Here is a 144,179-nt window from a genome sequence, read left to right on the forward strand (position 1 = left end):
AAGTACAATTAAATTTTCCAATTAATTATTTAGGAGTTCTATTATCCTCGACCATGGTCCGTCCACCAAAAATTCAAATTCGAGTAGATCAACTCAAATCACTTAATGACTTTCAAAAGTTATTAGGAGACATAAATTGGATAAGGCCTTATCTAGGTATACCAACAGGAGAGTTGGGACCTTTATTTGATATCCTAAAAGGTCCATCAGATCCAAATTCACCGCGAATGTTAACGCCTGAAGCAAGAAAGGCATTAAAAATCATTGAAACATATAATGAAAATATGCATTTGGATAGAATTGATATAAGTTTGCCTTTATTATTTATTGTACTACCAACAAAAAATATTCCTACAGGAGTATTTTGGCAAGAAGGTCCATTATTATGTATACATTTATCTTATTCTCCTAACACTATTCTTACTAGGTATCCTGAGGCTGTAGGACAATTAATACTCTAAGGAATAAAAGCAGCAAAGGGAGTGTTTGGAATTTCTCCCAATAAAATTATTATTCTATATACTATGAATCAAATTGATGAGTTAGCTAATGAATTAAATACTTGGGCAATAATCATGTGAAAATCTAATGTTTCATTTGATAACCACTTACCATCTAATCCTTTATTGTCTTTTTGGTCATTGCATCCTGTAATTTTTCCAAAAATGACAAGAGAAACACCTATCATGAATGCTCCAAATATATTCACTGATGGGTCAAATAATGGTACAGCAGCAATAGTTACACCTAATCAAATTTTTACATTTTTAGTACCCAAACAATCAGCTCAAAAGGTAGAGCTTAATGCAGTATTACAAGCTTTTATGATGTTTAAAGATTCTGTATTTAATTTATTTTCCGATAGTCAGTATATAGTTAATGCTATAGTATCCCTTGAAGATGCTGGTAGGATTTCTCCTTCCTCTACTGTTCTCTCTTTGCTTTCCACTATACAAAGTCTAATCTGGGACAGAAAAGATCCATTCTTTATAGGACATATCAGAGCACATACAGGATTGCCTGGAGCCCTTAGTTTGGGCAATGATTTAGCAGATAAAACTATACATGACATACATATTTTCTCTACACTAGAAGAATCTATGAATTTTCATAAAAAGTTCCATGTCAGTGCTAATACTTTACAAAAGCGTTTTAAAATAACTAAGGAACAAGCTAGACAAATAATAAAACAATTTCAAAATTGTGTGACCTTTTTACCACAAGTTAATCTTGGAGTAAATCCTAGAGGATTGATACCTAACCATATTTGGCAGATGGACGTCACGCACTTGCCAGAATTTGGAAAATTAAAGTATTTGCATGTTACAGTTGATACTTCTTCTGGATTTTTGATGGGTTCCCTTCATGCCGGAGAAAAAACTAAAGATGTTATAGCTCATTGCTTACAAAATTTTGCCACCTGTGGGCGTTCCAAAACAGTTAAAAACAGATAATGCCCCTGGTTATACTTCTACCTCTTTTAAACAATTTTGCTCATCATTTGGCATTACTCATATAACAGGAATCCCATACAATCCACAGGGACAAGGAATAGTTGAAAGAGCTCATCAAACTATTAAAATGTACTTATTAAAGCAAAAAGAAGGAATTGGGAAGGGGTATGTATTCCCCAAAGATAAACTTAAAATAACCCTTTTTAGTCTAAACTTTTTAAATTTGGATTCATCAGGGCTTAATGCTGCAGAAAGGCATATGTGTCCAAAAAATGTACATAAGCCCAAGGTACTTTGGAAGGATATTCTAACAGGACAATGGAAAGGTCCTGACCCAGTAATTGTCTGGAGTCGGGGGTCTGTTTGTGTGTTTCCACAGGGAGAACAGCAGCCGATTTGGATTCCAGAGAGATTAACTAAGGTCCTGACCCAGTGATTGTCTGGAGTCAGGGGTCTGTTTGTGGGTTTCCACAGGGAGAACAGCAGCCGATTTGGATTCCAGAAAGATTAACTAAAGTGATTTCTACAGACCAAAAAGAAGATGATTTGGCTCAAATCCATAACAACTGATATCCAAAACTCCAGTTTGGCTATTCTTACATCTGCGACAGAACCAGGATGCTTTTTTCAATATCTATTTTATTATTGCCCTTTCCCATATCATGAAGTTCTATTTTGTTTTTTGAGCTCATATAGACCTAGGTTAATGTTTTGCTGATCAGTTATATTTTTTTGACTATAGAGTTTTTAAACATTGCAATGGAGATTTCACCTGTAAAAAGTTATAAGGCCTTTACTATTATGTTATGTGTTATATGTATTATATTATGTGTGCACACTTGTGTTTTGTGTTATATGTTTGAATGTACATATGTCCATATATCATATATGATGAGCGCTCATGAAAAAATGGATCCAAATATATTTGTTTTTTATTCACGTGATTTAAATGGTTTAATTTAAATTGGGTAAACAGCTGTTGAGGATTGTTTTAATATGTGAACAAAAAAGGAGTTTAACAGATCTGTTTGTTTACTTTCACCTTTCCTTTTCTTTATATTTAATAATTCTGTTCAAGATAATGTAAATTGTTAAGAAAATTGTTTTCTTTTAGTGCCTTCTGGAATGTTACGTAATTTTTTCTTCAGCCATTATTGCCAGAATTCCTATCTTCATCCCAGTTCTGGTGAAGACAAAGATAAAACCAATCTACAGCTTCTGCAATAGCCATCACTGAACTGCTTGCAGAACTTACCTGGACTATGTATAACTTGTATGCATTGTGAACTCACCTGTATGCATTGTGAACTATCTGTTGGTGCAGCGACTTGTGGTAGTGTTGGGGTATTTTTGTTGCTGATGTCATCAGTGGTACAATTTTTCCAAAAGGAGCCATCAATTGGCTTGTCATGGCTGTTCAGCTAAAATTTGGGGGCCAACAGAGGTGAGGCAAAGAACCTCACCCCCCCGCTGATCCAAAGACCTATCCACAGGTGTGGCTGTATACTGGACCGGTAGTCAGTGACGGGTAAGATCCAATTGCAATGGTACCAACCTAAGACAGGAGGCTGACGCCTTGAGGTCAGCTCATCCAATAACAGGTAAGGACCATATGTACTATTGGACAACCTAAGGCAGGCACGGTCCCTAAGCCACATGCTTGTTGTTTAAACAGAGAGGGGGAGATGTTGAGAGCCACAGCCGAAGGGGCCCCAGCAAACTTCCAGCTGCCAGCAAACTTCCAGCTGCTGGCTGATGATTGGCTCACAGCAGCCCCAGCAACTTCTAGCTGATTGGCTCCTCTGCGGTGATGCTCATTGGGCTGTTTCCCTGCCCTTTCAGACCACGGAGCTGCTCATTGGGGGACTTTTTTGGCTTCGCCCACGCGACCCAGCCAATCGGCCTCAAGAGTAGGAGGATTGTGGGAGGTGGAGAGGTTGGTGGTTGTGGGAGAGGCTTGTGGGAAGCTGGTGGTGGCAGTTGGGCTCTGAGGGTTTTTCCTGAGGAGCTGTTTTGTTTGGCATGTGTGGTTCTAAAAATAAAGTTCACTTCTTTTGACAAATGGCTCCTGAATTGTGCCCAGCCAGATTGTGGCAGGGGGTTAGGAGTCAGTCCCAAACAGAGTCAGCCTTGTCTTGCAGAGAACCTTCCTCAGCATTGTGGTTTCTTCAGGCAACTCTGGAGCATTCCTTAGACAGGCTGGGAGACCCCCTGCTGTAGTTGCAGGCACCTCTGCTGGAAATGGAGAGGCCCTTTTCATTTGCAAAATTCTCTCCATTCCATTTCTCACTTCCCTCATCTGTCTTGTGATGGAAGCCAGAACCTGGATCTCACCCATGACTCCTGTGTTCTTAGTCTTCCTCATTAATTGATTACTTTGTCTGTAACTTCTAAATATAATGAAACTATTTCTCTATTTCAGTTTATAATAATGGACCTGATGTGGGGATTTCCATGAATGTGTCCTATGGAAGCCAGGACTGAATAAATCTGATGAGAGAAGGAGAAAATACATGTCCCCAGTGAAGTCAGGCTTTAGACTGGGGCCTTGGCAACTCTGCAGTGATCACTGTGTCACCAAACTTGGTCCCATCCCTGAGGCCAATCCAGTAAGGAAGGCAAGGTTTTAAGGAAAAAAAAATGAAAAAAAAGGAGTTTCACTGTTTTTTGTTTTTTTTTTTTTCCTAGCAAAACAGAAACACAGAGGATTCCTATCCCAGCATCTGTGATTCTCTCCCTCAGAGGCAACAGAAAGATTTTAAAGAGTTGATTCCAAGGAATCCCATTTTTCTCCTGAGATTAGGAGGAGGAACTATGGAGAAGAGATTAGGGAGGGGAAACAGGGGAAAGATAATTTGAGCAACAGGGCTATGTTTAAAGCATGGAATGGACCACTGTTACAATTGTAGTGCCTAATTTGTTCTGCATGGGATGGTGGGACACAACCTTTTTAAGGCTGTTGTGATAGCCTTTTGTTTTCCACCTGAGGGCCATGAAATATTGGAAATAATCCCTGCCTAGAGTCTAGTATTTTCTCTGGTATATTTGGCCAGAGATGATTAAGGCTGTGAACTCCTAGCAGTCCAGAGTCACAGTACCTGGGTCTTGTGCACAGTGGCCTGGTGGAGGGATTTCAGCATGATTTCCATGTTTACCACACTTTGCCTCTTCTCCAGCAGGACCAGAGTTCCAGCCCAGCTTTTCACCCTCAGATCATTATACAAGGCTTCTGCTTCCCTCCTGCCAGTCATATTCCTTCATTCACTGATCATACTGGGGGCCAAGTTATTGTAATCTAAAATATAATTGTATCACTCACCATTAAAAAAAAATGTTCTACATTTTGCTGGTGGTTTTTATCATTAAGCTTTAACTCAATTTTAGATCTTTTTTGCTCATGCATATTTCTGTCTTCTCCTTCTCAGGATGACAATTCACCTTTACACTAACTTAGTGTTCATTTTGGTACCTAACACTTGTGGGATTTCATTAAACAATTGTTGAATAAAAATATGAATTAATAACCACAGTCATGCTGAATGATTTAGGTTTCCTGCATCTTTTGTTAAGTTACCTGTCATAGAAATGCTTTGATCCAACTTCTTGCTTCATCACTCTCCTTACTCAATTTTAACACATAAGTGCCATTTTTTTTATGTCCTTACTTCTGGGAAACCTTTCCCATCCTCACCCCCTCTCTAGGTCTTTGTTTGTAGTTATCCATTTAATATGTCTTCATGGTATCTTGTCCATCTTAACATGTGCGCATAACACTCAGCAGTATTTTCCTACTCCTCTTTGGTGTCTCTCACTTAACCACCATGAAAGAAGAACCTAGGTGTGTTTTGTTCACCTGAAAAGTTCCCCAAAATATTAAAACTTTTGGAAACAAATCTTGGGGTTTATTAATGAGTGAAGGAGACATTGAATGAAAAAATAATCCCGAAATTGCTTTTGTATAGATAGATATACATATTTAATAAAATAGATTTTACTAATAAAATGTGGCCAGCAAGTAAAAGAAAAATCATAAAACAACCTGCATGTAGAGGGTAATCGAATCTTGCTGAGAGAATATCACAATATAAATATTTTTGCTCACATGCTCAGAAAAACAGTTCTAAGTTATTTCTCATTCGTCAGTTTACACAGGGTTAAAAATAAATTGTGGTTTCCCTTGCTGGTCAATCTGAATCAGATGACAACAAACAAAACTGTAGGCTTCAGTATTTTTTTCTTACTATATATTTTATTTAACTACTTTAACATTCCTTCTTTATTCAGTATTTATCAGGGACAAATTTTGTACTACATTGGAGAAAATATTGTTTGCTAGCAGACAGGTACTTAATGGAGTCTAGATGTGCATTATTCAAATAGAAGTTTCTGCCTGGCAGTCAAGCATTCTTTTATTTGACCCACCTGTTTTTCTCATGTATTATCAAACTACAGCAACCTGAGTATAAAGAGCCTTTCTGAAGACTAAAAGGGAATTTGGTTGAATCTGAATCACTTGCCAATCAAAGGTCAATGTTGCTTCAGTTTTTTAGCCTGAAGGCCCTTAGTTACCATGCTCCTCAAAACATATTACCATCAATTGTGATATGTGTATACATAAATTTTTTTAATTAAAATCATAAGATATTTAAGTATAGAAATTCAACTAGTGTGAAGCACGTACAATACTGTCATTTTCTATTAAATAGTATTTAGTACAATAACATGTTTTATTTATTATAATTACTTATGCTTGCGACATAGGAATTAAGAATATGATCTGTTAAATCTATCGTATTCTGATTACAGGATCATTGATACATGTGTTCTGGTACTTCTTTCTGTTAATTTCCTGACAGATAAAATGGGAACAGTAAATATGCTATGATTATTTCTTTTGAGTTTTATAATCATTGTTGCTCAATACCAACATATTTAGTTTTTATTAGGATAACATATGAATCCATGTAGGTAAATAACGATACCAAAAGCTAGTCTTGATTTGGTAAAAGATTCCAAAGATGGGCAGTGGTCCAAAAGTAGTCATTTCTCTATCTCTGAATGAATTTTTCCTTCCTTGAAAGCAGGAGTTTCATTTTTTGTTTTGAATTTTAGTTTTTGGTATTTTACATTTATGGATGATACTGGGATTCATAATGTGAATTCACACACACAAAAAAAAATTTCTAAATCTCATAAGATTGATCAAAAGTATTTTGAATGATTTTTTTTTTAATATTTTAAGTTCTGCTTGGTAAGGTCATTCAAAAGGGACTTTCTGTAGTTATATCAAAGTTGATCTTCAGGCATATTTATTTGACCAGCAGAAAGAAATTTGCTAGTAAATAATTTCCTAATGGTGCTTTTCATCTGGGCATTTCTCAAGCTGTAGATCAAAGGATTTAACATGGGAGTTATCATAGTGTAGAAAACAGCAACTGCCTTATCAATAGGTACAGTAACTGCAGGTCTCAGGTACACAAATAAGGAGGGAAAAAAGAATAAAAGGATCACTGTGATGTGGGAGACACAGGTGGACAGGGCTTTGCACCTACCCTCTGAGCTGTGGGTCCTCAGGGAGCACAGGATGACCACATAGGAGACCAGCAGGAGGAGGAAGATTAGTAGGCAGATGAACCCACTGTTGGCAACAACAAAGAGCCCCAGAGCATGCGTATCAGTGCAGGCCAGATTGAGCAAAGGGTTCAGATCACACATAAAGTGATTGATGACATTAGGACCACAGAAGGGTAGTCGCAAGATGAAGAGGATCTGGATAGTTGCATGGAGAAAGCCTCCCATCCAGCATACTCTTACTAGCAGGACACACACTCTCCAGTTCATGATGGTTGCATAGTGCAAGGGCTTGCAGATGGACACATAGCGGTCATAGGCCATCACTGTAAGCAGAATTATCTCAGCACCTGCAAAGAAATGTTCCCCAAAAACTTGGGCCATGCATCCATTGAACAGGATGATCTTCTTTTTATGGAGTGAATCCACGATTAGTTTAGGGGTATTAACAGAGGAATAGCAGTCATCAATAAAGGAGAGATAGGCCAGGAAAAAGTACATGGGGGAGCCCAACAGTGGGCTGGAAATGATGGCAACCACAATGAGCAAATTTCCTAACATAGAGATGATGTAGATGAGCAAAAACACAGCAAATATAATTTTCTGCATCTTTGGGTTTTGTGTAAGTCCCAGAAGAACAAATTCTGTCACATTTCTGTTTTCCATGTACTTTCTGTGCAAGTTTGTTATATTACCTAAGGGGGAAAAAGAAAAAAAACCTTGAATTTATTAAACTTCTGTATTGTAATAGAACACAAAAGCCTGGATTCTCTTGTGCTCTGAAATCTGATGATTTTTTTTTTAAGGAAAACATTTTGTGTTGTTCCAGATGACTCAAATGCCTCCTGAGTGTTGATTATGCCAGAGCTTCTGCATAGGAAACTTACAGACACATAAGCAGGAGCCCATCTGAGTTCACAGAATTTTCAGAGATGATGGAGGAGACTAAATATAAGTGACATATTTTATACATTGTGGCAATTAAGCCTGTAAGGGAGGTAGAAGATAGATGAAGCAGCCATCATTGTCTAGTTAACTATTTTAAACTTTGTTCTTAGGAAAAGGGAAACTGCACAACCTGAGAAATGAGTGTAAGCATGACAAGGAAATTGAGGAAGAGTGAATTTGGAACATGACTCTTGTAAAAGCCATTGTGTGTCCTGGAAGAAGCTGATCAAGGTTCAGTGAACAGTGGAAGCCAGATCCAGGAATCCCCAGGTTGCATACTAGTGAGGAGAGTTTATAGAAAGAATAGCAGTTCAACAGTGATGGAAATGTAAATATAAAAGGCTACTCTTAAATAATGCATAATGCTCAATGACTAAATCCAAGAACTTCATACTTGTAAATCACAAAATACTTTGCAATATTTGTTCAGTGTATTTTATGGTACCAAGTGCTTTGCACACATGATTCTTTTTAATACTTAGAATAACCTGTGTGGTACATACTACTTCATTGCATGGATAAGGAAAGAATCTCAGAGAAAAATGTTTGTAGTGGTTTAGGAAGGGCAATACTAACCAAAACTCTTTGGACTCTTCAGGTGTTCTAAATGCTTTTCCAGATGCACGTTGATTTAATCCTCACTACAAGACTACCGATTGCTGATTACCATCATTTTATAGGTATATTTATTCTTACATTACTTGAAATATAGGCAAAGAGAAATTAAGGATTATGCCCTAAAATAAGCAGCTAATAAATGGCCCAGCTAAGAACAGGACCCAGGTTTTTCTTATTTATTTTCCTCCTCCATATTCTTAACATGTATTATCCTTGAAATTCTTAGCTTTAATTATATACCATATGTTGCCATGCTATTCAAATGTTGTACCAGTAATCCTTTTTTGACATGACCATATTATTATAATTAATTAAATGCTACCTGAGATATGACTTTACAGAAGTAATTTCATCAGCAGACATTATGATCCATTTGAACTCTCAGATATTAAGAAAATAAATATTTCTGAATTCTTGGAAGGGTTCCTTTGTCCTCATCTGTCCCTCACAACGAATTCTCACTTTTCTAATATCATTATTAGGTAGATTAAAGACCCTGCTGGAAAATCTCATTTTGTCACAGTGGCTAAGCATCTTGGCTTGAATATTAGAATTCTGGTTAGAATTCTGGTTCTTTCACTTGCAACTCTTCTTTCTGGGGGTAGTTTCCCAGGCAAAGCATGCAACTATTTCCTCTATCTATGAGATGAAAATTAAGAATGTCATCTTGTGAGTTATTCTGATAGTTGATTGCTATATGAACATACATACCACCCTTCTGAGGGCACATACAGAAATTTAATTTATGTTTAACTGTATGTACTCAGCAGATGTACAGAATTAACACATTGAATGATGAAGAGATTCTCTTCAAGATTACTTGTTAAGAAGCCAAGGAGATCTATATTATCCATAGTCATTTATTCAAGAAAGATTTCCCCATGTTTTACTTGTACTCAGTACCTGATATCTTATGTTATCTAGTATTCATATTTAGGTCTCATGTGTGGGAGGTACATTTAAACTTTCTTTTCACCTCTGTGAATTACTTAGTTAACAAAAGAGTGTCTCATGATAAAATACTGGTTCTTTTTGCTAGAGAGCTACTGCTTCATGTTTATGACTCTTGAATTGTCCACTGTTAAATCAGGTTAATGAGATTAATCATCTCTTGAAATATTAGAGTGAGGATGAAATACACTATGATTATACTTAAACATGTTGAATAATGATTATGGTGTATTAAAATAACAATAGTTTATAACATCAGTTCTGTTGAAAAACTTACCTTGTAATCTCAGAGGATTTTAATGATGCTTGTGGAAATTCAGAAGCAATCCCATCTTCAAAATGACCTCCTCTTTAAATAAGAATCTTTAAATATTAAAATATAAGACACAATTGAAAGAGAACATTCAGATAATCTTATATCAAATCAACAGATACTAAGGGAGTGTCCTTAAAAGTCCAAATCTTTCCTTTCTACACAAAACCTTGAATGCTTCACAGAAAACCCAGGGTTAGAATTCAGAATGAATTCACTTAATTCACTATAGATATATGATTTGGGCTTCAGCACAGGAGGTACAAAGTTTGGAGGAAAAACATTCCAGTAGGTCTCTCTAGTCATGATGAATCTTGCTCTTGATGAACTGACTACAACAGAAAATCTTTCCTCTTACAGTATCTGCATATTTAAAGAGGTTTCCACAAAGACTCTTGAACCTTACTGGTAGCTGGGCTTTTTCTCCCAGGGATCAATTATTTCCTTTGATGGAAAAGTTTTGTCTTAGGAGCAGGAATCCTGGAAAGAAAATTTGAGAATCTCTCACTCTTGAGTGGGGAAATTTATTTCCTGCATTAAGGGCCTATGTCTTCTTGCATTACTGTGGTTATAGGACATAGTGCATGTAAAACACTCAGCACAGTACCCACACAGTGTATGGGCTTGATCAAAGTTACATCTTCTTGAACCTATCAGTTTATTTTAGTCTGGGTTGATTGATATTAGCAGCATTTTCTATCCAAACATCCAAACACTTCGTAGCTTGCCTTGCACTAACTAGTGAATACACCATGCAGTATTTGAGAGTTTCATGAATAGTGGAATCAATAACAAAGAAAATTAATAGAGATTAAAAAAAAAACTTAAAAGGAGTTAAACAAATTACAACATAAACTTAAAAATCAAAAGGCAAAACTCAAGAGAGTGATTTGAAACTTTCTATGGCATAAGACTAAAGCAACACAAATTATATATTTGCAACAAAAATTCCAAGTCGATGAAAATAAATTCATCTTGTCCGTGGTACCCCCAAACAGCATAGAGGTTCTTCAAAAAATTAAAAATAGTAGTATCATATGATCCAGCAATTCAACTTCTGGATGTATGTACAAAGATATCAAAATCAGTATGTCAAAGAGATGTCTGCACTCCCATATATAGTGCAGCATTATTCAAAATAGCCAAATATGAAATCAACCTGTGTCCATCAAAGGATGAAGGGATAAAGAAGTTGTGGTGTATGTACACAGTGGAATGCCATTCAGCTTAAAAAAAGGAGGGAATTCTGTAATTTGCACCAAATAGATAAATGTGAAGGATATTATGTTTAGTAAAATAAGTCAGGCATAAAAAGACAAACATTTCATGGTCTCACTTATACTTAAAATCTAAAACAATCAAACCTGTAGAAGAAGAGAATACAAAGGTGGTTACCAGGAGTTAGGGATATGGGGCAGAAACCAGGAAATTTTGGTCAAGGAGTACAATTTGTTAGATATGAGGAGTAAGTTCTAAAGATCTGTTATATAGCATGTTGACAAATAATAATGTATCATTAACATAGTTTTTAAATGTTCTCACCAAAAAGAAATGATAAGTGAGGTGACAGATATGTTTATTATCTTGATCTAATCATTCTACAACACACACACACACACACACACACACACGCACATATATTTACATATACAATATTATGTGTTGAACTAATATACATTCATGTTAGCTATTACTATTATTATTATTTATTAAATTTAATAAAATGTAATTCAGTGGTAAAAAAGAAAGAAAACATAGGCTTAAGGAAAATCAATACTTCTCAATTTATGCAATTCTTAAATGGTAAAGTACCTGTCACATGTTACTTAAATTACTGGTTTACATGTAATATATTATAATCTACACTCACAGAAGAGTAAGAGCCCTGTAATCCTCATGCATATGTCTCTCCTGGCTCCCAGCACAGAGCCTGGGATGTATTAGATATGTGGATGGCATGTGTTGAATGAATAATGAAAGGAGAACAAGCACAAAGAACATATTTAGCTCTAATGCATTTTTCACTTTAGATCCAAAGTCTTCATCCTCTTGAGAAAATAGAACCAACATTTGGGAAATAGTTTGATTATAGTTCTACTTTGTAATATAATCTTAATGTTGCCACAATATAGAAAACAAAATACTCCAGAAGACATTTCAACCCAGATAGGACAACTTTACTTTGCCTCAGAACTCTCACCCATAGCTGGTCACCATGACCTCATAGCAGGTCACTAAGACAGGACAGCAGATCATTATAACAACACAGAAGTGATTATAACATCATGGAAGATCATTATGACACCAGCACAGATAACAATGACATAGCAAATCATTATGACCATAAAGCAGGTCATTATGACATCATGGAAGGTCATTATGATAATATTACAGGTCCCTTTAGAATAATAGAAGAGTCTTATGATATCTTGGCACATCATAACAACATCATGGAAATTCATTATGATACCATGGCAAATCATTATGACACCACAACAGGCCAATATTACATAATGCAAGGTCTTTATGACACCATAGCAGGTCATTATGGCATCATGCGAGGTCTTTATGACACCACAACATGTCATTGTGACAACACAGAAGGTAACTCATGTTGTAGCCTGTATGTGCTAATATGATACAGTATAAATTTGGATAGATGTAATAAATAATGTTATCTTCAAAGGCCAATGTTAATATAAATGATCCAAAGATGGCATTTGTATATTGACTGTTTTTTCCTCACAGCTGGCTGAGACTGATTAGTTTAAAAGTTCATCAGTACTATACTTACCTTTTTACACATTCCATTATTTTAAAATAAGCCCATAAACAAATGTTGAGCCATTTAAAGACTAATTTTGCCTAATAAGACTAAAATTAAAGACTAAAATTAGATTCTGCTTTGTATAACCCATGAAATTATACCTAACACGTTCCAGCCATGGGAAAGATAAGCTCTGTGGTGGAAAAGACCCCAGTGTCTACTGTCCCCTGAAACTCCCTGACCCAGTGACTGTCACCTTCCTGATGAGTGACATAATTTAGTCATGTAAGCCTCTCTGATCCTCCACTCCCTCATAGTTCCCTTGTTCTTCCCCTATTCTGAATGCTGGTACCCTCACAGTAGACTGAGGATGCTCTCATGCTGGGAGGGAATTGGCCTTCCAAAGCAAATCTGTCTAAAATGACTTGAATAAAACTCAACATGGATTATTGCCACCTCAAGTTCATATGTTCTTCTTTCATCAACACTAATATTCCACCAACTCTTCACAGCCAGTCCCTCCTCATTTTATTCTGCACTATAGCCATGCATTTGATATTTCTCATATATTTTAGAATATGGTCAATGAGTTCCACCAGAAACACTGCTGAGCTCTTAATTGTAATTTCAGAGACTAGTTTGGGAGGAAATGCTTTTAAACAACAAGCATCTCTCCATTTTTGGAAAGTCTTCTGTAATGTTTTAAAAAAATATATACTTTTTTTGTGTGAATTATGAGATATATTCCCAAGTACCTAATATGTTTATTGTCCAATGAAAAAAAATTACTTTTATTTAAAGTTTTATATTCTGCTGATTGTTAGTGTACAAAAATGAATCTGACTTTTTTCTTAATTATAGTTCTAAAAACATAAAATAATAAAATAAAATGATCTCTTAATGCTTCTTATATCCATAGGATTTTTGTTGTTGTTGTTGTTGTTATTGTTGTTAATGGGGATTTAATTCAGTGTGCTTAGCCAGTGAACTGCATTCCAAGTACCCCTTTCGTTTAAAATTTTGAGATGGGTTCTCCCTAAGTTGCTTAAGGCCTCACTTAATTTCTAAGGCTGGCTTAAAACTGGGGATCCTCCTGCCTCAACCTTGAAAGTTGCTGGATTACAGGTGCAGCAGTTTTTTAGTGTAGACATTCACGTAAATTTTGAAAGATAGTTTTATTTATAACATATTTAATATTTATAATGTATTTAAAATATATATATATATATATATATATATATATATATATATATATATATATATAAATTCTTGAAGCACTAATCATTATATTATACTGACAGGGATCTACAGTACAATATTAAATTAAATAGAAATGATAACAGAGGTCTTGACTTGCTTTTGTTAAGAGGAATATTTTCATCTCTCAACATTAAGTGTTATATTATTTCTTCATTTTTATATAACCTATACCAAATATAACAAGTTCATCTGCCAAATATATATATATATATATATATATATATATATATATATATGAGAAATAATTACATATATTCTCTCCTTTTATATATGAGAACATACTAACATAAACATATTAACAAAAACAATAGTTTGCATTCTTGTTAAATATCAGTTATGATTAGATGACTTCATATATTGCTAGATTAATTTTTCTAATAATGTGTTTAGGATTCACTTCAATATTTGTGGACGAGATTGGATTTCAAACATATTTGCTTTTGATGATAAGATTACTTTTGATGATAAGATTATGTTTTGATAATAAGATTATTTTTATTAAATGAATTTAATTTCCACCTTTTTTTCTGAATAAGATTTTGTGGTATTAGAATTGTCACTTCCAAGAATGTTTAGTAAAGTGTGCTTTAAAAGTTTCTGGACCCAGTCTTTTATAGTAAATAACTGATTAATTTTATTCTAAATGGACAGAACCATTCTTGTTTTCTGTTAATTATTGGTTCATATTTTTCATATATATTTTAATTTATATTTTACTTACAATTGCATTGATCTACTTTCAGTGTGATTTCTTATTTCATTTTCTTGTGCATCTTTAATGTCCCACCTTAAATCCTTAAAACCACATTTTCTGTCTTTGTAACTCTCCCTTATCTTGTATTAATCTGAACACTTTCATTAATTCTACTTGTTTTCTCAAATGTAAATCCATTAATTTCTTTCATGATACACATTGTTTCTGAAGAGCTCATGAATACAGAATTTTTCATATTTTATACTGTTTTGGATTATGTATAGTATACTTTGCATAATTTATAATTATAGTATAATTATAATTATAGTATACATGCAAAATTTCTACAGCAAAATATGTGCATATTTACATACAGAGAGATGCATATATTTTGTAAGTAGCATTGGTTTATTTTTGTAATTTGTTCCCACTAACAAGAATATAATGATTTTCAGATAGGTTTGTTTTTAATTTCAGAATGGCCAACAAGAAATTGTACACAAATAAGAAATTGCTAATTTGTCCACATTTTAAATTAAAAAGTAACATTAGATGTTTCTCTTCCATTTTGCCCATTCATTCAATTTTCTGTACAATCTATAAGTAATCTTCTAGCTTTGTATGCTGAATTTAATTAGATAATTTTAGTTTTGATTTTTCAATGTAGCAAATTTTGAGAGTAGAAGATCTTGCAGTTTATAAAGGATGTGGTAAAAATCTAGCTGGCTATGCATAAAATATATTTTGAATTATTTAAAGATAAAAGGATCTGGGCAACTCTAAAGGTTAATTAACAGTATTTCAGTTTAGCTTCCTGTTTTATATTTCTCGACTCAAATAGTTTGGGAGAATTTGCTATGAACTACATTTCACTAAATGATGTGGTTTTCTCTGTGGGTTCACGTTTAAAGAAAACTAAAATGTCACTAAATATTACGTCAAAAAATACCCAGACCTATTTCTATAACTTCTGTTGTAAAATGTCTAAATTCAACAGAAATAAAAATTTATCTTAATAACTACTCAATTTCCTTTCATATGAAATATCAATTTATCATTTTATATGAAGGTAATACGATAAGTTTCATTCTCAGCTTTCTGATATAAATGAAACATAAGATTCACAGAAGTCTACTGATTTGCCTAGATTTGGGCAGTGAGGAAGTGACAAAAGACATTCTTATCAGTGTTTAATGACTGAATCATTGCTCTCTTTTATTTTCATCAGTACATTAAGATATGGCCTTTGATTATGGATAAAAAATCATCATTCATTTGTGTTCTGACTGGGCCCCTAAGATTTTATGGTGATTTGTCATTTTTTATGTTTTGAAGCTGCCTTTAGGAGAAATATATAGAGAAATTTTTAATCTAAAATAACATGTTGGTAGAATATATTATGAAGTCAAATGAATATGAAGGTGTCATTTTTTTAAATTTAAAAAAGTGAATGGGACTAAGAAAAATACTTACCACTGTCCTGAAACCTGTAGACATTGTCTTATTGTCTTCCACTGTTTGATCCGTTCAACACTATATTCATTTTTTATTAGTAACTTGTGAAAAATGTAATTTATACTATCATTTTCAACATAAATTGGTACAGATTGCATTCCATATCATATTTCTTCCATTTCATCTTCCTTTATATTGTACTAAAACTGAAATCGTAGTTGAAAATGTTACTGCATTTAAAGGTTACAATCAGCATTTTTTAAAATTTAAATTGTTTGTTAATATTTTGATGTTATTTTCCTTCACCTGTTTCACAAAGAGATATTTTCTCTTTGATAACATAAAAAAAAAAAAAACTATTTTACTTTTTCTCTGCTTCTTTTGGAAAACCTTTCTTCAAAATCCCAGTATTCACAATCCATATGTTCCACCAATGTGCATATTGCTATATTTTTGTTAACACGTGTTGTTATTGGTTTTCTAATAGCTAGGGTTGGGGCTCAGTGGTAGAGCACTTGTCTGGCACATGTGATCCTGGGTTTGATCCTCAGCACCATATAAAAATAAATAAATAAAATAAAGATGTTGCATCCATCTACAACCAAAAAAAATAAATAAAAATAAAAATAGAAAAGAAAGTAAGAAAAGATCCAACAAAATGATTTATACTTCATTAAAATTTATTTGCTATCATTTGTCTTTCTCTCTCCCTACAATGGTGATTGAATTCATATCTCTTGTCTATATATTGGGACACGTTGACATGCAGTCTTCCCCAAATAAATATCTTGGAGCCACCTGATTATACAGCTCTGCTGTGAAAGAATGATCTCTATTAACTGTAGAAGGCCGGCTGGCTGCAAAATAACCGGGGGATGACGAATAACTTGTGTACATTGATACAGCAGGAGTAGGAGCCGTTTATTGCAGGACAGGAGCAGTATTTATACATTCCACACAGCTTATCTAATTAGCATAAACTAGATACATCAGTCAACCAATAAGGAATCTCCACACTTAATGGCTCGCTTTTGTTACTTCTCAAACCACTCCCTCTGGCATTTTGCCAGGCACCATCCAGACTTGTTTATGAACTCTTAACATTCCCCTGGCAAAATGCCAGGTGTTATTTTGACTTGTTTACAGACTCTAACATTTCCCCCTTTTGTTTAATTTAAATAACGACCATAGTGGTTTTTACAAAAACACCATAAATAACCTGTTACAAACAGAAAGGAAGGATACAAAATGTCACAATACCAAGCCATTCGATGGCTCCATGTAAGAAGCCCTTGGAAAAATTTTACCAGCAATGACACCATTTGCAAAGATACCGAGTTACAATTTGTTGTAGATTACAGTTTGTTGTCTCAGTCCAGGTAAAGCAGTGTCTCAAATAGATTAACTCACAGTCCAGGTAAATCACAGTCCAGGTAAGTTCTGCAGGCAGCTAGCTTAAATCACAGTCCAGGTAAGTTCTGCAGGCAGCTAGCCTAAGCTGTAGTAGCAGAAACAGCAACAGCTCCGAAGTATCGTCCGTTTCTCAGCCGAAGTTTCGTCCGGTTTTCAGCAACACTGGAAATTCTTCCACCTTGGTCTTTACCGGCACTGTGATGAAGGCAGGAACTCCGGATGGCTAAAGAAAATCCTGTAGCATTCTACTAAGAAAACAACCTTCTGAACAATTTAGCACATTATCTCAAGGTTTTTTTTGCATTTGAAATAAGCATTAATAGTGCTCATTACTCATCAGCTTCCAGGTGTGGGAGAATCATTGTAGTTTAGTTATTGGCATTGAAAATGACTAAACATCAGGGACACCAGTAGCATCTTCTGCTGGCTGTAGCGCCTGGGCAGCCCCAGATGGCCCTGGGGAGTGTCCCGGACTCAAACTGCTTCCAGGCACAGGGAGCAAGAGCCTGCGAGACTGTGCCTCCAGGTCAGGTCTAGATTTGGGCTCACGGCAGTGGAAGAGCCAGCTCCCTGGCCAGGAGGCGGGGAAGGGCCAGTCGCCGCAGCCTCTTGGAAAATCCTTGCTGCGCTGTGACCGGCTTGCACACTCGGCAGCCGCCTCTCCGCTTCACGCACCCTCCGGTAACGAAAAGTATTTAGTAATAGCCTTTTGCTGCAACTTTTTTCCTGATAATCCTTCTTCTTCTGAACTTTCTTTTTCTTTCTGACTAGAGTTCCTGGGCTTCCATCAACACATGCCTTAAATATTCTTGGTTCCATTGGGGTGCCTTCTTCCCTTAGTAATTTACTTCTCACCCCTTCCATATTTTCATCACAAAGACAATACAATACACTTAGACAAAACAAGACACAAACATACTGTATCAATCTTCTCCATTTTCTCGAAATGGCCATTTTTCCTCTCGCCCTATCTGCCTAGGGACGAGCAGATTTGCTCCCGTCCTATCTATGGACGGGCAGCTTTTTTTAGTCACTTACCCCCGAGTGTCCCGGGGCTCCCGGTATGGGCCACCATCTGTAGAAGGCTGGCTGGCTGCAAAATAACCGGGGGGTGACGAATAACTTGTGTACGTTGATACAGCAGGAGTAGGAGCCGTTTATTGCAGGACAGGAGCAGTATTTATACATTCCACACAGCTTATCTAATTAGCATAAACTAGATACATCAGTCAACCAATAAGGAATCTCCACACTTAATGGCTCGCTTTTGTTACTTCTCAAACCACTCCCTCTGGCATTTTGCCAGGCACCATCCAGGCTTGTTTATGAACTCTTAACATTCCCCTGGCAAAATGCCAGGTGTTATTTTGACTTGTTTACAGACTCTAACAATTAACTATTTATCCTGCCCTTGTACATTCAAGTACATTTCATTTAATAAACAACATAAAGGAAAAATCACTTTCCATCAGTCCACTTTTTTTTTTTAAAGTTGGTGCATCTCTATTACACAGAATGCTGGGTTTCAATGAGGCATGTTAACAGATATATAAAACACAATTAGGTGAATTTCATGCCTCAGTATTGGCTCTGTCATCCCCTCCATCTTCTCTGAATCCTCTCCCTCTATGTTACTGGTTAACCATATACTTTCATGTTGTTCTACCTGATTTTTCCCTCTAGTCTCCACATATAAAGGAACATATAATAATTTTCACATGAGTCTGGATTATTTTGCTCAAAATTGTGGTCTCCAGTTCAACCCAATTTTTTGAGAATTACACAATTTTGTTCTTCTTTATAGCTCAGTAAAACTCCATTGTATTTATATGCCATATTTTTGTTACCTATTCTTTGATGTACACCCTGGCTGGTTCCATAGTTTGGCTATTGAAAATTATTAATTGATATACATGGATATGCATGTTTCTCTAAAGTATGTTAAATTTAACTCTTAAAACATTATCCCTGGGGCTGGGGATGTGGCTCAAGTGGTAGCGCGCTCGCCTGGCATGCCTGCGGCCCGGGTTCGATCCTCAGCACCACATACAAAACAAAGATGTTGTATCCGCCGATAACTAAAAAATAAATATTAAAATTCTCTCTCTCTCTCTCTCTCTCTCTCTCTCTCTCTCTCTCTTTATTAAAAAAAAACAACAACAAAAAAAAACATTATCCCTGCCTATGACATTTGGTAATAGTGGGGGTTCTGTAGCTTAAGAGAAAGGTATGACCGCCATTTTTAAATTTTCACTTCATGTAAAATTCTCTGTGTAAACTTCTTCATTACATAACTGAATTTAAAATGTCATCATACAAGATTTGTTTGGTATAATATCAAAAAAATGCTCAGTAATAAAAATTTTTTTCTGAAAAAACACTTTCAATCTACTCAATTTCTAAGGTAAGATCAAATAGATTTCTGTTCCCCTGAATAAATTACAGATTAAATAATTATTAAAATTGTAAATTAGCATCAGAGTTGACTATAACAAAGTCACGAATTTGCCCTTCCATTAAACAGGAATATCACATGTATGTACACACATATACTACTCCATCTCAGACCCATTAGTGCAATTGTCATTTTACTGCTAATTCTTCAGTTCCTGATTTGTGACATTTATCAACAAATGATTTGTCTTCATTACTTGGAAAACAATAGTGCTCCTGGTAGGCAAGTAAATGTTTTCAGCTGCATACAGTTGGATGGACATTAAATATTACAAATCAATTATGTTTTTCTTCTAAAATTACTTTTTGACACCAAACTTTTCTCATAGCCTTTTTCATCTCTGTGTTCCGCAAGGTGTAGATGAGGGGATTAAACATGGGAGCAATAATGGTGTAAAACAGAGCAAAGATTTTGTCCTCAGGGAAAGTGTTAGGGGGTCTAAGGTAGGCAAATATGGAAGGTCCAAAGAATAAGATGACCACAGTGATATGAGACCCACAAGTAGAGAGGGCTTTGCGTCTCCCCTCTGCTGAGTGATTTCTCAGTGTGAATAGAATGACCACATAAGACCCAAACAAGAGAATGAATGTTACCAAGGCAACCAGTCCTGAATTGGCAACCATAAAGACACCAGTGAGGTAGGTATCAGTACAGGCAATTTTCAACAAAGGAAAAATGTCACAATAGTAGTGGTCAATTGTGTTGGGACCACAAAAGGGCAACTGGATAATCATACAGAACTGGGAAAAGGAGTGGACAGCTCCACCAGCCCAAGCAGCCAAGATCAGGAAATTGCACCTGGTTCTGCTCATGATTATCATGTAGTGCAGAGGTTTGCAGATGGCGACATAGCGATCAAAGGCCATGGCTGTCAGGATTAGTACTTCAATCAATCCAAAGAAGTGCATCACAACAACCTGCCACATGCAGTAGCCATAGGAGATGGTGTTTCTTCCCACTAGCTGGTCACCAATCAGTTTGGGTGTCACAAAGGAGGTATAGCAGATGTCCATAGAAGATAAGTGACTGAGGAAATAGTACATGGGTTGGTGAGAAAGAGAACTGCATCCAATAGAGATGAGGATCAGAAGGTTTCCCACCAAGATGGAAAGATAACAAAATAAGAAGAACACGAGACAAAATATTTGAATGTTTTGGTCAGAAGAAAGGCCCATGAGAATGAATTCTGATACGTTCCTCTGACTTTCCATATTTTGCATGCTCTGTGCAAAAATCTGAGTACCTGTGGAAAAGTAATTTGGACAAAATCATTTGCAATTGGATCCCAATCCTGTAAACCCTATTGAGTACTGGAAGCCAGTCTAACACATCACAATGTGAATTGATAAATCAATTTATCAATTATATTTGTACTTCTGATTTATAACATATTTCTCTCAAAGTTATTTTTAAAATTTTTTCCAACTTCTGTCATTTTGGTAATACTAATAATATATTTTGTTAATTTTTTAAATGTAAGATTTAAAATTTTCATTTACCTAAAAGATGTTCTACTGATATTATTTATGACATTTAGAAGCAGGAAAATAATTTAGCATAATGCAAAAACTGTTTTATAATTCTAAGTATGTTCTTCATTCATGACTGTGTTTTCACTGCAGGTGATGCTCTCTTTCCCCAGCATGAAATAGAATAGCTCTCCATATTGTCTGCAGAATTGTGTTCAAGGAATATATTTGTATTTACTTTAAAACCTAAATTGTGATCTATGTGATTGGTGGGATATTCCTTGAAACTCTAGAGATTGTGGGCACTGCAGATTAAACATAAGATAGCAGATTTGCTGACTATACAACAACAACAAATAGATAAATATGTAAAACAGAAAAAAAGGAAATGTATGTTTTTCTGTTAAAGACTGACATTTATAAAAATCATAAGAAAATCTATCTTATTTAAATTTAAGTGTAAAACAGGATATCTTAAGGCAAATTCAAGAATCATTAATATCAATGTTATAAATAAACAAACAAAAGCTAATTTAAATTCACAATTTGATATCTGTATAAGGTATTATTCTGCTAGAATGAATTATGAACACGTAGAATCAATAATAAATGTTACATAATGTAAAGGCAAGTTGTGTTCAGGGAGTTCTCAGCTATTATGTGTTGCCTGGATTACTCATGGATTCACATATTTTATTCTTTGTAGTATCAAGTTTTGAATCACAAAGGCAACAGAAGATTGAAGTAGAGATGGCATATACTTATGCCATCTCTTGTCACTGGGGAGGAATTAGATGGCTTCCAGGTGTACTTTCTACATTACTCCTAAATTAAATGTGGCATCTCTATCTAATCCTACGAATACCATTTTTTTTAATATCACAGAAAATGTTAATGCAACATATGGAATAATAAGATCAGCACTTTCAAAATCATGTAGCCGTATTACTTGTGGTTCTTAAGACTATTGCAACTGGTAAGAATTATAGTTCTAAACCACATTGCATAACATATTAAGTTAAGCTTTCAGTTCTAGCTGAATACATTGATTACATTAACAGGGGAGAGACACACCATGGTCATATTCTTTCAATTTTGTAATAATTCATACATTTCCTCTTCTATATGAAGACAAGTCTTATCCTTGAAATTGTGTACACATGTTAGTACCTCAATAACATTTTTTTACTTAAATATTTTGTCACAAAAATTGAAAATGATGTTACAACTGAAAATAACATTACATTCCTTTTATAAGTATACATAAAACAGAAGTGATTTTGAAAATAAATTTTACATAAGTTTAACTCTTAGAATAAATTTAGCAGTAAAATACCCATCATATTTAACTATATTACTTTCTGTATAGAGGAACTAATTAATAAAAGCAGTGAATTCCCCAGTTCAAATATTTAATACATTTTGAAATAAGAAAAAATACATCTCCCAATTATTGTTTAGTTTCTTTCCATAAGGGGTTGTATCTGATATACATTAGTGTGGGAAACTACCAAACACTCATATCACAAGATCACTGACAGATACACCACTGGAGTTATCATGATAAACTTGTGGTACAAATTGCTTTGCTTTGAAATTGTTATGCAGCAGCAGCCTTTCAATTTGACAAGTATAAACAGCAATGTTCAAACCTGCATACTTATGGAAATGAGCTACCATCACTCTTGGAAGAGCAGGGAGAAGAGCAACAAGAACAACTTCTCGTGAAAGGAAAAATAGGGAAAGATATGACATTGTGACATCAAAAAGAAACTAATTTTTCAGGTGTTAAACATGCAAATGAAGAGGAATACCTCATTATTTAAAGTGTGCATGTTATAAATCAATAAAATAAATATTAGAATTTAGAGAGTACAATAAAATAAAAGACAAACCATTTTTTTTATTAAAGTTACTTTGCATTGGTAAACTTGTGAGCTAATAAGCAAGACATTGGTCACCTAGATACCTCTAATATCTATGTGTTTGCCATCATTTAGAATAACATGAACTGAAATATGGCTCCTATGTCTTGTTGTCTTCAGTCTTAGATATTTATGTTTTATAAAAAATGTGGCATCAAGGCAAAGCAGGCTTTCCAGATAAGGAGACGATAGTCAATAACCCACTGTGGATTTATACAATATGTGAATATTTTTCCCACCAATTCTTTATATATTTCACTCTCTGTGACCATTTACAATGACATTTAGAAAGCATATATAGGATTATTTTTAATTTTTCCATACTTCACAAATATTGTACTCAATTTCACAAGGTACTTTGACATTTATTAAGCTATGAAAATAAATATATCATTTGGGGAAATAACAAGGCAAACAGGAGATTCTAATGCCTAATCTCCTGATAGAGTAAAAGTTATTCAACCAAGAATTACTTACAAAATTGTGATCTTATGTTTAATATGCACTGCCTATCATCCCTAGGTCCTCATTTGGGTTTCAATGTATATTCCACCAATATTCTTTCTTGAATAAAGTGATTAAAAATGTTTAAATTGTCTTGCAATTTAACAAGACACACATGTCTCTAGCCAATAATTTTGGAATAAACAAGATAAAGCAGTAAAACATAGATTTTAGAAAGGCAATCCAAACAAGACTGGAGGTAGACACTGTTTGGATGACAAAAATATTCCTTTAATGTTGAATTAAATAATCTGGATTTCATAAAGTCTGATTTTAAATAGGTAACTTTCTATCCTATCAAAATTAAGTTAAAATGTCAATTTCAATCATTTTAAGTGCTGTTGAATAGTCTTGCTTACCCCTTACAAGTTACTGTCAGAATTGTAAGAATGCTTCTCCTCTAGCTTCCCAAGTGCTTACAAATATTAAATATATACTTCCTTATAGGTGACATCAGAATTTGCCTTTATAAACTTACTTTACCCAATTCCAATAAATCTAGACATTTTTTGAAGAGTCGTCCTTTGAAAGGTGAGAATTATTCCAAAGATCAAATGCTGGAAGACCACTCACAACATTAAAATTTCATTCTTTTAAAGGTAGTATACAAAACGCAGTCCCTGCCCCACAATACACACTATAGCCAAACAATGCAAAAACTGCATTTTACTCTGGAATAAATTTGGATAGGCCACATATGAATGAATACCCTTAAAATTACAAGAGCAAATGGTAAATAAATCTAGTGACCCAAAAACACTGATTCTAACAGGGGTTACCTGAACATCAGTGTGGATGATCTTCAAGTTAGTTTGATGTTACTCCTAAAAATATCCTGGACATACATTGACCTTCTTGAGTAATGCAGTTTGCTTTCTTTCCCCTAACATTTACAGCTGAAATGAAAGGTAGAACTATAAATCAGTGAATCAAATAAATTTGCCATTTCTTGGAATATATCTTCAGAATTGCTTTCCTCTCATGTGTAAGAGGGAAAGCCCATTATTTTGCAAGGGAAAGTAAGTTTAAATCCCTTTAAAAATTGCCCTGGATTCACAGTGAAGTATCAATTTCACAAGAAAATGATCTAGGATTTAAATTGCCACACAGATCTCTAGCACCTGCTAATGCTCCAAGATAAATAAAATCATTATGCCTACATATAAGCTCTATGAGTCATCTCCTTTACACCCACATCTGAAAAAATTGCATTGCATGAGCCAACTACAAAAGGAGAATAGATCATAGTTTTTTTTTTAATTATAAAAGCAATGAGAAATTGTTTTCCCAGAAGGACTTTGCAAAAGATCTTCATTTAAAAAAAAATACAGCTTCTCACATGTCTGACGTCATATTCTCAAATTCTCCTGAGAAATTTAAGGTGGCGAATTTATTTTCCATCACAGCAATAGCCACTTTCTGTGCACTGTGTCTCTGGAAGTTAGGACTGCTACTCAGACCCAGAGCAGCTCTGGAATTCAATAAGTTCTCATTAACCTTTCCTAAGAACATGAGGAAACTTGGGCAACCATATAGGACCATTGGGTTTCCATTGGAGAGAAAAGAGAGAATAAAACTAGATAGACAGACAGGTATACAGACAGAAGATAGATAGATGAATACAAAGATAACAGAGACAGAGACACAGAAAAGAGACAGAGAGAAACAGAGATATCCAAAATCTCAAAAGAGACACTAAGGAAAAAATCTCAAATGCATTAGAGTAATTAATAAGTCAGTGATTGGCTGCCCCACAAGGTTCTCCTGGACCAGTGGCCATGCACAGTAATCAACTCTTATTACTGAAAGGGATGGTTTGGGGTGTGAGACACAAAGGGAAAAAATAATAAACAAAATAAATGTTCTCTTATATTAGTGGATAGACACCGACTCCAAATAAATATTTTGTTGAAATTGTATTGGAAAGTTTTAAAAAGTCAAAAACCCAAAATACATTATATATGTACATGTGAGGTATACACACATATGTATTTGTATGCATATTCATATGTATATTTATAAACACACATATATACATACATGTGAACACTTACATTCTGATTTACTATCAATTTTCCTAAGGTACCTGCAGAGTTACAAGACACATAGACTTTAAAACATCTTCACTGAAATTCAGTCATCCACCCTCTGTGAAACAAAGTATCTACACACTAAATGTGGTTGCTATGTTTTAGGTAGGTTTTAATTTTGTACCCCAAAGCTTCACATATTGGAGGTTTGTTCCTCAGGCTGGTGCTATTAGGAGGTGATAGAACCTTTTCTTAAAAATCTGTTTATTAGTGTGTTATTTTTATACTTAATAGTATATTTCATTTTGACTCAATCATATATGATGGAATATAATACAATCCATTTCGGTTCCCAGAGTCTCCTCTTTCCTCTTCTCCTCCCTCATCACAGCAATAGTCCTCAAAGGGCCCAGTGTCCAGGGTCTTCTGCTTCTTCTTTTCTTTCTTTTTTCTTTGTATTTTGATTTTTAACCTGGGATTGATGCCAGAGGATTGTACCACTGAGCTGCATTCCCCGTCCTTTCTATCTTTCATTTTGAGTTAGGTTTCTCAGTATGTTGCTTAAGTTGTTGGTTATCCTCCTGCATCAGCATCCTGAGCTTCTGAGATTACAGGTGAATGTCAATAGACCCAGCCAGGGTCCAGATTCTTGAGGACCAGAACGAAGAACAAAGCGAGAATTGAGAGATTGGAGAGTGAAAAAATAGGTTTATTAAAAATAAAAGAACACTTTGGGAGTACAGAGTGTGCTCAGCTGCAAAGTAGTTCCAAGTCTGATCAACACAGTTATTTTATTGAGCCATGCTAGTTCTTCCCCTTCTTTTAGGGAAGTTCATAATCTAGGGTTGATTGACAGTTTGGTAGACAACTGAACTTGAATAATTTCTTCTCCACTGCCCAGGCATGTTTCTTTTGCCTCTGAAAAATACAGAAAAGGGGAGCAATGTACCATGCTACTAGTATGTTGCCTAGCCACAACTTAACTTCTGGGCAGTCCCTAAGGCTATGAAGCCTAATATCAGGTGCTTTCCCTTGAATTCCCCTTGTGGTCATGCAGCTTCCTCCCTTGAACCACAAGATGGCCCAGTTTCCCCCATAGGAAGATGTTAGGGGAGCTGAGGACCCATACCCTTCCCCCTGCTCTATCTCCTAACACCTCCTCTGCTCCCCTTCCTTTCCTCTGTAGTCTTCCTGTCATTATTTATTTTTTTCCATTGGAGATACATAAAGTTGAAATTCACAGTGGAATATTCATACATGTTCATGGCATAATATGGTCGATTTCATTTTTCAGTTTCTCCATTTTCCTTCTCTCTTCCCTCTCCCTCTATCTCCTTGCCCAACTGCACTATCTCCCTTCTATGATCATGGGATTCACTACACTTTTTTTGTTTTCTTATTTTGGTGCAGTTTCTGCTTATGAAAGAAACATTCAACCCTTGGCTTTCTGGGTCTGGCTTATTTCCCTTAGCATGACATTCTCCAGTTTCATCTCTTTACCAACAAATGCCATATTTCATTCTTCTTCAAGAGGTGCATTTTAGTTAAGATAATTGTGGCCTCTTATGAGAAGGAGAGCTCCTCTGAGAAGGGGAGTTTCAAAAGGAGCAGGCCTGAACCCTCCTGTTCTCTCTGTTTCTATCTTAAGATGCAATAACTCCCTCCCCAACTCCTGCCATGGCTATCTGTGCCCTGAGGATTAATAACCAAGGGGAGGCCCTTGCTGAACCCCCATTCTAGCATTTGGATATTACACCTCCCAAATTGTAAGCTGTTAAAATTCTCTTTCTTCATAACGAGCCTGTGCACATATTTTGTTATAGTGATAAAAGGCTGAACTGAGTACTTCAGTAGTCACCCAAGATGGCACACAATCCATATTTTAAACATCTCATCTAAACCATACAATTTCACTAAGATCTTCACCTTAATATCAATAGGTTTTCTTGGAAATTTGCTGCATGTCAGTCAATATTTTATGCATTGTACTTACATAATCTGTCATAGATGTTAAAAAGATGTTTGCATGCATACCACAAATAAACAAGAATGACTGGGAATACAAATCATGTCTCAATAATAACCCTGAATTTCCTCATTACTCAGATGAGGAAATAAAGTTTCTGGAGATTAAATAAGGTGTTCAATGTTACAGAATTTTTTACAAAATAGTACTCATTTATTTGTGTTCATAAATTATCTAGTAGAAGTAAAAATGTGTGACCTAGCACATAAAGCTATTAAGAGGAAAAGGAAGTGTACCATTGTAAAGCTAATGTCCAATATACAAAATGGTGTAATACCACATGGAGGTAGATGTGAGAAGTTAAAATGGCATACGGTAAAACTGAGGCAACCACTAAAATAGAATGACAAAGTAATAGCAAAAAAAAATCATAAAATAAGACAAATAAAATTAAAGTATAAATAGAATAAACAGGAAATAAATTGCAAGATGAGAGATTTAAACACAACCTTATAAATAATCACATTAAATAGAAATAGTCTAAGCTTTATTAAAAGTTAATTTGTTAATTGGGAAACAAAAATGTTACTTAAATATGTTCTGGATGTAGAGAATACACTTAGATAATAGAAAGATACAAGTACATTAGAAGTAAAAGAATCAATAAATGGGATTATATCAAACTAAGAAGCTACTTACTGCAGCAGCAGCAACTATCAAAAGCATGAAGAGAGAGTCTACAGAATGGGAGAGAATATTTGCTACCCCCAGCTCATTTAAGGTGTCAATTTCCAGAATATACAGAAACTTAAAAGGCTTAATGTCAAAGAAACAAATAATTCAATCAATAAATAGGCAAAGGAAATAAACAGATAGTTCTCAAAAGCAGAAATATGAATCACATGAAAACATATTCATCATCTCTACCAATTAGACACAGGCACTTTAAAATCTCACTGAGATTTCACCTCACTCCATTCAGAATGGCACTCATCAAGAATACAAAGTAACAATGAGTGTTAGTGAGAGTTTTCCAGAAAAGGTACAGGCATATATTGCTGGTGGACTGTAAATTGGTGCAACCACTCTGGAAAGCAGTAGAAGATTCCTCAAAAAACTAGGAATGGAACCACCATTTGACCCAGTTATACCACTTCTCCCTGTATACCAGAGGAATTAAAGTCAGCATTCTAGAGTGATGCAGCCACATCAATATTTACAGCAGCTCAACTCAAAATAGCCAAACTATGGAACCTACTTATATGCCTTTCAATGATGATTAAATAAAGAAAATGTGATACACTCACACACACAAACACACACAATGGAATATTACTCAGTCATAAAGAATAATGGTTTTATGATATATGTCAGTAAATAAATGGATCTGGAAAATACCATTCTTACTGAAATAAGCCAATCCCCAAAACCAAAGGTCAAATGTTCTCTCTGATCTGTGAATGCTAACCCACTAGGAATGAGCAAGAATAGATGTTCAGTGGATTAGACAAATGACAGAAAGTGAGGGGTGATAGGTATAGGAAAGACGGTGGAATGAATCTGACATAACTTTCCTACGTACATATAAGAATACACTACAGTGAATCTGTACATCATGTACATCCACCATACTGGGATCCTAATTAGAGTAAGACACACTTTATGTTTGTAAAAATATGTCAGGCTTGACTCTCTTGTCATGAATAACTAAAGAAAACAAAACAAAACAACAACAACAAATATATATATATATATATATATATATATATATATATATATATATATATATAGTGGAAAAAGGAGAGTCTTCATAATTATGTAATGGAATTTTCAAAGCAAAGAATATTACCAAGGATAGCAGATTTTATTTCATAATGACAAAGTGATCAGGAAATGACAGAGAGTTTGCATGAGTAAGTGATTATAACCAGAGCTTCAAAACACACAAACCAACCACTGCAGAGCCTTCAGGAAAAACAATCAAATCCATAAATATATTTGGGTTTCAGCACTTGACTATAAATAGAATGAGTAGAACATAGTGGACTTGAGCAAGACTATCAACTTATTGGACTTAGCTGCCCATACCTGGCAACATGAAAGCTTTCAACAATTTTAATTATAATTTCCAAAAATATGAACTGCTGCAGTCTGGCTGGGCACAAATCACGAGCCACTGAAGCAGGAACAAACTTTATTTCTGAAGTCCACCAGCACACTCCACACACGCTCCCCGGGAACTCTCCCCAACGCCACCCAAGCAGCTCCTCCAGGAACCACCAACCGGAAAATCCCTCCTCCGACACTTCCCCAACCAATGAGAACTCTTCAGGAATCCCCACGAGAGCTCAACCGGAACTCCGCAAGAACTCAAAATCATCATCTTAATGGCTTGCTGGCGTCACCTCTCAACCACTACTTCTGGCAAAAATGCCATGTGTCCCTCAACAATGAACAACACAAATTTTCATCAACAGGACTCAGACCCACCCCACATCAGACAAAACTAAGAAGACTGTAACCAGAAAAGAAGTCCTTCAGACATGAAAGAGAGATAAAGACTTTCCCAGGAAAATGGACTCTGATGGAGTTCATCACACCAGACCTGTCACAAAAATGCTAAAGGAACTTCTCCAACTTGAAGGAGGACACTAATTGGCAATATGTAAGAATGAATCTCTGGTAAATGTGAGTGTCCCATCAAATGTAGATTACTCTAATATTGCAATAGTGCTGTGTAAATCACTTACATATTTAGTACTCAGGCTAAAAGAAAAATAAAAGATTGAAAATGGCTATGTGTTAAAAAATATAAAATATAAATTTATTCAGAGAATGTTAACAACTACAAGTACATATGCATCCAACATTGGAGGATTTAAAGCTATTAAAGAAACATTAAGAGATCTGTCCACAACAGCGCGTGTGGGACCCAGGCTCACAGTAGGCCCAGGTCCACCTCTCCACCTATGGGGCAGACACTTACCAGAGCCCAGCTTCTAGAACAGAACTGCACCTTTGGGCCAGCAGACTACTGCAGGAGCCCAAGCCCAGCCCAGATCTGTCCACACCACCCTGGGTGGAACCTAGGCTCACAGTAGCGCCACCCTTACCACCCATCCATTCCCTCCACTGGCGGGGAAGACACCCACCTGAGCCCAGCCTCAGGCACAGGACCACCTCTTCCTACCAGCAGAGTACAGCAGGAGCCCAGGCCTAGCCCAGACCCACCCACACCAGCCTGTTCAGAAAATAGGCTCACTGTAGGGCTGGGTCTACCCCTTTACTTTTGGGACAGGCACTGGTTCCTGCAAAGGACCACCTCTTCTGACCAGCAGACTACCACGGGAGCCCAAGCCCTGCCCATGCAAACTTGTGCAGGACCCAGGTACAGGGTAGGTCCAAGTTTGCCGGCCCCTCTACTTGGAAGCCTAAGCCTAACCCACTTCCATCTTGGGACAGTATACTCATTACAATAGCCTTCCATACACAGTAGCCCCTAACATTTTGACAATAGACAGGACCTAACAGCTGCATTTCAGAGCAGGCATCCCAAAGAGAGTGTGAGGTCCACCGTTTCAACCCCATCTGTAAGACATTGCTTCCAACTTGGGGCACCTTAACTATTATCTCGAGTCATCTCGGCTATTGTTGCCACCACCTTTAGTTGCAGTAGCATACATTGAGGAACACCAGCAGGGTCTGGAAGCCCCAAATCAAGGTGAGGTACAGACAATCTGCATGGGTACTGCAAGAATATAGGGTAGAAACTGAAATATCTCAGATCCTTGATGCAAGAAAGGAAGACACATAGACAATATGAAAAAACAAGGGAGGAAAGTTCCCCAAACAAACTAGGATACTATAATAACAGAACCCATGAACAGTGAAGTTTATGAAATGTCAGAGAAAGAATTCAGACAGTTCATAATTAAAATAATCTGTGAATGAAAGAATGATCCAAATGAGCAAATACAGGCAAAAATTGATCACTCCAACAAAGAGATAAGAGAGAAAATGCAGGTAGCAAAAGATGACTTCAAGACAGAGACAGAAACTCTTAAAAAAATAAAAGCAAGAAATCATTGAAATGGAGGATACAATAAATCAAATAAAATATCAATAGAAAGCATGATTAACAGACTAAATCAAATGGAATAAAGAACATCAGATAATGAAGACAAAGTACACAGTCTGAAAAATAAAGTTGATCACACAGTGAAGATAGTAAGAAACCATTAACAAAACATACAAGAATTATGGGATAGCATCAAAAGAAAAATCTAAGAGTTATTGGGATAGAGGAAGGCACAGAGTTTCAAACAAAAGGAATGCACAATCTCTTCAATGAGATAATATCAGCAAATTTCCCAAGCATGAAGAATTAATTGGAAAACCAAATACAAAAGGATTACTGGACACAAAATGTACAAAATTACAACAGATATACACCAAGAGCACATTATAATGAAAATGGCTACCATACAGAATAAGGATAGAATCTTAAAAGCTGCAAGAGAGAGGAATCAGATCACATATAGGCAGAGACCAATTAACATATCAGCAGATTTTTCAACCCAGACTCTCAAAGCCAGGAGATCATGGAACAATATATACCAAGCTCTGAAAGAAAATGGATGCCAACCAAGAATGTTATTTCCAGCAAAAGTAAACTTTAGATTTGAAGATAAAATGAAAACCTTCCATGATAAACAAAAGTTAAAAGAATTTATAACTAGAGAGCCTGTACTACAGAACATCCTCAGCAAAATATTCCATGAAGAGGAAATGGAAAAAAATGATGAAAATCAGCAGAGGGCAGTATTACACTTAAGGAAAATCTAATCAGAGAAGAAACAAAGTCACATTCAATACCAAAAATAAACAAAAATACCTGGGAATACAAATCATGTCTCAATAATAACTGTAAATGTTAATGGTCTAAACTCACCAATCAAAAGACACAGACTAGCAGATTGGATAGCAAAAAGAAAGTGAAGGGTTAGGAAAAATTATACCACTCACATGGACTGTGGAAGCAAGCAGGGGTTTCCATCCTCATTTCAAATAAAGTAGAATTCAAGCTAAAATCAATTAAAAAGGATAAAAGACACTACAAACTACTCAAATGAACCACATACCAATAAGACTTAACAATATAAATATATATGCCCCAACAATGGAGCATCTAAGTTTATCAAACAAACCTAGATAGATCTTCCAAACAAAAGCTGAACAAAGAAACTATAGAACTCAATATTTCGATCAATAACTTAAGCTTAACTGACATATATAGAATATTTCACCCTTTAATGAGGAATAAACTTTCTTCTCAGCAACATATGGATCCTTCTCTAAAATAGGCCATATACTATGCCACAAAGCAACTCTTAGCAAATATAAAAAAGTAGAGATACTACTCTGCATTCTATCAGATCATATGGAATGAAACTAGAAATCAATGATAAAATAAGAAGTAAAAGCTACTCAAACACCTGGAGACTAAATAATATGGTACTGAATGAACAATGGGTTGAAGAAGACATCAAGGAAGAGATTTTAAAAATTTTAGAGGTGAATGAGAGCACAGATACAACATATTAACATCTCTGCGACACTATGAAAGCAGTTTTAAGAGGAAAGATCATTTCATGGAATTCATTCCTTAAATAAAGAAAAAGTCAACAAATAAATGACTTAACATTATATCTGAAAGCCCTAGAAAAAGAACTAACCTACAGAAGCAGCAAAAGACAGAAAATAATTAAAATCAGACCTGAAGTGAATGAAATTGACACAAAAGAAACAGTTGAAAAAATTGACAGAACAAAAAAAATTTGTTTTTTTAAAAAAAAATAAATAAAATTGACAAACCCTTAACCATGCTAATGAGAAGGAGAGAGAAAACTCAAATTACTAATATATGGTATGAAAAAGGAAATGTCATAACAGACACTACAGAAATACAGTAGATAATTAGAAATTATTTTTTAAATTTGTACTCCAATAAAATGGAAAATATTCAAGGCATCAACAAATTTCTAGAGTCATATGTTTTGCCCAAACTGAATCAGGATGATATACAGAATTTAAATAGATCAATTTCAAGTGACGAAATAGCAGATGCCATCAAAATCTACCAAACAAGAAAAGCCCAGAACCAGATGAATACACAGCCTAGCTCTACAAGACCTTTAAAGAAGAACTAATACCAATACTCTCCACTTTATTTCAGGAAATTGAAAATAGCACTTCCAAACTTATTATATGAGGTCAATATCACTCTGATTCTAAAACCAGGCAAAGACACAGTCAAAAAAGAAAACTTCAGACCAATATCTCTAATGGACATAGATGCAAAAATTCTCAATAAAATTCTAGCAAATCAATACAAAAACATAACCAAAAGATCATGAACCACGATCAAGTGGGATTCATCCCAGGGACACAAGGTTGGTTCAACATATGGAAATCAAGAAATGTACTCATCACATCAATAGATTTAAAGAAAAGAATTGTATGATCATCTCAATAGATGCAAAAAAAAAAAACAACATTTGACAAAATACAGCACCCATTCATGTGCAAAACACTAGAAAAATTAGGGGTAACCGGATCATATCTCAACATGATAAAGACTATCTATGCTAAGCCCAAGGCCAACATCATTCTAAATGTAGAAAAATTGAAGGTATTCCCAATAAAAATGGGAATAAGAGAGGGATGCCCTCTTTCACCACTTCTCTTTAATGTAGCTCTTGAAACACTGGCAAGAGCAATTAGACAGACAAAAGAAATTAAAGGGATACCCACAGGAAAAGAAGAACTCAAATTGGCACTATTTGCTGATGATATGATTCTATACCTAGAAGATCCACAAAGTTCCACCAGAAAACTTCTAGAACTAGTAAATGAATTCAGCAAATTAGCATGATATAAATTCAAGACCCATAAATCAAATGCAATTCTGTATATCAATGACAAATCTTCAGAAAGAGAAATGAGAAAATATACACCATTTTCAATAGCCTAAAAAATAGAATACTTGGGAATAAACTGAATGAAAGAGGTGAAAGATCTATATAATGAAAATTACAGAACCCTAAAGAAAAATATCAAAGAGGACCTTAGAGGATGGAAAGATATACCTTGCTCTTGGATAGGCAGAATTAATATTATCAAAATGACCATACTACCAAAAGCACTATATTGATTTAATGCAATTCTAATCAAAATTCCAATGACATTCCTCATAGAAATAGAAAAGGCAGTCATGAAATTCATCTGGAAAAATAAGATACCCAGAATAGTGTAATCCTTAACAAGAAAAACAATCCTTAACAAGAAGAATGAAGCAGGTGGTATCACTATACTAGACTTTATACTATACTACAGAGCAATAGTAACAATAACAGCATAGTTATGGCAGCAAACAGACTGGTAGACCAATGGTACAGAATAGAGGACACACAGACTAACCCACAAAATTCAATTATTTTATATTAGACAATATGTCAAAAACATGGATTGGAGGAAAGGTAACCTCTTCAACAAATGGTGTTGGGAAAATTGGAAGTCTGTATGCAACAAAATGAAATTAAAATCCTATCTCTAACCATGCAAAAAACTCAACTCAAAATGGATCAAGGACCTTGGAATAAAACCAGAGACCCTGTGTCTAATAAAAGAAAAATAGGCCCTAATCTCCTTCATGTGGAATTAGGCCCCTGCTTCCTTAATAAGACTCCTTAAGCACAAGAATTAAAATGAAGAATCAATAAATGGGTAGACTCAAACTAAAAAGCTTCTTCTCAGTAAAAGAAACAATCTGTTAGGTGAAAAGAGAGCCTACATCTTGGGAGCAAATCTTTACCCTTCATACATCAGATAGAGCACTAATCTCTAGGATATATAAAGAACTAAAAAATCCAAGTACAAAAAAAAATAACCCAATCAATAAATGGCCAAGGACCTGAAGAAACACTTTTCAGAAGATGATATACAATCATTCAACAAATATATGAAAAAAATGTCCATCATCACTAGCAGCTAGAGAAATTAAAATCTCACTGAAGTCAGAATGGCATCTATTATGCATGCAAACAACAATAAGTATTGGCGAGGATGTGGGGAAAAAGGTACACTCATATACTGCTGGTTGGACTGCAAATTGGTGCAGCTAATATGGAAAGAAGTATGGAGATTTTTTGGAAAACTTGGAATAGAACCACCATTTGACCCAGCTGTCCCTCTCCTTGGTCTATACCCAATGAACTTAAAAACAGCATATTACAGGGACACAGCCACATCAATGTTTATAGCAGCACAATTCACAATAGCTAAACAGTGGCACCAACCTAGATGCCCTTTAGTAGATGAATGGATAAAAAAATGTGGCATATATACACATGAAATATTACTCAGCAATAAAAGAAAATAAAATCATGTAATTTGCAGGTAAATGGATGGAGTTGGAGATGATAATGCTAAGTGAAGTTAGCCAATTCTAAAAAACCAAATAGTAAATGTTTTCTCTGATATAAGGAGGCTGATTCCTAGTGTGGTAGGGAGGGTGAGCATGGGAGGAATAGAATAACTCTAGATAGGGCATAGGGTTTGGAGGGGAAGGGAAGGAGGCATGGGGTTAGAAATGATGGTGGAATGTGATGGACATTATTATCCAAAGTACATGTATGAAGAAGCTGTATATTTGAAAGAGGGGGAAAGAGAGAACATAAGAGAGTGAGAGAGAGCAAAAGTGAAGGACGAGATATAGTCCAAAACCATATCTCTGGTTACCTACTACCTCCAGCCACACCCTACATGTCTGGTGTTACTACATGAATTGATGTGAAAATACTTTGTATAGAATCAGAGATATGAAAATTTTTGCTCTATATGTGTAATAAGAATTGTTATGCATTCTGCTGTCATATATAAATTAAAAAAAATAATTTAAAAAAAGAAGTGATGGGTGAGGCCCTGCTCCTTGGTCTAGCATGAATGGAAGTTGTATTTTGACAAATTATTTTTTCTAAATTCATTAAGGTAATCACATTATTTTCGTGTTCGATTCTGTTGGTGTGTGCCACACTTACTTGCACATCCTTTACATGCCAAAGATGAATCCACTTTATCTGGATATATGATCATTTAACATGATTTTGATTCTTGATTTGGAGGATTTCTTTGTCAATTAAATAAATCATTTTTCTTAATATTTATCTTCTCAGGTTTTCCATTTCTTCATTATTGAATATTAGCAAGCCCTAAATTTTTAGGACTTTTTCTATTTCTTCTAGGTTATGCCCCATAGTGGTGCTGTATGATTACTCATTATATATCATATAATTGGTCTTTTCTCTTGTTATTTTGTTTTCTTGTAGTTTTCCTCAAAGTCTTTGGTGATGTAATTCCATGGATTCAGTTGTTAGAGCTCCCTTTACACTTCTGATTTTACTAATTCATGTGCTATTTTTTCTTAGTTGGCTTAATTAAAAATTTGCCAATTTTATTTACCTTTCAGAAAAAAAATTTCATTGAACTTTTTATTGTTTTATTCCATTCTGTTTATAGACATCATCTTATCCCAATTAGAATTGTCATTTTCAAATGGTCAAAAATAACAAATATTGATGAAGCTGTGGAGAAAAGGGAACTCTTGTGTCATATTCAGGAGAGTATACATGAATACAGTTGTAATGAATAGTAGTACATAAGTTTCCCAGGTAAAAATAACTACTGTATGATCCAGCTACTCTTTTTCTGGGGATATATCCAAATAAAATGACATGAGCAGATCTAACATACAGCTGAACACTCAGGTTTAATATGACAATATTCAGAATACCTAAGAAATAGAATCAGCCCTGATGCCCATTCACACGTGAATGAATATAGAGATGTGGTATAAACCCACAATAGAATGTTATTCATACATTAAAACAATGATGACCTATTATATGAAGCAAAAAGGGTGGAACTAGAAATCATTATTATCAGCTGTATATTTTAAAGAGGGGGAAGAGAAAGCATAAGAGAGTGATAGCAAAAGTCAAGGACAAGATATAGTCCAAAACCATGTCTCTGGTTACCTACTACCTCCAGCCACACCCTACCTGCCTGGTGTTATTACCTAGGATTCCATTTAAATTATTAATCCACCAAATAGATTAATGCACTATTGAATTTATATCTCTCATAATCTAATAATTTCACCTCTGAACATTTCCTGCATTGTCTAACACATGAGCTCTTTGGGGGTACATTTTTAGATCCAAACCATATTATAATTTAATACTTAATTAAATAAATATTTAATTATTAAATGCAAATAATATGCATTCCTTGTTTAATTTATAGCTTTATCTATGCCTTTATATACTTTTAAGTTGTCCTTGAGATCTTTTATGTTACTTCTACTTAGTGCCAGCTCTACCCATCAGTATTAGAGATGGGGATATTGAAATCTTCCACTTTGAAGGTGAATTCATTTGTTTCCTCAGGTGGTTTATTTAACATTGTTCCATATATCTTGGGACTATATTGTAAACAAACATATCAGTTAGGATTGCACAGTGAAAGAGCAGTGTCAAATGCTATAATTTAACAGGAGTGTAGTAAGGGTCTATTTTCAAGTTGTGCACAGCTTATAGGAAACAACCCATGAAGGTGTGATATCCTGGGGTTCTGGGGATTTGCTATGCTAATGACAGTACAGTGATTATTCAGAGAGGTGAGGAGATGTGAAAGGAATGATACAAAAATTGTAAAATAAAATATGTCTGTAGAAGGACATTGCATAGATCTATGAGGATGGTCTGCCATGAACTAAGGGCTGTGATTTATGTAATCTGTTCCCTTAGCATCTACTGAGTCTTCTTTTCCTCTTTTATTCAAGCGGGATGAAACAACGAAGCAAAAGAGTAACAAATAAAAATAAGGACAGTAGTTACTGTATATTTTACAAAAATATGTATTATATATACTTAATCAGTATTCAAATACTACTACCTATTAACTTAGAAGAGTGAACATGGGCTCTAAACTTCCAAAGGGCATAATTAAATTTTGAGTAACTATTTTGAAGTGTTTTTGTAATGGCAATGACTCTGAGGATAATATTGATGAGAATATATTAATACTCTTATAATAGTTTCTTAGCTCATTGATAAAACTAGGTAATAAATAATTTACAATTTATTAAGTGTATATTACATGACATCAGTGAGTTTGGACTTTAAGGAAATTATTCTAGTTCAGAGGGTGAAATTATCACATTATCAATGCTACAACATTACAGAATCACTCATGTCAAGACTCTAAAGAGAAATAAAGGAAAGCCTTAAAGCTATCTGTATGAACACTTTAATGTTACTGGCTTTATTTTTACAAATATAACTATACAGGATTTTTTATTTTCGGGAAAAAATTAAATGCCTATGGGAGTTTTTCCCTCTGGTCCATCTTAAGTCTTTTATTTCAAAGTATTCCCAGTAATGCAGCCCTAAAAGCTTCTTGTGCATTGAAGATCCAAAAGGGGAGACAGCTGGTGTCTATATCAATTTGCTGTTTCATGTTACAGAGAAAGGTAAGAAGAATCAGCTTGAAGAACAACCTTGACATAGCAGAGAAATATAGAATAAGAGACAATATTAGCATAGATTTTTTTTTTAAATGGGAAAAATCTTTGAGGTTTTGGACATCTATTTACATAAAATTTGATTTTAGGAAATATTAATTTTAATTTTTAATTCTTCTGGAATATTTTAAATGTAGTTCTTTTTTAAGAAAAGACACTCAGGAAAAGCTGGATGGTGATTTGAAGATAAATTCATTTGAGGGAAAAGTATTAAACCTTTGATTTGTGTGATATGACAAGTATTATGAAAATATGAGGTTTTGAAGCATAAAAATACTGAGTAGATGTAGACTTTTCTATTTGAATTTTGTTGTAATATTTCTATTTGCAAACAGAGGGAACATTTTAATAGCATATATCTCATTGGGCCATGGTGAATATATAATAGATAAGTAAATAAAAATTTTAATACCATGCCCAAAACATGTTAATAATTATGGAACATTAACATTTTGTGTCAAATGATTAAATCTACATCTTTCTATTTCACATTTTTTTCATTGTTAAGAATACGATGACTAATTACACAGAAAAACATATAAAATTATTTCACATATTCTCTGGACCTTAGTCATGCATCCATTTCTGAAGAATGACACTTCAATGGGCTTTTCTCTTTTTTTGGCAAATAGAAATTGACATATTTTTGCGAACACTTTTACATAGGAACATTTCTCCAAAAATTTACATAGCAAAGGAGAGGCTTTTGGGAAATAGGCTTAAAGTGAAAGGTATGTGATCAAATGAGCTCAAAATTCTTCACTCCTAAACCCTAGTGTTTCGATGAGAGAAAGAGAGAGAGAGAGAGAGAGAGAGAGAGAGAGAGAGAGAGAGAGAGAGAGAGAAATCTTAGAGGCAGAGACAAAGACATTGAAAACTTTTAGTATTGTAAGAACAGAAAGGTTTTACAAACAGGAAGAGAATGGTGGATATTGCAACATGAGGTGGCTTTTTCAGAGGGCTCCTAAAACTGCTCTGGGAACTGCTTTGAAGCAACTTTGTCCACATAGTTTTATAATATCCTAACTGATATCCTCTCATTGTAACTAGAACAATCCTGTATCAATGTTAAAAAGTTCTGGTGCTTTTGTCAATATCAGGGAAATATTTTGAAGCAAGATTTCCATTTTCTACAGTTTTAATTTTGTACTTTTTTTTTTACAGTTTTGTTCCATAGTTTGAATGAGAAATTATCCAGAAATTCTTTTGTCTTTCAACTGACATATTTTTTCCACAAAATTTGAATCCGAAATGAGCACAGCAACACTCATATTTTTCTGTGAACTTAACATGTGTTTAAAATGTATACTTCAATACTTTTCTCTGTGGCAGACAAAATCACAGGAGGTGGAAACATCAAGATAAAATATTGATTTTCATTTCCTTTTACAAGAGTTTGCTCCTCTGAAAAATATTTCAGAGGGTAGGGCTGTTCTATGGACTTGTTTTGTTGTATTATATTTTATTACATGAACTCATCTCTCTGCTTAATTAGCAGAGCATCCGAGAGGGGCACTTACTGTCATGCTTCATTATGAAGGGACCTGCCCATGACAGCAGAATGGTCCCTCACTGTTTCCACTGAGAGATTACAGAGTCTGAAACAATGAATGGTTTGCTGATGAGGATATTGAGATCTTGGTTAAAGGTGATGGTTTGGATGTATTTGCTGTCTGTTCACAGATTCATGGTATCAGAATAGCTGCACTGCTCTGAACTTATGATTAAATAAGCAAGGTACATGAGGTTCTTCAAACTGTTGTCAGAAGACTACAAGATCCCTAAAATGTTTCTAATGCATTAGCAGTAACCTCTAAAAGATGACTTCAGAATTCTTAGAAAAAAGGTAAGTTTTCATACAATAATGCACTGTGTCCCTCTATTTAGATGTTCAACATTGCTGCCCAGAGTTCTTTATTTCCAGCATCTCCATTTAGTGAGCTTTGACCAAACATGCTAAAGAAAGGCACTGAAGCTATTATCAGGCTATTTTTCTACTATAATACTCTATAGTATGATTAAGTGTCTTGCATTTTTAAAAAATAAATCGTAATTCTACTGGATTTATAAATTAACAGTGAGATGAAAGCTACAAAGTAATAGGAAATGAATATCAAATTTTATGAATAATTTCTATGTAAAATATAGAAGGAAATATCTTTCTTATTATTATAGAGTTAAAAAAATAACAGAGATAATGAAAGACCCCCTGTTTTTTACAGGAGTGTAAACAGCTGCGATTCCATTTGATCTATGGAAAATGTTGCACAGTTCTAAGTCGCATGGAATCTGGCATCAGATACAAGTTCATATCTTTAGTTTGCTTTCTAATAGTTTAATGATTTGTGTAATTAACCGACCCCTCCTATTTCTCTATTATTTCATGTGTAAAATGAATATCAGAAACTTACTGTGTTTTTATGAGAGCTAAATGCATTTAAAAGGTTTACAAAAGTCCTAGGTATAAAACATGCTTTCATTAAATATCATGGGAAGTAAAATGATTATATCTAAAAAAAGTTCTGAAAGATTAACCCCAAATAACATCTGTTACTACTATATATGTTTTTAAATTTATAAATGTCTCCAAACATAAAAGCACCTATTAAGATATTATGTTCCGTCTCATTTCAGATGAATTAAGTTTCTGCTGTGTATGTGGATTCCATCTGACTTCATGGAACATCCGAATAATGTCACAGAATTTGTTTTCATGGGGCTTTGGGGAAATAAGGGAATAGAACTACTCTTCTTTTTCCTCTTCCTGCTTTGCTACCTGGCAGTCTTAATGGGGAACTTCGTCATTTTACTCACAATCACCTGCAGTCACCTCATCGAGCAGCCCATGTACTACTTTCTGTGCCACCTTTCCCTCATGGACCTGTGCTACACCTCCACTGTGGTTCCCCGGCTTATCAGGGACTTGGCGGCAGCAAGAAAAACCATTTCCTTTAACAGCTGCATGACCCAGCTCTTCACCGCCCACTTGCTGGCAGGGGTGGAAATATTCATCTTGGTGTCCATGGCTTTTGACCGCTATGTGGCCATTGTCAAGCCGCTGCACTACATGGTCATCATGAACCGGAAGAAGTGTAACCTGCTGGTTGCGGTGGCCTGGGGGGTGGGTTTTTGGCACTCTATTGCTCTATTGCTCATGGTACTCAGGCTGCCTTTTTGTGGCCCTAATCTGATAGATCACTACATATGTGATGTGAAGCCTCTTTTGAAATTGGTCTGCAAAGATATTCACATTGTTAGTATCTTAGTGATTGCCAATTCAGGGATGGTGGTAGTTGTGATTTTTCTTGTTCTAGTAGCTTCTTATATAATGATTTTATATAATCTTAGGACAAGGTCATCTGCAGGGCGTCGCAAAGCTCTCTCAACCTGTAGCTCTCATGTAATGGTAGTTGTTTTGTTTTTTGTGCCCTGTATTTACACCTACGTACTACCTGCAGGTAGTGAGAACAAGGACAAGGAAATCTCTGTGTTTTACACTGTGGTTGCCCCCATGCTGAATCCTCTCATCTATACACTCAGAAATATGGAGATGAAAATTGCCATGCAGAAGGTATGGTCTCGAATGTCACATCGATAAGTAAAGTAAATAAGGAGACATTCATGATGCTTTTCTTTTGTGTCCCCAGGTCTGCTATCATTTGAGAGTCATAGATCCTATGAGTGGAATTGTTCCTAAAGTACTGATTTCTCTTTTTATTTAATGATGTGTGTTGTTTTTAAGTGTCTAGATTATTTGCTCCTGTCATTAACAAACATTAATAATAAAATAATTGAGTTAATTTTACACTGACTTTCCTAATTTGAATCATTCCTGTCTCAATAGTCAGTCATGTCAACTTCAAGGAAAAGTCACAGAGGCAGTTGTATGTTTGACTTTAGTACCAGGGTCTCCTTTATTCACTTTTCAAATCTTAGAACTTTTGACATATTTAACTATTCACTTTTTTTCCCCTCCTGAATCTATGCAAAACTCTACATTATCTTGGGAAAATATTATGTCCTTCAAAAAAAAAAAGTTGGCTCTGATTAGTTATCTTAACCATACTTTTATTTTAGTTGACTTATTGTATTATTTTTCCACAGAGTATTTGGATTTTCCTTTCAGTACAGAAACATGGCGTGTGGAAATGAAATTTTGTTGTGTGATGATTGTGTACATGTATTTATGACATGTGGTTCTTGCAGATTTTGAGAACATATCGATTAAAGTACACATTCTATCAAGAAGAATACTTGCAATAAAACTAAAACAAAACAAAGCATTGTATTATCACTTGTTTGCTTTTTTCAAATGTTCACAGAGTTTTATTGGATAAATTTTGATAATGTTACATGATTAGACAACAAAAAATTTTATCAGTTCAATTTTTCTTTAATTGCTTGGTATTTCTCCTAGAATTCACTTTCCAGCATGTTCACAATACCTTGTATATGCCAAAATATCTGTCTAGTTAATATTTGGGAGAAACATAAAATGTTATGTCATGCATATGAGAATAAGCATACATATTCAGCAAATTTTATTGCATGGGAATATCAACCATTACTAAATTTTATTAAATGGTTATCTTAAATCACCTGAACCCCATTCATACTAAGAAACATGGTACTTGAGAACTATCAGAAATACCAGCATGAAAAGTAGGTTAGAAATCCTGGTCAGGAATCAACATGGATTAGAAGCCAAAACTAACTGAGAGGGATTTAGTTTTTATTTGACATCCTCCCTTGACCACATACTTCTTCTTCATCTTCTTTATAACCCTCTTTCTCTTTCTCTAGATATCCACTAGAAAAGCTTATTTAGATACTTTCAGGGTATTCTAATATCCTTTGTAAAACCTGAGAAAGTCCTGTGGTTTTGACCGCACTTCCTTTATACCTCAAACCATTTCAGATTTTAAATAGTCATCATTTCCTATGTACCTATGTCACCAATTTTCCCAGAGTATTTTGATTTTGCTAAACAAGTATTAGAATTGCTTTAGCTAAGGTTTCTGAAATGGTCTTATTTTATTTGGAGTTAATGGTATTTTTGATATACAATGAGCCACAAAATGAATTAAACTCACAAGGGGAACTTGGCCTAGTAGTGGTATATGGCACAAGAGGATGCAGGGTTTCATGTAAATTTTGGGCCTCTATATTCTTACCCAGCTCATGTTTTCATTCTCCCACCTTCTTTTTAATAGCTTTAATTGTTGAAATCTACCACACACTAATGAAAAATAGGTTGTTCTTTACAAAATCTTTCAAATATAGAACTAAAGAGGAGTTTTCTGAACTCTTATTGGCTATTAATCTCTGATACTTACAATAAAATTTTCTGTATATTTCTTAGAATTTCTAAGTAGACAATCAATTCATTGGGTTTAAAGACCTTTTCATTATGTTTTGCTCAATATATGTGACTATGAGTTTATAATGTGAGTTTGAGAAATAAGATAAGTATGTAAATACCAGTTGTATAGTTTGTACTATTAACTAAAAATCTAAAATTGCAGTTTTATTTTTATATTTTTCCAGATTTTTTTCAGACATGATAGATTAAAAAAAAAAGTCTATGTTATGTGATGGTTTCACTTATACATAGGTTGCAAAATGTTTATAATAACCAAGTTAAAATCTCATTTATAATTTCATTATCAGTATAAAATATTTAAGGATGACTGTTACTAAATACTCTATGAATTGAACCCAGGGCTTCAGGTATGCTGGCAAGTACCCTACCACTAAACTACATCCCCAGCCATTGGTTACAAAATGTGAGCAAGACATGTGTACTGCCAACTGAAAACTTTGTTAAGAGAATCTGATGACACGAATAAATAGAAATAGACATGCTCATGAGCCAGACAACATTGTGAAGATCTAAATTCCCCTCAAATTAATCTCTGGATTGAAACAATTTCAAATAAAATCTGAGTGGGCAGCTTGTCTAATTTTGAAAATTTATAATTTTATATGGAAATGTACAGGAAGAAGATTAGCTTCTACAACTTACAAGAGAATAAGTTTGGAGAACTTATATCATAATCTTATATAAAAATACTATTTTCAAAAGCATAAAAATGATAAAAAGACCTGACAATGAAACTCAAGAGTAGATTTGGACTTATATGATTATTTTTTAGCAAAGTTAAGTCAGGAATTTGGGAAGAAAAAAATAGCTTTTGCCACACAGGGTGGTGAAACTAGTGGATGGTTTTGTACTATATACAGAACAAAGAAACAATTAAACAAAAAATAACTCCTTTATAACTTAAAGCCAGTAAAAATTTAATTCACAATAGATCGTAGACATGTAAAATTTGAAAGTAAAGCATTTAAAATTCTATGTAGAAGATTTTATGATCTTTAAATAAACAATTAGTTTTTACATGAAATAACATACGCATGAGCTATTAATAAATGATCAATTGAACTTCATTGAAATTAAAATATTTACAAAAGAAATAATGTGGCTTTGGTTGAATTACACATTTGAAGCCTTAAATGCAATACCTTTCATATTTCTAGGGTATCCTGGAGTGTGTGTTTGTAGGGTGAGGAGGTTAGAGGGATGAGAAGCAATCTTCCGTAAAGTAGTTTTAATGAAGTTTGGTCACCAATGAGCATAATTTTGAAGTTGAAAAACTGTACAACACAGGGTTTTGAAATCTTTTTACTAAAGTACTAACTCATTTACTCAGGAATCCTTAGCTTTCAAAGTCTTGAAGAAAATTCTTCAGAAAAATCTATTTCATCATTTTTCTGATATCTAGCTGTTTAAGCTAGCTCTTAAGACTCTAGAAGCTTCTGTGTGAATAATAGTTATGTCAAGTTACAAGTATAGAATATATGATGAATGTAAAACACCAGTAATCTCTTTAAAAAGTTTTACAATTATTTTGCTAAATAGTTTAATACCAATAGTATCAGGTATATGTAATTGGATTTCCTGAAGTTTTAAAAGTCTGAGGAATTATAAAATCTATGGATTTGTCTATGCTGTTAATTACCCACCAGTGCGTGTGGGTGAGGTGGAGCATCAACAACCATGGATTCCCAGAAGGAAGAACAAGTAGAATACAACTTTGCTGCCCTTTGAGTACCATCTTCCTCTGAATATTCCATATATTCTTCACCTTATGATGGATGAATTCTTTAACTCATGTACAATTATGGGAAAAGAAGCTTTATTAATTTATTTTTTATTTTTCCTTTTCCTCTTCTTTCATTCCTCAACCATCTATGCCCAAAGTGTTACTCTCTGTCAACAGTTAATTTATAACTAGTTGTAATCTTGTAGTTCATTGATTTTATTGACCTATTAACTCTCCACTACTTAGAATCTCAGTAATAGACCATGTCTGAAAAATGAACATCTGTCTCTGGTTCTCTTTGTCCATCCCCATCTCAGATGTTCCTAGAAGGTAACATAATACTATTATAGACTTTGTCATTTCCCTTCCCATCCTCAGAAATCTGGAAGAGCACAGACCAGGAACTGTCCTGAACTGCTGTCTGGCTATGGCACTATGGGACCTCCAGGGAACTAGTACCTAAACCAGATTAATCCACAGGTGGAAGGAACACACAAAGGGGCACCAGAAACCATTACCATGGACAGGGGTTTGGATGCATTTAATCAAAATTGGTTTGAAAATCTCATGATACAGGAATATAACTTCTTAGAGCTTTCAAAGACATATTAATTATTGCTTGACATTTAAATTTATATGTTGCTTTTGGTAAACTAATTTTCTTTAGGAAAAGAGTGCTAAGACTTAAGAATGTACATTCAATTTTGAAGGAATCTAAAATATCTTTTGATCATTTATTTAGTCTGTGCTCTTATTAAAAATGCTGTTTGATTGAAATTCAAATTTCCTAGCTTGCTTCCCTGATGGATGAATGTATATTCTTCCTTTGTTACTGATAATTTTAGCAAATATTTGAGGTCCCTTCCTCTTGGAAATCCTTAAACATTTAAGATCTGTAAATTTTGGGGGGAATGCTAATGTTGGTAAATTGAATTACTGTATAATTTTCTTAAATGTATTGTATATTTTGATGCTGAGATACATTGCTCAAATGAGTATCTTGGGGCTGAACATTTCCTGATCTTCACATAAGTCCAACCTGGCAGTGAGACCTGATGGTCAGTGTATTACTGTGTTGCTCTGGTTGTGGGGAGTCCCATCACCCGCTGTGCTGGGGTGAGAATGTGCTTTTGTCATTGATTCTATAAATTTCATTATGAGTATTTGAACACCTTAGTAGCATATGATAATTTTTACTATAAAAAGTTTTATCATACTTAAAACTTACTGAGTATTATATGTAAGCAGAATTTCGATTAAGAACAAAATAATCATTAAGAACACATAAAGTAGGTAGTGAATTTCTAAGTTTCTAAGTCTTGTACTTTCTACATATTCCCACTAAGAAATTACCCAGTTTAGACTGGCTCAGTGTGCATGACATCCCAGCTACTCATGGGGCTGAGGCAGGGTGATGGCAAGTTTGAGGTCAGCCTGGGGAATCTAGCAAGACTCTCCTTCAAAATTAAAAATGAAAGTAAATAAATGAATAAATTTTTAATGTGCAATGAGTGTGGTTATCCTCTCATACTATCAGTATGTTGGCGTTAATGATATACTTTTTTCACCCTGGTGTATGCATGGGGAACATCATGGAATACTTTTATCTTTTAAGTTCTATCATCCACACCATAGCCATGAGTCACATGAATGTTCTTGGCAAGAGAAGTTAGGTCTTGGTCCTGATATTGATTGTCACCAATTTCACTGAACAATCTACATTAAGCCTGGATATTACTGTTGATAACAATCCACGTTTGGAATGACAAATTCCTATCTCTGCTTCTCTTTGCTCCTCCTCATTCCCATCTCATATATTCCTGGAAAATAACCTACTACTATTCCACAGGCTTTGTTTCCCTCCCTCTTTCAGAATGCAGATGAACATAAAGCAGGCAGAATTTCCTGAAGTGCCCTGTGTAACCAGCATCTTGTCTTCTCCAGAGAAGCAAAGTTGATCCAGGCAAAAGTAGGTGAAAAGAAAAGTTACAGCCAGTAAATGCACAGAGGCACGAGGGCATTGCCTCTGACAGCCGCTCAGAGGCACTTGATGAATATCTGTTTATGCCTCTGGGAATGCATGTTCTTAGAGTTTGCGTCTATTAATTCTTATATTGTCACAAAGTTTAAATTCTGCTCTTCTGAACCAAAATTTCATCAGGAATAGGTATAAAATGAATCACTCCTAAGACTTAAAATGGCATTTGCTTTTCTGAGAAATTCAAAATGTATTTCTTTGTTCTGTGAGGCTTGCATTTTTAATGATTAATGGATATTTATGGATGAAAACCTACAAAAGATTTTAAGACTGTTAACATTCAGAAGTGCTTAGAGAGAATTAACCTAAATGTGTTTGCAAATCTCTGTATGCTATTAGATTTAGAGACCTTGAGAAGAATTGGCAGGAAAGCAACCTTCCTCACCCAGTCTACCGCTATCCTGACAGTGAATCAGCCTTGATGGTCTGCGAATTACCCATGACACTGCTATGGAGGCTATACATGTTCTTTAAATGTACTGTATTTAATTTTTATTCTTAAGAATATAATTTCTTGAATATTTTCATTGGTGCATTGTAATTATACATACAGACAACATAATGTGTTGACTCTCTTTCTCCAGTACCTTCCTTTTCTTTCACCTCCTTTCACCTCCTGCATGAACCACTTGCACTACTCTACTGATCTCCCATCAGTTACGGTTTTCATTATTTTAATTACTACATTAACATTGTATATATAAGCGGGATTCATTGTGTGAAGGGACATAGCATAATGTGATAGATTGTGTTTCCAGTACTTTCTCATGCCTTTCACCCACCCTGTCTATCTCTTTTCTCTGCTTTATTGAACACTATGATTTCTTTCACGATATAAGGCAATTTGATTACTATGAAAACATGATATCTAGTTTAAGTTTTTAGTACATATTATTCACAAGCAGAACAACAGATGAAAAGGAGAATAGGTGAGGCAAATATCTCATTAAAATCTTCAAGTTGCAGTGAACTTCATTGAGGCCCAACTTAGTGCTTTACATACCTACCCATATTCTGAACAGCCTGGTTTAACTTTGACATCTTCAAACAGGAAAAATTATTCCCAACTTTCAAAAAACGTGCCACATTAAAGTGCATTATAATCATCAGATTAATCTAAGGTAAGTTTACTGCATGTTGTATTCTGATACCAGATGTAGCAAATTTGAAGTTATAAGAGCATTTATTTTTATTATCTTGTTAGTAAAATCAAGAAGAATGTAAACTTTGTATTCAACCTTACCAAAGAAATCAAGTAATAATTTGAGTATAATTTTAAAATGCATGAAAAAGTTTATGTTAGTCACTAGCAATACCCAAACCAAAAAAAAAAAAAAATCTCACAGTAATTTTAGTTTTAGCAATGGGTTGTTGAAACGGAAATTTCTCCTTATTACCCTCAGTATATCTGTTTTGTTATGTTACGTGTGCATGGCAATGTCAGAAACTGCTCATACAAAACCCAAGATAAAATTAATGTGTGATTGTTAATCATGTATGAGACTAAGGTGTTTTCATAATGTTTCTGTGTTCCTTATTATAATTCTGCATTGTGTGATAATATCTCAATTTATAGATGCAGAAAATGAAACTTACAAGAAGCTAACAATTATGTCAAGATTCACAAGTGGTATAGAAGGGAAGAAAGTTAATTCTGTTTACTGGGTTCCTTGTTAAATTTTTCTGATGTATAAAAATGTCTGATGTATTAGGCTGATGCTTAATAAAACTAATGAAAATAATATTTACACAGTATCTATGTTTATATTGGGTGATTAACTTCTCATAAAATATTAGTAAGATTACTCTGATTTTAATTTTTACACTAATCCTAGATAACTATTGTAATAATGAAAATAATCTAATTATAAGGATAAAGTCCACTTACTGTATAATCTCTGAATATTATAAACATATAGGTACTTGGTTATTTTTATATATTCAGATGTTAATAGCTGTAGAATAACTATTTAAGTCGAAACACTTCACTATCTAGTTTTTTTTTTTTTATTTCTCCATGCTTCAATCACTTTGTTGACAGAATTCTAGCCACATATGAAACAAATGCACATATGAAATATTATACTGTCACAATTTATGATGCCAATTAATTTAAAAATTGAAAAGCTATGATCAAGTTAATATTATGGCTTAGGACAGCAGTTCTCACCAATTGTATTCAACATGACTTTTCCCTCTGCTAACAGCAGTGGTAATGAAACCATGTTCCCTAAATATATAGGACAACATTTTAAGAGCCTTTGTGAGTAAAATATCCATTATGACCACAAAACAAGTCATAATCTGAATTTAAGAAATGCATATTTTGCTAAGTTGAAAAACAAAAAGTTACACAGAATTGATTAGAATACTAAATACTTAACAAACATAGGAGACCTGGAGGTTATTAGTATGGTGTTGGTGGGGAGGGAAGGAAAGAAAAGACATTTGGGAATAAAATTGCTCATGCTGTGCTATGTACTTGTATGAATATGTCAAAATTAACCCTCCTCTTATTTATAAATATGATGTATCAATAAAAGGCAAAAAGAATGTTGGGTCACATGCTTATATTAACTTCTAGACATATTCACATAAATACTCAGAAAGACAACTTGGTTGGTGTGGTAACCTGTCAGATTGCATCTTCTTGCAGGCTGAGATGAGGATTCTGAAGCATTTCCTCTCACTGCCGCCCTACATTGCACCCTATTCTGCTTTGGTAGCAAGCATGAAAATAGCTTAAATCAGGATAGCTTGAGAACCAGGATATTGGTCCCATAATATCTACAGGGCAGTATTTTATGATCCAAAGAAATAGTTGGGTTCTCTTGATCTGTGCTTCCTTTACTGAAAATCAGGAATTTGGATACTCTAATTGATGGGAGAATTTGTTTACCAGCCTATTTCTCTAACTATAATCTTTATTCTGTTTTAGGTAAACTACCTATCTATTACTAATATGCCATCTCATTATAATCCCCTTAGTTGTAAAAGAATAAGGAAAATTCTGGTAAATAAATAAAAAAAATATTAAAGTCCTGTTATTAACTTTTTAAAATATGTTTTAGTTGTAGTTGGATATTTATTTATTTATTTTTATGTGGTGCGAAGGATCAAACCCAGTGCCAAACACATGCCAGACAAATGCTCTACTGCTGAGCTACAACCCCACCCAACCCCTGTCATTGTTAACTCTTGAGCACAATAAACCTGATAATTATTTTCATTTTGTTGTATAATATTGTTATATTATATAAATTATTATTTATATTAAATATGATTACATATACATCCATCGACACCTGTTAGTAAGGCTTATGTAAATATTTTTTATCTGTATTAATATATGTCATAGATTATATAATATAATTTATACAAAATGTCACATGTACATACATATATATGTTTATACATAATGTCATATATATGTATATGTATATATATATATATATATATATATATATATGTATATATATATGTATATGCACATGTGTATTTGGAATCCTTACAACAATACTAATGTCATAATGGGAGGAAAATTAAAAAATGGGTAAATAAAAAGAAAATGGGTGAAATATTTTTTCTTGAGAATAGACTTGTATAGTTGGAAATATTTCTTTTTGCACTGTATGATTCATTTTTAATGCCATACCTATTATATTTTCATCACCCAAAGTGATTTTAAAGGCACAGATTTTAAATTTGTGAATGACTGCATTTGCTTATGTGTATATAAGTTTGCCATAGCAAATTCACATCTTCTTTCTTTTCAGATACTAACTCACATTTTAGAAGACAAACTGAGATACATGGAAAACCAGAGGAATGTCTCAGAATTTATTCTTTTAGGACTTTCTGATGAATGGAGCATACAAACATTATGTTTTGTGCTCTTCTTATTCTGTTATGTTGCCCTTTTGGTGGGAAACCTTCTGATCCTTATCTCTATTCGGTGCAGCCCTCTATTTCACCAGCCAATGTATCATTTCCTCTGCCACTTGTCTTCTATGGACATCTGCTATACTTCTTGTGTGACACCCAAACTGATTGGTGACCTGCTTGTGAAAAGGAAAACCATTTCCTATGGTAACTGCATGTTGCAAGTCTTTGCCATACATTTTTTTGGAAGCATCGAAGTCTTCATCCTCACAATCATGGCCTTCGATCGCTATGTTGCCATCTGCAGACCTCTTCACTACCTGATTATCATGAGCAAAGCAAGGTGCAATCTCCTGGTTCTAGCTGCTTGGGCTGGTGGGGCTCTCCATTCCTTTCCTCAGTTGTTTATAGCAATCCAGCTGCCCTTATGTGGCCCTAATGAAATCGATCACTATTTCTGTGATATTTTTCCTTTGCTAAAAGTTGCCTGCAGTGATACCAGTACTGCTGGTGTCCTTGTGGTTGCTAATTCAGGAATAGTTACCTTAGTGACATTCGTGGTTTTGTTTGTTTCTTATGTCATCATACTGTGCACTTTAAGACATCATTCAGCTGAAGGAAGGCGCAAAGCCCTCTCTACTTGTGGGTCTCATGTCACTGTGATAATTTTATTTTTTGGACCTTCAATCTTTGTCTATCTTAGACCTCCTACCACTTTTCCAGAAGATAAAGTGTTTGCACTATTTTACACCATCATTGCTCCTATGTTCAATCCCTTAGTCTATACTTTGAGAAACACAGAGATGAAGAATGCCATGAAAAAAGTCTGGTGTCAAACATCCTAGATAAATTTTCAAGAAATGTGTGTAGAATCATGGAGCTAGAACTTGATCTCGGTGATTAATTGCACTGTAGGTGTTATTTTATGAATAACATAAGTAGGTTTTGGAGTAAAATATAACTACTATCTAACACTAATTCTGTTGTGCAAAAATGAGTCAGAAATGTAGTTATTTTGTGGTTTAATTAGATGGTGTGAGTAGGGTTACATGTGTAAAAATAATTTAGGATGCAGTAACTGAGATAATTCTGAGCAGTGAATTATGACATAAAGAAGAAAACCTTAATGATAATTTAACTATAAATTTTAGGATTAGTGGCTAGGCTACGTTATGAAAGTTCTCTGTGTCATATGAAAAGTTATACTCTATAAGTTAAATAATGAGCTTTAACTTGTGATAGGATTTTTACCTAAAAGATCTTCAGTGGCATTAGAAATCCATTATATAAGAAATCAATATAATAATAGTATAATAATAAAATTGGTTTAAAGTAGTTGCTGAGCATCAACTCTGCTGACTAGCATCACTAAACATTACTAGCAAAGGTAGCACAAAATTAATTACTCAGAATGTTGGTAACTTACTCATTGTTGTCCTATATTTGAGCATTTAAAAAAATTCATAAATGAAATGAAGCTTGAAATTTCAGAAATTAATAGGACAATAATTAGTCAATAATTAGAAAATAATAAGCGGGTCACTACTTTGAAGTCAGCCTGGGTAATTTAGTGAGAGCTTATCTCAAATGTAAAAAGGGATATTTCGTAGTTCAGTGGTAAAGCACTGAATCAATCTGCAGTGCTGGAAAAAAAGAGAGAAAGAGGAGAGAGAAGAAGAAGAAAAAAAAAGAAGGCAACCATGCAGGAAAGAAGGAAGGGCAAATAAAGAGAGAAAAGATTAAATAACAAGATTATGAGTAGGATTATAACTAAAATGAAGAGTTTTAGAACAAGTAAATACAGGAATCACACTCACTTCAGTGATTATATATAGAAAAAATAAAGATGACAGAATGGTTTTAATTTAAGAACTTGGTAATTTACTATTTTGTCAAGTTAGTATGCAAACAAAATACTGTCTGATTTAAAGTTCTTTTTTTAAAAAAAAAAGTAAATTTGGCTAAGTCTAAATGTTTGAGGGGAACATTTTAAAAATGACATTTTTGTAAGTGTGAAACTGGCATTTTATGGTAAAGGAAAACAACAATACTTCCTTTAAATTGGGTTTATAGGTTAAACAATTTATGTGTCTTTCTTGAAGAATAAATATTGATGGGGCTGGAGTTGTGGCTCAGAGGTAGAGCGCTCGCGTAGCACATGCGAGGCCCTGGGTTTGATCCTCAGAATCACATAAAAATAAAGAAACAAAATAGCAAAACTTAGGAGACATTAAACAGATCAGTGGTTATCAGGGGTTCAGTGGAGAGAGGGCTGCATGGGTGGGGCAAGGAGAATTTTCAGGGTAGTGAAGCTACTTTGTGGGAGACTTTCATGATAAGGACATGTCCTTTAGTAGGTAAATGAGAAAACAAATATAGTACATTCAAACAATGAAACGTTTTTGGCATTAAAAAAGCAATAAGTGATCATACAGTTGTCAAAACCCAGAGAATATGGTTGGGGTTGCAGCTCAGTGGTAGAACGCTTGCCTAGCATGTGTGAGGCACTGGGTTTGATTCTCAGCACTGCATATAAATAAGCAAAATAAAGGTCCATTGACAACTAAAAAAAAATATTTTTAAAAAACCCCAGAGAATATGCACAATGTGTGAACCCTAATTAATGTACACTATAGATTTTGTTATTAACAATATTAATGTTCTTATTTAATTAAATAATTTAATGATGCAAAATATTAATAATAAAGGACATACATGGGAACTTCCTGGACTTTCTGCTCATTTTTTCCTTAAAGCTGAAACTACTGTTAAACATTTTAAAATGTCATGGGAACAAATATTTTCCACATTTTATGCCACTATATTCTCTAGACATTTGGAGACCCATATTTTCCCCTGCTTCCTAACACCTTGTTTTGTTTTGTTCTGTTTCTTGAGTTGCTTTTTTATTGTATAATTATCTATTGACAGAATATGCCTTATTTTCCTTCCCCTAAGTCAATCCACATTTCAGGAAATGTGGATTTCCTGAAACCTTATGAGGAAGTTGATTCTATGAAATTAAAATATTTCTGAATTTATTACAAATGGAGAGGGGACTGGGTTGAACAATTTACACTTCATAATATCATTCTGGAAATCATACAGCCAGAATACGATAGCATGTAACCTTTTCAGATCTCCTTTCAAGTAGCAGCACTGATTTAAGATTCCTTATGTCTTTTTATGGCTTGATCACTTATTGCTTTTTTAAAAATGCCAAAAATGTTTCATTGTTTGAATGCACTATATTTTGTTTTCTCATTTACCTACCAAAGGACATCTTGATTGCTTCTGATTATTATCAATTATAAATAAAGGTTCCACAAACATTTATGTGCAGGTTTTTAATGTGGACATAAATTTTCAACTCATTTTGTTAATACCTGGGAGTGTGATTGTTGGATTATATGGTAAGTCCATGTTTATCTCTGGAAGAAACTGTAAACTGTCTGCCAAAGTGATTGGATGATTAACATATTTTAAAATACTTTGGGAAGCAGCAAAGAGGCATATATTGCATGTTATGAATTCATCCCATCATTCACATGTTGCATAATATTAAAGATAAATTAGGTAATAGAAAAGATAAATAAATAAACAAACAAACAAAATAAAGGTATTGTGTACAACTAAAGAATAAATATTAAAAAATAAATATTGAAAAATCCTCCAGTAAAATAGTAGATGAATCAAGGTAAAATACTCAAGATGAATCTAGTTGAAATTAAAAGCAATTGATACTTTCTGTTCCCATTATCAAAGGGCACTCAGATTAATTCCAGACAAACTCTGGGGAGAGTAAAGTGTTTTATAGTACAAAACTGTGTTTCAACCTTTACCCCTTTTTTACTATTTCCATTTGACTAAATTAACTAACTTTGTGATTTTTTAAATATTAAATCTTTAAGTAAAAATTTCAAAATAATAAGATTGATAACATGTGAAACTGGAGAAATAAAAATGCTTAGTAAATAAAGCAGCTCCATGCTTTAGACACAGGAAACATTACTCATACACAGAATTAAATTTTATTCCAAAACAACACAATTGGTCCTATGGTCATTTCTGCGATTCCCCTGTACACATAGTAGCTTTGAATCCTTCTTGATCCCTGAGTGAGGAATTTAATTTGGGACACAACTTCACTTGCTTCAACTCCTAAACTGCTAAATTCTTTATTCAGTTAGAATATACAAACATCTCAACTGAGCAAAGGAACTTACAGGTAGATTTAGAACTGTTCCTAGACCTTAGCCCTGTTCAGCCACTCAAAAGCAGATCCTACATGAACTAGCAGTTTAATTTCTTCTGAACTCACACTATGGGCACCTCACTTTCGCATCTTTGATCCTAATGCCCCCTCCTCTCCCATCTAGCCTCCTCCTGTTTTCTTAATCAGATTCTGCCTAACTTACTATGTACAATTCACATTTCCTGACACTTAGGAATCCTTTCCTAATGCAACCATTTTTCATCTTTCTTTCCTTTTGTTAGTGCATTACAGTTTTAGACAATATTGGGGTCCATTTCAGTGTACAAACATGAAAAATAATTTGTTCCACTTTAGTGCATAAAACTTCCTCTTTCCTTCAATTCCTCCCTACTGCTGTTCTCTTTCCTCTATTCTAGTGGTCTTCTACTTACTTTTAGATTTTTTAAATTAGTACTTTATAGATGTACATAAAGGTGAAATACACTGAGGTCTATTCATATTTGAACATAGCATAATTTGCTCCATTTCATTCTGTAGGTTCCCTCTTTTCCCATCCTTCCTTCCTCCCCATCTATCTCCCTCCTCTACTCCACTAATCTTTCTTTCATGGGATTCTCCCCCGACTCTCTTTGCTCCCTTAGTTTGGTTAGTTCCCACATACAAGAGAAAAACATTGACCCTTCTCTTTTTGAGTCTGGCTTATTTTAATGAACATGATATTCTAAAAGTCCATCTATTTACCAGCAAATGGCATAATTTTATTCTTCCTTATGGCTGAGTAAAACTCCAATGTGTATTTATACAATATTTTTCCATTCATTTGTTGTTGGGCATCTAGGCTGGTTCCATAACTTGGCTATTGTGAATTGTGTTGTTACAATGTGCCTTTATCAATGTGCCTTTATCACTATAGTATGCTGATTTTAATTTTGGGGGGATAAACATCTATTGTTTGAACATAGATGCATGGTGTTATTTATTGTACAACCTTATTTCATGTAAGTTAGAATATATTATTTGTAAAAATGCCTTTACTCTGTGTTTCACTCTTATCTCACAATAATTTGGGATTTCCTTGGACAAAATAATAAACAACAAGAATTTTAATAAGAAAGGGTACATATGCAACACTGAATATAATATGCAAATTTCAAAGTTACAAAAATCAAAATTATGAAAATAAAAAGACTAAAAATAAGAAATTATCAAAAGTTTGAATAAAAATATCATTGTCTCTGATTTTAAAGGTATTGTAGTAAATTTATTTGTGTTATTTTATTTTGGAAATATTGAGGCTCATTAAGAAAGTACATTGACAACATTTATTTTCTTTGTGAAACTGATGTATATTATATATTTAAGATATTTTATCATAGATTAAATGAGGTCAATTTTATTTGAAGGGTTTATGAAGAATTTTCAAAGTCTTGGAATCATTTTGGATTTATAGAAAATTTTCAAGAATATATAGTTTCTTTATAAAATACAGTTTTATCCATTATTTTTCTTTCTTCTTTACTTTTTTTAAAATTTCTTTTATTTTTAGGTATAAATGACAATAGAATGTATTTCGGCAGAATATAGATATATACAGTATAACTGATTCTATTTACATTCCTACTCTTGGAGTCATATGTAATGTGGAAGTTACCCTGATTGTGTATACAAACACCAAATCTAGGAAAGTTATGTCCAATTAATTTTGTATTTTCTATTCCTCTCCCCTCTTCTTTCCCTTTTTCTACTACAGTGAATTCTATTATTCTCTTTCCCAACCTTTCTTGTCTTGGGTTAGCATCCACAAATCATATATAATGTTTGGCCTTTGTTTTGGGGGATTGGCTTATTTCATTTAGCATGATATTTTCCAGTTCCATCCATTAACCAGAAAATGCTATAATTTCATTCTTCCTTGTGGCTGAGTAATAGTCTATTGTGTATACACACTACATTTTCTTTATCCCTTCATCTATTGAAGCCCACCTAGGTTGTTTACATAGCTTAGCTATTGTGAATTGACCTTCTATAAACATGGATATGGCCACGTCACTTAGTGTGCTGTTTTTAAGTCCTTTATGTATAAACCAAGGAGTGGGATAACTGGGTCAAATGGTTGTTTCCTTCCAAGTTTTCTGAGGAATCTCCATAATGTTTTACATAAAGGTTGCACCAATTTGCAGTCCCACCATCAATGTATGAAAGTACATTTCTCCCCATATCCTCTTCAACATTTACTGTTACTTGTATTCTTTAATAATGCCATTCTGTCTGGAGTGATGGAACAGAATAGATGTCACAGAGATACATCCACAAAAATACAGTTATCTCATCCTAGACAAAGGCACCATAAATGTACATTGGAGAAAAAATAACCTCTTTAACAAATTGTTCTTGGAAAACTGGAAATCCATATTTAATAGAAAGAAATTGAACCCTTATATCTCACCCTGAATGAAACTCAACGGTAAGTGGACTATATATATAGGCCTTAGACCAGAGACACTGCACTTGCTAGAAGAAAAATAGGCTTAACTCTCCAACATGTAGCTTGGGAACTGCATTCCTCAATAAGACTCCTAAAGAGCAAGAAGTAAAACCAAGAGTCAATAAATGGGATGATATCAAACTGAAAAGCTTCTTTATAGCAAAGGACACCATCAAGAACATGTACAGATAGATATCTTAAAGATTGGAATAAAATCTTCACCATCAGTATGTCAGTATTTTTAAAGTAAGTCAAAACCAGTGAAACAGATTATATAAAACAAAGAGCAAAAGGAGCTGAATAACTTATAAAACAATTAGTAAGATGACAGGCTTTAAACCAAATATATTTTAATTACCTTCAGTGTGTGTGATCTAAATATATCAACTAAAAGACAATAAGATATGATTAAAAGTAAAGGCATAGAGAAAGATATTGAAAAAAAAAACACCAAAAAATCCTGAAGAAATGTTAATTTTGAACAGAGTACATAATGGAAACATGATCTATCAGAGGTAAAGAGAAAATTATACAATTATCAAAAGATTTATTTTCTGAGAAATCCTAACTAACCTAAATTACATGGTCCTAGTGATGTTATAAAGATATATACCATCCCTTTGCTCAACCTTCTGGTAAGTACATGTTTGTTTGTTTGTTTGTTTTTGTACTGGGTATTGAACTCAGGGGTACCCAACAACTGAGCCATATCCCCAGCCCTATTGTGTATTTTATTTAGAGATAAAGTCTCACTGAGTTGCTTAGTGCCTCGCTTTGGCTGAAGCTGGCTTTGAACTCATGACCCTCTTGCCTCAGTCTCCTGAGCCACTGTGATTACAGGCATGCACCACTGTGCCTGGCAGGGTGTTTTCTTGTTTGTTAAATATTTACTATTCTTAGTGAAGCTCATTGAGGAACTTAGAAGTAAACCTAGCTTTCAGCATACATGTACCCCAAAAAAGGTGTTTTTAAAAATTATATAAAAGTAGGGGAAAATTACAGGATTTTTGACTGTACTCTTGAAAAACATTTAACTTGAAATGAAAGAAAGTTCTACAGGTCTGTAATTTTCTAGAAAACTCACATTAGACAAGAATACTTGAAGCTCACACAGACACACACTTCTTCCCTGAAGAACATGATAAAACACTGTGTGGGAATTGGTGAGAATCATTTCTTAACATGGGAACGAGAACTACAGCTTTCTTCTCAGGTTATAAAGATGGGAAAAAGAAACTGAGACTGCATAAACAGCACTTCTCAGTCATTAAAAACTCTGTGGTGAATAGGATTTGAACTACATGCTATAGAAGAGTCTTTTTTTTTTTTTTTTTTGAAAAGTGTTTATAATCCAGTTGTAGAGTTGCTCAATAACTTCGATATAAAAGGATGCTAACTGGTGAGTTGATTACTTTGGTATGCATCAAGTGTTCACTTTCTATAAAGAAGCAAAGCTCTGGGAGAAAATAAATGAACCTTTGAAATATAACGTACATCTAGTTTTACTTATATTTGAGCCTGAAAATACTCAGGACTAATTTGGCTCTCTAGAGACTATGATTAACGACTTTTCAAAAATCAAGTACTCCTGCTTCAAATTTTTATTTTTCATTATGGGGTGACTTTCTGTAAATTATTTTGATTCAGTGATGTGACAGTAGTTACAAACCGATATGCATTTTGTGTTTGCATATGTATACAAACTATATGCATAAATTGGGAAAAACAGAAAATAAAGGATCAGTAACACTGGGCAAAGATGCCAAGTCAAAAGTCACAGGAAATAATTTAAATAGTAAGGGATGATTGTAATTTCAGTGAAGAGAGAACAGAAAAGATTTAAAAAAAAGAACATTTCTTTCTTTCTTACCATTACTTGAATAAATATGTGATATTTGTTGAAAATATCCTTTCACTTCTGTGTTAAGAAAACATACTTTTTTGCATCTCATTTTCAAACAGTGTCAGAAATTCTAGAGACTAAGATTAAGAGAACATGAAGTTCCAGGAGATGCTGAGTGTCCAATAGTGGTGGGATATCATATTCTAGAAAAATAAGATCAATATCAGAATGATGCTCTCCAGTTTATCGGGGACCTCAGGTAAAGAGTAACATGTTTTCACAATTCTAAAGAGGTAATAGACCTGGACCAAGAAGAATACATCTGGAATTATGCAAAGCACAACATTTTGGGAAGGATTATTAGAGATTGTTGAAGCTGGTTCCCTTCTATTACAAAGAGGAAACTTATGGGCAAGAATATCAGGTCACATCCCCAAGTGTCTGTGAGAACTGGCACTCCAGTCAAGCTTGAGAAAATAAGGGCTTATTGCCTCCCGGGGAAGTGTGTGAGCTGGGCATCTGTTATTTCTACAGTTGGCTTCTCTATCTAAGAACCCTGAACTGGATTGGCTTTTTATTTTTTTTCAGGGAAATTTGGATGACTAGAGTGGAACACTGACTGAAATTCAGGAGGTAGCCTGGGTTTGCCTCAGACTTGGACTTTTATGCACATTTCAAAAATAGGAGAGGCAGAGGTACTGTCCAATTTATCCTGTTGCTATACAGTTTGTTTGTTTTTGAACTTGTGACAGGACCCATAGTGACATGTGTATGAGCTCAGGTTCCAAGGTCAGAAAATTCATGTTTTAAGACCAGAACATGGGTTGTGTTACTATGTATATGTTTCTTCACCTGTATAAACCTAAAGTAATTTTTATCTCTTTTTTTTTGTGATGCATTAATGTTAGCACAATGAAATCATCCATGCACTATTTTATTTTTTAAACACTCTTTTCCATGTATTATTGAGTCTCAGAGCAAACCTCTAATTATTCAGTTACATATATTTTCATATATTTAAAATGAATAAAATCTTTTAACAAAGAAATTATAAAATTTGCAAACATCAAATCTACAATTAATGACTGAATTAAGTCATGTAACTGGCGATTGTCTCTAAATTATAATGAATTATTATATTGTAATAAAACTTGAGCTTATTATAATTTTGCCCATAAATTACTCATTGTAGTAGTAAAACATAAAAAATAGAAAAATTGTCTGGTAGTGAAATTAATCACCAGCCTCCACCTTCTGAATAGAGGTGACTTGATTACCTGAATCAATGAAGATCAATGAAGACATCTCATGATCAATGAAAATCAGATAATATACCCAATATTTGATTTTTCTTCAAATGAAAGAAAATAGCTTTTCTTATTTAATGGAAAATATTGCTGTAGTTCAACTTTGGGCTGGATTAAAACCAATTTCTCTAAAATGTGCCTCTTATCTAATTATGTTCCTGAAAATTTTATGTGAAAATGGATGTACTTATCTTGAAATTCAACTTCCATTACAAATGAATTATTCATTGTGTTGGTAACAATATTTACTTTGTACCATGGAGAATTATGGAGAAATTTTACATAGAGTTTGATTAAGAAATTAAGTTTAAGATTAGGGTAGGAAAAAAAAGTTATTTTGAGATCATCTGGTAAGAATTAATAATAAACATTTTAATTTAAAATAGTAGAGACCAAAATTGATGGAACATGATAATAATTCTGTGTCAGTTTTCAGCAACAAGGTCTTTGCTACTACAAAAATCTTAGCTCATAGGATCAAATCCTTTTACTTTGAAATGATTTTCACTGGTTGGTGATGCTAAGCACACTACTCCGATATTTTCATTGATTTAGAATTGAAATTTCCCACTTTTGTGAAAAAAGGAAAATTGAGAGTTTGAGTAACATTAAACTCAAAATGTTTCAACCTTCTTAAATGTTATTGTATACACTCAGAATAAAATTTATCAAATCATTACTCCCAATATTTCAATAATAATGTGTGTACAAATATTACTATAAATTACAAAGCAGCTTCACATTCCATTATTATTTAAATGTCACAAATATACATATTGCACAAGGCATGTAATTCCCTGTTATTTGTACTCAAACAGATGAAATAGTTGACATGCAAAGTAAAGGCATATTATGTTATTGTGCTAAAAACAGAGTCTGCCCAATCAATCAGTCTCCCTGTAAACAACAATTCTGTATGGATTTGTCACTGTCTGGAGAGTTTGTGAGACTAGACAAAATGATTGTACTGGATGAATTCAGAAAAAATACATACCCTCCAATCCCAAGGTTAAAAGGAATTTTACTTCCAAAATATACTATCCTGCACTGAGGGCAAATTTTAGTATAACATTTCCCAAAGCATAGTCTTTTCAGGGACTTCTTCTTAGGTTTATTTGGTGGTTCGTGAGATTTTGTTGTTCTCCTTGAATTAATTAGCAAATTAAGCTATTCTGTGTTTTAAAGTGTCAGCACATAATTTTCAGGAAATCATTGAGAAAACCAATAACAAGGAAACAAATAGCAAACATATTTCAAAAGGCTTGCTTCAGCTTCTTAATGAGAGAGCATTGCATTTTAAAATATTTTCCTGTAAATTTGCTTAGTTTTTAAGCTAACTAACTGTAAGACAGAGTTGAGATAATGTGTATTCAACTAACAAAATCAGTTAAATTAGTTGGTACATAATGAAAAACATATTAGCTATGTGACATATACTTGTTTCCTTAATGCATTTTGAGTCCCAGAAAGTCAGAGCAGCATTTTTTACAGGGATAAACTGACTATTTTATTAAGATTTAGGAGTAGATATGATCAAAAATAAAATAATAATATTGTTTGAACAAAAGCTTTGGTGCTCACTAAGGCAAGAGTTGATCACCATTTGCAGAAGAAGTATCCGAAATCAAGCAGTATGTATTCACAGGGAGTCTTGAGAGCCATTTTAATTGAACACCAGGTTTTTATTCTTTGAGATGCCATAATGAAATAAATTACATCTAGTTAGTGCATCAAGTAGAAAATAACCATCACACTTTTCATCAAACACTTATAGATTTAAGCTCACCAGTTATGTCATTTCAGGTGATTTATTTGCTCTATCTAAACTGGACCATGGAAAAAAGCAATAATCTCACTGTATTTATTCTCCTGGGACTTTCCCACAATAAGAACATGGAAGTCCTCTGCTTTGTATTATTTTTACTTTGCTACCTTGCCATTTGGATGGGAAATGTGCTTGTAATTGTTTCTATCACATGCTCGCAGCTCATCAGCCAGCCCATGTATTTCTTCCTCAATTACCTCTGGCTCTCTGACCTTTGCTACACATCCACAGTGACCCCTAAATTAATGACTGGCTTACTGGCTGAACAGAAGATCATTTCCTATAATTACTGCATGGAACAGCTGTTTACCACCCATTTATTTGGAGGCATCGAGATCTTCATCCTCACGGGGATGGCCTATGACCGCTATGTGGCCATCTGCAAGCCCCTGCATTATGCTGCCATCATGAGCAGACAGAGGTGCAACACGATCATCCTGGCGTGCTGTGCTGGGGGATTTGCACACTCTGCCAGTCAGTTTCTTCTTACCATCTTCTTACCCTTCTGTGGCCCCAATGAGATAGATCATTACTTCTGTGATGTGTATCCTTTGCTGAAATTGGCCTGTTCTAATACACACACGATAGGTCTCTTAGTCATTGCTAACTCGGGGTTAATTGCACTGGTGACTTTTGGTGTCTTGATGTTCTCTTATTTTTGTATATTGTACACACTGAGGGGATGCTCCAGGGAGGGTCGCAGCAAAGCTCTTTCCACTTGCAGTGCCCACATCACTGTCGTGGTCCTGTTTTTTGCACCCACATTATTCATCTACTTCAGGCCAGCCACGACATTCCCAGAAGACAAAGTGTTTGCTCTTTTCTACACCATCATCGCTCCCATGTTCAACCCTCTGATCTACACGCTGAGAAACACAGAATGAAGGATGCTCTGAGGAAAGTTTGGTGTCATCTAACACTTCTGAAAGAAAGTAAACTTGTGGATTATTTCTGCTTTTCATGGCATGGTACCATGAGAGCACAACCTTACGTGAGACCCACAAATCCTCCAGTCCTCAGGACTTGGAGAAAAAAGTGATCAAACAAGGTATATGTCCAATCTGTTGTTTTATGATTCTGCCCTGATTCATCATTTATTATTTCTGCCTGTTGTTCTATTGGCCACCATTTGGCTGCCTCTTTACATGGTCACTTCTTGGTGTGAGCACATCTCTGGTGGTCTCTCTGAAAGTTAAAATGGCATTGAGATCTTAGGATGCAGCAAGGCAGAGCCTGGGGAAGCTGAAGCCCAGGTCTGTCAGATTGCATCTGGGATTGCGTGAGTCAGTCAGGGTCTGGCAGACCTATGGGAAGCTAGAGAATAGGGGCAATGCCACAGAGGAAATATAGGTTAGAGAAACTGGAAAAAACTGGGCTCTCTCCAGCTCAGTGAGTCTTAAAGTCCATGGAAATATAAGGGGCCAGCTACAATGGGTGGAAAGACTGGAAGAGGGTGTGAGAACTTCTTGCTATCTATCAGCTCATCCAGCCAAATGGTCTGGCACCCATTGGACTGGAGCTAACATGAAACTTCAGATAAACCCACATATCCATGGAGAAGGGAAGCTGAGAAAACGTTTGAGAGTTAACAGAAGCAATTGCTCAACTTTCCATTGAGACTTTCTTTTATTTTTATTTATTATTTTCAAATTTTATTTATTTTTTATTTTTTAAATTTTTCCCCGTCTCTCACACTTCTAAGAATTTTGAATCAAATATTTTTCACACATCATTTTATTGAGGAAAAGGATATCTGAATAATATGCTACAGTTTTGTTATATATTCTTATATTTTTACTTTTTTAAAAAAAATCTATCTCTATATTTTTTCTCTCCTATCTGTCTCCCTGGATTCTCTTTCTCACTGCTCTCATACTAACATTCAACCTCTATTAATTCCTTTCTTGCTCTTACTATAAATGTTTTCCTCTATCTTCTACCCTCCTTCATGAATATCACATCTGAAACTATGTCTGTTCCCTCATTATCCATCATTATAAATGGTAAACCCTTGTAGTAAACTTACTATTATATTGTTAATAATCAAAGATATCATTTTTGTCTATTGTGATAAAACTGTATATGACTTAATAGGAGCTATTTGGTTTCAGGTTGTATATTGTTTCATTGGGTGCTCTTAATACTGGTCTCCCTTTTAAAGGTGACATACTGGAAGCCTTTGGGGACATTATAAAACTTCAGGATAGAAGCTGTGCTGCCTCAAATCCATACCACTAGACTAGATCGGAAGATGCACACACAACAGGAAAAAATAATGGAACAAAGCACTTAAAACAAACCAAGAAGTTCCAACAATAGAATTCATAGATAGACAATGCAGTCAAAGACATGTCAGAGAAGGAGTTCAGGAAATACATAGTTAGACTGATCTTTGAAATACAGGATATCAGAGAGAAAACCCAGGAAGTAAAAGATCAATTTATAAAGAGGCAAAGATTATACAAAAACAATCAAGCAGAAATACTTGAAATGAAGAAAACAATAAACCAAATTAAAAATTGAATGGAAAGTATCACCAATAGATCATTTAGAAACATATTCAATGAAGACAAAATATATACTCTTGAAAATAAAGTTGACAGCACAGAGAAGATGGTAAGAAACCATGAACAGAACTTCCCAGAAATATGGTATAACATGAAAAGACCAAATTTAAGGTTTATTGGACTAGACAAAGGCATGGAGATACAAACCAAAGAAATGTATGATCTTTACAATGACATAATATCAGAAAATTTATAAAATATAAAGAAAGAAATGAAAAAATAACCATAAAAGGCTTACATGACCCCAAATGTACAAAATTACAGCAGACCCACACCAAGCCATATTGTAATGACAATAACAATAGAATTTTAAAAGTTACAATAGAAAAAAATAAATAAATTACATATAGGGGGAAACCAATTCAGGTTTCAGTTGATTTCTCAACCCAAATCCTCAATGCCAAGAGGTACTGGTATAACATATACTAAGCTCTGAAAGAAAATTAATGCAAACAAAGAACATTATATCCAACAAAATTAAGCTTCAGATTTTAAGATGAAATAAAAACATTCCATGATAAACAAAAGTTAACTATCAACTAGAAAGCCTACACTTACAGGACATTCTCAACAAAATATTCCATAAGGAAGAATTTTTTTTAAACAAATGAAAATCAGCAAAGGGAGGAACTACACTAAAGAAAAGGTCAATCAAAGGAGAAACTAAGTCAAGTTAAATCCAAAAATAAACAAATATGGCCATAAATACAACACATATCTCAATAAAAACCCTGAATGTTAATGACCTAAACACATCAATCAAAAGACATAGATTGGCAGATTGAATTAAAAAAAAAAAAAAAGACCCAACAATATGCTGTCTTTAAGACACTCACCACATAGGAAAAGAAAATAACAGACTGAAAGTGAAAGTTTGGGGAAAAACATCACTCACATGAGCAGTGTAAATAAGCAGGGGCTTCCATTCTCATATCAGACAAAGTGGACTTCAAACCAAAGTTAGTCAGAAGGGATAAACAAGAATATTTCTTACTGCTTAAGGGAAACATATATCAACAAGACATAATGATCATGAATATATATGCCCCAAACAATGGAGCATCTATATACATAAAAAAACCCTCTCAATTTCAAGAATTGAATAGACCACAAATACAGTATTATTGGGTAACTTTAACACACCTCTCTCACCACTGTATACATCTTTCAAACCAAATCAAAACTAAACCAATTATAGAAATAAATAATAGAATCAATGACTGAGACTTAATAGACATATATAGAGTATTTCATCCTTCAGTGAGTGAATATACATTCTTCTCAGCAGCACATGGATCCTTCTCTAAAATAGACCATATGTTATGTCATAAAGCAATTCTCAGAAAATACCAAAACAACAACAACAAAAAACACAAATATCTTGTCTTCTATCAGATAATAGTGGAATAAAAATAGAAATCAATCATAATCACACCTGGAGATGAAATAGTATGCTGTTGAATAAAAAGTCAACAAATAAATGACCTAACATTACATCTCAAAGCCCTAGAAAAAGAAAAACAAATCAACACCAAAAGCAGTAGAAAACAGGAAATAATTAAAATCAGAGCTAAAATCAATAAAATTGAAACAAAAGAAACAATTCAAAAAATTGTCAAAACAATAAGTTGGTTCTTTGAAAAAATAAAGAAAATTGACAAACCCTTAGTCATGCTAACAAAGTGAAGGAGAGAGATAACTCAAATTACTGAAATTTGCAATGAAAAAAGGAAATATCACAGTGGACACTACTGAAATGCAGAAGATAATTATAAACTATTTTGAAAATTTATACTCCAAAACAAAGATAGGAAACCTTAAACTTATCGACAAATTTCTAGAGTCATATGATCTACACAAACTGGATCAGGAGGAATAAAACTAGAAATTAATCATAATCACACCTGGAGATGAAATAGCATGCTGTTGAATAAAAAGTCAACAAATAAATGACCTAACATTACATCTCAAAGCCCTACAAAAAGAAAAACAAATCAACACCAAAAGCAGTAGTTTAAACAGACCAATTTCAAGCTATGAAATAGAAGATGCCATCAAAAGTCTACCAACCAAGAAAAGCCCAGGACCATACAGATTCTCAGCCAAGTTCTACAAGACCTTCAGGGAAGAATTAACACCAATACTCAAGTTAATCCATGAAAGAAAAAAAGGAGGGAACCCTTGCAAACTTATTCTACAGGGCTAGTATCACCCTGACACCAAAATCAGACAAAGACACATCGAGGAAACAAAACTTCAGACTAACGCAATAAAAACTTCAGACCTCTACAATAAAAGCTGCAAAACACAAAAGAAAGAAATTGAAGAAGACTTTAGAAGATGGAAAGATCTCCCATGCTCTTGGATAGACAGAATTAATATTCTCAAAATGGCCATACTGGGGCTGGGGTTGTGGCTTAGTGGTAGAATGTTCACCTAGCACACGTGAAGCACTGGGTTCCATCCTCAGCACCACATAAAAAATAAAATAAAGGTATTATGTTTTCATCTACAACTAAAATTAAAAAGAAATATTTGGCCATACTACCAAAATTGTTATACAGAATTAATGGAATTCGTATTAAAATCCAAATGACATTCTTCACACAACTAGAAAAAACAATCATGAACTTCATTTGAAAAATAAGAGACCCAGAATAGCAAAAGAAATCATTAGCAAGAAGAGTGGAGCAGGAGGCATCACAATTACAGACCTAAAACTCTACTATAGAGCAGTAGTAACAAAAACTCCATGGTGTTGGCAACAAAATATAAGATACAGAGAAAAACCTGGATAAATGAGGTTATCTCATACTAGGCAAAAACATACATTGGAGAAAAGAGAGCTTATTCAACAAATGGAAAACTGGAAATCCACATGTAACAAAATGAAATTAACCTCTTTCTCTCCCCCTGCATAAAAATCAACTCAAAGTGAATCAAAGACTTAGGCACTACAACAGAGAACCTACACGTAATAGAAGAAAAAGTAAGCTCAAATCGTCATCATGTTGGCTTAGGATCTGACTTCCTTAAAAAGACTCCTAAAACATGAGAAGTAAAATTAAGAATCAAGAATTGGGACAAATTCAAACTAAAAAGTTTGTTCTCAGGAAAGGAAAAATCAATGACATAAGGAGAGCCTCCAGTATAGTAGAATTTCTTCATCAAACACACCTCAGATAAAACACTAACCTACAGGCTATTTAAATAACTCAAAAACAGAACAGACACTTCACAGAAGAAGAAAAACAATTAGTCAATAAACATATAAAAATTGTTCATAATCTCTAACAATTAGAGAAATGCAAATCAAAACTACTCTAGGATTTCATCTTGCCCCAGTCAGATTGGCAATTATTAAGAATACAAGCAATAATAATCCACATCAATGTTCTTAGCAGCTCAATTCAGAATAGCCAAACTATGGAACCAACCTTGATGCCCTTCAACAAGATGAATGCATAAAGAAAATGTGGTACATGTACACAATGGAATATTACTCAACATTAAAGAAGAATGAAATTATGGCATTTACAGGTAAATGGATGGAACTAGAGAATATCATTCTAAGTGAAGTAAGCTAATTGTAAAAAACCAAAGTCCAAATGTTTTCTCGGATAAGCAGATGTTGATCCATAGTGGGGATGGGTAGAGAAAAATGAAGGAACTTTGGATTGTGCAGAGTTGAGTGAGGGAGGGGAGGATTGGGGCTGTGGAGATAGGAAGGAGTGCAGAATGCCACCATGTACAGCCAGAGCCATGAGAAGTTATGCTCCCTTTGTATACAATGTGTCAAAATACATTCTACTGTCAGGTATAACTAACTAGAACAAAATTTTCTTAGAACAAATTTATAAAAAAGAAAAAAAGAGTAGAACATTTAAAGTTCTATCAATAACATATATATTTTGATATGGTATATTAAGTGTGTACTATTTAGTACACACATTGAACCACATGGAACCAAAGAAAAAAGTATAAAATCATAAAAAAAAATTGTTTGACAACTTATTTTGTATTAGCATTATGCTTTGAGTTGGCATTATGATCTGATAATTGACTGACTTCTAAATTTGTGTTTTTATTTATTTATTTGTTTATTTATTTATTTATTCATTTATTTATTTTTTAATTACAGAAACTTGGAAATTAAAGTTCATTGTTAGGTCTGTAATTTGTTTTTGACTATGGAGGAAGACTTTGGGGAAAAGCTTTCCCAAAGGTCATTATCATTTTGCTGTGTTCTTTTTAAGGAGTCCCTATAAGAAGTAGATAAAAAAGAGAATTTATTGTCAAAGTTACTACGAAACTGCAGGTTTAAGTAGGTAAGAGAATCAGGAAAAACAAAGACTGACTTCTACCAGTTTTTGAATTTAAGGTATCTGTGATTCTCTAGTGCTAACCATTTACAAAGCAATTTTTCAGGTATCACTCTTCTTTTAATTTGATCTGCTGTACCCGCGTTATCTAAGGAAGAGATAGAAAAATAAAGCAAATTCAAGCACTGGAAAATACAGGTGAGACTTTTCTTTTTCTTTTAAAATGAATACAGAATGTTTGTTGGAAAGGGTAATTCATTTAAATTGCTAGATTTTGTAAATTTATAATAAAATTGCAATACACGGCTTCCTGAAGTAAATGAAGAATGAAATTATTAAGATGATAAGATAAAATGTTTTCTGTACATGACTGTGAGATAGGGTGTCATGAGTGTCACAAATAGAAAAATATCAATCATTGCAAAGGATACTGTGGTGTCAGGTTTCAAATACTCAGCAAGTTGAAGACTGCATCCTTGAGATGTGGTTTGGTTTAAAGAGAGGTAAGGTTTCCTCTAGGGCCTTGTGTTTTGGATAGTAGGGGGATAGTTCTTCAGCTTGTGCCTGGTTTGTTTTGGAGAACCAACCAATGTAGGTGATATTTGCCAAGACTGATATGATGTGATCTGCAGTAAATTCTCACTGGAGAATAGGCTGTTTTTAAAATCAGTAGACAAACTAAAGGAGTATGAACATAGCAGGGAATGTGCTTGATCCCAAATTTGAATTACATTGTTGCTATTACCATTGCTGTTATTGCTATCAGCATTTTGTAATGCCCCAGAGAAGGCAGAACTCATAATGACTACCAAATCCAGCACACAACCTTGATGGAACACTGACCTTCAATTTCCCCAAAGCTGGAAGTACCAAGCACAATAGAGGCAATGAGTGGGCTCTCAGCATAGAGCTCAGAAGTCATGAACACTGAACTCAGTGGATCGAAGGGATATGTTCTCGGTAGCACAGTCTGGAAAGAGAGGAAGCATTTATGTGCTCAGCTTGATTTGAGGAAGTATCTAGAAAACCCCTTTACAATTATTCCACATACATGTCTCCACTAACACATACCAGTAATCTCTACTAGTGTGTCTGGAATTCCACTACTGAATGTACATCTATTTAAATAATACTTTCCCCTGTTCTTAATTTTAATTAACATTCAATGGTAATCTCTTCCTGAAATATTGAATTCTCCCAAACAGGACATATCAGAAGGATACACACAAAAAATATGAACTGAATGCAGCCTTTTTCTTTTCTTTTTTATTTTTACTTTTACTTTGAATCAGTTAAGAGAGAAATGGTGTTTTGGCTAATCTATGATTATAGAAGTGATTTAATTTCACAGTGGAAATAAGTGCTATCGTGATAAGTGATAGTGAGACTGGAACACTGTCATTTCACAAATGAGATAATGGATTCTCTGGGAATTTAAATGATGTATCTATGTTACAACAGCCTCACTTCAGAGTCTAATTTGCATGGTTTTGATTCTCTTTCTATTACTTCACACCACATCTGGAGCTTGATGCCAAATAAGGGGCTATGAAGTAATTTAGACAAGATCCAGGTTCATAAGGAGGAGAACCTGCGGAAGTTTCTAGGCTCAAGTATTTGAGGACTCATGATGGATATTGTGAATAGGCATGTAAATACTCAGCAAGGAAAGTGAGGTCATGTTTTTACTTATACATCAAAAATAAAGAAAAACTATTTTTTTGTATACAAACATTACTATTTCCTCAAACAGATATTGTTTCAAAAATTTAGTGCTTTATAAAAAATAAAAACTATTTTGATCAAATTACATTTTCATGTAAATGCACATATGCCACAATGAATTTCACAATTCTGTAAAAATAATATGCATCAATAACAAGTAAAATAAACAAAAAAAAACAAATTTGTAAATAAACCTTAATAAACAGCAAAGGAGGAAATATACCTGGTAACAAGTGAGACTCAGGGGATTTAAATTATCTCTCTGGACATTGTTTCTTCATCTGAAGTGAAGAAAATAGATATAATATAGAAGTAACATAATGGAAAAGATGCAATTCATTTTCACATGTGTATACCAATCAGGAGTAATCACACTTTTTTCTATTAACATGTACTAGAAATATCTATTTGTTCTGAGTTAGAAATAAATGATGATGGTACTTTCCATGTGTCCTTCAGGTAATTTATCTCTGGGGAACATGGCCTCATGGACTCATTCCATGGAAAAAATAAGCAATGTAACTGAATTCATCTTCTGGGGCCTTTCTCAGAACCCAGAAGTTGAGGAAGTCTGCTTTGTGCTGTTCTCATTCTTCTATGCAGTCATTCTTCTGGGAAACCTCACCATCATGCTGACAGTTTGCACGGGCAACCTACTCAAGTCTCCTATGTATTTCTTTCTCAACTTTTTATCTTTTGTAGACATTTGTTATTCCTCCGTCACTGCACCCAAGATGATTGTTGACCTATTAGCAAAGAACAAAACTATCTCTTATGTGGGGTGCATGTTGCAACTCTTTGGAGTGCATTTCTTTGGTTGTACTGAGATCTTTATCCTTACTGTAATGGCCTATGATCGTTATGTGGCCATCTGCAAACCCCTGCACTATATGACCATCATGGACAGGGAAAGGTGCAATAAAATGTTGCTGGGGACATGGGTAGGTGGGTTCATACACTCCATTATCCAAGTGGCTCTGGTAGTCCAATTACCCTTTTGTGGACCCAATGAGATTGATCACTACTTCTGTGATGTCCACCCTGTTCTCAAACTTGCCTGCACAGACACCTATATTGTTGGTGTTGTTGTGACAGCCAACAGCGGTACCATTGCTCTGGGGAGCTTTGTAATCTTGCTCATCTCCTACAGTGTTATTCTGGTGTCTCTGAGGAAGCAGTCGGCAGAAGGAAGACGCAAAGCTCTGTCCACCTGTGGCTCCCACATTGCAGTGGTCATCATCTTTTTCGGTCCCTGTACTTTTATGTACATGAGGCCTGACACTACCTTCTCAGAGGATAAGATGGTGGCTGTATTTTACACCATTATCACTCCAATGTTGAATCCTCTAATTTATACACTGAGAAATGCAGAAGTAAAAAATGCTATGAAGAAACTGTGGGGCAAGAAGTTGGTTTGGACCAATAGCAAATAGTTGGAAGTATTAATTAAAGCCCAGTGGTCTTATGAGTTATCTTAAAATTTCTCCACTCTGATTAACTCCTCTGTACAGTGAAGATCATTAGAACAAAGTCACAGGATTTGAGGGATGAACAAATGAAAGAATTACATATTTTACAGAGGAAAAGTATGATCGATATTATCGTACTTACTTTGTAATCAGGTAATTTATTTAAATCTGTATGATGAAGTATTCCTGTTACTAAGAATCATAAGGAGGATTATGTTTAGAATCATTATTTTCTTTTCCATTTCATATTTTTGTATTTTATAATGAGAATATGCTAAGAAGTATTATTTAATGCTGTTTCTATGATTTTGATCTCTGATTGGTACATATTAAGCTCTCATATGTACATATTACAAGGATTGTAGAATACATAAGCTCAGTTTGCTAATTTAAATTCTCCAAAAGATGGAGAAAACTAAACATAGTAAGGCTGGCCTGAGAGTGGAAGTGTTTGCAGAATGTCAAGGAGATAACACCCAAGCTGGAAAAAGAAAAAAGATTAGATTAGATTAGATTAGATTCAATTCTTGGGTTTGTGTCTGTGGCTGGGTGTGGAATATGAACAATAGTACTTAAAAATGACATACAGAGTTGATGTATACACAGAAATAAAGGTAAAGAAAAAAAAAAGTTTAAAAATCCACAAGATTCCAAATTTGAAATTAAAAACATGTTTAGGCATTGTGCTTGAACAATACAAATTCGTGTTGATTTTACCACTTTAGACATTAATTTGCTGGATCTCTGTGTGCCTCTGTATTCTTAAATTTCAAAAGGACTCAGTCAATGTTTTACAAACTCATGATAATTACCTTGAGAGCATTTTTTTTTCATGCACAAATGGAAATTGTAAAAGAAACTCTTATAAATTTGGCACAGGTTAAGGGTCTACAAGAATCTACAATATAAACAAGGAAACAATTCGAGAAGCTGAGACTTTATAATTGTTCATATTCCTAAAACTTAAGTGTTCTATCCAGTTGATACAATGCAAACAGGTCTTGTGAATATGTGACCCCATGTGTTATGCTGACCAGAGAACTAAAATGGAGCTGAGCTTGCAAAACCATATATTAAATAAATATCATGCATTTGGTAACTTCTCTCCACAATACTCTTTGTTTTTTTTAGTATTTTTTGACAGAGAGAGAGAGTTTTAATATTTATTTTTTAGTTTTATTCGGCGGACACAGCATCTTTGTTAGTATGTGGTGCTGAGGGATGAACCAGGGCCACACGCATGCCATGTGAGTGCACTACCACTTGAGCCACATCCCCAGCCCAGTACTTTTTGTTTTATGTCTTTACTAAATAATTGATTGTCTGATATTGCTTGGAAGTAGTAGGTGCCATGTTTTTGATTCACTGAGACCAGTAAGTAAAACAATGATAGAGTATTCAAGTTTTCACCAGCTACTTCATAAAGTTAAATCTGTTTATGAATATTCCTGAGTCAGTCCGTTGGAGGAGTCAGAGGATTTGTAGTGATTCCTGGGAAGGAGTTGAACAAGAATCATGAAAACTCAGACTCTTTCCAATTCTTAATCCAAAATCAGAGCATCCACTTGTGAAAGGAACATGAATTTGAATAGTTCGAAAGGTATAATAAAAATTTCAATGCTATTTGCATGTTTTATGTAAAGATTAACAAATTGTACCTCAGTAATATTTGTTTTTATTAATCTATTTTTTTTCTAATTTCAGAGTATTATACAGGTTGGGACATTTTCCATGCTGTACATTTACCTGATGGATACATTTGAAGACTTACAAATTTTTTTTTTGTTTGTTTGTTTGTTTGTTTTTTTAAATGAGTGTATAGTTCCTTGGTATTTATCCTGAAGAAGTAAGGTCATCTTACTACAGTGATACATGCATACACATGTTTATAGCAGCCTAATTCACAACAGCCAGACTATGGGACCAGCCTAGGTATCCATCAATGGATGAATTGATAAAGAAAACGTGGTATATAAACACCTGTTCAGCCACAGGATAAATGAAATTATGAAATCTACAAGAAAATGGATAGAACTAGAGAAAATCATGCTAAGTGAAACAAGTCAAATTCAAACAGTGAAGGGTTGTAGGTATTCTCTCATATATAGAAGCAAGAGAAGAAAAGGAGAAAGAAAGGGAGGGGTGGATCTCCTAAAAATCAAAGAGAAATCAATGAAGAAAAGGAACCAAGGGATGATAGTTGTGTGTGTGAGTGTGTGGGGTAAATACTATGGAGTAATGTTGGCCAAATTGCATATTGTGTGCATGTATGAATATTTAACAATGAATTCCGTCTTTCTATACAACTACAGTGCACCAATGAAAATGTGGGAAAAAAGAGAATATAAGTATAGTCATAGTGATAAATTTGAAAGTTTGAAGCAAATATATGATCATCTTCAAATTTCAATGTTCTAATTACTGAAATACACCACCAATAGGGTACTGATAATTAATTACAGCAACTCCTAATAGTAAAACGCAAGTGGTATACTTATATCACATTGTACATATTTAGAAACACAATTTTTGTTGAAAATCTACAATATTCAACACATACACGTTTTTTTTGAAATTGCTTTCATTTTTCTTTACTTCAATGAAAAGAAATGAATGAACGTAGTTAGCACCTCCATGAGCCCTGTGTAAACTGAGTGACCTTAGAGCCATTAAGAAAGGAAGCCTGGTTTTAGGAACTCCCAGTAAGAATCCAATGGTTGGATAAGGCCTATTTCAAGTGGTGACCTTGAAATAGTTCATGCCTCAAGGTCAGGCTCAGCTCTGAAATCATAGGAGTGACAGGAAGAACCTGTGCTGTAGAGGTGCTGGCCACCCCTATATATAGCAGGTTTTTCAGTCAAGGTATTTGTTTCTAAGGCAGGACATAACTACAGTTCGTATACTTTGCCCTGATAACAGTGTTATGATGGCGATATGTGTGGACTCAGGAAAAACAGAATAAGTTGAAGGATGTCAGAGGTAGGAGGGACCAGAAGGTCATCTGATCTACTTCTCTTGTGTGAAATCTCAGGGAGGCAAAGCAACTGAAAGAGAGTGGCCAGGGGTCTTCTCTCTTCAAGGCTTGCAACTATGGGTGACAGCACATCCCACCTTTGCACCTGCTAGGTTTACTGACATTGATTCTGAGTAGGAAACAAGATCATTTAAAGGGCACCAACACAAGAGGCTTCAATAACTTTCTTTTTTTGGGGCCCCACACTCTCCTCAGGGCCTTTTTCATGCCTATTTTTCTCAGTGTGTAAATGAGGAGGCTGAGCAAGTGGGAAATCATAGTGTCAACGAGCAAACACTGTGCCATCATTGGCAGAATCAACCCTGAAAAAGGTGAAGAAGAGGGACAACCACAGTGGAAACCACAGGGATGTCTGAGCCACAGGTGGAGAGGCTATGAGGTGGCACTTGGAGGAGCAGGTCCACAAGGTGAATAGGGCGATGATGTAAGAAATTACAAAGGCAACAAAGTTCAAAAGGGACATCATCCCTGGGGTGGTAATGATTGTCATGTGCAGGAGCCTCATGTCAGCTCAGGATAGCTTCAGCAAGGGAACCATGTCACAGAAGTAGAAGTCTTTCTGATGGGGGCCAGTCTCCCTGAGCACCCATCTGTTAGGAACTTGGACAGAACTGGGTGTTAGCACAGTTCATATGTAGACACAGGGGTTCCCTTGAGGGAAGAAAAAAAGGGTCGAGAATATTTCATTGAGAAAAATGATGGTACTTGGGGTTGGAGGAGGGGATTCCCAGACACGTGAAGACTGTTGGATATCATAAGCAATTTATTACATATAAGAAGAGAGCTAACAGGGTATCATAATCCTTCAGATGAGGTGAGCACTGGTGAAGACTTCGGCTTGTCTTGGCCCCACACTCCCCAAGGCATTCTTCATATTTGGTATAAAACTTTGATATTTGGTATAAAACTTCCTCAGAACATGTTCTGTGTGTATTCCAGTTATTACTGTGATTATCTCTCCAATTTCCAATCATATAAATAGAAGAAGACTTAGAATTTTTTTAATTACAGGAGCCTCTGCATCACCGACAAGAAATAGAAAATAAACCATATTTTGTAAGGAATTTTAAAAATAAAATTAATCACAAAGATTTGAAGAATTCAAACTTCCCTTGCTAATACCATTCAGTTAATTGGCCCATTTATTTAGAAAAGTAAATCTCCATTTCTTTATTTCTCTGAACTTATATACAAAAGCCTTGTTCAAATGACCTCTAGATCTCTCTGAGATCTTAAATTCTAGAACATATTCTATCTTGAAAGAAGCTAGACATAATTGACATCATAGTATTTTAAAATGATCATTATACAGGATCATAGTTTGGTGGTCCTGTCCTTGTTTAGGAAATTGTTATCTTGATGAGACCCCTCTTGTGGAAATCAAGAGGTCCTAAACACTCACATTTTGAGATCTGAACTACAGTAAATAAAACTAAACAATAGGAAAATATGCACTTAGACTGTGTTTTAATTCTTTATTAATAATGCCTTTAAAGTTAATGTAATATGACTATACCATTTACATTGTACTTACAAAGCTCATATTTCATGGTGATAGCATAAAATAGATGTCCTTAGTCTTAGTCTTTCCCAGAATACAATGTTGTTATCACATATAGTGACCATGCTATACAAAGGGTCTCCTGAACTTTCTCCTCATGTTCATTGAAATTTTGTGTCCCTTGACCTCATTTCTCTGGAAGGTGTAGGAAAAATCACCAATTTTCAAGTACAAGAGACAAAGAACTGACATTTTCTGTTGTTCTATCACCTGTATCATGGTTTCCACTAAGAAACTGAATTGAATCTACTCAAAGTATTATTCTCTGTATGCACCAGAAACCAAAGTGTTAGGGTAGCAAGGAGTGCACAGCCACAGGGTGATGAAGATTTCAGTAATAATATTTCTTCACACAAAAAGACCCAGACATGGCCAGGTGTTGTGGCACATGCCAGTAATCCCAACAACTCAAGAGGCTGAAACATGAGAATTGCAAGTCAAAGTAAGTCTCAGCAACTTAGAAAGTTGCTGTTTCAAAATAAAAATTAAAAAGGGCTGAGGATGCAAATCAGTGGTTAAGTGCCCCTAGTTCAATCCCCAGTGCCACACACACACACACACACACACACACACACACAAATACACACACACACACAGACATGTGTCCTGCACGAAAAATTAGGAAATTTGAATCATGGGAAGAGGTAAATAATAAAAGAACCATATTAAAATGAAGCCAGCTTCTATTTTAATGTCAATCTGATGACAATTTGTTTTTGTGAGATTATCCAAATGAAGAAACTGAGGGTGAACAGATACCTACAGCTTGAAGACAAATACCTGATTCTGTTGATTACTTTTTATAGCTTAGTGTTGGTGTGTATGTAGGCTACATCCTTCACTACAAAATTAATTTTATTTATTGTGAAAAATTTGCCATTTTTTCTCCTGAGAGAATACAGATCTTTCAGAAATCTACTTGAATATGGCTTATATTTATCTTTTGTTAATACTCATTCTCAATTTTAACAAAAAAAGAGGGTGAAAGGGAGTTGATCCAACCATGGAAGGCATTACATTACAATTGCCTTTCTTATCTATGCTCCATCAGAGAAATAGTGGAAATAGATTGGTTATTTTATACTTAGGTATTTTGTGCTTTTCCATCATAGAAATGACCCATATAATATGCTCTCCTTTATGTCCAGTCTGTGCAACTTGACCTTTTACACTACTCCTTTCAAAGTACCATATAGTAAATTTATTACAATTGTTATTAATTAAAGCACATGCCTCTACCTCCCATTATATATTTGCCACTACTCTCCTTAGATCTACAGACTAAATGACAATGTGTAAATGTCCACCCTAACACTCATGGTTTGCACAAAAAGTATTTAATTTTGTTTCATGTGCCTCTAGGAACTTCAGCTTACTGGAGTTCAGATGACCTAGGCTGACACTGACTGGGTTTAATTTAAGACTTTATGTTGGGCCCAGTAATACTTCGGGTAACTTTTTCCTCCTGCGTCAATATCAGAGTCATCTTCCTCTGCTGGTTTAATCATATTTGCAGCATACAAGAACTAGATGTAAAAACACTGAAATATTAAGGAATACTCATTCAGAAACCACAATGTATTTTAATTCTGGAGACACTTAAATGTGATAAATGTATTAGTTTCATAGGCATGCTTATATGAACAAAGGCATGAAATATGAAGGAACATGAAATGTGTTTATATAACCCATGCAGCACCGATTAAATATGTATTTACACTTGGTTATGCTGTTTCAGAGAGAGAAATATAACTATTAGCTATTAGATAGAGGGAGAAATATTTCTGGTTTTTTTTTTTTCAATACTAAATACTATTTTTCTGGAAAATGAGAATGTTTGGCACATTTTTTCATCGGAAGTTTACCACAAAAGTCATAATTTGCCATATTTTTTAGCAATGGTATAATAACGCCAGGCTGGCAGTGAATGCTATGCTTGTGTGTTAATGGAATAAAATGCTGTTGCTCATACTTCTTAACACTGGGGATGGTCCAAATTCCCTGATTCTAAGAACATCAAAATCATCAGTTCCCAGATTTTCAAGTGCAAGTATTCAGATGTTCTATCAACAATATGAAAACTACTAGAGAAAATTATTCAAAACACAGATATTTGTGAAACCCACAATCCTAGCTTATGGGTTCAGAAAAATGGCAAAGTGATTTTAATTACCAGCCTAGTTTGATTACTTTTTTTTTATGTTTCATTATATTATAGTAGATGTTTTTTTTTTAATTTTTTATTGTTGGTTGTTCAAAACATTACATATTTCTTGATATGTCATATTTCACACTTTGATTCAAGTGGGTTATGAACTCCCATTTTTACCCCATATACAGATTGCAGAATCACATCAGTTACACATCAATTGATTTACATATTGCCATACTAGTGTCTGTTGTGTTCTGCTGCCTTTCCTATCCTCTACTATCCCCCCTATCCTCCCCTCCCCTCTTCTCTCTCTACCCCCTCTACTGTCTTTCGTTTATCCCCCTTGTATTATTTTTCCCTTTCCCCTCACTTCCTCTTGTATGTACTTTTGTATAACCCTGAGGGTCTCCTTCCATTTCCATGCAATTTCCCTTCTCTCTCCCTTTCCCTCCCACCTCTCATCCCTGTTTAATGTTAATCTTCTTCTCCTGCTCTTCGACCCAACTCTGTTCTTAGTTACTCTCCTTATATCAAAGAATACATTTGGCATTTGTTTTTTAGGGATTGGCTAGCTTCACTTAGCATAATCTGCTCTAATGCCATCCATTTCCCTGCAAATTATATGATTTTGTCATTTTTTAATGCAGGGTAATACTTCATTGTGTATAAATGCCACATTTTTTTATCCATTCGTCTATTGAAGGGCATCTAGGTTGGTTCCACAGTCTTGCTATTGTGAATTGTGCTGCTATGAACATCAATGTAGCAATGTCCCTGTAGCATGCTCTTTTTAGGTCTTTAGGGAATAGACCGAGAAGGGGAATAGCTGGGTCAAATGGTGGCTCCATTCCCAGCTTTCCAAGAAATCTCCATACTGCTTTCCAAATTGGCTGCACCAATTTGCAGTCCCACCAGCAATGTACAAGTGTACCCTTTTCCCCACATCCTCGCCAGCACTTGTTGTTGTTTGACTTCATAATAGCTGCCAATCTTACTGGAGTGAGATGGTATCTTAGGGTGGTTTTGATTTGCATTTCTCTGACTGCTAGAGATGGTGAGCATTTTTTCATGTACTTGTTGATTGACTGTATGTCCTCCTCTGAGAAGTGTCTGTTCAGGTCCTTGGCCCATTTGTTGGTTGGGTTGTTTGTTATCTTATTGTCTAATTTTTTGAGTTCTTTGTATACTCTGGATATTAGGGCTCTATCTGAAGTGTGAGGAGTAAAGATTTGTTCCCAGGATGTAGGCTCCCTATTTACCGCTCTTATTGTTTCTTTTGCTGAGAAAAAACTTTTTAGTTTGAGTAAGTCCCATTTGTTGATTCTACTTATTAACTTTTGTGCTATGGGTGTCCTATTGAGGAATTTGGAGCCCGACCCCACAGTATGTAGATCGTAGCCAACTTTTTCTTCTATCAGACGGCGTGTCTCTGATTTGATATCAAGCTCCTTGATCCATTTTGAATTAACTTTTGTGCATGGCGAGAGAAAGGGATTCAGTTTCATTTTGTTGCATATGGATTTCCAGTTTTCCCAGCACCATTTGTTGAAGATGCTATCCTTCCTCCATTGCATGCTTTTAGCCCCTTTATCAAATATAAGATAGTTGTAGTTTTGTGGATTGGTTTCTGTGTCCTCTATTCTGTACCATTAGAGACCTATTGCATGCAATGTCTAAACTGGGACTATACTGATGGATTTGTTATGGTTCTAGAGCATGGTTTATAAATGTATTATAACTTCTATCTCCAGACTTCTATATATCTGTTTTTAATTCTATGAGTAAGCCAACATCAGGTATCACTCTTAAGCACTATGATGCTTCCCATGAGCCATAGTTCCACTCCCTCCTTCAACCATTAACAGAAATGTATGGAGAAGCAGGGTCAGACTGGTGGATATCACAGTGAAGCAGAGACAATCAGAGATACACGTATTCACCACAATAAATAAACAAACAAACAAACAAACAAACCTATCTCAGGTAATGGTGGCTTATGGTGAAAGAGAAATCTATCATCAGACCACAAGAATTGAGCACAAAAAGAAAGTGTTAGTGCAGTATAAGTCTTTCTAGAACACACAGGTGGAAATAGGGTAAGAGAGTCCAGTCAAACCCACATACATACATACATACATACATACATACATAAATAAATAAATAAATAAATAAATAAATAAATCGATTCAGTAAAGCTGAAAAAAATTTTGATTTAATTCAAACTTTGAAGAAACTATGATTTTCACACTTTGTAGAAACTATGCTTTCCAAAACATGCATTTCAGCAAATTTTATTCAACCTTTTAATTGTGTCAGAGTTGTCTATGTTGTCAGGCTTAGCTATGTTGTCATTCTCTAGCTTTCCCGGGAGTCACTATATGTTAAGAAGCACTGCTGGCTATAGACTACTCATAAAGTATAGTTAGAAGAAGAACATTAATGAAATATTCTAATTAATGAACTAAGAGATATATTTATTCAGGGTCTTTAGGGTTGAGAAAAGAAAATAAATACTAAAGCCAGAGGAAAAAAACCTATCTTTTGTCTTTAAGCTTACTTTTTATTATTTTGATAGGATGTTCACACCTCTGCAATCACTCCAAGATTACTGCAATGAAATGTGATTATGTTTTGTAGGACTGTTATAAAAATGCATTAGCTATGATGTCATTTTTCCAGATATCTATTCAAAATTTAAGTACCTATTAATTGCTTAACATATACCAGAACAGGTCTTAACCCTGTAAACAAACTCAAGTATTTCAGAGTAGGTTTTAAAATCATTTAAAGAAAATGGCAAAGGGTAAAAAGGAGGAAAAGATAATAATGCTGAGATTCTGTGCTTAAGAATTCTTCAGCTTTGGAGCTGGGGTTGTAAGCTCAGTGGTAGAGCATTGCCAAACACATGAGAGGCCCTGGGTTCTATCCTCAGAACCACATAAAGATAAATAAGTAAAGGTTTTGTATACATCTACAACTATAAAAAACATTAAAAATATTCCTCAGTCTTGATATTTTAGAAAAGTATCTGATGAAGGAATAACAAAATTAATATTGAGTAATGATTAGTGATAATCCAGTTTTTATTAATATGTTTTTTCTGTCATTTGCTTCTCTAGAATACCTAGTTATGTCATTATTTTGTTCATTGTGAACTGTATATAAGCAAGACTGAGAAAATTTAAGATCATTTGTTTAAATTATTACTCCCAAGTATTTCCCACTGGTCCAAAACACCTTCTTCCCCACAGTTTCTTCATAGCAGTTTTTACTTCTGAATTTCTTAGTGTATAGATCATAGGATTTAGCATGGGGGTGATAATGGTGTAAAATACAGCCACCATCTTATCCTCTGAGAAGGTAACATTGGGGCGCATGTATGTGAACACACAAGGACCAAAAAAGATGATGACCACCGCTATGTGGGCACCACAGGTGGACAGAGCTTTGCGCCTTCCTTCTGCTGACTGCTTTCTCAGAGACACCAGAATGACACTGTAGGAAATGAGTAAAAATACAAAACTCCCCAGAGTGATGGTACCACTGTTGGCTGTCACAATGGCACTGACAATGTAGGTGTCTGTGCAGGCAAGTTTGAGTATAGGACGGACATCACAAAAGTAGTGATCAATCTCATTGGGTCCACAAAAGTTTAGGTGGACGACCAGAGCCACTTGGATAATAGAATGGAAGAATCCACTTACCCAGGTCCCTAACAATATTTTACTGCATCTCTCCCTGTCCATGATGGTCATATAGTGCAGGGGTTTGCAGATGGCCACATAACGATCATAAGTCATTACTATGAGGATAAAGATCTCAGTACCACCAAAGAAATGCACCCCAAAAACTTGCAGCATGCACCCTTCAAAAGAGATAGTTTTGTTCTCTGCTAACAGATCAACAATCATTTTGGGTGCGGTGACCAAAGAAAAACAAATGTCCACAAATGACAAGGAGTTAAGGAAGAAATACATGGGTGTTTTCAAAAGATTCCCCATAAAAATGGTCAGCATGATGACGAGGTTTCCCAGAAGAATGACTGTGTAGAAGAATGAGAACACCACAAAAGAGACTTCTTCAACTTCTTGGTTCTGAAAAAGCCCCCGGAAAATGAATCCAGTTACACTGTCTATTTTTTCCATGGAATCAGTCCAACAGGTGAAATTTAGAAAGAACTATATTACCTGAAAATAAACATCAGAAAGATTATCAGATTTATTTGTAACTCAGGATAAATTGAATGATCATAGTATTTGAAAATTTAAAAATCAGTACTGATTACTGATTGGCATGTTTCTGTAAATTAGTTAAATTATATCTATTCTGATAATTTTTCCTCTATAATATGTCCAATTTATTCATGTCAAATCAGGAAACAAATTACAGAGAGATAAACTGCATCAAATGTTTACAAAGTCACATATCTAATAAGGGCTATACTCCATGTATGTATAATATGTCAAAATGTCATGTATATCTAAAAGAAACACATTTTTTAAAAAAAGTGTTTATCTTAAGATATTTATGTTAATATTTGTAGATAAAAATTCAGTTAGTTCTCATTATTTAAAAGATATAATGAACACATTTGGTAGAACTCTGTTTGCGATTATGGTGTCAATTGTATATCCGATAAGTTTCCCTTACTTAGATCACAGAAGTGAAAACACGGCCAAATGGTCCCGTACCTGGTCAATACCTCCACTCAGGGGTTCCTGATATGTCAATACTGGGTGACTTCTGCAGGCTCCCCTCAGATATTTCTGTTGATGAACTTATGGCCCCTGTTTGTGCTAAGCTCCTACAGTGAAGAAGTGCTGGAGGGTGCTATAGGAAAAAGAGGACAGTTACACAAACCTGACTCTGAAATGATGGTTCTGTAAAGGGGTGAATCACTTAGGATTATAGAGATTTTGTTATCTCATTTTTGCAAGGATGGATTTTTAATTTCATTATCACCATAGGGATAGTAATTTCTACCTTGATATTCAATTCCTCTTATAGGTTAGAATAAAGATAGAAAGCAAAGAGAAAAAGAAGTAATAAAAGAAGTCTGTGGAGACAATGAGCCCTGTTTGATTTGAAAGAGGGGAAGTGAAGTCTCAGGATATTTCTCTACCTTCAAACTCAGAACAATAGAGGATTCCCCAGAATTGACCTTGGCTTGGTATTTTAACATTTGTCTAGTAAGTGAAAAATGTAACAATAACAAGAACAACAACAAAATGTTCAGAGGAAAGTCTCTGCCCTTTATTGTCTACATCCCTCATGTAACCTTCCAATTTTTTAGTCTTCTTCCAGAATATTTGAGTTCTCCTGGCCTGGAGTGAACTCAATAGTTTAGGAAGAAATTCTCCTTTAGAGACAATTATTATGGGTTTAGAAAATGGTTGGTGTTCAATTTAAATAGATTTAATTTAATTTAAGTGGATTTTCTATGTTGGAATTTCAGACACACTAGTGGGACCAATTTCAGTTTAGGTAGAAAAGGGAATATGGAGTTATTTTGATGAAAGGAGTTTATTAGATTCTTAATAAAGTCAAGCCATAGGCATAAATGATTCCTGTCATTATCCCATGCCTCTGCAACCCCATCCCTTCAACATCTATCTAGTTCATTGCTTCCCACTACTGTTGAACCTGGTGCTCTCAGGTACCCTTTCTGCAGCTCCATTGTCCCAGGGATTTTCTGCTTTTGAACAGTTACAGGTTTTGTCAGGACTGTATGTTAGAGTTGCTAATCATCAAAGTCCACCTTCTCTTGTGCATCACACACTAATGATACTTATAATGGTAATAATATAATAGCAATACTATAATTCAGATTCAAAGTCAGGCACATGTCCCTGTTTTTACACAGTCCTTCCTCTGTTGCTTTTGTCCTGATTTTAGCAAAAAATTACTATTCTCAACTGAGAAGCACTTAATTATAAGAGAAGTCAAATCATAGACTATTTCAACAACTGTGAATTTATATGACTTGACTGCTTTAGAAGAAAATGAGCATCTACACACTAGTTGTACTCCTCTGGTGCCCATACCACAAAATTTTAGAAGTCTTTCACCAATTGAAATTAAGAACCACTTAAAGGAATGAACCCTCCACATCCTGATCCCTTAAAATGGGACAGGTCCTCTCACTTTATTTTGCAATGACTGGCATCATCTTATTATACTTGTATTGCCCTTACTCAGAGTTCTGTCTGGATGCACTTTATTATATTATCATCCTAATATTCTCCTCCATGACTTCTTTGAATAATGTCTTTCAGATATATTACAAGTATTTAAAACACTGTTGTTGCACTAATTTTTATGCCACCAAATACTCAATATTTGCTAGAGAATAAAGATATCTCAAAAATATTTTGCAGGACTTGAGTTTTGCTTTATCCTGGTGTTTCTTCTGAGTATGATTTTAGTGCTAATGTCCAAAGTGAAATAAGTGATTCTTGAGAAATTGATCTGTGAATAACCAGTAGTTAAAAATAACTGATACCCGAAACACAAAAGATTCTAGACATCAGACTTCTCCATTCTCTCACCTAATGAAATCTGCGGTTCCATCAAAGCTTTGGCAAGGAATGCTCTTTTCTCTACTTATAAGGTATATTTTAAAGTAATGATGCAATATTGTAATGACCTTAGGGAGAGCTTTTCTCAAATACTTTCACCATAATCTAAGCCAAATCACCAACCTTACAATGAGATTTAATATAGAGGTTTCTTTTGAAATTCTTTAGATTAAAAAATATCTTTTCTCCAGCCTCAGCAAAAGTGAGGTGCTAAGTAACTCAGTGAGACCCTTTCTCTAAATAAAATACAAAATAGGGCTGGTGATGTGGCTCTGTGGTCAGTGCTCCTGAGTTCAATCCCTACTACCTCCCCCACCCTACCAAGCCAGAAATAAATGTAATTGCTTTATTTTAAAACCAATTGATTATCACATTTAGGACCATATGTAATTCAAAACAATTTATCAAACACAAGTAATTTTATGAGTACATACTTTGCTCCTTTAATGATCTTGGATATACACATTTAATTGTAATTTCATAAAATAATATTGAAATATGTTTTTATTTAATTGATAATAATTGAATTATTCTACTCTTTTGAAATTTTATTTGATTGCAATATGTGGATTGTATTGTTTTATTGGGGTTCACTGCTTTTCTACTTCATTGTATGTAACAGTTTCTGTATGTAACAGTTTCTGCAGATTCATTTTGACATTTCCTAGAATTGTAATGTGGCCTACGATTCTTTTAGTTTTTAAGTAAAATCCTTAATTAATATTAGCTTTTGAACATGAAAAGTATTGCTTTTTAACTTCCTATTTCTATTATTTTATTTCACTTTATGTTTGCTTCTTTGTTTTTTCTTTCATTTCCCCTTAATACTCATCTCACATTCTTCCTTTTACTAAAAAAAAAATCAAGGATATATTGTTCATATTCTCATTATCTGACTTTAGCTGAAGAAATTATTAAAAAAAAAGAATAGGAAGAAGTAAAGAAATGATGATGTTTAGATTTGTGCAAACTTTCAAAATGATGTAGTTCATAGAGTCCAAAGCTCACTGAGTCAATGGAATACCAACAGTCCATTTGAATATGTACTTCCACCAGTTCTTTCTGTCCATCACACAGGGGCCCAACTGATAAAATTTGAAAAATTGTTAATAAATATACATGTTATCAATTTGATACATTTTATTAACACTACTCTTTCCTGAGTTCCTTTGCACTTAATTCTTGAATTGGGGGCGGGGGGTATGCATCAGCTGTCAGATTCATGAGTCTCACAAACTAGGAAGTGAAACATATGATAGTACTCAAGTTTCCATCAGTGACTTTGTAAACTTAGGTCATTTGTAACTTAGGTCATTTACAAGCTCCACACTGGAGGACCTCGGTGAATCTCCTCTTGATTACTATGAGGGACGCGAACAATGTGTGTAAGAACTCAGACTCCCCAGTTCCGCAGAGAGCACGTCTGGTGAACAATGGCATTTTACAGAGATATGATGACAATATCAACTGCCAGTCTTGCAGTGGTATAGCCATGACAATGTCACTTAATGTGTAGCCTTTGCTGATGAAAATAGTGACATCCTTTTTCATTTAAAACTTGAAAAAATTAACTTCCCTTCAACTATTTCTTCCTTGAACACATTAAAAGAGATGGACTTAACATTGACCATGCATGGGGAGATTCCCATTCATCCCTCTTTTGTTGATTAATTGTTAGGTCAAGGTTAAGAAAAGATAAATATAAAAGTTAGGTAAAGTTTAAGAAAATATAAATATGACTTATGGTCAAACAGATGAAGGTCTGTTTTATTTTGAGAGAAATGAGATGATAAATTTCTCAAAATCATTTTTTTTGTACCAGGGATTGAACTCAAGTACACTTGACCATTGAGTCATATTTTCAGCCCCCTTTTTGAAATTTTATTTAGAGACAGGGTTTCACCAAGGTGCTTAGTGCCTCATTTTTGCTGAGGTTGACTTTGAGCCACTGCGATTACATGCATGTGCAACCGCACCCAGCTCAAAATCAGTTTAATCTGAGAGTTAATAATGTTGCCTACATGCACTAAGAGAACATGCTTATTTATAAATAAGCAGCTGATCAGGGCTTGGTGGTTCACACCTGTAATCCCAGCATTTTTGGAGGCTGAGGCAAGAGGATTTCAATTTTGAGACTAGACTCAGTGATTTAAAAGTTATTGAGAAAGTTAGCAACACATTGACTCAACATTTTATAAAGGGTTGGTGATGTACCTCTGTGGGGTAATGAACCCCTGGGTTCATACATCTTCAGCCTCTGCAGCTATAGACTTCTCTGTTCATTTTCACTTTCCCAAATTGGATAATCCCCTGGGAAATAATCTTTTCTAGATCAGTATCTAAGCATCTAAGCTGGAACCTACTTGATCTGCTATTATTGTATGAAGAATTAATGTACATTTAACTTTCATTAGCAAAATGTGAGTGATGTATTTACATTGCACTGCATTTTTTAGAAGCAAAATTTGTTCAATGAAAGAGTTAGAATATATAACATGTACATTTTTTGACATTGCCTTTTTTAAAAATTACACAAAAACCACACAATGGGAATGCTTAGGGCATATTTCTACCTGCAGTAGGTATCTCAGTCACAGTGCCTGTTTCTTAAATCATGAGATAACTACAGATGGAAATCTTGGTGTCACCAAAGATTTTGCTTTTACCCTTTGGTTTATGTCTGCAGCTGTCATGTTGAAATGTGTATAACTCATAAATAAGTTATACAAATGGTCACTAGATGTTTAACACCTTTTAACTTTTAAGAAAGACCAACCAAAGTCACAATGAGATGTCTCAGCACACTCCAGAATTATAGCAGATAAAAATTAGCAAGTAGCAGCCATGGTGTGGAGCAACTGGGGCTCTCAAACATTGCCAGTGAAAACATACAACAGGATTTCCATGATAAAAGATAATTTCATGTTTCCTCAGAAGGTCACATATGTAATCCATTCTTGGGGAAACACCTAAGAGAAACAAACATACTTTTGCACAAAAACTTATACACCACGTTCCTAGCAGCATTATCCTAGAAACAATATAACAAACAACTGATAAATGGAATATTACTTAACAATAAAAAGAAATAAATACAGATAACATTCATGAAAATTTAAGTAAATGATGATTAAAGAAGCATGTTGCAAGAGGCCATATATTGTATGTTTCTTCTTCTTTTCTTTTTTTTTTTTGGTAAACATCTGGAAGACAAATCTATGGTGAAGGAGATATTAGTGTTTGCTATGACTGGGAAAGATGATGTCAGTTGAGAGAAATGAACAAAGGCTATGAGTTTCTCTTTGCAGAATGAATAATATCCTAAACTTAGATGATGTTGATAGCTTCACAACCCTATGTTATAAGTGTCCTTAAATTGTATACTTTCAGTGAGTGAATTCTATGTTATATGAATTCAATCTTAACAAATTTTTGAAAATATATAAATGTTAAACCTTATGAACACTTCTATAGAACAAAAGGCAGTAGAGCAACTATTACTGAAAGTGTCTTACCAGAAAAGAAAGATGTGAAAACATTCTGTTAAATTTGATAGAATAATAGGGATTAAGAATTCCTAGTTATCATTATTATAATTCAAAAGAGCAACCATTTATTTTATAATTTAATACACATAATTCATACAGAATAATTCTTACTAAGTTTTATCTTTGGGAGATGAACCATATATAGCATGAGTCAAGGCCAACCGCTTCTAATCTGTAACATGGTGCCACATGATCCACAGCAAAGGCTCCTGCTTCAGCTATCAAGGAGAGGGTGCAGTGCTGCTCAGGAGGGGAAATTTTTGTATTTGCTGCTGTAGAAATCCATGTTTCAGTTTCCTCAAGGAATGTAACATCAAAGGAGTGTGGAGTTTAAAGTTGGGGTTCCAACCTCTATCCTTAATGTCATCTGAACAGCCCCAAATTTCTGCCCTCAAACATACCAGGATTTTTTTTAATACTCTCAGTAGGAATGTTCATGTTTAATTTCCGTGAAAGGTATATGGTGACTATTATGAACAAAATATGTGGACTCTTAAAATTGCAGCATGAGCATTATCTTGTGGAGCATATTCCAGAAATGGAAAGTACAAATTTAGGTGAGGAGAACTGAAATCTTGAACCTGGAAACTATGTGAACTCTTAGGCATTGGAATCAATCCTCCGCCAGCACCCATATCAATAGTTTTCCTTTGACTGATGAATGCATAGGATGGATCTCCAAAGACTGATGTTTGTTCTGGTCCCAAGATGGTACCACAGCCCTTCCATACCTACAGATCAAATTATAGAGGCAGATACCACCATAATACAAGCAAAGCTCCTAGGGTGAACGGAGATGGCTTTACCACAAAAGAAGAGGTGAATTCACTTCACTAATGTGATCTGTGCATGCTAGGAGAACACTTTAAAGAATGAATCTTGGCAGTTTTGGACTTGATTGTCTGGTTAAATCTAATTGAATAAAGGAGGCTATTGTATAGGCCATGTGTTTCAAAAAGTCTCCATGGGCATCAATCGTCTTGGGACTTGGACAAATTACAAGTTACAGCAAATGATGTGAAGAGGGTCTTCATGGGGGAAAGAAAATGTTGAGAAGACCTCACTTACCAGAGTTATGCTGCACTGGAGCAAAGGAAATACCAAACATTTGAGGACATTTGTATATAATAACTAACTTATTTCAGATAGGAAAAGATTTGAAGTGCAATTGTAACTCTACATATAAGTTGGAAACTTGTGATGGCCAAATTATAAATTATCCTTATAAGCCTTCCTCAGTGAAAGTTCTATGTGTCTGCAAATCTGAACTGTTGTTATTATTATTATTATTATTATTATTATTATTATTATTATTATTTGTGTTATATATTTATGTACATGTAAATAATAATAACATGTGAATAATAATAACATCTTGTTGTTTCTTATACTATAGGAGCCCCAACATCACCGACAAAAGAAAAAGTTAGAAACACCCCAATATTGCAAGGACTTTCAGAGATAAAAGAACCACAATGGATTTGAAATATTCAAGTTTTCCAAGTATTGCCATTCAATTAAATGGTGTGGCTCATGCAAACAACAACAACAACAACAACAATAATTATCCTTATCTTCTCTGAACATAAACTTAGATTATGTGATATTCCAATTCCATTCCATATATTAAGTTCTGGAACATTTTGTCTTTGTTTATCTCAGACTTAATAGGAATTATTATACTTTGTAAATATGATCAATTGTAAAGACTGCATAGTTTGGGAGTTGTTCTTTTCTTTGGGAAACAAATGTATTTTAACAGAGATCCCTCTCATAGATATAGAGTATTCCCAAACACTTCCTTTTGAGATTCCCACTAATATACATGCAATAAACCAATGCAAAAAGTATGTGTTGACCAATTTAATTACTTTGAAACAAATTATGCTTCAAAAAATGAAAATTGTTATATGATTATACTATTTATAATATATTTATCAGAGTTATTTTAATTAATTCCATGCTCAATTGGTGATGTATTCAAGTAGTTAGAAGTCTCAGGAGGGATAAAATTTTTTTTCTATTTTTCTTTTTAATTAACTAGTAGAACAGCATGCATTTAGCGTGAACACCTTTCTTCAAACTCACAGAATATTTGCATGGTTACATTTTTTCCCCCTCATGTTAAAAGTCTTCATAATTCTTCAAATGATACTCTGTGTAAATGTGCAGCATGAAAGAATCGTCATGTTGACTTATGGTCTGAATTTAGGTAGAAACACAAATAAAAAAATAGATGATCCTGGTGTGCAATTAATTATTTCTCTGTGTATGTGAGACATGTGAATAGCATTAAGGGGTTTGTTTCATCTTTCAAACTAAACAAAGGTGTGACCTCAACATGTGTAGGTATTCTTATCCTAGAAATGAAGAAAAGTTTTTGCTTCATGAAGCAGGCTCACAACACTGCACATGTACATACAAAGAAAATGAATGTGGTGTTGGACATATAAATCAGTTTAACTGTGGTAATTATTTCATAGGCTGTGTAGATATCAAATCATCACATAATACACTGTGAATATATACAATTTAAAATTTTTAATTATACTTACTGCTGTAAAATCAGGGGAGTTAAAGCAAGTAAAACTTACTAAAAATTGGAACATAATTCTATATTCTCTTCAGCATGTTGGGGAAATTGCTCCATATATGTAGGAATATTCAATGTCTGTGAATTGGAAGGGACATCAGATCATCTAGTATCATCTACAACACACCATATCCCTGCAGAAATAGATCCAAGAATGGGGGTGAATGTTCAGAGAAACACAGGGATGCCATGTTCTACTGCACTATCACATACTCACAGTCCCTATTAAGGTATTGAATTGTGCACACTCTAATTACAGCAGTGTCCAAGTGTCAAGGTCACGAGTGCATTGTAGAAATTAGCCCCAGGTTTTCAGCAATGCCTTTCATCATCAAGGAGACCCGGGCATGAGTCGTGCTTGAAAAATTAGGAAACTTGGAAGCATGAGATGAGGTTTAGAAATATGTCATACTGAAAAGGAAATAAGAAGAACATTGTGGATCAAGTCAGGATCTGGTTTTGATGTTGGTTGTTGCTCTGGAAGTTATGCCTGGTGGGATCATCCAATTCACAAATGTGAAGTTTAACAGAGACAACTATTGCTGCACGGACAGGGGTCTGATCCCCGTGTTTATTTTCAATAAGCCTGTTCTTGATGTGTATATAGGCCACATGTTCCAAATAGTAAAGTCAATTTACTTATTGTGAACATTTGACTACTTTGTTTCTCCCCAAAATTAATAAGTCTATTGGAACATGGCTCTGAATTATTTTTTGTTAATCTTCATAATTTATCAAAAAAAAAAAAAAATCAGAGTGAAAGGGAATTAACCCAGGCATTGTTAGTATTGCATTCTTCATTTGTATTATCCCTGGAAAAAATAATGGAAGAGCGGAAGGCTGTGTATTTAGGTGTAAGTATAAATAATATAGTATATATGTATTTTGTTTACTGCAGATTGAACTCAGGGGTGCTATACCATGGAGCTACATTCCCAGCACCCCCTATCTTTTTTGAGACAGTGTCTCACTAAGTTGCTGAGGCTGGCCTCAGACTAGTGATTCTCCTGCCTTAGCTTTATAAGTACCTGATATTATGGTTGTACACCATCCATAGTTATTTAATGCCTGGATATAATGAATAGAAACCAGAACATTCTGTCTCTCATGTCTATTATCTGTAGCTTGACTTTTTATGTTATTTCTTTCAAGGTACCTTTCTGTAACTATTTTTGAGGTTCTATATTTTTTTGACAAAATTGTTCTTGAAAGAGCAAAGTTGGTAGTGTTATGCAAAAGTTTATTTCTACAACTAATGGTTAATAAAAAAAGTAATGCTTTTGATGTGTCATTGGGAAGATGGGATGCAGATGATCTAGTCTGATGTGGCTGTGCTTAATTCCAAATTCCAAGGTGGGCCCAGGTTCCCCCAGGTAGCTTTTCTTTCTCATGCACAAAACAGCAGTGTTCTCTTATTCTGCCAGTCAGATTGAACAACTGCTCACTATACAAGAACTGGACTCAGAACATTGAAAAATGAAACATTCTCACTCAGAAAACATGAAGCACTTTAATTCTAGATACTCCTACATGTGATACCTGTTTTTCTTTCTGGATATATTTAATTGAGAAAAAGGATGTCACATGGAAGAACATAAAAATTATGCTTATAGCTTATGTTTCATTCAGCCTTGCTAGGAAATGTGTCTGGAATGGTTTTTACTGCCCCAGAGAGAGGAGTATAGTCACGAATAGAAAACATAGGAAGAAAAACTTTAGTATTTTTTATATTGAAAATTAGAAGGGTTTCCATTTTTGTAATCAAAGTAGTTTCCAACCAAAGTCACTTCTGCCATTGTGTGACCAGGGTGGCATTCAATGTTGTGCTCATGCATCCACAAAATCAAATGCGCAGTTGGCATTGAGTTCCTCTCACTAGAGCTGAGGAGAGTGTGAGTTCTCGTGATTCTTATGCATCTGCCTAGGAATCACTCAAGACTCTCTGATATCTTTTGATAAGAACTGACTCAGGAGTTTTGTGAACAAGGATGTTTATAAAGTCGGTGATGGAAACTTGAGTCCTCTTCTATGTGTTCTACTCTGTCTTTGAAAAGCACAAATACACTTTTCCAAGGGGATAAGAATTTTGATGTCACAAATACCCCCACAGGATTAATCTGTTAGTTCAATGACGTAATGGAAAAATGAGGGTGGAAAAAGTTATTGAATGGGCAACACATGTTTATAATCAGTTTTCTAAATTCAGTTTTAACAGAACAGATGGTGTTGTTTGAATTCCATTGATACATCCATCTCTTGTTTTCGAAATGCATCAAGAATCATCTATTCCTAGATTTGTACATCTAAGTATGCAGATGTTCCATTAAATGTATGAAAATAACTCAAAGGTATAGTTAAAAAGACTGGTGTTTGCATAGCTCATATTCCTGACTAAATGAGTCAGACTCTCTCAGAATAGTTTGTTATATTTACAGAAAACTCCATAGGTGACATTCATGATAAATATACATTGAGGAGCATAAATTTAGTTTCCATTTCACAATTGATCTAATAGTGGCACATGGAAGCCCAGTGAATGCTTCTTAAACTAGGGCAATACCCATGATATACATAGTTTTGAAGCAAGCCTTATACTTTTCTTATAGCTACTTATACAGATGTCTTGAAGATATATACTATTTGCACCTCTATTTTTGTGGATTCAACCACATCAGATTTCACTATTGAGCACCACAGTCTTTGCCATATGTAAAGCTTACACTCCACCCCAACCATAAACACAAACCTAAGTGAAGGCAGCATCTATACTATTAGATTTGTGGATGTGACAAGGAAACAATGGCAGAGACAATCAGTGATATGTTTACTTACTGTAAAGAATAATGCTCAGGTCACTGTCACAGTTAAGGAGAAATTTACCACCAGGGCACATAAAAGTTAATGTTAAGAAAATAATACTTGTCCTTTATTGGTCCCCCTGGAACCCAGTGGTGGAAATAATGTTAGTTCAGTCAATCAAAAATGGCTTTGTGTATTCAGTAAAGCTCTTTGGCGCAAATATTATAAGAATCGTGGATTCTAGCACATGCATTTAAGTAGGTTGTATTTACACTTGATATTGAATCACAGTAGCCTGGTTCTCATATGTGGCTTTGTTTTAATTCACATTCTTCAGCCTGGCTGGTAATCACTTTACAGCTGGTACAGATGACAAAGTTTAGAGTCAGAAGAAGTAAGTTAGTGAGATATATATACTTAGTGAGACACATAGTTGATAGGGGTCAGAGACAATAGTATATATGTAAAAAAAAAATCAATCCTAAGAATGGAAAAGACTTTTTATTCCCACAACCAATAGATAAAAGCATTTTTTTTTATTTTTCAAGATTGTGTTTTATCTCTAACATTCTGAACAAAACACGTGTTCCCATTCCAAGATTACTAGAATGTTTTCACTGTTTTGTGAGACATATCAAAATTCATTAGCTAAGATTTGATGGTTTTATGTATTCTGTCATTCATCCAATCTATGCATTATTGATTCTCCAATCTATACCAAACATTGTTTTATATAACAGAAATAACCTTAAATATTTCATAGTAGTTTCTTTAAACACTTAAAGAAAACCATAAAAGATAAAGAGCAACAGGAGAAAATAATGTTGCTTACTCTGCTCATGTTGAGATTCTCAGCATATTCAGACTCCCGAGCCTTTGAATATTTAGAACATATCTAATTGTTTGTAAGTATAATGATCATGGTAAAGAATACCTTAATTCTGTGCGATATGTTTTTTGGTCATTTGTTACTTCTGAAAATCCTTTGATGTTATTATTTTCTTTATTGTAGAGATGAATTAACTAAGGTTGACCATATTTAAGATTACCCAATTTAAATTATTATTTCCAATTTTTGCTGTTGGCAATCCAGAAAACCTTCTTAACCCATATTTTTTTCATAGCATTCTTTACTTCTGCATTTCTCAGTGTGTAAATCATGGGATTCAGCATGGGAGTGATAATGGTGCAAAATACAGCCACCATCTTATCCTCTGAGAAGGTAACATCGGGGTGCATGTATGTGAAAGTACAGGGACCAAAAAAGATGATGACCACAGCGATGTGAGCTCCACAGGTGGACAGAGCTTTGCGTCTTCCTTCTGCTGACTGTTTTCTCAGAGACACCAGAATGACAGTATAGGAGATGAGCAAGATCACAAAGCCCCCCAGAGTGAGAGTCCCACTGTTGGCTGTCACAACACCACCGATAATATGTGTGTCTGTGCAGGCAAGTTTGAGCAAAGGGCGGACATCACAGAAGTAGTGATCAATCTCATTGGGTCCACAGAAGGGTAGCTGAACTACTAGAGATATGGGGATAACAGTGTGGATGAACCCACTTACCCAGGTCCCCAGGAGCATTTTATTGCACTTCTCCCTGTCCATGATGGTCATATAGTGCAGGGGTTTACAGATGGCCACATAACGATCATAGGCCATTACTATAAGAATGAAGATCTCAGTGCTTCCAAAGAAATGCACCCCAAAGAGTTGCAATATGCACCCCTCATATGAGATAGTTTTGTTCTTTGATAACAGGTCAACAATTGTCTTGGGTGCTGTAGCTGAAGAGAAACAAATGTCCACAAATGACGAGGAGTTGAGGAAGAAATACATAGGAGACTTCAGAAGATTCCCCATGAAAACAGTCAGCATGATGATGAGGTTTCCCAGAAGAATGACTGCATAAAAGAATAAGAACACCACAAAGCAGACTTCTTCAACCTCTGGATTCTGAGAGAGGCCCCAGAAAATAAATTCAGTTACATTATTTATGTTTTCCATGTAATGAATCAGATAGGCTAAGTGACCAACACAGTTAAATTATCTGAAATAAAACATCAGAAAGACTATTAGCATTTATTTTGAACTCAGGATAAAATGAATGATGACAGTAATTGAATCTGAAAAAATGGGTGCTGACTGCGATTGACAAGAATAATTATTAGAATTTTAGTGTCTCCATTCTTATATTTTACCTCAATAATATACCTCATTTATTAGAATAGAGAGATAAAGCAAATCCCTGAAATAACATATCAAACCAAGGTTCTCACATGCCTAACATTTTCCTAAGGTTATCTCATTATGGATAAATATTTAGTTAGTTCTCTTTCTGTAAAAGACACATAATCAGATAGAAAACAACTCTTTGTTTGTAGACAAGGTTTCTCTTGTTTTGGTAGTAGAAGTAAAGATATCCCCACGTGATCCTTTCTGAATACAGCCACATCTGGTCACTACATACATCCATGGGTCCTTGATATGTCCAGATTGGGTGACTTCTGCAGGCTCCCCTTGAGATATTTGTGTATGAATATATGGTCTCTGTTTGTGCACAAGCTCTTGCAATGTGGAAAGTCTGAAGTTTCGCCAGGATTTACTAATGCCCTTATTTATTACTAAACATTTGTGTAGTAACTAAAACAAACAAATGCTCTGAAACTGAAGAATATGAAAAACACAAAAACAAAAGATCCACCCTTTTTGTGGATATTTCTCAGGGGTCCTTCCAATTTTTCAAGTCTAATGCTAGAATATTATAGTTCTCCAAGTTTGAGTGAATTCAACATTTTTGGAAAAGGTTGTCCTTTAGTGATTATTATGTTGGGTTTAGGAAATGCATGATGTTAAATTTAAGTGGATAAACAAACACACTAGTGAGGTCACTATTAAGTTTTGATGGAAAAGGCATACAGAGGAGTTTTTATTTAGGGGTTTTCAGGGTTCTCCAGTAATTCAGGTCACAGAGGTGAATGTTTCCTCTAGTTGTAATTGTCCTCTTGCAATCCCATCCCCATTACATCTACCTAATATGTTGATTTCTACTGCTATTGGCTTGGTGCTCTAAGCTAGCTTTTTGCAGGAATAATATGTCAGGCATTGCCAGCTTTTTGACAACTACAGATTTAATCAGGTTTGTGTACTACAGATCCTAGAGTATTCATCACAGTTCTGCTTACTTTTGTGCATTACAATATAGCAATACTTGCTGTGACATGCACCTGTAATCCTAGGGGTTTGGAGAGCTGAAGCAGGAGCATCACAAATTCAAAGACAGCCTCAGCAAAAGCAAGGTGCTAAGCAACTCAGTGAAACTCTTTCTTTAAATCAAATACACAACACGCCTGGGAATATGGCTCAGTGTTCAAATGTCCCTGAGTTCAATCCCTGGTACCCCCATCCCCCAAAATTGCAATACTAATGGTAATAACAGTAATAGCAATACTGCAAATCAGATCTAAATCAGCCACAACCCCTGATTCACACATTCCTTCCCCTGTTTTTTTTTTCCTACTGACTTAGAAAATAGTACTATTCTCCACTGAGAGCACTTCACTTTACAAGAACACAAATAATAGTTGTTTTCAACAACTGTGAACAATGTTGTTTACCTCCATTGTAGAAGAAAATGAGCTTCCCCACATTAGCTTGAGATCTGTTTTTCTACAGTTTATTCTACAAAGTCTTAGAAAAATTCTTCTGTCTTCTGAAATCACGACCCAGCTAAATGTAATCCATTTTCCCCTTTCTGATTATTTGTAATGTGATACAGTCTCACTGTCTTTTGAAATGATTGACATTTTCTATTCACATTCATGCTATCCTAACTCTTGGTAATGCACACAAATACTTTATTATTTATCATCTAAATTTAGTTTCTCTATAACTTCTTAGAAGTGTGTCTTCCAATTATATTACAGATGTATAATATAGACATTGCACTGAATTTCCCATTGCACATAAATGACCTATAACAGTTATAGAACAAAAGATCTCACCTGTATATTCCCAGGACTTGAATTTGGTTTTACTTTTCTGTGTCTTCCTGATATCATTTGAGTGCAGATTCAAACTGAAATGAGGGTGAAGCCTGAGGAATTGCTTTGTGAATAATCAATTCAAGAGAATACTGATCACCTAAACTCAAAGGCTGCTACAAAATCACTGTTCTTTCACCTAATGAAACTATCTGTTCTGCAATATCTTTGATAAGAAATGTTTCTTTCTCTGCTTATAGTTATTGTAGAAGAAATGATGCAATATGGTAATGACCATAGGGAAAGTTTTTTTTCCAAAGCCTTCTACCATAATTACAACAATATCACATGCCTATAGAGAGATTAAAAATACTCTATTCTTTTCAATTATTTTTAAAATTAAAAATGGCTTTGCTTAATTTTAAATCCAATCGAGTTTTACATTTAGAACAGTTACCTTAATTGTAAAGCAATTCATCAAACATAGTAATTTTAGGACTGCATATTGTTCCTTGAATTAATGACCCTTGATATATACATTCAATTGTATATATTTCATATAAAGTGTATTAAATATGTATTTTTGTGTATTGAAATTGAATTAGTCTACTCTTTAGAAAGTTCTCAAGAATGGAAAGGGTAGTTATGATGGTACTTTTGGGGTTCACTTCTTTTCTTCTTAAAGGGATGTATGCTGGATTCTAGAGAAAGAGCTGGGATGAGATGCATTTATGATACACACCTGGGATGAACTATAGTGGGGACTACAATTCCTTTAGATTTTGAGTTTTAATCATTTAGGTTAATTCTTGTCCTATTCTTTTTATTTTCTTTTCCCTCATGCTTGCCTATTTTTCTTTCCCCTGCAGACCCTACTATCTATCTATCTATATCGATATTGATATTTCTCTCTCTCTCTCTCTCTCTCTCTCTCTCTCTCTCTCTCTCTATATATATATATATATATATATATATATATATATATTTTTTTTTTTTTTTTGGTTTTTGAACAATAACAAAAAAATGAAAAGGAGATCTTGTTCTTATTTTTCTCATCTGAGTTTAACAGAGAAATTAACTCAAAAAAGGAAAACAGGAAAAACATCAAGAAGCAAATGTGTGATGGGTTCATGTTTGTGCAACTTTTCAAATGATATAGTATATAAAGCCTAAGAGCTCTGTGAGCCAAAAGAAACCAAAAAGTACATTTGGAAAATACTCCCCAATAGTTCTTTTGCACATCACACAGGGGCTACACTTAAAGACATTTAGAAGAACTTGTAATAAATATGAGTCATCAGTTTGATACATTTATTCACAGTGCTCTTTCCTGCATGCCTTTCCACTACATTCTTGACATCTGGGGAATATTCAAAATATTCATTTTTTAATGTCCCTACCAAGGCAACAACAGTTAGATCCATGAGTCTCTGCCAGGAAGTGGAATATATGAGATTACTCAGGTTTTAATCAGTGGCTTTATAAATATAGGCCTGATTACAAAAATTCCTGAGCCAATACCCATTGGAGGAGCCCATGGAATCTCCTCTTGGTTAATATGAAGGACATGACCAAGATTCAAGAGAGCTGAGGCTCTCCAATTCTAATGAAAGTCTAACCCACAAAAGCATTATATTCCAAAGATATACAGTTATAAGACTGCCAATCTTGTAGTGTTCCATCCTTCCTATGACAAGATAGTAAATTATAATTTTGTTTGGCCCTTTAAATCATCATCATCATCATCATCATCACCAACCCTTCTGCGACAAACAGCACAAACAAACTAGCAAACTAGCAGGTTCCGGAGAGGGGTGAAGGCAGATAAGAAAAATTGAGACTCACACACACAGAATGATTTTGAAGATAAAGCTGGGGTTGGGTGGAGTGCTACTGTCTGATGGAGAAGCAGGTCTAAAGAGTTATGTCAGTAATTTTTATTTATATATGTCTCATTATCAGGTTAGAGGCTATGCCAGCATTATTCTTTGTACTCAGAAATTTACAGGGCTAGAAACATTTATGCAGTTTTTTCCTGGTTGCAATCTACAGTTGCAGTATCAGGAGCTTTGTGTAGCTCTCAGAAAATTCATTGTTTAAAGTTACTGTTAAGTGGGCAGATTCAAGAGTAACAGAGCTGGTGAAACACTGTGGTTTTCTAAAAAGAGAGTTCCTCTACTCCCAGGAATTATGTGCCAGAGATCAAGGTTGAAGCTGATAAGACTTTACTGCAAAGAGTCTCTTCATGCAGGGCATTACCATAGCAGCTAAGCATCCTAAACCCAAGAATGCCACCCAGGAATGGTTCCCAGGCACCAGGCATGCCACAACCACGAGGTCATCAGAGACCCCAATCCCAGATGCTGCTCTCCTGTTCTCTGCCACTGCTCTGCATACCCTTCTGATTTTGCAAGTGAAACAATTAATTTAGTTAGTAGTGGAACAAACTGAAAACATTTCTTCCTCTATCTTCTAACAGAAGGTTCTAGAACTATCCATGTAAACAGTATAAACTAGTGTAAAAACATTTCCAAGCAATTCTCATTGAAATATATAAACATAGTTTTCATGTTTCTCCATAGGCCAATAGTTTTCTCATTTAAACATACCCAGAAATGAAAATATTTATCACATGACAGGGTCTCTGGAATTAAATTCTTTGCAGTTTACAAGTGGTAATGCCTTTTTGATTCATTGTTCTGATGCCTCTAATGCTTCTGTGGTGATCAGGTGTGATGGTGATAAGACATGCAGAAGAAGATAATCTGTTTATTTATGCATGGGGGAAAACTACCATGTATACACCAGACATATACAACACAATGTCTGGAAGTAAGCCCAGCCAAGCACCACTAGGTCAGCTGAATGCCAGATTGTCCAAAGATCCCTTAAAGACAGTAAATGTTTCTTTGTCTCAGTCATGACCTTCAGAATGGACATTCCACTGCATCACTGAGCTAGCTGATCCAACAAGATAATTGATCAAACTGTACAGTGGGGAAACTGGTGCCTTTGATGTATGTGCACTGAGTACAAATGCCACCTTACTTAAAGCCTCTGATTACTAGATTTTTGTCATCTTTGCTGCAACAAGTTCATTAATAAAATATCTATTGGATGAAATCCTGACATAGAGTCAAACACCAGTGTACACCTTGCCTCACCATATTCTCTAAAAAACAAGAAACAAACAAACAAAAAATTCAACCCCTGATTTTCAGCATCACTTTGAATTCTTTAGTTACAAAAATAATTTTTCTTAGAAAACAAGATTAATTTTCAGCTTATAAAGTGAAAATGTTTATTGTTTTTACAAGAAAGCAAGTTATCATTTCGAGTGTGCTTGAGTTAGAATATGTGGTTTCCCGTAAATGGCCTATTACTTAATTTTTGCATAATCTTAGTTAAGTTCCAAAACTCTGTTTTTTATTTTTCTCATTTGTCAAACAGGGATTAGAGTACCTACCATACAGTATTCTTGTGTAAAACAGGTCAGATATATATATATATATATATATATATATATATATATATATATATGTAATAAAATAGAAAAATTAGCTAACCATTGGCTATTTTATTATTAATTTAAAAGGACAAATACAAATGGCCAGAATATATGCAAAAAAAAATTTAATACACCTAGAAATCAAGCAAATGCAAATCAAAACTGTATTGTGATTTCATCTCACTCTTGTCAGGATGACAGTCATCAAGATTACAAATTATGATAAATGCTGGAAAGTATGTGGGGAAAATGGTACACTCACACATTTTTATTTATTTATTTTTTTAGTTGTAGATGAACACAGTTACCTGTATTTTATCCATTTTGTTTGTTTGTTTATTTATTTATTTATATATGATGCTAAAGATCAAACCCAGTGCCTCACTTGTACTAGGCAAGCACTCTGCCATCAAAATACAACCCAGCCCCCGCACTCACACATTCATGGTGAGACTGCAAATTAGTACAAATGCTCTGGAAAGCACTATGGGGATTCCCCAAAAGACTAATCGTGGAAACACCACATGACCCAGATCTCCCACTCCTAGATATTTATTGGAGAGAACTAAAATCAGCATACAATAGTGACACAGGCAAATCAATGTACCTGCACCAATCACAACAGCCATATTGTGGAATTAACCCAGGTGCTTATAAATAATACACAGTGGAATTTTACTCAGCCATAAAGAAGAGTGAAATTATGACATTTAATGGTAAATGGATGGAACTGTAGAGCATCATACCAAACTCAGAAAGTGAAGAGCCAAATATTTTCTCTCATATATATGAAAGTTAGAGCAAAATAAGTGGGGAGGAAGGGGGAAAAATGAAGGATTTTATAAAAATAGAAGGGAGTCCAGGGGAACAGAGAAAGAGGATAGAGAGGGAAGGAGAAGGATCAGGAAAACTGCAGAATTAAACTGACCAAATCACGCTATGTACCTATGAACATATGTACATATGTATGCAAATGCAACAGTGTATTTCACCTCTCTTTATATCCATAAAGCACAATTTAAAATATTAAATAAATTTTAACAATGAGAAATATCCTGTGAATCTCTAAGAATTTTCAGAGCAAGCACAGCTCATTTTGTTTCAATGAACTTAACATTCAACTGAATATGTATTTCAGTAGAACCTATGAAGCCTTGAACTATTCTTTAGTGTAAATCCCAAATTATCTGGTAGATGATAAGGTTTTTCATTTCACAAGTTGGGAACATTAAATGATAAAACTGATAAAAGAAAAAAAATATGTTTATGAATAATCAAACCAAATATTTTCCAAAATAATTATTTTACCCATGTTCTCCATAGGTCTTTTTAGTTTTGGGGTTAAATATCTATATGTTTATCAAATATAGTCAATCATTATATAATTTGAAGTCTTCCAGCTGTGGCTGACAAAAGTTCCCTATAATACCACATTCATTTAAAATGTCCAGGATTATTGCAAAATCTCATGGAATATATGATAGACTAAGGTAGGTAATGGGCATCTTTGTTCTGATCTACCATTATCAGAATATTATTTATGAAAGTATAACTCAAATTCTATGGGCAAAATTTCCTCCTAACAATATGGGGAACTGCAGTGTTCACAGACCAGTCAAGTTATAAGAACTAATATTTTAAGGGAGTGTTTTATAAAAGTATTAATCAATTAATTTACCAAAATTATTTATTCATTTTCAATCAGTTTCTTATCATCATTGTGCTTATTGTTCAGTTTAATTATTTGATATTGTTTTCAAACATAAATATAAAACACCAGTAGAGTAGAGAGAAAAGGAAACAGTGAGAGGAGAGGCAGAGAGAAAGAGGAAGAACTGGGGAGACTAAAGTGAAGCAATTGATATTGCATTATGTCAATATTGAACCCCGATATTATATACAACTATAATGCAGTAATAAAAACATAAAATGTACCTTAAAAGCTAAAGTTATATGCTCTTGAAATGGAAATCAGAATCATATCACAAACTGCAGGAAAATGTCAGATGCTTCTGAGTCTTTTGCTCCTTTCTTCCATGCAATGATGATCATCTAGGTCCAATTTCCTAAATTAATGGGGTCTGTGGGCTTCTAGAAGTTGTGTGTATAGTCAGAAAGATGATTTAAAGGCATTGTAAGAATGTGATACAATGCCAATGGCAATTCTTGTGCTAATTTTCTAATAAGTCAAGTAAAAGTAAATTCTGATGATTGTTAACTGCAATTACTTTGGTTTTTCAAGTGTGCTCAATTTTATTTTATTTTTTTTTTAAAAAACTACATTTAATTAATTTATTTTCAATTCTACAGGTTACAAGTTATTAAACATTTTAAAGGTCACTGAAAATCACTAAATTAAAAGCTTTATAATAAAATCTTCTTTTATATTTATTCAAAACTAGATTTTAATTCTAAAATAATGTAGTCCCTTCAATGGATTTACCTCCAAATACTGAAGCCAACAAATTCACTTATACCAAACAACCAAAAAGCTCACACATATCATGAGATAATTTAAGTATGTCTATTTATCACAAATAGGAAATCATGTCCTCTTTTCAAAGATCAGTGTATCAGGACTGGTTACCACTAAAAAAAAAAAAAGAGAGAGAGAGAGAGAAAGAAAGAAAAAGAAAATCTTTGAATAAGTAATTGTCACGAGGGGGAAAATTGTGACATATGCAGTTGAGGGGAGAAATACAGAATGTTCACATGCTTCTGCCCCTTTCAATGCATTATTCACTCAAATTACTCAATAACATTTCACTCTGTAAGTTCTTTTTTTTATTAGTTGCTCAAAACATTACAATGATCTTGACATATCATATATCATACATTTGATTCAAATGGGGTATGAATTCTTATTTTTCCCATGTGTACAAATTGCAGGATCACATTGGTTATACAGCCACATTTATACATACTGCCATACTAGTGTCTGTTGTATTCTGTACTCTGTAAGTTCTTAATCAAGAAAACTACAATCCTTAATGCTAGGCACTGCAATAGACATAATCAATTCACAGAAACAATTCTAGATTAATTAATTCACAGCAAACAATTCTAGATTAATCTAAGCACTGCAAAACACACTTAATCATGATAGGCTAATGGCAGACATTTCCTCTGCATGCTAAGTCAAAGGTCTTAAGTCTTAGGCTTTAAGTCCAGCAGATGCACACTCACTCAGATCACAGTAATCAGGTCTGAAACCAAGGCAGGCTTTTCCTGGTGTGTAGTGGACTATGGGTTGAGGAGGGGATCATAGGGAGGAGTTGCAGCTCTCACCAAGGTCCAGAGGAGCCATAGAGTTTGAAAGTGGTAAGGATCACGAAGAGGCTCAGGAAAAGATGACAAATGATGGGATGTCAGGTCCTCATCAGGCTCTCCAGCTCAAGTGCATCCTTGTTTTCAGCTGGCTGAATCCCTGTTCATTTGTTCTATCATTTATAATAATTGTTTTTTTTTTACCCCCCCCCCCCCCTTTCAATCCTTATCAGCTATCACTGGATTTCTCAGTGACATCATTTACCCTGGGGTCAGAAACATCTGGTCTGGTGGTCTCCACCCTGATCTTCTGCCTTTCTCTCTTATCAGAGGAGGACAGCCTGCCAGAGGCTTCACTCTTTTTATCAGGGTGAGGGGAAGTAACTTGTTTGAGGCCATACTGGAGGGATCTGTGGATGTGCCTGGTGAAACTGCAGGTTTTTATAAATGAAGTTGCTTAGGCTTAGGCCTAAGGCCATCCTAACAGTAAACAAAGCAAAAGATGACATTTTAGAAAGGAAAATAATAATTTTAAATTAAATGAGTCTTCAGCTAGGCGCGGCGGCTAGGGAGGCTGAGACAGGAGAATTGCAAGTTCAAAGCCAGCCTCAGCATTGGCGAGGCACATAGCAACTCAGTGAGACCCTTTCTCTAAAAATAAAATACAAAATAGAGCTGAGGATGTGGCTCAGTGACACAGTGTGCCTGAGTTCAATCCCCAATAAACCGGCCAAAGAATAAATAAATAAGTCTTTGCATTAAAAAAAAAATATATATATATATATTGGTACCAGGGATTAAAATCAGGGGCACTCAACCACTGAGCCACATGCCCAGCCTTATTTTGCATTTTTTTTTTTTTTAATTTAGATGTAGGGTCTCATTGAATTGCTTAGCACATAGCTTTTGATGAGACTGGCTTTGAACACATTAGGATACAGATTCTGATCAAGCAAACTGGTGATGTTTTACATTCAGGCTTCTTTACATCTTTATTAAAAACCTAGACTGGTTCAGAGTTAAACCTTTGCAGGAAAAGTGATGACAGTAGATGTGGAGCTCTGTATTGCATGAATGTCCAGAAGTCACACTGAAGTGTATCTGGAAAGGTACCTATACTTCAACCTCTACACATCTCTTTTTATATTTTCCTTGTCTTGAAATAAGAGTAGTTTTTAGACATCAGTAAGTAGACACCAGCTAAAACTCTGTCAACTGGAATCTACTACTGTAAGGGAAATAAAAAGGAGACACAGAGGCAAGATGCTGAGATAGAAGAAAATGGTTGCCCATCTAAGTGGCCACATTTATTTATTCCAATAGGTTACATTAGGTTGTTAGTGCCATAACTCCATTATTGTTTATTGTATCAGGAAGTTTACTTATTCTGCATTTACATTCTATAGTTACAATACGCAATATTAGAAGTTTTGTGTAGCTCTCAAGAAAATACATTGTGTGACCTGACCATTAGGTGGGCAGGTCCAGGAGCACTGGGGCTTGGTGAAACATTGTAATTATCTGGCAAATAAGCTCCTTTATTCCCAGGAATTATGTGCCTAAGATCAATGTGGAGGCTGATAGACTCTAACACAGAGCCTCCTCATACAGGGCATTGCCACAGCAGCTAGACATTGCACATGTATTAGTTATCTTACTAGTTCCTAGGAGAAACTACAGAACATTCTAAGTGTGGGAAACAGGGTGCCTGCTACCCCCAGGAGTTGGTTCATAAGAGAAATGTTTTCTTGTATATTTCCATGATCAGAATCTTTATATATTACTGTGCAAACTTTACAAGAGCAGAATTAAAGTGTAACTTCTGTGCTTAATAATGAACCTTTTGAAACAGATTTTTACCTTGAAATTCACAGAATCTGAGAAAAAAACTGATATATACATGTCACTATAGCTCATGGTGGAATCCACAGCTTCCCACATGGTGGAATCCACAGCTTTCCATTCCCATACAGAGAAACAGATGATAACTTTCTTACTTCAAAACATTCTTAAGTTCCTGGTACAGTAAAATTGATTAAACTAATACTCTTAATATAATTTAGTAATTTATAAATGGAAATGCAAGTCCAAAATAAACAAAAATGCACATATTTAATTTTCTGTATGGATAAAACTACAAATGAGAAAACAATTTGAAAGCTGAAACAACATTAGTTATCATGCAATTGTGAAAGGTGATGTTGGTGGATAGTGACAGAGAGTAATGTCCATCTCCACTACAGAAACATGCCTTTGAATCCAGTATCCTTCTGTGCTTGAGTCCTCTCTGTTGATTGTGTTGGAAATTCCTTAACACAGTATTTTTATTGTAACACACACGCATACACACACACACACACACACACACACACACACATATATATATATATATATATATATATATATATATATATTTTTTTTTTTTTTTTTTTCCCCCAATGGGAGTCATCCTAAGATTAAAAAAGGTTGTCTCAGGAAAATGTATTTTCTCTAGATGTTCTGTCATTATTCCAGCAATAAATACATAGTAATGATTTATAGTATTATCACAAGAATCGAGACCAACTACATGCAACTACATGCATGAGCACACACACACACACACACACAGAGACCCACAAATAAAAATAATGAAATCTAGTACATTCATCTGAATCAAGAAAAACAAACAAATTGAAGGTTCCTAATGAAACATGATGAGTAAACAATGTCTAAGAAAGGCAAATCATTTGGAAGAGGGAAATGACAGGCTCTGGATGCAGATTGGTAACTGTTAGTAGAAAACATGAGAACTCAACATGAGGAAGGGCAGGAAAACACTGGCTTGAACCACAAGTGTCACTACATTGGCAGAGACATGGAGACACTCAGCAGGAAGAGCAACAAGAGCCTTACACAAATATTAGTACCTACTGCTGTGTCTCTTCCTCCAAATAAAAACAGCTCCTTCTCAAGCAGTGTATATGCTCATAATGCCTATTTTTCTGAAGGAACTACATGCATAACAAGAAAGTAATATTTCATATTGACTTCTAAGTCAATATAAAAGTGAAGAAGGGATTCAAATCTTTATTCATCTCATGTCATCAGAGACCAATTTCTTGCTCCACAACTTCCTCATTGCATTTTTCACTTCGGCATTCCTCAGTGTGTAAATCAGAGGGTTGAGCAAAGGTGTTCCGATGGTGTAAAACACAGCTATCATCTTATCCATGGGGAAGGTGGTTGCAGGCCGTGTGTATATAAATACACAAGGTCCAAAGAACAAGATGACCACGATGATGTGGGAGATGCAGGTGGAGAGGGCCTTTCTCCTCCCTTCTGCACTGTGGTGTCTCAGCGAATGCAAGATGATGACATAGGAGAACATGAGCACAACAAAACTCACTGTACAAATGGCCCCACTGTTGGACACCAGGAGGAGGTTGGTCATATATGTGTCTGTACAGGCGAGCTTCAACAAGGGTTCCAAGTCACAGAAGTAGTGATCAATTTCATTGGGACCACAGAAAGGCAAACGCAAAGCAAGAAAAATCTGAGCTGAAGAATGCACACAGGACCCTACCCAGGCCACAGCCACCAACACACTGCAGACCCGGCGGCTCATGATGGTCATGTAGTGCAGGGGCTTACAGATGGCCACATAGCGGTCAACGGCCATGAGGATGAGGATGAAGATCTCCAGGCAGCCAAAGTAATGACATGAAAAGACTTGGATTATACACTCACTGAAAGAAATAGTGGTCCTTATGGAAAGGGCATCCACCATCACTCTAGGGGCTATGGAAGTAGATAAGCAGGTGTCAGATAAGGATAAATAGAAAAGGAAGAAGTACATTGGACTGCCAAGTGCCCGACTAGTCTTGATGGTGATAATAATTAGCAAGTTACCCATCAATGTCCCCAAGTAGAAAAAGGAAAAAATTACAAACACTATTTTCTTCCTAACAGGGTCCTGTGTCAAACCAAGCAGAATGAACTCTGTCACATTATTGTTCAGGTGCATGATTTCATGAGTGAAGAAAAGGGGAGAGTACGAGATGGTTTTCCTGTGAAAATAAAGGTATTAATTTATCTTGTGCCAAATAAAGTTATGGAATATCTTAAGTAAAAATAAATGTTCTTCATCAGAGACATTCTAATTGTGGTTTATTAAAATGTTACCTCAACACTTTATTCTTCAAATTTCAATGAGTACTTCATAAGGTCTATATTGGTCTGAAACAAGCTTATTAGTGTAATAAATTCCTACAGTATTCTCCAAACATAAGCCCTTCTTAGCTTTTTTGTGACCATTTCTTCCTATATGGTGAATGGAGAACTAAGACATACAAGTCTTTTAAATATGTCTTTATTTTTTCATGTTTAATAAATCTTGAGGGCTCATGGTGTATTACTTTACATTTAAGATATGTAGATATAAAGTCACTCAATCTCTATTACATAAAATGTCTTATCTATACTTATATTTATACATGACACATGAATTATATACATTGATACAAATGTTTTTGAAAATGTATAAAAGGCTATATTTTGTTCCATGAATGGCTTTGTGAAGAGAGGAATAAGAAACAATGATAATCTCTAAATAATCTGCTGGTATCTTGTAACTCCTTGATAACATTTTGCATGTGACATACACTAATGGAAAAAATTAATGTTTTTACATAATTTTACATAGCAATATCTCACACCAATGTTACAATTTCTAGACATCTTCTCATTCTGAAAAAATACTCCATAGAGTATTCTGAGTCTCTGAGATTACATTAAAATGAAGGGGCTACATTATACCGTTCAGTAGTTCATCTTTTTATAATTTCAAGTACTTAGCTTATGATCCAGGGTAATTTGGAGGGATATCATGAGGAAGCCGGTATAAGACTAGATCAAGCTTGTAATTTCCTATGATTTTTATTATCCAAATGCATGAAAATCCCACATTCTCAGGACAGAGCAAAGGTTCAGAAGAGGAAAGTAGATGGAGTTTCACGGAGGGGGATAGTGAAATAAATATTAAATGATATTATTTTGTTCAATTTATTTTCTGTCCTGGGAAAATTTGTGATCATATTCAACTTTGAAAGGCTGTTTCTTCAATTAATATTTTATTTTTTTTTGAATGGTGAAACATGTCATCATAGCATCATAGGCTACATTTTTTTCTAGATCATTCTTGTCAGGATCACATTATCACAAAGGATCCTGTATAGAATTAAACCTATAAAATGAAACATGCTGTATTTAACACATTATGGAATATTTGCCTGTCCAACTGTGATCTTCCCACTCCTGTTCATACTGTCAATACATTGTGTTTAGAGCCATTAGCCAGTCTAAGCACAGAACCTCATAATTATAGGAGATACTGAGTCCTACTTGTATGTGTATTTCCCCTTTTCTATAGTAAATACTTTTTCTCCTCAATTGGTTTGAAATGTATCATTGTTCCTTAAAAATAAAAGTATTTAAGGAAATGTCTAGTTAATCCATTCACTTTATGGTGTCAAGAACAGAAACAAAATTAATTATCTTTGAAATGTGTGATCTTTGTCAAAAATCTCAAATTGCAAGGAAAATGAGTCTTGACATCTTAAGCACGACACCAGATCATTCTCCTGTATTCATTTAAAAGAACTATCTATCATGAAATAATTGTACTCAAATATGTGATGGTCATTTGAATTACACATGAAAATAGAATATACTATGACATAATTACAAAAGCATGTAATATAATTTGTTCTAATACATCCCTCCCCTCTTCCTCCCACCCCCTCTTCCCTTCTCTACTCTTACTGATCTTTCTGTTATTTACTTATAGTCAGATTGATTTTATATAAGTTGAGGAATTAGCTCCATGTTCTGAAATAAATTATGTGTGATCAGCATTCCCACCATGCTACATAAAAGACACTGAAAGTCTGCCCCCATGGAAATGGTCCCCTTAAGCATTTCTTGGGGAAAAAAAAAGAATCCTTGGCCTTTAAGGTACAGAAAAATAATCTTTACATTTTTTTACACTCCAGCTGATAATTCACGGTTTTGTGCATTTCTATGTGTATGACGTGTGTGTGTTTTTGTTCTTTTTTTTTTTTTGTGTGTGTGTGTGTGTCTTTTTTCCAGAGGAGTGCTAACACCTTTCATCAGATTCCCAAATGAATGGAATATAAATATAGGTTACAATGTCTAAAGGCAAGAGAGTCTAGTATTGTGTAGCACATCTTCTGATAATTACCACATGGACCTCAACATTTCAAATAAGATGAGGCAAATTAGGATGGCTACACTGGTCAAAGCAATAGTAAAATCACAACTTGTTGGTGTTGTAGGCAATGGAGAAGAGCTGAAAGAAAAGCAACCAAGACAATGTGGAGACTAGATGAGGGTGGGATAGAGTGACAGGTGGGTCCTGCAATGCTCTTAGGTTGCCTTACAAAATCATCAGTAAGAAACAATGCTTTCTGTAAGGAGGCTCTCTTAAAGGAGTAACCCATTCTCAAGTCAATTACACTAGACTTCTGTCTTTGGAGGAATCCCTCTCACTTTGTTTCTTTGTGGAATTTACCTTATCCTGGGACCATTAACTGGCAGTCCCAATTCCTTTACCCTGAAAAGCGAGAAATGTGATATAATGGACCCTCTTTGTGCTTCTCACTGAGCCTTATTATTCCTTCTGTCCACCAGAGATACCCTGGTAAATAGCCTGGTCTAAAAACCAAAACGTTGTCATGGAGTCCATAATTACTGCTTATGATTTCTATATCCTGTTTCCCCAACTGTCCTGAAATTAATATTTAATTGTTATTCTTCCTTGACAGAAAGAAGGAACATTGTGGAACACTAAAGACACAAATGGACAGATAGTGAAAGAGAAGATTGGAAATGAACAGATATTTAGTAAAAGGTGATATTTATATCCAAAATAATTTCAGTAGCACCCCACCCATGTTATCTTTCATCTTCATTATATAATGTCATAATGAAGTTTTTAGCCTCCTCATTTTCATGTTTGATCTAAATTTTATTTGAGAAATAATTATTCAGCTTCTTAAACTAAATATCAGGTGTATATTAATAGCAAGTTACATTTTATATCATTTTAGAAACAAGTAAAATTAGTAATTCTATGCTGTAAAATGTATTACTCTACTCACATATGTCACTTGGAGATATAAAAGTTGGCATTCTCTAGAAGTTTTGACAAGGTCATTATTCTCTACTAGCCTTTTCTCTATTTTCAATTAGACACAATCTATGTTTCTGGTATCCATGGCTGTCGGTGAGACTTATCTTTCCATTCAACTTCTGTGAAAAGTGTTGTAACTTTTCCAAACTCTGCATCTCAAGAAGGGGTACAAACTGTAAAGACAGAAACTCTCCTTCTCTTCCCATATAACAAGGACAGCTTTTCACATACCTGGGCTCACAAAGTATTTGTTGAGTTCAAAAGTTTGCTTTATTCCAAATATTATATTTCACTCCATCTATTTTCTGTAACAACAATAAACCTTTAAAACATTGTGTTATTTATTATCCTTTCCATTCACAGAGGATGAGAGTGGCCAGTGCACAAGAAATCTATTAAAATACATTGCATTAATCTGCAATGATTCATCTGTAAGCTAACAAATATAGAAATAATCTCTCCCTTACCTGTTAAGGCATTCTGCATTTGCCTTATCTGTTCATCCCTTTTCAATAGTGGCTTTTCCCAAGGATTATGAAAGAAATGTTCTCTCCGACCTCTCATGGGAATATTTTAACACTTAAGGTTGAAAGCTATCATCACCTTAGCACTATTCTCTAAAGATTCTCTTTCTCTGCTAATCAGAAATATCCCAAAGGTAATAGATTTAACTTTTTTTCTATTTAGCCTATAAGAATATCAAGCCAACCCTCCTCATACACAGCAACCAGGTGGAAACAAGGATGAGAAGGTGTCAGCTTCCTCAGGCATCTGGGAGGCACAGGGAAAAGGAAGAAAAGTATAAATGGGTGATGGAGAGAGTGAAGAGCACAGAAAAAATATAGAAGAGTGCCATTGCTACAGAGATATTTGGTCACTAACAAATGACTGCCCTAAGTTGCCTTTCCCTGTGTTATGAAACAAACTACACTAGCTCTGTAGTGCCCTTGTAAAGTTTTGTTTATCTTTTCTTTCTTTTTTTTTTTTTTTTGTTGTTGTTTTGGTTTTAGCTTTTTTTATTAAAAAAAAAATCATGTCAATTCACTTTTTAGAATGCAATTTGCTCCATTTACATCCCCAGTACTTCCTTTTCCCCTATACTTATAAGCCTAGGTATCTAAAGCTCAGTCACACACAAATGTTGACAGATATGATCAATGACTAGCAAATACTTTTTGCATAAAGACTAGAAATGAGCAAATAACTTCTATTTTTTTTTCTCAGAATCTTAGAAAGTTCTATATACTCTATACACTTATTGAGGTTAGGGCTAGTGATTTTTGTTTTTCACTATATCTACCATGGTTAAATATAACAAAAAATAGGACTAGAGTGTAACTCAGAGGTAGAATACTTTCCTGGCATGTGTGAGGCCCTGCATTCTATTACCAACACTGAAAATAAAGTGTGTGTGTGTGTGTGTGTGTGTGTGTGAACAGACATGCTTATAAATACATGGTATGCAGTTAGTTGTTAAGTGAATGAACAAATAAAATAAATAAATTGGAAGAGACTTTGAGTAATATTTTATAATTACTTTTTTTCAGATAAATTAACTATGTGATTCTACTTGAAATAAGTAGAAGATTTTACTCTAGACCACTTATTTAGAAGTACAACAGACATAGGCCAGATCAGGTGTTGGGATACATCAAATACTTTTTCAAACTTCCTTTCCATCTGTGGTTTAACACAATCAATAGCCCTTAGGAAATATCAAATGGGACATTGAACAGATCAGGATGTACCCAGAACAGGGTGCAATTCTTTTCCTGATATAATGTGGAAACCAGTATCAATAAAGGAGGCATTCAACCTTTGGTGGACATTTGACCTTTGATGCCCAATATTTAAACATTTCTATGGATGTGTCTGTGTCATAGAGCAAAATAGAGCTTGTGAAAACTATCTTAAGCTCTGATTATATCTGACATGAGTCTGATTGTCATCTTTGACTAACTGAATCCTGATTTTCCTTCAAGTAACCACAGCTCTTCCATGTTTTGATATATAAGATTTGGGCATGGTAATTTTCCAAATGTAAAAATATGGAAATTGCCTGTTTGATCAGAAAACTTGTTCCTTAGATTTAATGATTGGGTCATGTATCTGTTGGCAAACAAATGCAAAGTAATTTTTTTTTTCTTCAAATCACTGAAAGTGTAGGGATTCTGACCATGGAAATATACAGGGAAGGGTTCCTCTGGCAAGCAAACTGGCAGTCTGTTTCCCACCCTTAGGATGTCCTTCAGTCTCTCCTAGGAACTAGGAAGATAACTAATACATGTGCTATATCTAGCTGCTGTGGCAATGTCACTAAAGTCTTATCAGCCTCAATCTTGATCTCAGGCACACAGCTCCTGGGAAGAAAGGAACTCCCTTGTTAGACAACCACAATGTTTCACTGAGCCTAATCCTGTCCACATAATAGTTACTTTATACAATGGACTTTCTTGAGAGCTACATAAAGCTCCTAATTTTGCACATTGCAATTTAGTATGTAACTGAGGAATAAGCTGCATAATGTTGCTAAGTCTGCAACCTGCCTAGTAAGACAATGAACAATATGTAATAACAATGCCAAAGACCTAAAGTAACATATTGATATAAATAAAGTTGGCTGGTTGGCCACTTTGCCATTCACCATCTTTCCCACCTCTGTGTCTTGTCTCTGTGTCTTCATATAACTGAAAATACCATACATTTTTTCGAATAGAATTTCTGAGAGTGCAGGGACAGAACTTCTGTCAATCTTACTACAAGTGGGGAGTCAAGAAAGAAGAAAGTCAACTTGGAAATAGAACAGAAGAAACTAGCTCCACTAATACAATCTCAATAGTAGAATTTATCTATTACCAAAGTATTTGATCATTTTTTAAAAAAAAATTGCATTTATCTTTTGCTTTATAAATTTATTAAAATGAAATAAAAATTTAACCTATCCATACCAACTAAAATATTAACAATATTTACATCCATCTTTATATTTTCCTTCTTCTGTCCACATCTCATCTTAAAAGTGATTAATATCATGATTTTTTAAATGTTTCTGGTATCCATGGCTGTCAGTGAGACTTATCTTTCCATTCAACTAATTATCTTGATGCTTAAAAATAAAATGTATTTGCCATATGTGTATATTTTAAGATTTTACTTGCTTTTGAATTTTAAATAACACCATAGTATAAACAGACTTTTAGTAATTCTATTTCTATTAAAAAACAACATACTGAAGTTCTTATTGGTTTTTGAATATAGTTGTTTATTCAATGTCACTGCTCTAATTGCTATTTTATGTTGAATTATATTATTATTTTAAAATGTGTGTATTTCTTATTCTATCAATGAACATGTTATTCCAATGAACAGTATGTTGTGGATGACTTAGAATATAGGTTGTGGAAGTGCCATTACTTGAATATTTGCAGATTACTTGAATATTTGATCTTGTAAATGTTATAATGTATAGCCACCATGTATCCAGGAAATATAATCTAGCTTATGCGCCAAAAAAGGAAAGAGCTATAATATTTGTGAACTGATTTAACTTCTGTGATACAAAAGTACAGTTATATAGGAAAATGTTCTATTATTTCTTGTCATTGTTTTAAATTAGGAAATAGAAAAATGTGTCATTCATAAAATAACCTGAGCTAATATTTTTCAATGTCAATTTCAAAATGTCAATTTTTAGTCACTTTATTATATCTTTATTTAAAATAAATTGTCTTGAACACTAAAATTAACTGATATCCTGAAAAAGGAAATATTTTCTTTATTAAATATTGTTAAAACATGTTATCAAGAAATTTAGATAGGATATGCATGTATTAATTAGAAATATATTTATAAAAAATTTCCATTTATCCTTCCATAACTACATTATAGATGACTTATAGAATTTAGGAGAAGCATAATAATAAAGAAATTCAGATTATTTTATGAAAACTTATAGTTCCTTTTATTTTAAAATAAAGCGTGGACTCAAAACCTATGAAAATAAAATAAGATCTTCTGTTTTTAAAATAATAATGAGATGTATCATCTTTTCTCAGCTCAATAAATAAATGAACTTCCCAAACCCTGAGTCCTAAATGAACCCAACAGCGTGTAATGGCAAACTCTGTTGGCAATTACTGTATCCTAAGAAATTCTTGAAAGTGAAGAGCTAAATAAAACTGCTAATAAAAAATATTTGCATTTACAGGATCATCTCTGGGGTGGCCTTGAACAACCCAGCATCCCCCACTCTCCAACACACACTTTTTGCTTGCAGTTCTCAGAATAACTGGAATGTGCTGAAATATAACTTGAGCTGAGGACTCATATCTAGATGACCTCAGGTTTTTGTTTTTTTTTTTTTTTTTTTTTTTTAAATCCTGGGATTTTACTGCCCCTTGCTGGCATCTGGGATTAGCAAGGTCTCTTTAGTTAACTTCTTTCGTGGGTATCCTGTCTCACCAGACCCAGGTAATTTGTAAAAATTGAAGTCAGAGGGACAGTAGACTGATGCATTTGGACTCCTGTTCCCAGTGGTTGGCATAGTGATGATACTTGCTACCCACCATTTAGTAGGTACCCCCACCCCGGGATTGGTAGCCAGTGCAATGAATCTGCTTCAAAACTTTCATCCTATATTTAAAAGCCCACTGTGATTTATTATAAGTTTGATAACAGTTTTACATGCCAAGTGTTTCTTTAGGGTGTCATTTTTGGGAATCCTGAGCTATAGCAATGATAATGATATATTCTTTGTATGACTCCTACTTAGTAACAGATCACTAGCCCCTGCTCTGGCTTGTGAAGTGAGGAAGGTAAAAGAGCATTCCCCAAGGAATATGGCAAGCTCAGGTCAATAGCTTCTTCCAACATGGATTCTTGGTCTCCCAGGCTGATGCAATGTTTTAATTATTCAGAAAGTTTGTTGCCAAACCATTTCCACACTAACAGGCACTGTTGTTTATAAATTCCCCAGTGATAAATTCCAGCTGCCAATGATTTCTTGGCAAGAAGCTTTGAAGCTGAATGCTACTACTGAGCTACTGAAAATGGCTCTTACTAACTGGCCCCAATTCCCTCACCGTAGTAGAAGATCCTCTGAAGTCATTACATCAGCAAATTTACATGGTGTTTCTTCCTCCAGTGTCCTTCCCAGTCAACAAATGTTGCTAGGACCTCTTTTTCTTCCTACATATCCATAAGTTCCTGCCAATTCTCTCCCTCAGCAAGCACATTTTGCTGATGTAACCCTTATCCTATTCTTCTCATTCAGAGCCCAAGCATAGCTCTATCCTCTCTCAAGACACATTTGTCCCTGGGAATTTCCACTGTTCACATATATGGCACCCAGCAGTGCCTTTGTATGGTGTAGATCCCTTTTTCTCAAATTTGAATGTCTTATAAATACTATCTTTTAAATAAGACTGTGCTGAATTTTGCTTTGGACTTGACATTCAGCCACAATCATTTATTCATTTCAACTTCACACTTTGAAAAACAGAAACAAACAAAATGCCCACAATAGTGTCATTTCTGATATACCTTCCCTTGAGTCTATGACTGTATAGGTTCTGGTCATGTCAAATCTGTATGGTTATGCTGTTATAAATTAGTCATAACAATAAGATTCATCATCAATACATGATCACGCACTCTTACATATTGCTGAACATTTCAGATGTAACTTTAATATACTATTTCCTTATTTGTTTCTTTTTTTTTCCACTTTAGTTTTACATTGAATATCAAATATTAAAGAGATGGACATTCTTATAGTACCGATAGTTATAATACTAACTTCTTTTCTAAAATTAAATATAGATCTGACTACTTAATTAGTGAGGAATAAGTATGTTTAGGCTCACAAAGCAAAATGAAACTGCATAATTACCTTTTATTTTATTTTTTTTAAATCTCATACCTTATTGCTAAAAAAATGGAATCCTACTTTTTCCTTTTGCCCCAAAATAATTAATAAAATTAACTGCTTGTGATGGCATAGTTCTGTAATATTTCTAATTTACACATTCACATGATCTATTAAAGTATATAAAACTTATATTTTAATAATACTTTTAGTTTTTATTTTATTTGGACATTTGTAGAAAATGGTGACCATTGATAAAGGATCTAGGTAAATTTTTCCACTGAGATGTTGAGAATATATTTCCAGGATAGAGCAAGAAACAGTAAGATGATTAAGAAAAATATGGAAACAGTATACTAGATCAACTTAAAACGAAATATTTGGGAAAAAAAAAGAAAAGGAAGTATTTTATTCATAGGGACAGAAAATGCTCTAAGTACTAGTTTTAGTGTCCATAAATAATTATAGAATATTATCTCTGGATTAATTTCCAGCACAGCATGTTCTATCAGTTATTGACTTAGGATTTCAAACTACTGTCAAAAACTAATGATTGTCTGGATTTCTATTCTTGCTGCATACACTAAACAATGCTGCATAGTGCACGGGAAGCTCACTGTAAGATCAGTGGATATGGTCAAGTTAACCCCTTACTGTGGTACCTGGAATCAGCTCTCTAAGGCAGATGGTCCAGGTCCCAGGCCTCTGGGAACATGGGATCAGAGGTTCCCTAATTAGGTTACAAGAACCCATAATAAAATTGTTCTCAGAATGAACTTTTGCCGCGTCCGGCCAAGGGAGCCGAGTCCGGCGAGGGACGGCGAGGTTAAAAGACACACAGGACACCAAGGTTCTTCATCCAGGAGTCAATAATAATCTTTATTGCTAACACACCCTTTTTTATACCCCAAGCAGCAGAAGTGGAAAACTACCCAAAAGCAGGAGGGAGGGGGGAGAAATTTAGTTTCAACATCTATTATTGTCAGGTACCGAAACCTCCCTTAACAATAAGTCCATCAGACCAGAAAAGGTCAAGGCATTCCCGTGGGATACATATGTCTCAGACGGACAAGCAGGAACAGAAAAACCGCAAGTTCTCCATGGCCTTGTGAGCTGGCCACACTGGCATGCGGAACAAACTAGTGGAGGTAGGGCTCCAGGGGCCAGGGTGGACCTGTTGCCAACAAACTTTGGTTGGATTTGGCATCATTTGTTATGAGTTGGGTTTTGGTTGTTTTGATATAAGCATTGGCAAACTATAACCTCAGTAATTTATGTAATTTAAACTCAGGACCTATGGGTTCTTTGTATAGAGGTGAATGCCATTCATTATATACTTTGTAACTTTTGCTTCTACTGCACCTATCAAAGTGGCAGTTTTGGCTATCTGGACTTAAGTCTAATCGATGATCTTAGCTTATTTAATTTTCCAATTGTATCATTCTCATTTTTTTATTATTTATGTCTGAATTATTTATATAAAGTAGAATTTATCATGCATTCTGTTGTGAATTTTTTAAATATTTTTCTTTATGATAATTTGAGATGGCAGAGTGAATATTCTGATTTTTAACTAATCAGTATTTTTTATGGTTTAGATGATGTATCCCTTAAAAGTTCATGTGAAAGACAATGCAAAAATGTTCTGATTGAAATGATTAGGTTGTGAGCATTGTAACATAATCAGCAGATTAATTCACTGGTATGGATTAAGTGATAACTGGAAGCAGGTAGAGTGAGGCTGGCCACTTTTTGGTTTATATTTTGTCCCTGCTGAGTGGAACTCTCTCTGATTCTGATTGACATGTTTAGAACAGTTATTCTGAGGCCCAGAACTATGCAGTTGGCCTTCTATGGACTGAGATCTCTGAAACCATGAACCCCAAATGATATTTTCTTCCACTTCAGTGTTCTTGTCAGTTCTTTTTGTCACAGGAACAAAAAAACCTGGCTAAAACAGAGATCAGTACTGAGAAGTGGGATGATTGTAGTGACTAACCTGACCATGTTTTTCGAATATTTGGAGCTGGTTTGTGGTAGAAAAAATTTTGAAAAGTTTAGAGATGCAAGCTGGAAAAGTTTCAGAATGCTGTAAGAAGAGGTTAATGTGTAATTCTGTTAGGAGCTCAAAAGACCAAAATGCCCATGGGAATGTGAACAATAAAGATTGAACTCATGAGATTTTAAAGGACAAGAAGAACTCTACTGGAAACTGGAGTAGAGACCATTTGTGTTACAATGTGGCAAAGGAATTGTCTACATTTTGTCCATGTCCTGAGACTTTCTGTGAGTCTGAATTTAAAGGTGAGGGACTGATCTGGTGGAAGAAATTTCTAGATAGCATAGCATTCATGTAGTGTCATGGGTATTGTTGGTGGCTTTTAGCCAAGTTTACTGTGATGATCAGGAACAGAAGGCAGAGCAGAGAGATTTGGAAATCTTGCAGTCAGCGAGAAGAGTCTGAATAAAACTGGGACTAAGGAAGGTGTGGTTGATAAAGGGATTACATTCACTAAAAGAGATGATAAGTATGTTATCCAAGAACAATAGGGGATGATAACTTGAATGTCTTAGGAATTGGCAAGACCACACCAATCTCAGACTCAAGAATGCAAAAGTGATAAGTTCCTTTGAAAAAAAAACTATCAGGATACTTGGCTTGCACAGGAGTGCTTAAGATGGTATAAGATCTTGGCATCAACCATGTGATGCTGGTTCTGCAGGGTGGCAGAATACTAGAGTAAGGAAATTATGGAGGTTTCCATCAAGATTTCAAAGGAAGCCCTGTTAGGCCAGGCAAAGTAACAAGGTCAGAGTCCCTCTGGGAAGCACCTGAGAGTGATGCATAAAAAGATGTGAGAAGAAAGCCTAAGCCACAGTGGAGACCCCTGATATTAAAAATGCCAGTACCTTAAAACATCTGCTAGGAAAAGCTGCAGGAATCAAGCAAAAACAAGTGAAGAGAGAAGCCATGTAGGATACAAGCAGCAAGGCCACATGCGTAGAGCTACAAAAGCCCTTTGGAGAGAACATTACAATGCCATGTGCTGGATATGGAGCTCCAGGACTTGTTTGCCCAGCTGGATTTCAGCTTTGATTTGGCCGTATCCTTACTTTCTGTGCCTTTTTTTCTCCCTTCAGAATGGAAATGTTTACTCTGTCCCTTTATATCTTGGATATATGAAACTTGCTTTTGATTTTTACAGGGAAAATCATTTAAATGTTTACCTTAGATCTCAGGAGAGTTTGGACTTGAATTTGTGTAATGCTGGAACTGTTAAGACTACAAGGACTTGTGAAAATAGACTGAATACACTTTTCACTGTGAGATGGCATAAGCTTCTGGGGGACCAAAGATAGAACATTATGGTTTAGATAGTATGTTTCCACCAGAAGCTCATGAGTGGTAAAATGGAAGAATATTCACAGTGAAAGGAAGATTGTGTGAGTTGTAAGCTTATCAGTGGATTAATCCACTGATATTGATTACTGAGTGGTAACTGAAGGCAGGGTGTGGCAGGAGGAGATAGGCCACTGGGGATGTGCCTTTGGGTTTATATTTTTGTCCCTGATGAGTGGAGCTCTCTCTGCTTCCTTATTGCATGTCCTGACCCCTTTCCGTTGTCATGCTCTTCCACTGTGATGGTCTGCCCTATGCCAGGCCCAGAGCTATGGAGTGAATCATCCATGGACTGAGATCTCTTAAACCATGAGCCAAATAAAATTTTCCTCCTCTCAGTGTTCTTTTTTAGGTATTTTTGTCCCAGAAATGAAAAAGCTGAATAAAACATTATCTAATGGGAAAATTTTCCAAAAACTGCTTTTTTTCTTAAAGAAACCCTGACTACAATGAATTAAATATCTTAGGGTGTAATAAATTTAATGACTAGTTTTATCTGTTATAAAATATCATTTTGTATATGTGTTAGAATTTTCGCTATTTATTCATTTAGTATGGAATTAATTTTTTTCTCTTGGTGTTGGAGATTCGAACCCAGTGTCTCGTGCATGCAAGGCAAGCACTCATCACTGAGCTATATCCCCAGCACCCCCTCTCCCCAACCCTTTTAATTTTGAGATATGGTCTTTCTAAGTTGTTCAAGCTGGCCTTGGGCTTGTGAACCTCTTGTCTTTGCATCCCAGGTAACTGAAGTTATAGGTATGTGCCACTGCACTCTACACCTTTTAGGTTTTCTAATGATTCATAATCATTCATATTTATGGGATATAGCAAGATGTTTCAATAAAAACATACAGTGTTTGACATATTCATAATCTCATACCTTTACCATTAATTTTGGTAAGGATAACATTCAAAATTATTTTTTCATTTGTTTTGATATATTCAATAAAATACAATATTTTTCCAATGATTTCTAAAAATCTACTAACTATTATGGTCTATTTCAAGGGTTTGTATTCATTTTCACTGAGATATATGTTCTATTGTTAATACCATATTTTTATAATTATTATAGCTTTGTGATATATGTTCACAGCTCAGATCTTTCCCCCATTTTTTATCTAAAGTTGTCTGCCCATGTTTTGAATATTTATTTTTCAATATGAGTATTTACTTCCAGTTTATTTAAAAGTATATTGCTAATGATTGTATGAAATTCTTTAATATTTGGTTTAATTGATGGAAACTTAAGACTATTAGGATTTGGTCTCTTTAGATCAGGCAAGATTAGAAAAAAATAATGGAACAAATCCTGGAATTCACACAGGACCCGGATTAACTTGCACTTTCCATTTACCAGAATGGTTAATCTCATAATTCACAGTGTACAAAATAGAGTATTCAGAGATGTCTGGTCTCAGCCGTAAGGGAAAACTTGACATAAACTAAACACTCCTATAGTCTCATTTAATAAACCTGTAGAATATTTATAGGGATCCAAATTATAAAGTGACCAATGTTAAAATCATAATGTCTACAATCCAAACAGTTTTTTTTTTTTCCAAGTATGCAAAGAAGTAGAAATACATAATCTGTAATCAGGAGAAAAGTCAATAAATTCAAGTAAGTACAAGAATGGCAGTGATGGTAGAATTAAAAATGAATGCGTTAAAACAGTTTTGTTCAAGAAAATAAAAAAAAATAAACTCATCATAATATGCAAAGATATAAAAAATAGAAGGAGTTCTGAGGTAAAATTATAGAAGTAAAACATACCAAACCAAACCAAAACAAAACCACCTTGACGGCAGATGATCATAAACTTGGCACAGAAGACTGGCCACTGGAGCAAAAAAAAAAAAAAAAAAAAAAAAAAAAAAATCAATGAAATTTAAGATACAGTAATAAAAACCATGTAAAATTTTTAAGAAAATGGGAAAAAAATCAACTGAAAAATGAACAGAACTTCAGTGGGTTGTGAGAAAACATCAAACAATCTAATATGAGTGCTCTCATCAAAATCCTCAAAAAGTAGCATGGAGAAAGGAAAAAAAGAATGAAGAAATAATGGTCTTTTCCCAAATTTGATGAAAATAAACCCCACAGATTCAAGAATCCAACAAGCCCCAAGCACAAAAACGAGGAGGAGAAATACACTAAAAGACATGTCATAATGAATTGTAAAGTAATGATAAGAAGAAAAATGTCAAAGCAGGCAAAGAGGATGGACACCTCATGTACAGAGGCACAAAGGTAAGAAGTGCAGGAACTTCTCTCAAGAAACAGTGTAAACCAGAAGAGAGAGGACCAGCATCTCTGCAGGACCCAACAGATATATCCTTCAAAGACACCAGTGAGATACAGACTTTCTGACATATAAAGTTAAGGTACACACCAGCACTAGACTAGAAATGCTAAAAGAGTCCTCTAATCAGAAGGAAATAATTCCAAATGGAAGTCTGGATCTGATAAAAGGAATGAAAGACATGATAAGTAAATGATTGTAAGAATACATAAACTAGGACTTCTGTTAGCAGAAGCCAACATTGATTCTCTCACTTTGCCTTAAAAATATAAAAAGTTCGTCACAAAATAGAATTTCCATCTAAATATTCTTTCAATGATATACCAAATATTAAATACAAAATTTTAATTAATTAATTGCAGTACTGGGGATTAAACCCAGAGGTTCTTTAACACTGAGTTACATCCTCAGCACTTCTTTTTATTTTTTATATTGGAACAAGATCTCACTGAGATGCCAGACTGACCTCTGACTTACTACCCTTCTTCCTCAGCCTCCCAGGTAGTTGGGCTTATAGGTGTGCCCCACAATGCCCAGCTAAATATCCAAAGTTAAATATCGACTGGATACACAAAACTAGGTAAAATACCCTCCTTTAATACAGTCTCAAACCAGGGTTAAAAAGTGGGACTTATTATAGTTTTAAGTTTTTATTTTATTTTCAATTGTGAAACACAAATTGTAGATATTTATGGGGTACAATGTGGGGTTTCCATGCATGCATATATTTGTTATGATCAAATCCCACAATTAACCTACCTTACCATGTAATTTCTGCCCTATGAAATCATTTAAAATTAACTTTTATCATTTTGAAACATATTATTAGCTAAGATCACCATACTATGCAATTGATCACCAAAATTTGTTCCTGCTGTAGAACTGAAACTTTGTATCTTTTGTCTAGTATCTCTGGCTTTCCAGTCCACCTCCATTCCTGTTAGACTCTGGAAGCCACACCTCATTCTACTTCTATGAGTTCCACCTTTTTTGAATTTATATAAAAGTGAGATCATGGGGTATTCATCATTTTTAAAACCTCACATACTATGAGCATTAGCATCAATTTTTCAAAACTGTCCTTATATTAAGGGTAAAAAAGTCAGTAAATCTTCATACTATATAATTTTGCTTTCACAGATCTGTAGTAGCTTAGATAACTGTCTGTCCTCTGAAATTAAAAAGCATCCTGACTGGGCACAGTGGCATATAACTCTTATTTCAATGGCTCAGGAGACTGAGGCAGGAGGATTGTGAGTTCAAAACCAGCCTCAGCAAGAGCAAGGCACTAAGCAACTCAGTGAGACCCTATGTCTAAATAAAATACAAAATAGGACTGGGGATGAGGTCGAGTGCCCCTAAATTCAATCCTCTGTAGCCCTCCCTGGAAAAAAAAATAATCCTGGAGTAAGCAGAAGTTACAGATGTTTATGGGCCAGCCAGCCAGGGAGCCTGGAATTGTAGTGGGTTTTTGGTGAAAATGAAACCTTGTGAGAAAAGTGACTCTAGAAATCTCTTCTGTGAGAACAGATTTGAATCACATTTACAATTTTGTTGATTATAGGAAAATTGAGAAACAAATATATAGGATAAAATCAGGTGCAAATGATACTGTTCCCAGGGCAGCAGCAGCTACTGTGTTACTTGGTTGCTTTCAGATTTAAGATGTTTGGAAAAGGTGCAAAATAGACCATTTACTTTTATCTGAAGCCCAAAACTGTCCAAACCTTTTAGACAAAAATAAATAGACTTAACCTGAAGGGAAAATGGAAATTTGTTTTTAAGAAAGTTACCAATAATTTTTTAAAGTAGAAATTTATCATGTTTATGTAAAAATAAATTAAGAAAATGATATTATAAATGCTCAATAATAGAATCAATAACTCAGACTTAACTGACAAATATAGAAAAACAAGCAGATATACTTTCGTTTCAGCAGCACATGGATATTTCTCTAAAACAGTTCATATAATATGCCACAAAGCAACTCTTAGAACAAATATTTAAAAATAGAGATACAACTCTGTATCAGATCATAATAAAATGAAAGTAGAAATTAATGATAAAATAAAATATAGAAGCTACTCCAACACCTGGAGAATAAATAATATGCTACTGAATGAACAATGGGTTGCAAAAGACATCAAGGAGGAGATTAAAAAATTCTTAGAGGTGAATGAGAACACTGCTAGAACTGATACAACATATCAAAATCTCTGGGACACTATGAAGGCAGTCCTAAGAGGAAGGTTCATTGCATGGAGTTCATTTCTAAAAAGAAGAAAAATTCGGGCTGGAGATGTGTGTGGCTCAAGCGGTAACGCACTTGCCTGGCATGTGCGGGGTGCTGGGTTAGATCCTCAGCACCACATAAAATAAAATAAAGATGTTGTGTCCACCAAAAACTGAAAAATGGATATTAAAACATTCTCTTTCTTTCTCTCTCTTCTCTATCTCTCTTTAAAAAAAAAAAAGAAGAAAAATTCAACAAATAAATAACCTAACATTACATCTCAAAGCCCAGAAAAAGAAGAAAAAATCAACACCCAAAGCAGTAGAAGACAGGAAATAATTCAAATCAGAGCTGAAATCAATGAAATTGAAACAAAAGAAGCAATTAAAAAATGGACAAAACAAAAAGTTGGTTCTTTGAAAAAAATGAATGAAATTGACAAACCCTTAGCCATGCTAATGAAGAGAAGGAGAGAGAAAACTCAAATTACTAACAGAAGTGATGAGAAAGGAAATATCTACAGTAATACAGAAGATAATTAGAAATTATTTTGAAAACTTGTACTCCAATAAAATAGAAAATATCCAAAGCATGGACAAATTTCTAGAGTCATATGATTTTCCCAAATTGAATCAGGATGATATAAACAAGTTAAACGGATCAATTTCAAGCAATGAACTAGAACATGCCATCCAGTTGATAATTGTTGGGAGCAGTGAATGGATCATTGCTTTGAATTGCCCAAAGACAGAGTCAACAACTCTTTTGGGAATTTCTCTGTGGGAAGCTGCTAATCCAAGTGCTAGTGTCCCTCACAGAGAATTTCATACTGTCAGATGTCCTTCAGGCTCTTGTCCTGCTTATGTCCGATATTTTAATTCCATAGTAGCCACTGTTTAAGAGAAACAGGAAGAAGGAGCAAGAAGAAGTCAGGTTAAGGTGTTCATGTGTGTGTCAGGGGAGAAACAGTGGGAAATTGATGACAAAATTAATGAAACAAGAGAAAATTATTATTCACAAGTCCCACAGAGGTTAGCAGCATCTATAGGAGGTGAAAAGCAAGTCTAGGGGAAGCACAAATCCCAACCACTGGACTGTGGAGCAATAAAGAGAGGACATGTAGGACTATGCTTTTGTTAAAGTCAATGGGCTTTTTTCCTTAGGTTTTCAGGCAGTGGGTGAGAAAAAACTGAGATGAGAATGGAATAGTTACTGGTTTTATCATAGTCAGCAGCTTTGGGGTGGCTTGGGGCAGGAAGATGAGGAGCAAGAAGGATACATCACCACCAGGCACTGGTGATAGCACATGATTGGATTTCAATTTATATCAGAGTTAAAAGTGAATGTCAAGTCCATAACTTCATTAGTCAAACTTAGGAAAGGAAGGAATAAACACTATAAAACATATCTGAAAATGGCAAAATATTATTTTAAAATGCCATTCCTAAATTACTGGAAATGATTTAAATCATTTCCGTGCATGGACAAAAATGTTCTGAGCACAATGACAACTTTTGGGACTCACCTATGCCTCCTGAGTGCAAAATGGAGTATAGACATGATATTCGATTCGGGTCCCTTCCCATTCATATATTCTAGTACTTTAAGATTGTGGCCATCATGTAATTGAGGTTCAGATCACAGTGAAGGAGCCAATAATGACATGGTTAATACTGGGCATTCATTTTCTGCCTGTGGAGAGGCCTGTTGATTTTGCCTCAGGGATACTCCAGCCCAGGAGAATACCCTGTTAGAAATCCATGTAGGTGAGAATGCTTGCCTTAGAGATCTGTACCTTCATCAGGTAGAACAAGTCTCAAGGGGATGCAGCGTCACAGCTCCTCAATGGCCATGCTCTTATAGCCCAGGTCTGGCATCCAGAACAGAGCACATACTCTGATGTACCTCTTAAGAAAGATGGACCAAAACATTCTGCTTTCATCTAAAAATGGTCAACTGGAATTTGAAAGAAAGATAAAATGAATTATTGAAGGCTATACTTGGCTAACACCTTAACAATTGTTCTTAATTGGAGAGAGGTAAATCCCTTGGTGACCAAAAAGGTTATTTCCTTATTAGGCTCAGAGAATTGTAAAACTTCTGTGTTAAACCTTTGCTTTAAACCTTTCTTGGAAAGCAGTAAAAATCCTAGTTTTATGAATTTGACCAAGATTGAATAGGGAGATGATTTTTCCCCTACTCCCCAAGTATCTTTCCTCCACAGTTACAAGAATCAAGCTGAAAAATTTCACCTGTTTCTTGGATTCTTTGAAGATGTTTACTTCATGTGAATGAAACTTCAAAGTGATATCACAGAATTTCAGTCTCCACTTCTGAACATCTGGTAAAACTTTGCGCTAACACCAATCTTATTTGGTTAAGTATTTAATATTTAGATTTAGCCATTTGTATAGAATTATAGCATAAAAATCACTTGCAAGGTATGATTAATTGAATTGATTTTATATTAACTTTATTTTGGTACAAATATATCTATTACTTTAAAAGTATTTCAGTTGTTCAAACTCAATACTTGTTTGTTTCATCTGTGAATGTTATTTATTCTCTGAATAAGGAACTTGAAGAACTTCAGTTTATATTTTTGTTTAATGTTGTGTTAGATTGGGTTATTAGTATATTACAATTATATATGATTGTGGAGTTTTTTGACATGTTTATAAATGCATATAACATGATTTGTCCATTTAAATATCAAGTTCTTTCTTCTCCTTTCTCTCCTTCTTCCCCAACCTCCTTCCACTAATTTACTAATTTTTTCTTCTGTTAATATATATATTTTAATTGATGCATTATAGTTGTGCTTATAAGTGGAATTATGACATGTTCCTACATGATGTAGCAGTTTGATTAATTTCATTCTGCAGTTCCTGTCCTTTCTCACCCTCCTCCCTACCTCTTGATCCCTCTTTTTCTACTGCACTGTTCTCCTTTCTACTTTCAAAAGCTCCTCTTTCTTTTAATTTTCTTATTTCTCTGTATCTTCCATGCATGAGAGAAACTATTCATCTCTTGACTTCCTGAGTCTGGCTTATTTCACTTGGCATGATATTCTCCAGTTCCATCAATTTACCAGCAAAAGACGGCATTTCATTCTTCTTCATGGCTAAGACTCCATTATGTATCTACACCACATTTTCTTTAACTATTTGTTGAATGCACATGCCTCTAAGAGAAAAAAATAAAATTAAAATAGGTAAATAAAATGTAGGATTTCAAAAAAATGGCTCACAGGCAGCAAGAAAAGAATACTTACCTGAAAATGGTTACTAAGAGATTCTTTTATGCATTTTTTTCTATTTTACTTTAATTTTTCCTTTTTTATTTCTCCCTCCCTTCACACATCCCTTCTTTTTTCTCCCTTTCCCTACATATTTGTTTCTCCTATTCTCTTTCCATTTTCCCCCATCTTTCTCTTTCCTTTATACAGGCCCACAGAGTGATTTCTCTCCCTCTTCCATACCAGTTGTCTCTAATTGCTGACCAAGAAAATAAAATGCATTATTTTCCTTAAAACTTAATTATATATTAAGTACTAAGTTAGATTGATGGTTTCAATTTAGTAATCATTTTTTAATATTTCCCTATGTGTCAAAACATAGCTTCCACATTTAGTCATGTCTCTACCAATAAGAATGGCTGCAGGAATGGTGACAATGGTGGTGTTGGTGCCAAGGAGGTGACAGATATTATGACAGTGGCATTGATTTGAATTTACTAATTCATCCTCTTAACAAAAGAAATGAGCCACATCCAACAAGTTTTTTACTATGCTACCTGATGATGTTAATGCCTAGGCAAAGTGAGGGAAGACAACTGGCAAAAAGGAAATTAGTTACAGTCTTCCCCGTACTCACCAGAACAACATTTTACAGAACAGCTCCTTACTGATGCACTGTGCAGGAAAAGATCACAGAGTCAGCTGATGGTCTCAGCACTGAACAGAAAGACCCAGGTACTGTTTATTACTTTGGCTTGGGCTCAGGTATGTCTAGAAATATAAATGTTAAAAGACAACAGCAAGTTAAAGGTATCACTGGACCTGCTTGAAAAAGAAATAGCAACTAAACTCTGATAAGTGTGAGAAAGTCAGTCTCTCTCCAGTTGCTGCTTTAGAAATCCATACAATAAAAATATGTACTTCATAAGGCTGTTTGTGATAATTAAGAAACAGCTCTTTGCATAGTGCCCATAATTAGTTATCAATATAAGCATTGTAACTATGGTGTATTACTCACACTGCTGCAGACACTGAGACACAGACAGGTGGCCATGACAAAGCTGGTTCATAACCTGGCTGGAAGACAGAGCTGGTTTGCTGTGTCTGGATCCAGTAACATTCCCTGAGAAAAGGAAGCCATGGGTGGAAAGAAACAGGATATGGGTCTGGCAGAAACATGTGGGACTGGCATTGGGGTAAAGCAGAGAGCACAGTAAGTCCAGTAGATAAGGAAGACCAGGACAGACAGCAGAAGTCTCATGTCAGGTGGAAAGTTGAATATTGTTGTGTGTCTAGAGTGAGTTGCTCTAAGCACCAAGCCTTATGGAAACAATGTGTGGATATTACCTAGAGCCTTGACCTTCGAAAAGTTATAAACATGAATGAACCACCCCCTAAGGAAATTTAAACTAGAGGCCTAAGCAATCACTGTGAAAAAAGAACTGAGTGTTTATGTTTGAAGAGAACAGAGTCACTTCTGCTGCTGCTTCTCCTGTGGGCTATCCTTACACTGCAGATGAGGCAACCAAGGCTCAGAGATGCCAGCAGGATGACCATGGGACAGACTATACTAAGAAGGTATCTTTCAATATAATCCACTTTTCATTTCTGAATCCTGAACCAATGATCTTTAAATTTACAAAGGTTTTTGCAATAAAGGCCTTAGCAAGGAGGGAGAGGATTTTGTAAAGCAGGACACTTCCAGTCCCCTGTGAATGCTCTGTGCTTTGTGTAATGGTTGGAGAAGAGGCAGATTATAGCATACCAACAGTGGCCTCATTCATGAAATGATATAATCTAAATTTTTTAAAGCTACAATATTTGTAAAATCCCTTCAATGGGTCAGCCAGTGTCTCCTCCAAAATACCTGGCAAGGCAAGCCATGTTTCCACTGTAGCTTTTCCTCTTGGTTGTAGTAGCAATCTTTCTTAAGTACCACACTATGTATTTTTCTCTTCTCTGATCATTGAATATAATAGGTAAAAATTTGATCTGTGTGATACAAACACTGCCTCCACAAAATGCTAATCATAAAATTATAACATAGCTTTCCAAGGTTTCAGTGTCTCATTCCCATGGGAAGAGTAAGGGTTCCTACCTCATGTGGCATCATCTGGTTTACATGAGGTCATACATGGAACAGTGCCCAACAAGATAATCAACCTGAAAACTAATGTTTCTAGTTCTCATTATTATGCTCAAAAATCTTTTGCTGCATTTAAAGGACAGAGAAACTGTTGGGCTAAATTTTCATCATTGAACAACATATTAATTGGGGATTATATAATCACCAGTTTTAAGCATATATGATCACTTAAATTTTAGAAGTAAAACACAAAATTATAAAAGCATTACCATATTTGTTTTAGTCTGATTTTTAGTAGCTATGACGAAAAGACCAGATAAGAACAATTAGAGGAGTACAAGTTTATTTGGAGTCTAATAATTTCAGTAATCTCAGTTCAGAGATGGTTGACTTCATTCTTTCGGGGCCCAAAATGAGGTAGAACATCATGGCAGAAAAATATGGTTAAAGAAAGTGGATCAGGACATGACCACCAGGAAGCAGAGAGAGAGAAATAGGGGTATGTCGCGACCCCTTGCCGGCAAGGGAAAACACGACACAGGATTCTTCTTTCAGCAGTTTATTCAGGCCTTGATTCAAGTATCATCTTCTAGCGACCCCCCCGCCGAGCGCCCAAGCATAGCCTAATAAAGCCTCCCACATACCAATCTTAAGCTGCCACGTGGATCTTTCTCATAGGGTGGTCAGGGATTGCGTGCCAACTCTCCATAAAAGGAGTTGTTTACCTCAGGCCTCAGTGGAAGCCGGCGCCATCTTCTAATGGCGGCCACGATCTATAACAATGGCTTACCACAGGGGTAGGTCAATGCAGACCAAAACCAAAATAAAACCACAAAGGCATGACCCCAGAAACCCACCTCCTCCAGCCACACTCGACTTGCCTAGTTACAACTCAGTTAATCCCTATCAGGGGATTAATGCATCCATTAGGTCAGAACTCTCATAACCCAATCACTTCACCTTTGGGGGTACACCTCATATCTGAACCATGACAATATGTTTTTGAAAAAGAGCACAGGAAGAATAATTAAAATCATTGTCTTTATTTGAAAGATAAAGATAATCATAGCATAACTATAGTGCTTGGAATGAGGTAGGTGTCCAAAACTATTGGCTAATAATAATAAAAATCCTTAAGTTAGAAGAAGGAGGAAGAGAAACCAATTAAACACAGAAGGACAATTTGAAAACAGAAAAGACATGAGGGAAACTTTCACTAATAAAGTATGCATTTATAAATTTTATATTTAGCACATTTTCCTAAAAGTCAAATGCTTGGTTGGTGAATAAATGAATTTTTTAAGAAAGACAACAGGTTCCTAGGGTCCTAGAAATACAGGAAGTCAACAAATCATGAACTACAAATCATATGTTGCTTTTTTGTAGGTGTCCCAACTTTCAACAGAAGCTCACACACACACCAGATAGATGGGAAATCAGAACAATGTGACAGAGTTCATCCTTTTGGGTCTTACAGAGAACCCGGAGCTGAGGAAAATATTCTCTGCTGTATTCCTAATCATGTATGTGATCATTGTGCTGGGAAATCTACTCATTATGGTGACCATGATTACAAGTCAGAGTCTGAGATCACCTATGTACTTTTTTCTCACCTTCCTGTCCCTTCTGGATGTCACCTACTCTTCTGTTATTGCCCCCAAGTTAATTGTGGACTCCCTCTCTGAGAGCACCACCATCTCCCTTGAAGGATGCATGACCCAGCTCTTTGCAGAGCATTTCTTTGGCAGTGTGGGAATCATCCTGCTCACCGTGATGGCCTGTGACCGCTACGTGGCCATCTGTAAGCCCCTGCACTACACCAACATCATGAGTCCTCGAGTGTGCTGCCTGCTGGTGGGAGGGGCCTGGCTCGGCGGGTCCATGCACGCCACCATACAGCTTTTCTTCATGTATCAAATACCCTTCTGTGACCCCAATGTCATCGATCACTTTGTATGTGATTTGTTTCAGTTACTGACAATTGCCTGCATGGACACCCACACTCTGGGTCTCTTAGTCATCCTCAACAGTGGGGTGATGTGCATGGCCATCTTCCTCATCCTAATCGCCTCATACATAGCCATCCTATGTTCTCTAAAGTCCTACAGCTCCCAAGGGAGACACAAAGCCCTCTCCACCTGTGGCTCCCACCTCGCAGTGGTTGTGCTGTTCTTTGTGCCGTGTATTTTCTTATATGTGAGGCCTGTGGCTGTTTACCCCATAGACAAGGCGATGGCTGTGTCTGACTCCATCATCACCCCCATGCTGAATCCCTTGATCTACACACTGAGGAACGCAGAGGTGAAAAATGCCATGAAGAAACTTTGGATGAAGCAAGGGAGTTTGGTTGGCAGTTAGCTGTCACGCTAAGAACTTCAGCTGTTCCCCATAAGAGTTAGTTGTTCTTTCAGAAATGGTGTGAGAACTAAAGCTGTCCATTCTCCACTGCAACCCACAGGGAGCTTTTAAATTTGAGTTTTTAAAGAAAACTGTGTGAATTTATCGTGTGAGCTAAACAGAGTTTTTGATGCCCTCTTGCTTGATATCCTTCTCTGCTCCCCATCACTTAGAATCCCCTCACCCTGCCCTGGAATGCTGACTCCTCTTGCTACTGCTTTGACCTCTCCAAGCACATCATGAGCCCTCTCCTCCCTCAAACAGCTAGGCAACCCTTACTCTCCTCAGGGCCTTTGCTTTTCTCTGTCTGAAAACGCACTCTCAGCCTCCTCAGGTTGTGCTTTCTCTCTGACTTCTGTCCCCACCTAAGAGATCAAGCACTACCTTCCTTGAGAAACCTTCCCCATGGTTCAGCTCAAGGAGGCTCCACTCCTGCCCAGTACCTTTAATTCCTCAGTAACTATGATCAAAAGTAAAAATTCTTTGTACAGTAACCAGATGACTTTCACTACATTCTACTCTCCCTCGTAGTCCCTGCTGGATGTTCATGAAAGAAGGACTTTGGGTTATTTATGTTTGGCTCCCTACTAAGTTTTGTTTTTGCTTTGTTTTGGTTTTCCATCAGGAATTGAACCCAGTGGTGCTTAACCACTGAGCCACATCCCCAGCTCTTTTGAACATGTTTTTATTTTTTAGACAGGCCTCACTAAATTGCTGAGGGCCTTGCTAAATTGCTGAGGATGATTTTAACTTGCAATCCTCCTGCCTCAACCTTCAAAGCTGCTAGGATTGTAGTTATGTGCCCCTGTGATCAACCTTACTAACTTTGTATTTTTTTGTGTGTGTGTGTGGGGGGGGGGGCGGTACTGGGAATTGAACTCAGGGGCACTTGACCTCTGAGTTATATCCCCAGCCTATTTTGTATTTGTATCTATTTTATTTAGAGATAGGGTCTCACTGAGTGACTTAGTGCATCACCATTGCTGAGACTGGCTTTGAATTTGCCATCCTCATGCCTTAGCCTCCTGAGCCACTTGGATTACAGGCATGTACCACTTCATCTGGCACCTAGTAGATTTGTAATAGCTGTCTGATAAATGCTTTTAGAAGACAAGAGCCATTAAAAAAAGTGAATATAGTTAGGGGAAAAAAATAAGATAATGAATAAGTAACTAAAAAATAAACAGAGAGACCTTTATGGACGTAGAAGGCTATTTTGGAGGCTACTTCATATTGAGTAGTCTGAGAATGATTCTATTAGCAGGCTCACCTAATTTCTATTGAGATTTCGTTAGGACAAGCAATTATAGTTTGATAATAGGATCCTATAGTAAGTAAAACTTACAAATATAAAAAAAGAAATGTAAAAGTAAAGCTAATGTTACATTATTATATTGATATTTATAAAGTTATTATTTCTTCCACACAAATATAAATTTAAGAACTTCACTTTAAGATCCTTTTTAATATTCACATCATATTATTATAATAACATAAAACCACCTTAATATTTTCATAAAAAACAAAATAATCATGTTATTATGGATTTTTTTCTTTACTGTTCATAAGCAGAAAACATAAAGAAAATGAAGTTGTGATAGGTACCATACTATGAAGTATTCCAGAGGGTATTCTGAAGTTTGCTCTGCAATTAAAAATTAAGAGAAAAATAGAAATTTGCTACAATATCTGTTCACAACTTGGAAAGGTATTGTTCAAGTCTTCTATAGCACAGAAGAGCTACCTGTGTCCTGGAAGAATGTTTTAACTTTGGGTCATTTTAAAGCAGTAACAATAGTCTTCATTCTCTTTGGGGCTTCAAGAAGGGCTGAACTTAAGTGTATTGGCACCACGGAGTCTACATCTGTGACCTCTTCTCTCTGTTCTCTACATGGATCATTTCATTCAATCCATTGGTCTTTTATATTTCCTTGGAAATGCCCTGGCAGTTCCTCTGCCAAATCAGATCTTTCCCCCTCTGGAATCTTCATCCTACTAATCTTCACATGGCTGTCTCCTTTTGACTATTTTTGTCAATGACTGGTTCTCATCATTACTATTAAACTGACTCACTTTAAACAGCTAGAGTTTGCTGTGTGAAACGCCAAATCCCTTTTTTCCTGTGGTGAAATTGAGAAAGTGTTTTGATATCATAGACAAGCCTGGAGGCAAGTGTTGTCATTCCTTAGCCCTGTTCTGCTTCTTCAGGTCCTAACCTTCTACCTTACAAGGTGATGTTCTCCGCTGACCCACAGGTTGGAGTAAGGGGACAAGATTGGTGGTTGCATGTGCCTCAGTATGCCCTGAATGATTGCCACCCTCTTGAGTCTACAGGCCCCCTATCACCTAGCTATTTGAAGTGACTGATGCTGAAATTACTTCTAAATTATACTTTTCTTTTATCTGTTCACATTCTAGTGATGATACTTTCCAGAATCCTGAGGGTTTTTTTTGTTGTTGTTGTTGTTGTTGGTGGTTTTTGTTTTTTGTTTTGTTTTGTTTTGTTTTGTTTTTGGTTTTTTTGGTTTTTGTTGTTGTTGTTTTGTTTTTTGTTTTTGTTTTAAGAAGCCTCAATACTGAATGTAGAAATAGGGAACTAAAAAAATGGCCCTTTTCACTATGAAGATCACAAAGGGACTTTACAGGAGCTGTCTTAGATAGTTTATGAGATCACTTTGACTTCTTCCTCTAACCCAATTGGTTTTCAAACATTGTTTCTATCTACTCACTCCTCTGCTTTCCTCTTTACCCTTTTCTAAAATTACTCCTTGTTCAATTTGCTTTAAATTTTTCTGTTTTCAGATAAGTTTAAGTGTACAAACCTTTGTCTCTAAAATGTACCTTTACAGTGCAGGCAAAGCAATGTTTATTGCATTAAAATTATGTTCTGCCCCTTTTTCAATGAAATTTCCTCAAATTTCACTGTTAAGAAAGGCAAGTCATTCATGAATCAACATCTCCCATGTTTTAATATGTTAAATTTTAAAGTTTGACTAGAGATCATGAATATGAAATTACAGGGTGCATCCAGATCACACTGCCTATTTCCTTACCAGAGGGCCTTATAAAGGTATGAATTTGCAAAACTAGGAAAAGAATATAAACCCTTGGTCAATGTATTAAGTGGGAAAATGATTTCTGAAAATAGCTTTGGGGAGATGTGCCTGTCACTCACTTTTATTTATGTGTGTGTGTGTGTGTGTGTGTATCTGCTCATTTGTGTATTGATCTGAGAGCTTAGAACCTTCCCAATTGCTGGTCCCAGGAGATCAGAAACATCTAGGCAGAAACAGTCAATGCCCGACCAAAAAACAAAAACAAAACAAAACAACAACAACAAAAAACAAAACAAAACAGTGAGGGTTGCTGGTGATATCAACCTACATTAACAGTGTTTCTATGTTGATAGGATTTCTCAGTGTAAGAGATTCATTGTCTGCCAAAGCAGATATAGGAGGTGTTATAGGAACCAGGTCCCAAAGCATCATGATGAAGTCCACACCATTTTAAAGGCCTAAGGAGGAGTCACGAGGAACCAAAATGAATAGATATTTTCATTCTACATCAAGGAAACTACAATCAAAATGCCAAGGGGGATATTTTGAAAAGACTTTCAAAATATCCCAAAAGAGAAAGGAAAAAAAAAGAATTTTAACATCTGGCACATCCATAGACAAGTGAGTCAGCTTATTAAAATACCAAGACACATAAGACTTTTCTCCTTCCTGAATAATTATCCCTTCTTTGAACAAACTTTAGACTTCTCTATTCAGTTTTCGTATTTAGTGTTCTCAGATCTCAACTGAAGGTAGAGAGTGAAGGAACTTTTAAAACTTTAAAAATAACATACATTGGGCATTTTAACTTATTTTTTTTTAAATTTTTGTGTCTTTTTTATTTTTAATGGACATAATAATTCTATGGCATTACATGTGGTACAAAGTGATACTTCAATATATGTAATGATCAGAACATTGCAACATATACATGTAACACTTAAACATTTATTATTAAAAATGAATAAAATCCTATTAGCTATTCTGAAGTAGGCAATTAGTTGTTGTAAATCATAGGTACCCTATTGTGCTGTGGGGGAGGGTGGATGGATAGAAGATGGTTCACAGATGCAGGGATACATTTGGATTGGATTTAAATTTCTGTTAGAGGCCTTATTCAACACCTATGGAAATTGGGGCTCTATGCTATATAATAGCAATGAGAAAATTCATGAAACTGTATGAATTTTCATTCAGGCACTGACATAAATTCTTTCATACTATGTTGTTTAATGCATCAGAGAGACACAAGAAATTAATATTATTTTTTATTGTGTCCTGCTTTTGTAAAATGTAGTTACATTTAAATGTAACAGTCACAGGACTAGATTCAGTTGTTTAAAAACAGAATTGGAAGACTAAAATTATACAAATTATGAATATTCATCAGGAAAGGGTATAAACAAATTAGCCACTTTTGCGTATGGGACTGAGAACTCTGACAGATATCCTCTTTGGGATGTCAAAATCTTCTCTGTCACCACTTGCCTATGTCAGAGTTATTGGGAGTCTTTGTGGAACACAATGAATTTTCATGTTCAGTTGACAGAAGAGCCCATATACATACAAAGTATATCATGTTCTTTGTTCATTAGCCAAAGTCACTTACAGTGGTGCTTCAGTGTACCACTAGGGTTGGGCTCTTATGCTCAGGTACAGAAATAAGATAACAATATTTCATTGTGAGATTATAATGCGGAGTGGGGGTGAATGTGCATTATACACACAGATTAGGTAATTTTCAAAATGAAAAAAAACTTCAAAACGAAAAGTGTTTAAAACACTTTTATATAAAGCTAAAAGTTCAAAGGTGAGAAACATTAGACTGGACCTTTATTCCAAGAATATCTGAATTTAAATATTTAAGGACCTATTAAGAGAGAGGAAAAAAAATATGTGTCTTTACTCATATCTGGCACCTAAAATAAGCACAATAGCTGACAAGCTAAGGTACTCAAGGTCAATGTTATAGGCATATCCTGAAACTCCATCTCTTCCAGTACATTTTCATATAGTCCAATGTGATTAACAAAATATAAGTACTATAAAGGTCTTTCTTTCCATCTGGGGAAAATCAACATTTTTCTTTTACCTTCTCACTCTTCTACACATATATCTTCCTGCTCCCATGGTATCTTCCAGATGCCAAGCCCTCTCAGGGACTCCTCTCTCTCTTTTGTGAAGAGCAATGTGAAAGATGCCCCCAGCCCAGGAGACAGGATGGTTGATGTGGCCTATCTCATTCAAATAGTGAGCTCCTCCTCCCTCTCCTTTCACAGAACTCTTAGATGCTTTCCAGGCAGGGCCTAGGTTTCCATTGGACTTTCATGTTTTTATAGGAGTTTGCGCATGTATCACTGTACACATCCTCAGTGAAACAGGCAGATTTCTAGAAGCATTCTTTCTAATCCTTTGGTTGGCAAGACAATAACTTTAGTTCTGTCCAGTTTCTTATGGAGTGCTCTTATGACCATATTCAAATGGACTACAATAAATCTGGGGAAAAGTGTTAGTATAGACAAATGTACATCATGATCATTCTGTGATTAGTCAGGTATAATACACATATTCCAGAGGATGGGATGAGATCATGATTTTTATATACACACACATATGCAGAGATCTTGATTACTTATCATTAGTATTTTATGTTTCTAGTCCATCCATAAAAAACAAACCATTCAGAGAGTGTACATTAGGATCCTCATATATCATTTATCAATTTAAAGTTATACTTTGCTACACCATAATTTTTTCATGGCATTTTTCACTTCTGCATTCCTTAGGGTATAGATCAATGGATTCAGTAATGGTGTCCCAATTGTATAAAACACAGCCACCATCTTGTCTATTGGAAAGGTGGTGGGAGGACGAGTGTATATAAATATACATGGACCAAAAAATATGACCACAACAATACAGTGGGAGGTGCATGTGGAAAGAGCTTTCCATCTTCCTTCTGCACTGTGGTTTCTCAGAGAGTACAGGATGACAACATAGGAGATAAGTAAGATTGTGAAACTCACCATGCATATGACCCCACTGTTAGAAACAACTAGCAAATTTATCACATAAGTGTCCATGCAGGCAAGTTTCAACAAGGGCTGCAAATCACAGAAATAGTGATCAATCACATTGGGGCCACAGAAGGGCAATCTCAAAGCCAGGAAAATCTGTGCTGAGGAATGAATGCAAGATCCCACCCAGGCCAGAATCACCAACACACCACAGACACGCTGACTCATGATGGTTGTGTATCTTAAGGGCTTACAAATGGCTACATAGCGATCAAAGGCCATGAGGATGAGCACAAATATCTCCATGCAGCCAAAGAAATGGGCTGCAAAAACTTGAGTCATGCACTCATTGTAGGAAATGGTCTTCTTCTGAGATAGGGCATCCACAATCAGTCTGGGGGCTGTGGTTGTAGAGAAGCAAGCATCTGCAAAAGACAGGTAGAAAAGGAAATAGAACATGGGACTCCCAAGCATCTGGCTTGTTTTAATGGTCACCACAATGAGAAAGTTCCCCAGCAGAGTCATGAGGTAAAGAATCAAGAAGACCCCAAATATTGCCTTCTGCTTTCCAGGGTCTTGTGTCAACCCAAACAGAATGAATTCAGTCACGCTGCCGTTATGCATCACCCTGTCAGTGCCAGCATGCAGTTGACAAATGTTTAACCTGCATAGAGAAGAAAATAACTTACATCTTTAAAAGATCAGTGTGCTGATCTACAAATTCTTCAGTTCCAGCATGCGCTGTTACCTCCATTTCATTTGTAGTGAGACAAAATCCCTTGGCATCATTTAAGATTGTGATGCTCTTGACTCTTCTAGATTTCTCTGTTGACTCAGAAACTCACTGGGTTGAATCAAGTTTTTTGCATTTGGGAAATAAAAGATACATGTCCTTCAAATATGTTTATTCTTACCTAGATAGATAATTGTAGAATTTGTTCTTTCCTTGGATGTGTGGTTGTTTTGAAACTCAGCCTTCCTATATCAAAAATGGAATTCTAATACTTGCCATAACTTATTCTGAACTTTCAGAATTAAAATAGGTTTTATAACTACATACCTAAACACATTTGCACAGATCTTTAATGTATCGTCATTTTATCTATGAATTTTTGAATCTTAAAACACTATTACATATGAATTATTAATACTGGAGAATTCTACCCAATAAATTTCTTCTCAGTTAATTTCACTCATTTTAGTTTCCATATTATGTTCTACCCCTTTAATATCTTGGATTAAATAAGTTCTCCAAAAATCTATTTTCACTACCTCTCAGTAATGCACTTTGGTTTAAGAAATCAGTTCACTGATCTTCATAATTTTATGAGTAATAAAATTATTTAATCTTAGATAATAACTCAAAGGGGCATAGTAGAAAGAAACTTTCTTGATTGTACATTTAAAAATTATTTCATTAGAATTTTGAGTTTTTTCTGCCTCTAATTTTGACCTAGTATAAGTTTTCTCATATGTCTATAATCTTGGAAATGCTTTATAAAAATCATATATGCCCCTTTTACATGAACATACTTAATTCCCTAGGATATTATTTTTTAAAAAAACATTAGTTTTAAAACTTGTCCATAATTTCAACATAAAATTTTACATTTTTACTATTCCAAGTGCTTGTTAATTACATGATTATGTGGCTCATTAACTATATGATTAAAATAATCATATGATGTCACTTTATATTATGATTTTGATTCAGAATCATAATCACTATTCCTGTGATAGCTTAATTTTCCATTTTACAGTGTGATAATGTCAAAATTTTTGAAAAATATTACTTTGACTTTGTTGGAAAAGTAATGATGGTATATTTCCAAGTGCAATATTATTGCACAAATGCTAGTGAAAAGTATTGTTATTACTACTTATTATAAACTCTGCTTTCAAAATTTTGTGTTACTGTACTCACTATACATTTACTATAGAATAAACCATATTGTGATGAAATATTCAAAGGAAACAGAGGGATTTGAGAAAAAAAAATAAAATCTTGCTGGGAATGATGGTTAACACTTGTAATTCCAGTGAGTCATGAGACTGAGGAGGGTTTCCAAGTTCAATGTCAGCCTGGGCAGCTTAGGGAGACATTCTCTCAAAATAAAAACTAAAATGGCTGGAATGTAGCTCAA

General features: G+C 34.9%; 11 protein-coding genes across 11 annotated transcripts; 5 read left to right on the plus strand and 6 right to left on the minus strand.

The window, feature by feature from the left end:
• Window positions 1-6,740: 6,740 nt before the first annotated feature.
• On the minus strand, window positions 6,741-7,691 carry LOC114093570 (olfactory receptor 4C46-like). The gene has a single exon (XM_027936354.2). It carries the CDS (start codon window positions 7,689-7,691, stop codon window positions 6,741-6,743), a length of 951 nt encoding a protein of 316 aa, XP_027792155.2.
• A 12,483-nt stretch (window positions 7,692-20,174) lies between these two features.
• Window positions 20,175-21,110, minus strand: LOC114093801 (olfactory receptor 4P4-like). The gene has a single exon (XM_027936712.2). It carries the CDS (start codon window positions 21,108-21,110, stop codon window positions 20,175-20,177), a length of 936 nt encoding a protein of 311 aa, XP_027792513.2.
• Window positions 21,111-42,111: 21,001 nt separating this feature from the next.
• Window positions 42,112-43,032, plus strand: LOC114093569 (olfactory receptor 4P4-like). The gene has a single exon (XM_027936352.2). It carries the CDS (start codon window positions 42,112-42,114, stop codon window positions 43,030-43,032), a length of 921 nt encoding a protein of 306 aa, XP_027792153.2.
• Window positions 43,033-52,390: 9,358 nt separating this feature from the next.
• On the plus strand, window positions 52,391-53,305 carry LOC114093783 (olfactory receptor 4P4-like). The gene has a single exon (XM_027936689.1). It carries the CDS (start codon window positions 52,391-52,393, stop codon window positions 53,303-53,305), a length of 915 nt encoding a protein of 304 aa, XP_027792490.1.
• Window positions 53,306-64,144: 10,839 nt separating this feature from the next.
• Window positions 64,145-65,020, plus strand: LOC114093790 (olfactory receptor 4P4-like). Its single transcript, XM_027936696.2, has one exon. It carries the CDS (start codon window positions 64,145-64,147, stop codon window positions 65,018-65,020), a length of 876 nt encoding a protein of 291 aa, XP_027792497.2.
• Window positions 65,021-73,229: 8,209 nt separating this feature from the next.
• LOC114093726 (olfactory receptor 4S2) lies at window positions 73,230-74,183 on the plus strand. Its single transcript, XM_027936621.2, has one exon. It carries the CDS (start codon window positions 73,230-73,232, stop codon window positions 74,181-74,183), a length of 954 nt encoding a protein of 317 aa, XP_027792422.2.
• A 9,986-nt stretch (window positions 74,184-84,169) lies between these two features.
• Window positions 84,170-85,111, minus strand: LOC114093568 (olfactory receptor 4S2-like). Its single transcript, XM_027936351.2, has one exon. It carries the CDS (start codon window positions 85,109-85,111, stop codon window positions 84,170-84,172), a length of 942 nt encoding a protein of 313 aa, XP_027792152.2.
• Window positions 85,112-97,546: 12,435 nt separating this feature from the next.
• On the minus strand, window positions 97,547-98,491 carry LOC114093567 (olfactory receptor 4S2-like). Its single transcript, XM_027936350.2, has one exon. The coding sequence runs from the start codon at window positions 98,489-98,491 to the stop codon at window positions 97,547-97,549; it is 945 nt and encodes a 314-aa protein (XP_027792151.2).
• Window positions 98,492-110,315: 11,824 nt separating this feature from the next.
• Window positions 110,316-111,248, minus strand: LOC114093755 (olfactory receptor 4C16-like). Its single transcript, XM_027936652.2, has one exon. The coding sequence runs from the start codon at window positions 111,246-111,248 to the stop codon at window positions 110,316-110,318; it is 933 nt and encodes a 310-aa protein (XP_027792453.2).
• A 23,745-nt stretch (window positions 111,249-134,993) lies between these two features.
• On the plus strand, window positions 134,994-135,923 carry LOC114093566 (olfactory receptor 4C6). Its single transcript, XM_027936349.2, has one exon. The coding sequence runs from the start codon at window positions 134,994-134,996 to the stop codon at window positions 135,921-135,923; it is 930 nt and encodes a 309-aa protein (XP_027792150.2).
• Window positions 135,924-141,747: 5,824 nt separating this feature from the next.
• On the minus strand, window positions 141,748-142,659 carry LOC114093769 (olfactory receptor 4C11-like). Its single transcript, XM_071617077.1, has one exon. The coding sequence runs from the start codon at window positions 142,657-142,659 to the stop codon at window positions 141,748-141,750; it is 912 nt and encodes a 303-aa protein (XP_071473178.1).
• Window positions 142,660-144,179: the final 1,520 nt, after the last annotated feature.

This window comes from Marmota flaviventris, chromosome 9 (assembly GCF_047511675.1).
Source record: "Marmota flaviventris isolate mMarFla1 chromosome 9, mMarFla1.hap1, whole genome shotgun sequence".
NCBI classification, from domain to species: domain Eukaryota; kingdom Metazoa; phylum Chordata; class Mammalia; order Rodentia; family Sciuridae; genus Marmota; species Marmota flaviventris.

Bases quoted from the DNA above. Each gene is read 5' to 3' on its own strand.
- LOC114093568 (XM_027936351.2), bottom strand. From the start codon at position 85,111: ATGGAAAAAATAGACAGTGTAACTGGATTCATTTTCCGGGGGCTTTTT.
- LOC114093801 (XM_027936712.2), bottom strand. From the start codon at position 21,110: ATGGAAAGTCAGAGGAACGTATCAGAATTCATTCTCATGGGCCTTTCT.
- LOC114093769 (XM_071617077.1), bottom strand. From the start codon at position 142,659: ATGCATAACGGCAGCGTGACTGAATTCATTCTGTTTGGGTTGACACAA.
- LOC114093783 (XM_027936689.1), top strand. From the start codon at position 52,391: ATGGAAAACCAGAGGAATGTCTCAGAATTTATTCTTTTAGGACTTTCT.
- LOC114093726 (XM_027936621.2), top strand. From the start codon at position 73,230: ATGGCCTCATGGACTCATTCCATGGAAAAAATAAGCAATGTAACTGAA.
- LOC114093755 (XM_027936652.2), bottom strand. From the start codon at position 111,248: ATGCACCTGAACAATAATGTGACAGAGTTCATTCTGCTTGGTTTGACA.
- LOC114093567 (XM_027936350.2), bottom strand. From the start codon at position 98,491: ATGGAAAACATAAATAATGTAACTGAATTTATTTTCTGGGGCCTCTCT.
- LOC114093569 (XM_027936352.2), top strand. From the start codon at position 42,112: ATGGAACATCCGAATAATGTCACAGAATTTGTTTTCATGGGGCTTTGG.
- LOC114093570 (XM_027936354.2), bottom strand. From the start codon at position 7,691: ATGGAAAACAGAAATGTGACAGAATTTGTTCTTCTGGGACTTACACAA.
- LOC114093566 (XM_027936349.2), top strand. From the start codon at position 134,994: ATGGGAAATCAGAACAATGTGACAGAGTTCATCCTTTTGGGTCTTACA.
- LOC114093790 (XM_027936696.2), top strand. From the start codon at position 64,145: ATGGAAAAAAGCAATAATCTCACTGTATTTATTCTCCTGGGACTTTCC.